Source organism: Bufo bufo, chromosome 10 (genome assembly GCF_905171765.1).
Source record: "Bufo bufo chromosome 10, aBufBuf1.1, whole genome shotgun sequence".
In the NCBI taxonomy this organism is placed as follows: domain Eukaryota; kingdom Metazoa; phylum Chordata; class Amphibia; order Anura; family Bufonidae; genus Bufo; species Bufo bufo.
In genome coordinates, this window is record NC_053398.1 from 5148692 (window position 1) to 5273445 (window position 124754).

The window sequence follows — 124754 nt, forward strand, 5'->3', positions numbered from 1 at the left end:
ACTATACTGCTCTTCGGAGTATGGTAATATTCAGTTAAAAACTAAGTAGTGGATATCGTAGCCTCTTAAAGAGAAAAAAATTTATACAAATTAAAACAAAGTAAAATATAAAAAATATAAAAAATTTTAATCACCCCCATTCCTTAGAATAAAAAAATAAATACACAATAGAAAACATAATCATGGGCATCACCGCGTCCAAAAGCCATTTTTTCATTGCATCTGTTACAATTTTTTTTTATAAAATGGAATCAAAAAGTTACCAAAATAGTATCAATGAAAACCACAGATCGTCCTGCAAAAAGTGAGCCCCCACACAGCTCAGTACACATAACTATAAAAAAGTTGTGGGGGTCAGAATATGGTAAGCTAAGTATTAAGGCTAAAGTATTGCCGTATTTGTGTGAGGGGAGGCTCCCTCTCACGGCATATAAGGCTCACCCCCATAGCCCACGTCGCGCGGCTCGTTTGCTTTTCAGGCGAGGTTACTTCCGGGTCGGCACTTCGGCACGCTCGCAGACGTCACGAGGCTTTTCGCGATCGGAGTCTCAGCGACAGCTCCGTTTCTTCGGACTTAAGGTGATAAGGTTGTGGGGGGGGGGGGGGGGGGGGGGGGGGGGGGCGTTAGACGCCGGTACTTGCCAGAGCATGCCGCAGTCTGGATACATGTGCGCGGCGGTCACGGGCCGCATCACTTACCCGGCAGCCGGTCAGTCAGCCGGCGCGGCTACAATAGCATCCTTGGGCATGGTAGGGGGCGTGTCTCACGTGTCTGGGGCATGTGCCGCCGCCACGGGTGCCTCACTGGGCGGCTTTTTGAGTGTGGTGCTCGCGTACGGGCAGCTCATGGTCCCTCAGTGGGGGCCGCAGTTGTGGTGGTCCTTGGCAGGGCAGTCTGGCGGTACACGTCAGTGCCCTCAGTCAAGGTCTTCAGGGCACGTCGCCTGGTCCGGCTCTTGGACTCTGGGCATTGAGGCTACTAGGCGGGTAGTCATTGCAGACAGCAGCCCATACTGCACTGCATTGTGGTTTCTCATTGGCACACACGTAGTGGTTTGGGTGGCCTCGGCCAGCGCCAGATAAAGCACATAGTGGTGGCACATCTAAATACATGACTCATAACAGTTTGACCTATCAGGGTTCGAGGTGGTAACCGCAGTATCTTTTTCAGGTCAGTAGGATCATCATCCCACAGCGCATACTGCCACTACGTATCTCCTGGTACTTTGTTTCCGGCAGGTAAAAAAAAAAAAAAAGGGGGGGAAGGGGTAGTAGTAGTAGTAGCGGTCATGCAATATGTTGAGTTTCCTTTCTCCCCTTTTTCACTTTAACTAGCAGCGGTAGGGCATTTCCGCATTGGTTCAGGTAGGTGACACGGAGTCCGTCTTGGGGTAGGGGGTTTGGTGTCACGGTCTAGTAACACGGGGGTGTGGCACATCTTATGCAGGGTATTCTACTCCTGAAAAAAAAAAAAAAAAAAAAAACAACAACAAGGGGGTAGACATATTTTTCTTTTCACCCCTTGCCTTGACCAGGGGCGCTAGGGGTCTTGTCGCGGCAGCCCTTGTGTCGTGTGTTGCGGGTACTGACGTTCGTGGCTTATTACCAATAGGCAGGTGCGGCCTGTCACTGGTGCGGGCACGAGGTCCGTTATGTCTAACAGACGATCAAGGCCTGTGGCGATTGCAGGCGCCTATAGTCACAGACGCTCAAACCCGTCACGACTGCAGTCGGCCAGAAGTCTGTCACGACTACAGATGCTCAATAGTCTGTCACGACTACAGACGCTCAATAGTCTGTCACGACTACAGACGCTCAATAGTCTGTCACGACTACAGACGCTCAATAGTCTGTCACGACTACAGACGCTCAATAGTCTGTCACGACTACAGACGCTCAATAGTCTGTCACGACTACAGACGCTCAATAGTCTGTCACGACTACAGACGCTCAATAGTCTGTCACGACTACAGACGCTCAATAGTCTGTCACGACTACAGACGCTCAATAGTCTGTCACGACTACAGACGCTCAATAGTCTGTCACGACTACAGACGCTCAATAGTCTGTCACGACTACAGACGCTCGATAGTCTGTCACGACTACAGACGCTCGATAGTCTGTCACGACTACAGACGCTCGATAGTCTGTCACGACTACAGACGCTCAATAGTCTGTCACGACTACAGACGCTCAATAGTCTGTCACGACTACAGACGCTCAATAGTCTGTCACGACTACAGACGCTCAATAGTCTGTCACGACTACAGACGCTCAATAGTCCGTCACGGCCACAGGTCACCAGGTAGTTATACACCTGGGGGTGGACCGTGGGCAGCTCAACAGATTCAGGAGTACGATGCCCGCTCCACTGGGCAGCACTGCATCACGTTAGCAGGTTCAGACATCGCGGGTCCGGTGACACTGGTGGCGGGAGCACGAGAGTCGGTATCCATAGGTAACCACAGTTTCTTTTAGTCAGGATGTCTCAGCAATCTCACGTGGAAGAGAGTGTCGCATCGCATAGTAATGAAGTAATGAAGATACCCAATCCGAAAGAGAGGCGGTTCCAGCTCTCAGATCCTGGACTGTGCCGAGGCTCACGGCAGAACTGTTAAGGAAAGGGATTCATTTTCCAGCGACCGCTAGGAAAGCGGAACTTTACAGGCTGCTGTTCTCAGAACCCCCTGCTTCAGGGGAGGACTCGGTGGCCATGGACACGATAAAAAATTCTTTGTCACAACTGCACGCTGTAGTCAGTACGATGGCGTCCTCTCTGTCCCACTTTCAGACCAGACTAGAGGCTATGGAAAATACGGCCTCTACTTCAAACGCGGTTGACCCGAATACGGCCGTGCAGTTACTCACCCAGTCTTCTATTGTTGGCTCCCAGGTCAACCCTCTTAACATAGCTCCATGTCATTTCATTCCCGCCAATGTGCGTCAAGACATATTAGATGGTAAGGACGTTAACTTAGCTTCCTTGCTCGTAGCCACGCACGAAACGCCAGATAGCAAGACCATAGCGTGTGGGGAGGTTTCAGTGATCCTGAAGTCCAGAGACGTCAGGCTTAACAGGAAGCTCACCGTAGCAGAGTTCGTACTTGCTTTTAGCTTATTTAGAGATGTAGTGTGTTCAGTGAGTCCTAATAGGAGAGAGGAGCTGGATCTGTATTTATACAAGGTTGTGGATTTAGCCAACAAATACGGCGGTACGGCATTTTATGAATACCACAGATCGTTTTCAGCTAAAGCTGCAGCTGCGCACAGGCAGTTTCAGCATACCATTGACTGGTCCATAGTCGATACCGAGCTGTTTTGCCGGCATTTTGCAGGGCTCAAAGCCCCGGCGTGTGGTAGCTGCGGCTCTTACGCACATGCCACAGATTGGTGTACTAGTGCCAGGCCAGAACGAGCACAAGCTAGCTACACTCCCCAACCTCCGTTTGCTAGGCTTACGACAGGCACAGACAAGTTAGGGCGGCCGATTAAATATCTTGGGAAAACACAGATATGTAACAACTTTAACACTACCGGTTGTTACTTTAATCATTGTAGGCTGCTGCACCTGTGTACCCTTTGTTTCAGGGCTCATTCTGTCACCGTGTGCCCCCAGAAAGGGCAACATTCAGCGTGACTAAGCGTGGTAGATACGGATTTGCTGGCCATATTTTTACTAGATCATCCAGATCAGAGTTGGGTCCAGTTTCTGATCGATGGTCTGCGGCATGGCTTCCACACCGGCTTGGTGGCGCTGCCGCAGGTTACATACGAATGCAAAAACCTGTTGTCGGCCGTCCGAGACCCGGTCTCCATTTCACATTTACTATCTGTTGAGTTAGAGAAGGGATATTTGATAGGGCCAATGGCACAGTCCCCATATGATTGTTGGAGGGTCAACCCCATAGGTGTTGTCACAGGGAAATTTTCCAATAAAAAAAGGGTAATTTATGATTTGTCAGCTCCTCATTCACTCTCCATTCCAAGTTTGAACTCACTGATACCCTCTGAGGAAGTTTCTATGAAATATTCTTCCATAGATGAGGCCATACAGGTCATTCTGTCACTAGGTAAGGGAACTTGGTTGTCAAAAGCCGACATCACGGATGCTTTTAAGTTGTTACCCCTTAAACCCCAGCTGTGGCAGTGGCATGGCATTAAGTGGCAAGGGCAGTATTATTTTGCGAACAAACTGACTTTTGGCGCTAAATCGAGTCCCTGGTTATTTGATCAGTTTGCCCAAGGCTTGCATTGGGTACTAGTGAATGTTTTTCGAGCACATCACGTAATCCACTACCTGGACGATTTCCTGTTAATCGAGCCACCCACACAGGTCCCACGAGATCTCACGGTGTTAAGAGGAGTTTTTGATGACCTTAAAGTCCCCGTAGCCCCCAATAAAGTGGAGGGTCCAGGTAATGTCATTACTTTTCTAGGCATTCGCTTGGACACAGTTAGCATGCAAGCTAGTCTGCCTCACGACAAGTTAGCCAGGATCAGAGAAGTAGTACACAAACTTGCACGTGTTAGAGTCACCACTAAAACAGATCTCCAGAGTCTACTTGGTATGTTGAACTTTGCAATGAGGATAATACCACAAGGTAGATCATTCATATCCAGGTTGCTGAAGCTTCAACCCTTAGCCCCGGGTCAGGATAGCGCACTTAGGTTAGGTCAGGATGCTTTAGCAGATCTTATGATGTGGGATGAATTTTTGGCACAGTGGAACGGAGTGTCGTTCTTTGTCCCCTCTGTGTCCAGTCATTTCCCGATCGTCCATACAGACGCAGCTTCTTCGACCGGCTTTGCGGCCATTTACGAGAAACATTGGATGGCCAGTCCTTGGCCGCCTGAGGTTTTAGCTATTACAGGCTTTCTACAGTCATCCACCCTGTTTGAGATATGTCCGGTAGTGGCAGCAGCTCATACGTGGGGCAGTCTGGGGGGTGACCAGACCGTGTTGTTTTTAACAGATAATGCAGCACTGGTGGACATTATGATGAAGGGCAGGTCTGGGTCCAGAGAAATCATGGCGTTTCTGAGGAAGTTTGTGTGGTTGTCGTTACAGCATAGGTTCAATTTTGTTTGCATGCATATTCAGGGACAGAGGAATCTTGCTGCAGACGCGCTATCCAGGCTTAATGTTCCATTCTTTTTACAGGTTTCCCCAGGGGCAGATCCACTACCAACTACGATCCCGCAGCACAACCTACTAGTCATGCAGTAGCACCACTACTACTCACTGCCAGATCCCTGGTGGAACAGTCCCTCTCCGTAAATACGTTGAAAGTGTACAAGACAGCATGGGCGTTGTTTAGCAAATTCAGAGTCTCACATCCACCACTAGATATGGGACACATAACCTACCTAATGGCTTTTGTTGGGTTTTGCCACTCAAATTTGAAGTTAGCTTACAACACAATCAAGCTATATCTAGCAGGTATCCAGCATTACTTTTATCTGGCTCACCCGGAGCAGCCTTCTTTGTTTTCTGCCTATCCCATTCAGGCTATGTTACGGGGTATACAGAAAACCACCTTTCAGAAAACCACGGGCCGTCAGCCATTCACAGGTCCCATGTTTAGGGCAGTCTCTGACATGCTACGTAACCGCCCCTTTGGTCTAGAGACTAGTAGTCTAGTGGAAACGGCGTTATACCTGTCTTTTTTTGGTTTCCTGAGGCCCGGGGAATTTACGTGCACAGCCACTTCCACAAAGTTTCTCCGGAAGAAAGATCTAATTCCAGATAGTTCAGGGTTCTTGCTTAATTTAGAGCAGTCTAAAGCCGCTCGCCCGGGGGAGATGGTACGTATCAGGTATTTTCCCACCGGTGACCAGTGGTGTCCAGTCGTAGTCCTAAACCAGTGGTTACTCCATATACGTACATCGTTACCAGATTCGCCGTTGCTGCCTCACAACGGCGCATCTCTCAGCATTCAGGTTTTCCTGAAGTACGTTAGGGCACTACTTGTCAATATCAATGTTAACCCAGCTAGCATCACGGGTCACTCTTTTCATATCGGCGCCGCCTCCGCCGCCTCCAAGAACGGTGTCCCGGTCCATGTCATCAGGAAACTAGGGAGGTGGAAGTCCTCGTCATACCTTGCGTACATCCCAGACCCATGTCATGAAATGTCTGTTGCTTTTCGTAATTTGTTGGCATAATACGTTATTTTCATTAAAGCACTAACTACACTAACGTTTGTACTTTTTGGCCACTTTAGGCTACTTTACGACAGCAGTTATGGCATAATTCTACTGCTTATTATGGTTAGGGGGTCGTGGTAGGGCATGCGTTCTGATAGCCTATCCGAACACAAATACATTTTTAATTTTTTTTAAGTTCTAATTTCTTTTTTAAGTATTTAGACATATTAACCCTATACATATGTGGTATCGTTGTAATTGGAATGAAGGGCACAGGTCAGTTTTTCTGCAAAGGGAACACCATAGGGACAAAACTCGTAAAACTGTGGCGGAATAGTTTTTTTTTTCCAATTCCACCCCATTTCGAATTTTTTCCCGCTTCCCATTACATGATGAAAGTACAACTTGTCCCACAGAAAACAAGCCCTCATACGGCTTTGTGAACAGAAAAATAAAAAAGTTATATCTCCAGGAAGAAAAATGAAAATGCAAAAACGAATAAACATCTAGTATCCCAAGGGTTAAACCTTATGGCAGCTGTGGAAAATTACCAGCTCCTCATTATCAGCTAGAAAGTCCCAAAAGTCTTTCAGTATTCATTAACCCTTTTCAAAGTGCTGTGCAAATGAACAGGATATATATCACAACAAACATATAAAATGCACTTACACAGAATTAAACAGGGCATGTTAACCCTTGAAAGTGAAAGAATGTTAGGGAGTTGCTGAATGCGCCTAGGGAAAACAGGGGCGAATAGTCACAAATGTCCAGACTTTAAAGTACCCCTGCTCCAGGGCACTGCAATATCGATCACAGGGGACACATCTGTAAGTACTGCCGATCACAGGGGACACATCTGTAAGTACTGCCGATCACAGGGGACACATCTGTAAGTACTGCCGATCACAGCGGACACATCCGTAAGTACTGCCGATCACAGGGGACACATCCGTAAGTACTGCCGATCACAGGGGACACATCCGTAAGTACTGCCGATCACAGGGGACACATCCGTAAGTACTTCCGATCACAGGGGACACATCCGTAAGTACTGCCGATCACAGGGGACACATCCGTAAGTACTGCCGATCACAGCGGACACATCCGTAAGTACTGCCGATCACAGGGGACACATCCGTAAGTACTGCCGATCACAGGGGACACATCCGTAAGTACTGCCGATCACAGGGGACACATCTGTAAGTACTGCCGATCACAGGGGACACATCTGTAAGTACTGCCGATCACAGGGGACACATCCGTAAGTACTGCCGATCACAGGGGACACATCCGTAAGTACTGCCGATCACAGGGGACACATCCGTAAGTACTGCCGATCACAGGGGACACATCCGTAAGTACTGCCGATCACACGGGACACATCTGTAAGTACTGCCGATCACAGGGGACACATCCGTAAGTACTGCCGATCACAGGGGACACATCCGTAAGTACTGCCGATCACAGGGGACACATCCATAAGTACTGCCGATCACAGGGGACACATCCGTAAGTACTGCCGATCACACGGGACACATCCGTAAGTACTGCCGATCACAGGGGACACATCTGTAAGTACTGCCGATCACACGGGACACATCCGTAAGTACTGCCGATCACACGGGACACATCTGTAAGTACTGCCGATCACAGGGGACACATCAGTAAGTACTGCCGATCACAGGGGACACATCCGTAAGTACTGCCGATCACAGGGGACACATCCGTAAGTACTGCCGATCACAGGGGACACATCCGTAAGTACTGCCGATCACAGGGGACACATCCGTAAGTACTGCCGATCACAGGGGACACATCCGTAAGTACTGCCGATCACAGGGGACACATCCGTAAGTACTGCCGATCACAGGGGACACATCTGTAAGTACTGCCGATCACAGGGGACACATCCGTAAGTACTGCCGATCACAGGGGACACATCCGTAAGTACTGCCGATCACAGGGGACACATCCGTAAGTACTGCCGATCACAGGGGACACATCCGTAAGTACTGCCGATCACAGGGGACACATCCGTAAGTACTGCCGATCACAGGGGACACATCCATAAGTACTGCCGATCACAGGGGACACATCCGTAAGTACTGCCGATCACACGGGACACATCTGTAAGTACTGCCGATCACAGGGGACACATCCGTAAGTACTGCTGATCACAGGGGACACATCCGTAAGTACTGCCGATCACAGGGGACACATCTGTAAGTACTGCCGATCACAGGGGACACATCTGTAAGTACTGCCGATCACAGGGGACACATCTGTAAGTACTGCCGATCACAGGGGACACATCTGTAAGTACTGCCGATCACAGGGGACACATCCGTAAGTACTGCCGATCACAGCGGACACATCCGTAAGTACTGCCGATCACAGGGGACACATCTGTAAGTACTGCCGATCACAGGGGACACATCTGTAAGTAGTGCCGATCACAGGGGACACATCTGTAAGTACTGCCGATCACAGGGGACACATCCGTAAGTACTGCCGATCACAGGGGACACATCTGTAAGTACTGCCGATCACAGGGGACACATCTGTAAGTACTGCCGATCACAGGGGACACATCTGTAAGTAGTGTCGGACTGGGGTACTTAGGGCCCACCTTGGGGCTCCCGCACACAAACTCATTTCCTTCCCATGTCTGTACCGTTCACTTCACTTCAATGGGGCCGCAAAAAAAATAAATAAATGACTCCGTGTCTGTCTGTCCGTGTGGCCGTTCTGCCAAGTGACAGAACGTGTCCTATTATTGTCGGCCTTACAGACCAGGATCGGACGCATAATGTGGAGCGCACACACCCGGTATCCATTTGCAGACTGTGAAACGTCCAGCGGCCGCGTTCACGAGCCCTTACCGTGATTACAGATGAAGTGTGATGGCCGACACTCACAGCAACACGCACAAACACACATATGGAAGAGTTTACACATTATATATGGATCAGTCAGAAACAAGACAAGTGCAGCGCTCACCAATCACTCACTGGACACATGTGGCACACAAGACACTTATACGTGGCTCACATGCCACTGATGCATAGAACATATATAGCACACACCAATACATGCATGCCTAACCCTATTAAGTCTAGCACACCTAAAGGGGTTAAAGGGGTTAAAGGGGTCCTCTCACTTCAGCAAGTGGCATTTATCATGTAGAGAAAGTTAATACAAGGCTCTTCCTAATGTATTGTGATTCTCCATGTTGCCTCCCTCCCATCACATTATACACAGCTCGTATCTGTGGTTACGACCACCGTGTAATCCAGCAGCGGTGGCCGTGCTTACACACTATAGGGAACGGTGCTGGCCTATGAGCACTTCCAGCCTTTCCCTATAGTGTGCGATCACGGCCACCGCTGCTGAATTACACGGTGGTCGTAACCACAGATACGTGCTGTGTATAATGTGATGGGAGGGAGGCAACATGGAGAATCACAATACATTAGGAAGAGCCTTGTATTAACTTTCTCTACATGATAAATGCCACTTGCTGAAGTGAGAGGACCCCTTTAACCCCTTTAAACAGAAAATGTCTGGTATGAAGTTTACCAAATCTTACCCTCCTCCGATTGCACCTGATCTACAGTATAACTATAGGGGCTCTCCGACCCTAATGACCCCTCGCCTGTCTACAGGATCGGTGATAACTATCAGATTGCTGGAACAAAGGGGTCCGGAGACATCCAATCCATGTACACAAGGGTCTTAAGACCACGTCCCCTTGGTCATGGGGGTCCCGGCAGTCAGACACTTATCACCCGTCGTGTCAGAGCTGTTGGACCTTTTCACATTCCCTAAACTTAAAGAACGTAGATCTGAGGCGCTGGCGAACACTTATAGACTGATTGTTACTTTGTATTGACGGTTTTGGGTGGTTTTATAGTATTGGTTTCCTTCATCTCGTTCAGCCCATAGGGGGTTAATGCATCCAGAACGCCTCTCTTTTCTGGAGATTATCAAATCTATTAAAGGGATTTTCCGGTATCTGTTACTTTGAACGGATGTTTTTCCTCTTGTCCGGACGGACCGCGTTCGGTATCAGGTGTTTGGATGCTGATTTATACGGCAATGCGAGGGTTGCGTCGTGCGACCGACACATTGTAGCCACATTCAATGAGGATTTGTGTTACAAAGTCCTCGCTGTTCGCGCAGTTTCGCCGGATTCTCTTATACTGGCGGCAGGGGACGTTCTGCAGCCGTATATTATACGTGAATAGAACTGTTGGTGTCGACTGATGTCCAGGAGGTTTTAGTGAGTAAAGAATTGTCGGCGTTTGTGACCGAAATGTCTAAAAATTCTATTTCCTTTCTATTAAAAACCGGGGTGAAAGTAGCGCCCAATCTGCATCCTTCAGAGACTCGCGGACGGGGCTGTGGGGCCGGTAGATAAATGCTCCGACCCCGGCTCACGGAAAGCTTCGGCCGACACTTTGTCTCCATCCCGAATAATAACGATATCCTCGATGTATCTTTTAAAGTAAATGATTTGGTCTTTATATGTCGGATGGTTTGCAACGTGTATTTTTTCAAATTCCCCCATAAATAGATTAGCAGCAGACGGCGCGGCCCGCGTCCCCGTAGCGGAGCCTTTACATTGGTGGTATATGGTGTTATTATAGATGGAAATAAACCGGAAGCTGTGAAGCAGAGATAGAGCGTGTGGCGGTTTCTGCGCGACATCTTGTTCCGATACTGGGGGAGGAGGGCAGAGGGGTCCAGCCGTTCAGTTGTGTACCATCCCGGACTGATTGGCGGGTAGTTGGCGGTATAAACATGGTGGGATCCATTACTAGGAGCACACCTGGTGCGGATACAGTTGGTCGGCCCGGGGGATTAATTATACTCCTATGTCTTTTGGGGAGGTGTAAGGGTTAAGGGGATATGTGGTAATAGAAAATGTTTTTCCTTTTTATTTATATATTGTTTTTCATAAGCAAACCTCCGAGAATGGATTATGTGCGACCTTAGTGTAATATGAAAGCATCACTAGCGGCGCGGACCTCCGGCAGGACGCTCCGTCGGGTGAACAGCCTGTCGGATGCGTCCTGCCGCCAGTGACCGTGTGCCCCCGGACTGCCGCTCCCTCCCCATTGACTATAACGGTGGAAACACGGCAGCGCACGGCGAGAGGCTACGACATGTCCGACATTTATTCCGGCAGCCTCTCGCCGTGCGACCAGTGGTCCCAGCAGGGCGTGTGTGTGGCCTGTCACACCATCAAAAAGGGAAACAGGGATCAGTGGGGGTGGCAGAGTCGGACCCCACTAATCATATAGTTATGCCCTACGGGCCGGAGAGGATAACTTGAAAACCTGCACAGCCCCTTTAAATCCTCCACCACCGGTATCTATCTACATGGCAGCAGTGATGCCTGTAAATGCGGAATACCATCGCTGCCGCCATGTAAATCGTACGTGTCAGTACTGGAGAATGGGACGCACTCGGCAGAATTTTTCGGGCATAAGTCCAACCCCCTTTGCAGGTCATAACCTTCAACAAAGCGCTAGAGGCGCAACGTGAGCAAAGGGCACAAACGAAGGGTCATAAGTGAAGCAGAGGCGTCAGGGTCACCTGAGGCAGGGCAATAGTGGGGATCCTGGGGCAGGGGCAACTGGAGAAGAGGCAATATTAGAGTGGGGCATTTATGGCGGTGCACCTCCAGCTGAGGCATTAGGGTCACCTGAGACAGGGTAATAGGGGGGATCCTGGATCAGAGGTATTAGGGGGGCAACTGGAGAAGAGGCATTATTAGGGGTGGCATAATGGGAATGTACCTAAAGCAGAGGCAGAGTCCCCCCGACCTAGGGCAGAGTCCCCCCGATGCTACTCTGAGCTCTGCAGAGAGCAGCACATACACAGATCTGACTCTGCTAGAAACAGATCCCCGATTTCCCCTTTACAGTCTCCTACAGATCACACCTGAGAAATCAGCCCAGCACCGCAGAGGAGACCGTCCCTCCAGCAACCACAGTTTTCTGACAGCAGGGAGGGCAGGAGGATGGCCAGACATGTTCTCTCCTCCTTCACTGCCAGCAGCCGGGAATTTTAGAAGATACCGCGGCGCCTCCTGTACAATGTACACCAGTAGGAGGCTGCATCACTGTGTGATACTGCCCCCTAGTGGCTACAATAATTATCTCTGCGAGAAACAAGAGAAATAATTACTCCTCGGTCTTATCTCCGAGCGCAGGAGACTGGGGGCCCACCGAGGAATCCCCCGCCTGGGTGGGCTAGTCCGAGCCTGTCTGTAAATACTGCCGATCACAGGGGACACATCTGTAGGTAATAACAATCACACAGGACACAACACGGTGGCTCAGTGGTTAGTGGTGGCTCAGTGGTTAGCAGTGGTGCCTTGCAGCGCAGGGGTCCAGGGTTCGAATCTGACCAAGACAACATCTGCATGGAGTTTGTATGTTCTTCCTCCGGTTTCCTCCTACACTCCAAAGACAGACTGATAGGGAACATACCGTAGATTGTGAGCTCCCGGGGACAGACGGATGATAATGTCTGTAAAGCGCTGCGGAATATGTCAGCGCTATAAAAGTGTGTATAACAATTAAATATATAAATGATAACAATGACACGTAATGTACAAGAGGTCGTCACCATTTCCATCTTCAGCATCCTGTACTGATCCTGAGTTACATCCTGTATTATACTCCAGAGCTGCACTCACTATTCTGCTGGTGCAGTCACTGTGTACATACATTACTTATCCTGTGATATATACTGGATTATACTCCAGAGCTGCACTCACTATTCTGCTGGTGCAGTCACTGTGTACATACATTACTTATCCTGTACTGATCCTGAGTTACATCCTGTATTATACTCCAGAGCTGCACTCACTATTCTGCTGGTGCAGTCACTGTGTACATACATTACTTATCCTGTACTGATCCTGAGTTACATCCTGTATTATACTCCAGAGCTGCACTCACTATTCTGCTGGTGCAGTCTCTGTGTACATACATTACTTATCCTGTACTGATCCTGAGTTACATCCTGTATTATACTCCAGAGCTGCACTCACTATCCTGCTGGTGCAGTCTCTGTGTACATACATTACTTATCCTGTACTGATCCTGAGTTACATCCTGTATTATACTCCAGAGCTGCACTCACCATTCTGCTGGTGCAGTCACTGTGTACATACATTACTTATCCTGCACTGATCCTGAGTTACATCCTGTATTATACTCCAGAGCTGCACTCACTATTCTGCTGGTGCAGTCACTGTGTACATACATTAATTATCCTGTACTGATCCTGAGTTACATCCTGTATTATATTCCAGAGCTGCACTCACCATTCTGCTGGTGCAGTCACTGTGTACATACATTACTTATCCTGTACTGATCCTGAGTTACATCCTGTATTATACTCCAGAGCTGCACTCACTATTCTGCTGGTGCAGTCATTGTGTACATACATTACTTATCCTGTACTGATCCTGAGTTACATCCAGTATTATACTTCAGAGCTGCACTCACTATTCTGCTGGTGTAGTCACTGTGTACATACATTACTTATCCTGTACTGATCCTGAGTTACATCCTGTATTATACTCCAGAGCTGCACTCACTATTCTGCTGGTGCAGTCATTGTGTACATACATTACTTATCCTGTACTGATCCTGAGTTACATCCAGTATTATACTCCAGAGCTGCACTCACTATTCTGCTGGTGCCGTCACTGTGTGCATACATTACTTATCCTGTACTGATCCTGAGTTACATCCTGTATTATACTCCAGAGTTGCACTCACTATTCTGCTGGTGCAGTCATTGTGTACATACATTACTTATCCTGTACTGATCCTGAGTTACATCCTGTATTATACTCCAGAGCTGCACTCACTATTCTGCTGGTGCAGTCACTGTGTACATACATTACTTATCCTGTACTGATCCTGAGTTACATCCTGTATTATACTCCAGAGCTGCACTCACTATTCTGCTGGTGGAGTCACTGTGTACATACATTACTTATCCTGCACTGATCCTGAGTTACATCCTGTATTTTACTCCAGAGCTGCACTCACTATTCTGCTGGTGCAGTCACTGTGTACATACATTACTGATCCTGTACTGATCCTGAGTTTTACATCAAGACACGGAGGCTTCGTATTGCTTTCTCCTTCTTTACTTCCACCAATAGCAGCAAAGGAGAAATTAACATAAACATAACAATAAAGGCCCCTCCCCTGACAGATCCTATAATAAGCAGTGTCCTCTTTATATCTTCCTCTTTCTTTGCTGCTCCACCAAAGCTAAGTGATCTATATGTTCGATTATGTGATTTTAGATTTGGAAGCAATTATGTCTTTGCATGGTGTTTTAATACTTGCCTAGTAGATATATATATAGACTGTTCTGACCTGTAACAGGGGCTCCCTTTTTCTCTTCATTTGTGGAGATTGTATCTCAGTACTACTGTATCCCCCATACACCTATTGCGGCCTTCATCTGGGGGTCGTTCCCCCCTCCCCCTCTTTCCCCTCTGCTTTGCTTCATCGGCGGTTTTATCCCCTGAATCCTTTCCTTTTTGGGGGTGTGTTGCCTTGACCCCCCTCCTTTCCCCCTACCTTCGTCGCCGCTCCGATTCCTTCCCGCTGGTCTCCGGCGGCATAGGTTCTCGGCGGCATATTTCTGTAGCTTCCCGCGGCTCCGAGATCTCGCGAGATCTCGGCGGCCATCTTGGGAGCTCCCGCCCGTCCTCTCGCGGGATTTCGGAGCGCTCACCAGTGCCTTGCTGCTCCACTCGGCTCCGGATCGGCTCCTTCTACACTGCGGCACTTGGGGTGATTAACCCCTGTTTAGGTTAGTTTTTCTGCCACAGATTAGGCACCATTAGACTAGGTACCCCCATCGGTTACCCTGCATTTAGATTTTAGCTCTAAAATAAACGAGATCATGTCCTCAGACCGCTCTCCCTTTGGGCCTAATCCCCCCCCACCCACAGGGGACCCCAGCCTGCCAGCCATGAGTGCACAGGCCCTGGAGCTTCAACGCTCAGTGTCTAGTGCCATTGTAGAGGCCATGGGCTCCATGTCCTCAATGATCTCTCAGACCATATCTCAGGCCTTATCTGCCCATGCTCCTGGCCCCTCTAATCTAATGCCTACACCCACTAACCCGCAGCCTACCATTGAACCTCCTGCCCAGGAGACATTGACTGGTGTGATCCAAGCCACCCATGATAGCGCGCTTAGATCGCGCAAAAGAGCCTTACCGCGCCAGGCAGAAAGGGCGCGAACGTGGAAATGTGCTAGAGCACAAACTGATGACATAGATTCTGATAATGAATCTGATATGGAGGCTTATGCGGAGGCAAGTGACCACTCTGATGGAGTGTTAGAGATGGAACCTGAGTTTCCAAGCACCTCAGGCCCTAGGCCCTCCACATCTGAGTCCGTGGGCGCATCCACCTCTGCCCCTAACACGGCTTCTACCCTGGTGGATCCTTCTGGCAACCCACTATTTGACCCTGATGCCCTCCACCACCCTAGGTCGGCGGAGTGGATGCCGGTAGCTCATGTGAGTGACTACCTGGAACATTGGGTGCGTCGTCCTCTCAGCAAAGAGGCGCGCAGCAAGCTCCGTGCAGAATGCCCTAGACCATTGATCCCCAACAAGGTCTGTGAGACGCCATCTGTGGATCAAAAGATGACGCAGTTTTTGGCAAAAACCGGCTGGAATCCCCGTAAAGGATTGGATTCCGCTATAAAGAGTTGTCAGGACAAGCTCCTCGACATTTTTGGCCCCCTCCCCAAAATCTTTGAAATGGCCGAATCGGCCAGAGTGGACGGCTCTCCGATTGATCCGGAGGAGCTTACTGGCTGGATACAAAGAGCCATTTGCATTGCGGGCAGCACCAACTCCTCCCTGTCCATTGAAAGGCGTAAAGCCATTCTTTTTAAAATTGACCCAAAATTGGCCAACCTGGCACTCACTGAGACAGGGAAGGATGCTCAGGGTCAACTGTTCGGGGATTCCTTCATTAAGGACCTCAGCAGGTACGTTGGAGCATTTACCGCATTGGACAAGGCCCAGTCCTCCATGAAAAGGGTATTTCAGGGACGGGTCTCCACTAGGGCCGGCAGTAGTAGGGGCCGTCTGTCCGGCCGTTCCAGTTATCATGCCCGCAGCTCGGGCAGAGGCTCCTTCAACCAGAGACCTCCTTTCCAGGACCAAAGGAACCCTCCCTCGTTCTTCCCGGCCAGAGGCGGCCAATGGCGTTCCAGGTCGGTTAGAGGGAATCCGAACTACAGAAAATCTTTCGGTAAGTCTTTCCCCAGTGGGGACTTCTTTCACTCCTTGTGTAGGGGGCAGACTCCGTCTATGTTCCCACGTTTGGTCCAGCATCACATCAGACCCATGGGTGCTGAACACTGTGCAGGGGTTCCACATAGAACTTACGGGTTCGCCAGATCTCGTCCTTTCTCCCCCTCCCCTGGCACTACCGGACAGGGAGCTAGTGGATGTAGAACTTTGTTCCCTCTTGCACAAGGATGCGATAGAAAGGGCCCCTTCTACCCAAAGGGGCGTTCTCAGCCACATTTTTCTAGTTCAGAAAAAAGGGGGACAATTTGGCCCAGTCATAAATCTTCGGGCAGTGAACGCTGTGGTGCGCTACCGCCACTTCAAGATGGAGGGGATTCACCTCCTTCGGGACTTGCTGATTCCTGGGGACTGGATGGTGAAGCTGGATCTCAAAGATGCCTATCTGACGGTCCCGATTGCCTCCTCCTCCAGGGATCTTCTGCGCTTCCTGTGGAAGGGCGAAGTGTGGCGCTTCACTTGCCTGCCGTTCGGTCATTCCTCAGCACCTTGGTGCTTCACCAAGTTACTGCGCCCAGTCATGGCCTGGCTGCGGAGTCGTGGGGTTCGTCTTGTCATATACCTGGACGACATCCTCATTATGCACCAATGTCAGTCGTCTCTGCTACAACACCTCCAGTGGACCTCGGATCTTCTGACGGGTCTGGGTTTTCTACTCAATCTCGAGAAATCTTGCCTCACACCGACTCGACGGATGGAGTTTCTGGGCTTCACGGTGGACTCTGTCGCGGAATCTCTCAGTCTTCCTGCAGAGAAATTGCGGACGATACGCAAGGAGTTGAGACATGCTCTCTCAACTCCCTCCCTATCCCTACGCCACCTGGCTCGCATCATTGGACTATTAGCCTCCTCTATCCAGGCAGTCTTCCCCGCTCCGCTCCATTATCGGGCGTTACAGCGCCTGAAGATCGCCCACCTCCGTGCCGGGGCCTCGTTTGCAGACGCGGTGATTCTGGATCAGGAAGCTCAGGAGGAACTTCGTTGGTGGTTGAGCAATTTGGAAGCCTGGAACGGCAGAGCAATCTTCGGATTCCAACCGGAATTCACGGTAGAGTCGGACGCGAGTCTCCAAGGCTGGGGTGCCCACTGCGAGGGTATCTCCACTGGGGTCGATGGTCGGAGTCCGAGACCCATCTTCACATCAATGCTCTGGAACTTCTAGCGGGTTCGTTTGCCATCAGGAGTTTCACCAAGGGCATAGCTCATGCATGCATCCGTCTACGCATGGACAATGTGTCGGCGGTCCGATACGTCAATCACCTAGGCGGCACTCAATCGGCCACCTTAGCCCGACTGGCGAAGGAGTTCTGGTCCTACTGTCTGTCCAGGGACATCATGATTCAAGCGGAGTACCTGCCGGGTCTTCACAACTACAAAGCGGATCGGAGTTCCCGATGCTTCACGGACGGTAGCGACTGGAGGCTGAATCCGGAAATATTCTCCACAATCTCGGACATCTGGGGTCCTTGCTCCATAGACCTTTTTGCCTCCCGGCTCAATACTCACCTGCCCAGGTTCTTCAGCTGGCGGCCGGACCCGGAAGCAGAAGCGGTGGATGCGTTTCTACAGGACTGGTCTTCAGCCCTACATTACGCGTTTCCACCATTTGCCATGATTCCGAGGATGTTGCTACAGACTCGGCGTCAGGTGGCGGAACTGGTGGTGGTGATTCCCTTCTGGGGATCTCAAGCCTGGTACCCGATCCTCCTAGAACTCCTAGTCGATGTTCCTCTCCTACTCCCGACGCGGACGGATCTCCTCCAGGACCCTCTGGGTGCCCCACATCCCCTGCTGGTCGAAGGCTCCCTTCAACTTCTCGTGTGCCGAATTTCAGGACTCCAGGAGAGGTCGAGGGAATTTCGGAGGCAACTAGACGCCTCCTGGACAATGCTTGGGCTCTCGGCACCCGGAAATCTTACCGGGCAGATTGGGGATCTTGGGTTAGCTGGTGCATGGAACGGGACCTGGATCCCGTTTCGGCATCTGTAACCCATTTATTGCAATTCCTGACATCTCTTTTTGAAGCAGGGAAAGCTTATCGGACCATCAATTTGTTCCGTTCTGCGATTTCCTCGACTCATCAGGGATTTGATGGCGTTCCTGCTGGTCAACACCCTTCGGTGTCTCGACTTTTACGTGGCTCACGCTTGGCTCGGCCTCCTCGGCCACGTTTCACCACTACGTGGGATGTTTCCCTGGTGCTGTCTTTCCTCTCTTCCTGGCCCGACAACGCGGCTCTTTCCCTCCGTCAACTGTCGGCCAAGTTGCTGACCCTTTTTTGCCTGATTTCCTGTAAGAGGGTATCTGATGTCAGGGCGTTGGATCATGATGCCAGATCCTTTACTCCCGAGGGTGTTACTTTTAACATCACGCGGCGTACCAAGACCAATATTCGGTCTGTGTCCTATCCCAGTTTTCCGTCTTCTCCGGCGCTCTGTCCTGTAGCTTGCCTACGGGAATATGAGTTGCGCACTCGGTCTCACCGGTCTGCGGACATTCCGCAGCTTTTCCTCTCTATTCGCCATCCCTTTGGCCCGGTTACCAGTCTCACTTTGGCGCGTTGGATGAAGTGGGTCATGTCCCTTTCCGGGATTGATACGACGATCTTTACCGCTCACTCGACCAGGGGCGCGGCGGCTACTGCCCTGGCAGTTTCGGGGGCTCGTTTGGAGGACATTCTGCGTCTGGCTGACTGGTCTAGGGCCAGGACGTTCACAGAGTTTTATTTCCGTCCTCCCCCTCATGTGTTTTCAGCTATTATTGAGCAGCTTTGAACTTGCAATACGAAGCCTCCGTGTCTTGATGTAAAACTTAATGATTTTCCTATTTCATGACGTAAAGTCATAGTTTTATTAAAGACACGGAGGCGAGTATTGCCCGCCCTAGGTTTCTCCTGCCCCCCCTATTATTATTACTGTTATGGTGTTATTATTGACTATTACACTGTCTCTGTTGTTATTTATGACGTTTTTACTGTTAAGGTTTATTATGGTTCTGTTTCAGCGACCTTTTTGATGTACGACCGTTATAGGGTCGAGATTGCGCATTTGTACCCATGTGTTTACACTGGCTATATTATTTATTCTGTTTCAGGTTGAAAACTCCTTGGCAGATGGAATTCCGTATTGTTCCAGGTTTCCTGAGATGTTAGCTATGTTGGCTTGAGTTCTTCAGTTGGAGGGACAAGAATGGTCGGTGTCGGAACCAGTTCCAGTTCGGTTCGTTTTCGGTTATGGTTTGGCGGTTGGTGTCGTGGATTCAAATAAAGAGGAAGATATAAAGAGGACACTGCTTATTATAGGATCTGTTAGGGGAGGGTCCTTTATTGTTTTGATTATGTTAATTTCTCCTTTGCTGCTATTGGTGGAAGTAAAGAAGGAGATAGCAATACTCGCCTCCGTGTCTTTAATAAAACTATGACTTTACGTCATGAAATAGGAAAATCATTAAGTTACATCCTGTATTATACTCCAGAGCTGCACTCACTATTCTGCTGGTGCAGTCACTGTGTACATACATTACTTATCCTGTACTGATCCTGAGTTACATCCTGTATTATACTCCAGAGCTGCACTCACTATTCTGCTGGTGCAGTCACTATGTACATACATTACTTATCCTGTGCTGATCCTGAGTTACATCCTGTATTATACTCCAGAGCTGCACTCACTATTCTGCTGGTGCAGTCACTGTGTACATACATTACTTATCCTGTACTGATCCTGAGATACATCCTGTATTATACTCCAGAGCTGCACTCACCATTCTGCTGGTGCAGTCACTGTGTACATACATTACTTATCCTGTACTGATCCTGAGATACATCCTGTATTATACTCCAGAGCTGCACTCACCATTCTGCTGGTGCAGTCACTGTGTACATACATTACTTATCCTGTACTGATCCTGAGATACATCCTGTATTATACTCCAGAGCTGCACTCACCATTCTGCTGGTGCAGTCACTGTGTACATACATTACTTATCCTGTACTGATCCTGAGTTACATCCTGTATTATACTCCAGAGCTGCACTCACTATTCTGCTGGAGCAGTCACTGTGTACATACATTACTTATCCTGTACTGATCCTGAGTTACATCCTGTATTATACTCCAGAGCTGCACTCACTATTCTGCTGGTGCAGTCACTGTGTACATACATTACTTATCCTGTACTGATCCTCAGTTACATCCTGTATTATACTGCAGAGCTGCACTCACTATTCTGCTGGTGGAGTCACTGTGTACATACATTACTTATCCTGTACTGATCCTGAGTTACATCCTGTATTATACTCCGGAGCTGCACTCACTATTCTGCTGGTGCAGTCACTGTGTACATACATTACTTATCCTGTACTGATCCTCAGTTACATCCTGTATTATACTCCAGAGCTGCACTCACTATTCTGCTGGTGCAGTCACTGTGTACATACATTACTTATCCTGTACTGATCCTGAGTTACATCCTGTATTATACTGCAGAGCTGCACTCACTATTCTGCTGGTGGAGTCACTGTGTACATACATTACTTATCCTGTACTGATCCTGAGTTACATCCTGTATTATACTCCAGAGCTGCACTCACTATTCTGCTGGTGCAGTCACTGTGTACATACATTACTTATCCTGTACTGATCCTGAGTTACATCCTGTATTATACTCCAGAGCTGCACTCACTATTCTGCTGGTGCAGTCACTGTGTACATACATTACTTATCCTGTACTGATCCTGAGTTACATCCTGTATTATACTCCAGAGCTGCACTCACTATTCTGCTGGTGCAGTCATTGTGTACATACATTACTTATCCTGTACAGATCCTGAGTTACATCCTGTATTATACTCCAGAGCTGCACTCACTATTCTGCTGGTGCAGTCACTGTGTACATACATTACTTATCCTGTACTGATCCTGAGTTACATCCTGTATTATACTCCAGAGCTGCACTCACTATTCTGCTGGTGCAGTCACTGTGTACATACATTACTTATCCTGTACTGATCCTGAGTTACATCCTGTATTATACTCCAGAGCTGCACTCACTATTCTGCTGGTGCAGTCATTGTGTACATACATTACTTATCCTGTACAGATCCTGAGTTACATCCTGTATTATACTCCAGAGCTGCACTCACTATTCTGCTGGTGCAGTCACTGTGTACATACATTACTTATCCTGTACTGATCCTGAGTTACATCCTGTATTATACTCCAGAGCTGCACTCACTATTCTGCTGGTGCAGTCACTGTGTACATACATTACTTATCCTGTGCTGATCCTGAGTTTTACAGCAAGACACGGAGGCTTCGTATTGCTATCTCCTTCTTTACTTCCACCAATAGCAGCAAAGGAGAAATTAACATAAACATAACAATAAAGGCCCCTCCCCTGACAGATCCTATAATAAGCAGTGTCCTCTTTATATCTTCCTCTTTCTTTGCTGCTCCACCAAAAGCTAAGTTATTTATATTTTTGATGAAGTGATTTTAGATTTTATGAAGCCATTATATCTTTACCAGGTGTTTAATACTTGTCTAGTATATATATAGCGTTCTGACCTTTAGCAGGGTCTCCCTTTTCCCTTCATTTGTGGACATTTATTACTGTACTACTGTATTTCCCCTACACCTATTGCGGTTTGCATCAGGGGGTCGTTCCCCCCCCCCCCCTCTTTCCCCTCTGCCTCGCTTCACCCGGCGATTTTATCCCTTTGTTGACTCTGTTCTTTCTTGGGGTGTGTTCTTTGTCCCCCCTCCTCCCTACCTTCGTCGCCGCTCCGATTCCTCCCCGCTGGTCTCCGGCGGCATAGGTGTCGGCGGCATATTGCTGTGGCTTCCCGCGGCTCCGAGATCTCGCGAGATCTCGGCGGCCATCTTGGGGAGCTCCCGCCCGTCCTCTCGCGGGATTTCGGAGCGCTCACAGTGCATGTCAGTTCCACTCGGCTCCGGATCGGCTCCTGCTACTCTGCGGCGCTTGGGGTGATTAACCCCTTCTTAGGTTCGTTTTTTCTGCCACATATTAGCTACCATTAGACTAGGCATCCCCATTGGTCCTCTGCCCTTAGGTTATATTCTTATAATATACGAGATCATGTCCTCAGACCGCTCTCCCTCTGGGCCTAATCCCCCTCCAACCACTGGGGACCCCAGCTTGCCAGCCATTAGCGCACAGGCCCTGGAGCTTCAACGCTCAGTGTCTAGTCCCATTATAGAGGCCATGGGCTCCATGTCCTCAATGATCTCTCAGACCATATCTCAGGCCTTATCTGCCCATGCTCCTGGTCCCTCTACTCACTAACCCGCAGCCTACCATTGAACCTCCTGCCCAGGAGACTTTGATTGGTGTGATCCAAGCCACCCATGATAGCGCGCTTAGATCGCGCAAAAGAGCCTTACCGCGCCAGGCAGAAAGGGCGCGAACGTGGAAATGTGCTAGAGCACAAACTAATGACATAGATTCTGATAATGAATCTGATATGGAGGCTTATGCGGAGGCAAGTGACCACTCTGATGGAGTGTTAGAGATGGAACCTGAGTTTCCAGGCACCTCAGACCCTAGGCCTTCCACATCTGGGTCCGTGGGCGCATCCGCCACTGCGCCTAACACGGCTTCTACCCTGGTGGATCCCTCAGGCAACCCGTTATTTGACCCTGATGCCCTCCACCACCCTAGGTCGGGTGACTACCTTGAGCATTGGGTGCGTCGTCCTCTCAGCAAAGAGGCGCGCAGCAAGCTCCGTGCGGAATGCCCCAGACCATTGATCCCCAACAAGGTCTGTGAAACGCCATCTGTGGATCAAAAAATGACGCAGTTTTTGGCTAAAACCGGCTGGAATCCCCGTAAAGGGCTAGATTCCGCTATAAAGAGTTGTCAGGACAAGCTCCTCGACATTTTTGGCCCCCTCGCCAAAATCTTTGAGATGGCTGAATCGGCTACAGTGGACGGCTCTCCGATAGATCCGGAGGAGCTTACTGGCTGGATACAGAGAGCCATTTGTATTGCGGGCAGCACCAACTCCTCCCTGGCCATTGAAAGGCGTAAAGCCATTCTGTTTAAAATTGACCCGAAATTGGCCAACCTGGCAACCCTGGAGACAGGGAAGGATGCTCAGGGTCAACTGTTTGGGGATTCCTTTATCAAGGACCTCAGCAGATATGTAGGAGCTTTTACTGCCTTGGACAAGGCCCAGTCCTCCATGAAAAGGGTCTTTCAGGGACGGGTCTCCACTAGGGCCGGCAGTAGTAGGGGCCGTCTGTCCGGCCGCTCCAGTTATCAAGCCCGCAGCTCGGGCAGAGGCTCCTTCAGCCAGAGACCTCCCTTCCAGGACCAAAGGAATCCTCCTGCGTTCTTCCCGGCCAGAGGCGGCCAATGGCGTTCCAGGTCCGAACTTCAGAAAATCTTTCGGTAAGTCTTTCCCCAGTGGGGACTTCTTTGGCTCCTTGTGTCGGGGGCAGACTCCGTCTATGTTCCCACGTTTGGTCCAGCATTACATCAGACCCATGGGTGCTGACCACGGTACAGGGGTTCCACATAGAACTTACGGGTTCACCAGATCTCGTCCTTTCTCCTCCACCCCTGGCAGTACCAGACAGGGAACTAGTGGACGTAGAACTTTTTTCCCTCTTTCACAAGGATGCGATAGAAAGGGCCCCTCCCACCCTGGGGGGTGTTCTCAGCCACATTTTTCTAGTTCAGAAAAAAGGTGGACAATTGCGTCCAGTCATAATTCTCCGTGCCCTGAACGCTGTGGTGCGCTACCGCCACTTCAAGATGGAGGGGATTCACCTCCTTCGGGACTTGCTAATTCCGGGGGACTGGATGGTGAAGCTGGACCTCAAAGATGCCTATCTGACGGTCCCGATTGCCTCCTCCTCCAGGGATCTTCTGCGCTTCCTGTGGAGGGGCGAAGTGTGGCGCTTCACTTGCCTACCGTTCGGCCTTTCCTCAGCGCCTTGGTGCTTCACCAAGTTACTACGCCCAGTCATGGCCTGGCTGCGGAGTCGTGGGGTTCGTCTTGTCATATACCTGGACGACATCCTCATTATGCACCAATGTCAGTCGTCTCTGCTACAACATCTCCAGTGGACCTCGGATCTTCTTACGGGTCTGGGTTTTCTACTCAATCTCAAGAAATCCTGCCTCACACCGACTCGACGTATGGAGTTTCTGGGCTTCACGGTGGACTCTGTTGCGGAATCTCTCAGTCTTCCTGCAGAGAAATTGCGGACGATACGCAAGGAGTTGAGACATGCTCTCTCAACTCCCTCCCTATCTCTACGCCACCTGGCTCGCATCATTGGGCTATTAGCCTCCTCTATCCAGGCAGTCTTCCCCGCTCCACTCCATTATCGGGCTTTACAGCGCCTGAAGATCGCCCACCTCCGTGCCGGGGCCTCGTTTGCAGACGCGGTGATTCTGGACCAGGAAGCTCAGGAGGAACTTCGTTGGTGGTTAAGCAACTTGGAAGCCTGGAACGGCAGAGCAATCTTTGGATTCCAACCGGAATTCACGGTAGAGTCGGACGCGAGTCTCCAAGGCTGGGGTGCCCACTGCGAGGGTATCTTCACTGGGGGTCGATGGTCGGAGACCGAGACCCATCTTCACATCAACGCTCTGGAACTTCTAGCGGGTTCGTTTGCCATCAGGAGTTTCACCAAGGGCATAGCTCATGCATGCATCCGTCTACGCATGGACAATGTGTCGGCGGTCCGATACGTCAATCACCTAGGCGGCACTCAATCGGCCACCTTAGCCCGACTGGCGAAGGAGTTCTGGTCCTACTGTCTGTCCAGGGACATCATGATTCAAGCGGAGTACCTGCCGGGTCTTCACAACTACAGAGCGGATCGGAGTTCCCGATGCTTCATGGACGGCAGCGACTGGAGGCTGAATCCGGAGATGTTCTCCACAATCTCGGACATCTGGGGTCCTTGCTCCATAGACCTTTTTGCCTCCCGGCTCAATACTCACCTGCCCAGGTTCTTCAGCTGGCGCCCGGATCCGGAAGCAGAGGCGGTGGATGCGTTTCTCCAGGACTGGTCTTCGGCCCTACATTACGCGTTTCCACCGTTTGCCATGATTCCGAGGATGTTGCTGCAGACTCGTCGTCAGGTGGCGGAATTGGTGGTGGTGATTCCCTTCTGGGGATCTCAAGCCTGGTACCCGATCCTCCTGGAACTCCTAGTGGATGTACCTCTCCTACTTCCGACGCGGACGGATCTCCTCCAGGACCCTCTTGGTGCCCCACATCCCCTGCTGGTCGAAGGCTCCCTTCAACTTCTTGCGTGCCGAATCTCAGGACTCCAGGAGAGGTTGAGGGAATTTCGGAGGCAACTAGACGCCTCCTGGACAACGCTTGGGCTCCCGGCACCCGAAAATCTTACCGGGCAGCTTGGGGATCTTGGGTTAGCTGGTGCATGGAACGGGACCTGGATCCCATTTTGGCATCTGTAACCCATTTGTTGCAATTCCTGACATCTCTTTTTGAAGCAGGAAAAGCTTATCGGACCATCAATTTGTTCCATTCTGCGATTTCCTCGACTCATCAGGGGTTTGACGGTGTTCCTGCTGGTCAACACCCTTTGGTGTCTCGACTTTTACGTGGCTCACGCTTGGCTCGGCCTCCTCGGCCACGTTTCACCACTACGTGGGAGGTTTCCCTGGTCCTTTCTTTCCTCTCTTCCTGGCCCGACAACGCGGCTCTTTCCCTCCGTCAACTGTCGGCCAAACTGCTGACCCTCTTTTGCCTGATTTCCTGTAAGAGGGTCTCTGATGTCAGGGCTCTGGATCATGATGCCAGATCCTTTACTCCCGAGGGTGTTACTTTTAACATCACGCGGCGCACCAAGACCAATATTCGGTCTGTGTCCTATCCCAGTTTTCCGTCTTCTCGGCGCTCTGTCCTGTAGCTTGCCTACGGGAATATGAGTTGCGCACTCGGTCTCACCGGTCTGCGGACAATCCGCAACTTTTCCTCTCTATTCGCCATCCCTTTGGCCCGGTGACCAGTCCCACTTTGGCGCGTTGGATGAAGTGGGTCATGTCCCTTTCTGGGATTGATACGGAGGTCTTTACCGCTCACTCGGCCAGGGGCGCGTCTGCCACTGCCCTGGCTGTTTCGGGGGCTCGTTTGGAGGACATTCTGCGTCTGGCTGACTGGTCTAGGGCAACGACGTTCACTGAGTTACATCCTGTATTATACTCCAGAGCTGCACTCACTATTCTGCTGGAGCAGTCACTGTGTACATACATTACTTATCCTGTACTGATCCTGAGTTACATCCTGTATTATACTCCAGAGCTGCACTCACTATTCTGCTGGTGCAGTCACTATGTACATACATTACTTATCCTGTGCTGATCCTGAGTTACATCCTGTATTATACTCCAGAGCTGCACTCACTATTCTGCTGCTGCAGTCACTGTGTACATACATTACTTATCCTGTACTGATCCTGAGTTCCATCCTGTATTATACTCCAGAGCTGCACTCACTATTCTGCTGCTGCAGTCACTGTGTACATACATGACAAAATTCACATTTACCGTCCTGATTATAAACTGCTCAGGATGATGCCGTGCTGTTGCAGAGCGGAGGGTTCGGTGCAGTAACCGCCGCTCGGCGCTGCTGTCCTGGGCGAGGAGGAGACGGGCACAGCGCCGCCCGGTGACGCTCTCCTCTCCCGGCAGGGGGCGGCAGAGAGCCCGCAGAGCGGCACATTCCGGAGGAGCTGTCCGTTCAGCACCCCGAGCGTCGCCGATGAGCGGGAGCCGCCGCGCACGACATGCTCGATAGGCGACGGCGACATGGGCCAAGGGGACGACACCGACCGCATCGTGATCAACGTGGGCGGCACGCGGCACCAGACCTACCGCAGCACCCTGCGCACCCTGCCCGGCACCCGGCTGGCCTGGCTGGCGGATCCCGACGCCCACGGACACTTCGACTACGACCCGCAGGTGGCCGAGTTCTTCTTCGACCGTCACCCGGGGGTGTTCGCGCACATCCTGAACTACTACCGCACCGGCAAGTTGCACTGCCCGGCGGACGTGTGCGGCCCGCTGTACGAGGAGGAGCTGGCCTTCTGGGGCATCGACGAGACGGACGTGGAGCCCTGCTGCTGGATGACCTACCGCCAGCACCGCGACGCCGAGGAGGCCCTGGACAGCTTCGGCGGAGGCCCCGTGGACCTGGGCGGCGACGACTCGGCGGACGGCGAGGACGAGCTGGAGCTGGGCGGGAGGCTGAGCGACTGCCCGGAGGGGAAGAGCGGCGGCGGCGGGGGCCCCTGGAGGAGGTGGCGGCCCCGCGTCTGGGCGCTGTTCGAGGACCCCTACTCGTCCCGATCCGCGAGGGTGAGTGCCACACTGGACCGGAGCCGCAGCTGTGCGCAGTGTACACACTGGACCGGAGCCGCAGCTCTAAACAGTGTACACACTGGACCGGAGCCGCAGCTGTGAGCAGTGTACACACTGGACCGGAGCCGCAGCTCTATACAGTGTACACACTGGACCGGATCTCTATACAGTGTACACACTGGACCGGATCTCTATACAGTGTACACACTGGACCGGATCTCTATACAGTGTACACACTGGACCGGAGCCGCAGCTCTATACAGTGTACACACTGGACCGGAGCCGCAGCTCTATACAGTGTACACACTGGACCGGAGCCGCAGCTCTATACAGTGTACACACTGGACCGGAGCCGCAGCTCTATACAGTGTACACACTGGACCGGATCCGCAGCTGTGCGCAGTGTACACACTGGACCGGAGCCGCAGCTGTGCGCAGTGTACACACTGGACCGGAGCCGCAGCTCTAAACAGTGTACACACTGGACCGGAGCCGCAGCTGTGCGCAGTGTACACACTGGACCGGAGCCGCAGCTGTGCGCAGTGTACACACTGGACCGGAGCCGCAGCTCTAAACAGTGTACACACTGGACCGGAGCCGCAGCTCTATACAGTGTACACACTGGACCGGATCTCTATACAGTGTACACACTGGACCGGAGCCGCAGCTCTATACAGTGTACACACTGGACCGGAGCCGCAGCTCTATACAGTGTACACACTGGACCGGAGCCGCAGCTCTATACAGTGTACACACTGGACCGGAGCCGCAGCTCTATACAGTGTACACACTGGACCGGATCCGCAGCTGTGCGCAGTGTACACACTGGACCGGAGCCGCAGCTGTGCGCAGTGTACACACTGGACCGGAGCCGCAGCTCTAAACAGTGTACACACTGGACCGGAGCCGCAGCTGTGCGCAGTGTACACACTGGACCGGAGCCGCAGCTGTGCGCAGTGTACACACTGGACCGGAGCCGCAGCTCTATACAGTGTACACACTGGACCGGAACCGCAGCTCTATACAGTTACACACTGGACCGGAGCCGCAGCTCTATACAGTGTGCACACTGGACCGGAGCCGCAGCTCTATACAGTGTACACACTGGACCGGAGCCGCAGCTGTGCACAGTGTATACACTGTACCAGACCCTCAGCTCTAGAGGAGCCCCGCACATTATACATTATATACTGTATACACTGTACCAGACCTTCAGCACTAGAGGAGCCCGCACATTATACATTATATACTGTATACACTGTACCAGACCCTCAGCTCTAGGGGAGCCCCGCACATTATACATTATATACTGTATACACTGTACCAGACCCTCAGCACTAGAGGAGTCCCGCACATTATATACTGTATACACTGTACCAGACCCTCAGCTCTAGAGGAGCCCCGCACATTATACATTATATACTGTATACACTGTACCAGACCCTCAGCACTAGAGGAGCCCCGCACATTATACATTATATACTGTAAGCACTGTACCAGACCCTCAGCTCTAGAGGAGCCCTGCACATTATACATTATATACTGTATACACTGTACCAGACCCTCAGCACTAGAGGAGCCCCGCACATTATACATTATATACTGTATACACTGTACCAGACCCTCAGCTCTAGAGGAGCCCCGCACATTATATACTGTATACACTGTACCAGACCCTCAGCTCTAGAGGAGCCCCGCACATTATACATTATATACTGTATACACTGTACCAGACCCTCAGCACTAGAGGAGCCCCGCACATTATACATTATATACTGTATACACTGTACCAGACCCTCAGCACTAGAGGAGCCCCGCACATTATACATTATATACTGTATACACTGTACCAGACCCTCAGCACTAGAGGAGCCCCGCACATTATACATTATATACTGTATACACTGTACCAGACCCTCAGCACTAGAGGAGCCCCGCACATTATACATTATATACTGTATACACTGTATCGGACCCTCAGCTCTAGAGGAGCCCCCCACATTATACATTATATACTGTATACACTGTACCAGACCCTCAGCTCAGGAGGAGCCCCGCACATTATACATTATAAACTGTATACACTGTACCAGACCCTCAGCACTAGAGGAGCCCCGAACATTATACATTATATACTGTATACACTGTACCAGACCCTCAGTTCTAGAGGAGCCCCGCACATTATACATTATATACTGTATGCACTGTATCGGACCCTCAGCACTAGAGGAGCCCCGCACATTATACATTATATACTGTATACACTGTACCGGACCCTCAGCTCTAGAGGAGCCCCGCACATTATACATTATATACTGTATACACTGTACCAGACCCTCAGCACTAGAGGAGCCTGCACATTATACATTATATACTGTATACACTGTACCAGACCCTCAGCACTAGAGGAGCCCACACATTATACATTATATACTGTATACAATGTACCAGACCCTCAGCACTAGAGGAGCCCCGCACATTATACATTATATACTGTATACACTGTACCAGACCCTCAGCACTAGAGGAGCCTGCACATTATACATTATATACTGTATACACTGTACCAGACCCTCAGCACTAGAGGAGCCTGCACATTATACATTATATACTGTATACACTGTACCAGACCCTCAGCACTAGAGGAGCCCACACATTATACATTATATACTGTATACAATGTACCAGACCCTCAGCTCTAGAGGAGCCCCGCACATTATACATTATATACTGTATACACTGTACCAGACCCTCAGCACTAGAGGAGCCCACACATTATACATTATATACTGTATACAATGTACCAGACCCTCAGCACTAGAGGAGCCCCGCACATTATACATTATATACTGTATACACTGTACCAGACCCTCAGCTCTAGAGGAGCCCGCACATTATACATTTTATACTGTATACACTGTACCAGACCTTCAGCACTAGGGGAGCCCCGCACATTATACATTATATACTGTATACACTGTACCAGACCCTCAGCTCTAGAGGAGCCCCGCACATTATACATTATATACTGTATACACTGTACCAGACCCTCAGCACTAGGGGAGCCCCGCACATTATACATTATATACTGTATACACTGTACCAGACCCTCAGCACTAGGGGAGCCCCGCACATTATACATTATATACTGTATACACTGTACCAGACCCTCAGCACTAGAGGAGCCCCGCACATTATACATTATATACTGTATACACTGTACCAGACCCTCAGCACTAGAGGAGCCCGCACATTATACATTATATACTGTATACACTGTTCCAGACCCTCAGCACTAGAGGAGCCCGCATATTATACATTATATACTGTATACACTGTACCAGACCCTCAGCTCTAGAGGAGCCCCGCACATTATACATTATATACTGTATACACTGTACCAGACCCTCAGCACTAGAGGAGCCCCGCACATTATACATTTTATACTGTATACACTGTACCAGACCCTCAGCACTAGAGGAGCCCCGCACATTATACATTATATACTGTATACACTGTACCAGACCCTCAGCACTAGAGGAGCCCCGCACATTATACATTATATACTGTATACACTGTACCAGACCCTCAGCTCTAGAGGAGCCCCGCACATTATACATTATATACTGTATACACTGTACCGGACCCTCAGCACTAGAGGAGCCCCGCACATTATACATTATATACTGTATACACTGTAGCAGACCCTCAGCTCTAGAGGAGCCCGCACATTATACATTTTATACTGTATACACTGTACCAGACCCTCAGCTCTAGAGGAGCCCCGCACATTATACATTTTATACTGTATACACTGTACCAGACCCTCAGCACTAGAGGAGCCCCGCACATTATACATTATATACTGTATACACTGTACCAGACCCTCAGCTCTAGAGGAGCCCGCACATTATACATTTTATACTGTATACACTGTACCAGACCCTCAGCTCTAGAGGAGCCCCGCACATTATACATTATATACTGTATACACTGTACCAGACCCTCAGCACTAGAGGAGCCCCGCACATTATACATTTTATACTGTATACACTGTACCAGACCCTCAGCACTAGAGGAGCCCCGCACATTATACATTATATACTGTATACACTGTACCAGACCCTCAGCACTAGAGGAGCCCCGCACATTATACATTTTATACTGTATACACTGTACCAGACCCTCAGCACTAGAGGAGCCCCGCACATTATACATGATATACTGTATACACTGTACCAGACCCTCAGCACTAGAGGAGCCCCGCACATTATACATTATATACTGTATACACTGTACCAGACCCTCAGCTCTAGAGGAGCCCCGCACATTATACATTATATACTGTATACATTGTACCAGACCCTCAGCACTAGAGGAGCCCCGCACATTATACATTATATACTATATACACTGTACCAGACCCTCAGCACTAGGGGAGCCCCGCACATTATACATTATATACTGTATACACTGTACCAGACCCTCAGCACTAGAGGAGCCCTGCACATTATACATTATATACTGTATACACTGTTCCAGACCCTCAGCACTAGAGGAGCCCCGCATATTATACATTATATACTGTATACACTGTACCAGACCCTCAGCACTAGAGGAGCCCCGCACATTATACATTATATACTGTATACACTGTACCAGACCTTCAGCACTAGAGGAGCCCGGCACATTATACATTTTATACTGTATACACTGTACCAGACCCTCAGCTCTAGAGGAGTCCGCACATTATACATTATATACTGTATACACTGTACCAGACCCTCAGCACTAGAGGAGCCCCGCACATTATACATTATATACTGTATGCACTGTACCAGACCCTCAGCACTAGAGGAGCCCTGCTCATTATACATTATATACTGTATACACTGTACCAGACCCTCAGCTCTAGAGGAGCCCCGCACATTATACACTGTATACACTGTACCAGACCCTCAGCACTAGAGGAGCCCCGCACATTATACATTATATACTGTATGCACTGTACCAGACCCTCAGCACTAGAGGAGCCCCGCACATTATACATTATATACTGTATACACTGTACCAGACCCTCAGCACTAGAGGAGCCCCGCACATTATACATTATATACTGTATACACTGTACCAGACCCTCAGCACTAGAGGAGCCCCGCACATTATACATGATATACTGTATACACTGTACCAGACCCTCAGCACTAGAGGAGCCCCGCACATTATACATTATATACTGTATACACTGTACCAGACCCTCAGCTCTAGAGGAGCCCCGCACATCATACATTATATACTGTATACACTGTACCAGACCCTCAGCACTAGAGGAGCCCCCCACATTATGCATTATATACTGTATGCACTGTACCAGACCCTCAGCACTAGAGGAGCCCCGCACATTATACATTATATACTGTATACATTGTACCAGACCCTCAGCTCTAGAGGAGCCCCGCACATTATACATTATATACTGTATACACTGTACCAGACCCTCAGCACTAGAGGAGCCCCCCACATTATACATTATATACTGTATACACTGTACCAGACCCTCAGCACTAGAGGAGCCCAGCACATTATACATTATATACTGTATGCACTGTACCAGACCCTCAGCACTAGAGGAGCCCCGCACATTATACATTATATACTGTATACACTGTACCAGACCCTCAGCACTAGAGGAGCCCCGCACATTATACATTATATACTGTATGCACTGTACCAGACCCTCAGCACTAGAGGAGCCCCCCACATTATACATTATATACTGTATACACTGTACCAGACCCTCAGCACTAGAGGAGCCCAGCACATTATACATTATATACTGTATGCACTGTACCAGACCCTCAGCACTAGAGGAGCCCCGCACATTATACATTATATACTGTATACACTGTACCAGGCCCTCAGCACTAGAGGAGCCCCGCACATTATACATTATATACTGTATACACTGTACCAGACCCTCAGCACTAGAGGAGCCCCGCACATTATATACTGTAAACACTGTTCCAGACCCTCAGCTCTAGAGGAGTCCGCACATTATACATTATATACTGTATACACTGTACCAGACCCTCAGCACTAGAGGAGCCCCGCACATTATACATTATATACTGTATACACTGTAGCAGACCCTCAGCTCTAGAGGAGCCCCGCACATTATACATTATATACTGTATACACTGTACCAGACCCTCAGCACTAGAGGAGCCCCGCACATTATACATTATATACTGTATACACTGTGCCAGACCCTCAGCACTAGAGGAGCCCCGCACATTATACATTATATACTGTATACACTGTACCAGACCCTCAGCACTAGGGGAGCCCCGCACATTATACATTATATACTGTATACACTGTACCAGACCCTCAGCACTAGAGGAGCCCCGCACATTATACATTATATACTGTATACACTGTACCAGACCCTCAGCACTAGGGGAGCCCCGCACATTATACATTATATACTGTATACACTGTACCAGACCCTCAGCACTAGAGGAGCCCCGCACATTATATACTGTAAACACTGTTCCAGACCCTCAGTTCTAGAGGAGCCCCGCACATTATACATTATATACTGTATACACTGTACTGGACCCTCAGCTCTAGAGGAGCCCGCACATTATACATTATATACTGTATACACTGTACCGGACCCTCAGTTCTAGAGGAGCCCCGCACATTATACATTATATACTGTATACACTGTACCGGACCCTCAGCACTAGAGGAGCCCCGCACATTATACATTATATACTGTATACACTGTACCAGACCCTCAGCACTAGAGGAGCCCCGCACATTATACATTATATACTGTATACACTGTACCAGACCCTCAGCTCTAGAGGAGCCTGCACATTATACATTATATACTGTATACACTGTACCAGACCCTCAGCTCTAGAGGAGCCCGCACATTATACATTATATACTGTACCAGACCCTCAGCACTAGAGGAGCCCCGCACATTATACATTATATACTGTATACACTGTACCGGACCCTCAGCACTAGAGGAGCCCCGCACATTATATACTGTATACACTGTACCAGACCCTCAGCACTAGAGGAGCCCCGCACATTATACATTATATACTGTATACACTGTACCGGACCCTCAGCACTAGAGGAGCCCCGCACATTATACATTATATACTGTATGCACTGTACCAGACCCTCAGCTCTAGAGGAGCCTGCACATTATACATTATATACTGTATACACTGTACCAGACCCTCAGCACTAGAGGAGCCCCGCACATTATACATTATATACTGTATACACTGTACCGGACCCTCAGCTCTAGAGGAGCCCCGCACATTATACATTATATACTGTATACACTGTACCGGACCCTCAGCACTAGAGGAGCCCCGCACATTATACATGATATACTGTATACACTGTACCAGACCCTCAGCACTAGAGGAGCCCCGCACATTATACATTATATACTGTATACACTGTACCAGACCTTCAGCTCTAGAGGAGCCCCGCACATTATACATTTTATACTGTATACACTGTACCAGACCCTCAGCTCTAGAGGAGTCCGCACATTATACATTATATACTGTATACAATGTACCAGACCCTCAGCACTAGAGGAGCCCCGCACATTATACATTATATACTGTATACACTGTACCAGACCCTCAGCACTAGAGGAGCCCCGCACATTATACATTATATACTGTATACACTGTACCAGACCCTCAGCACTAGAGGAGCCCCGCACATTATACATTATATACTGTATACACTGTACCAGACCCTCAGCACTAGAGGAGCCCCGCACATTATACATTATATACTGTATACACTGTACCAGACCCTCAGCACTAGAGGAGCCCCGCACATTATACATGATATACTGTATACACTGTACCAGACCCTCAGCTCTAGAGGAGCCCCGCACATTATACATTATATACTGTATACACTGTACCGGACCCTCAGCACTAGAGGAGCCCCGCACATTATACATTATATACTGTATACACTGTACCAGACCCTCAGCACTAGAGGAGCCCCGCACATTATACATTATATACTGTATACACTGTTCCAGACCCTCAGTTCTAGAGGAGCCCCGCACATTATACATTATATACTGTATACACTGTACTGGACCCTCAGCTCTAGAGGAGCCCGCACATTATACATTATATACTATATACACTGTACCAGACCCTCAGCTCTAGAGGAGCCCCGCACATTATACATTATATACTATATACACTGTACCAGACCCTCAGTTCTAGAGGAGCCCCGCACATTATACATTATATACTGTATACACTGTACCGGACCCTCAGCACTAGAGGAGCCCCGCACATTATACATTATATACTGTATACACTGTACCAGACCCTCAGCACTAGAGGAGCCCCGCACATTATACATTATATACTGTATACACTGTACCAGACCCTCAGTTCTAGAGGAGCCCCGCACATTATACATTATATACTGTATACACTGTACCGGACCCTCAGCACTAGAGGAGCCCCGCACATTATACATTATATACTGTATACACTGTACCAGACCCTCAGCTCTAGAGGAGCCCCGCACATTATACATTATATACTGTATACACTGTACCAGACCTTCAGCTCTAGAGGAGCCCGCACATTATACATTATATACTGTATACACTGTACCGGACCCTCAGCTCTAGAGGAGCCCCGCACATTATACATTATATACTGTATACACTGTACCAGACCCTCAGTTCTAGAGGAGCCCCGCACATTATACATTATAAACCGTATACACTGTACCAGACCCTCAGCTCTAGAGGAGCCCCGCACATTATACATTATATACTGTATACACTGTACCAGACCCTCAGCTCTAGAGGAGCCCACACATTATACATTATATACTGTATACAATGTACCAGACCCTCAGCTCTAGAGGAGCCCACACATTATACACTGTATACACTGTACCAGACCCTCAGCTCAGGAGGAGCCCACACATTATACACTGTATACACTGTACCAGACCCTCAGCTCTAGAGGAGCCCCGCACATTATACATTATATACTGTATACACTGTACCAGACCTTCAGCACTAGAGGAGCCCGGCACATTATACATTATATACTGTATACACTGTACCAGACCCTCAGCTCTAGAGGAGCCCCGCACATTATACATTATATACTGTATACACTGTACCAGACCCTCAGCTCTAGAGGAGCCCCGCACATTATACATTATATACTATATACACTGTACCAGACCCTCAGCACTAGAGGAGCCCCGCACATTATATACTGTATACACTGTACCAGACCCTCAGCACTAGAGGAGCCCGCATATTATACATTATATACTGTATACACTGTACCAGACCCTCAGCACTAGAGGAGCCCCGCACATTATACATTATAAACCGTATACACTGTACCAGACCCTCAGCTCTAGAGGAGCCCCGCACATTATACATTATATACTGTATACACTGTACCAGACCCTCAGCTCTAGAGGAGCCCGCATATTATACATTATATACTATATACACTGTACCAGACCCTCAGCACTAGAGGAGCCCCGCACATTATATACTGTATACACTGTACCAGACCCTCAGCACTAGAGGAGCCCCGCACATTATACATTATATACTATATACACTGTACCAGACCCTCAGCTCTAGAGGAGCCCCGCACATTATACATGATATACTGTATACACTGTACCAGACCCTCAGCTCTAGAGGAGCCCCGCACATTATATACTGTATACACTGTACCGGACCCTCAGCACTAGAGGAGTCCGCACATTATACATTATATACTGTATACAATGTACCAGACCCTCAACACTAGAGGAGCCCCGCACATTATACATTATATACTGTATGCACTGTACCAGACCCTCAGCACTAGAGGAGCCCCCCACATTATACATTATATACTGTATACACTGTACCAGACCCTCAGCACTAGAGGAGCCCCCCACATTATACATTATATACTGTATACACTGTACCAGACCTTCAGCACTAGAGGAGTCCCACACATTATACACTGTATAGACTGTACCAGACCCTCAGCTCTAGAGGAGCCCCGCACATTATACATTATATACTGTATACACTGTACCGGACCCTCAGCACTAGAGGAGTCCCGCACATTATATACTGTATACACTGTACCAGACCCTCAGCACTAGAGGAGCCCCGCACATTATACATTATATACTATATACACTGTACCAGACCCTCAGCACTAGAGGAGCCCCGCACATTATACATTATATACTGTATGCACTGTATCGGACCCTCAGCACTAGAGGAGCCCCGCACATTATACATTATATACTGTATACACTGTACCGGACCCTCAGCTCTAGGGGAGCCCCGCACATTATACATTATATACTGTATACACTGTACCAGACCTTCAGCACTAGAGGAGTCCCGCACATTATATACTGTATACACTGTACCAGACCCTCAGCACTAGAGGAGCCCGCACATTATACATTATATACTGTATACACTGTACCAGACCCTCAGCACTAGAGGAGCCCCGCACATTATACATTATATACTGTATACACTGTACCAGACCCTCAGCCATAGAGGAGCCCCGCACATTATACATTATATACTGTATACACTGTACCAGACCCTCAGCACTAGAGGAGCCCCGCACATTATACATTATATACTGTATACACTGTACCAGACCCTCAGCACTAGAGGAGTCCCGCACATTATATACTGTATACACTGTACCAGACCCTCAGCGCTAGAGGAGCCCCGCACATTATACATTATATACTATATACACTGTACCAGACCCTCAGCACTAGAGGAGCCCCGCACATTATACATTATATACTGTATGCACTGTATCGGACCCTCAGCACTAGAGGAGCCCCGCACATTATACATTATATACTGTATACACTGTACCAGACCCTCAGCACTAGAGGAGCCCCGCACATTATATACTGTATACACTGTACCAGACCCTCAGCTCTAGTGGAGCCCGCATATTATACATTATATACTGTATACACTGTACCAGACCCTCAGCACTAGAGGAGCCCGCATATTATACATTATATACTGTATACACTGTACCAGACCCTCAGCACTAGAGGAGCCCCGCGCATTATACATTATATACTGTATACACTGTACCAGACCCTCAGCACTAGAGGAGCCCGCATATTATACATTATATGCTGTATACACTGTACCAGACCCTCAGCACTAGAGGAGCCCCGCACATTATATACTGTAAACACTGTACCAGACCCTCAGCACTAGAGGAGCCCCGCACATTATACATTATATACTGTATACACTGTACCAGACCCTCAGCACTAGAGGAGCCCCGCACATTATATAGTACCGGGGCTGGATATATACCTGCTGTGTGAGCGGCTGCGCTGGATGATAGGAGTGTGAGGTGTCGCCATTCATCTGCCCGCTGCCGTCTCCTTGCTGATTGACACATGCGCAGTCAGCTCCGGAGCCATTAATGCTGCCGCGGCTCCTGCTCAGCTCTTGGGGATCTCTGCTTCTGGCTGCTGATGACGTGTTCTGTGCGCCCGCTCCTGAGTCCGCAGGGTTAATCGGATGTGACGCCCCCCGGGTGCTAGCGGCCTTTGCCATTGAAGGGTTTTTCCTATGTTTTCTGTGTAGATCCAATATGAGTACAACTACCCTCATCCTCCAGGCACCATACAGTGCAGACGGATGAGCTGTGACATTGCCAGGGAGATGGACTTTGAAGAGTCCCTGTTGAAGGTTATCCCTCGTCAGTCATAGCCCGCTCCTCCGGTGCCAGAGAGCTCTGCAGGTGAAGGTCTGTCACTGTGTGTCACCTCTGGCCATGGTCTGACTGCAAAGGCTTGATGCACATTAACACTATAGATATTGCACCAAGCACAGCGCACAGGAGAGGCAGCGCGCAGGAGAGGCAGCGCACAGGAGAGGCAGCGCGCAGGAGAGGCAGAGCACAGGAGAGGCAGCGCCGCACAGGAGAGGCAGCGCCGCACAGGAGAGGCAGCGCCGCACAGGAGAGGCAGCGCCGCACAGGAGAGGCAGCGCCGCACAGGAGAGGCAGCGCCGCACAGGAGAGGCAGCGCACAGGAGAGGCAGCAGAGCACAGGAGAGGCAGCAGAGCACAGGAGAGGCAGCGCACAGGAGAGGCAGCGCACAGGGAGGTAGCGCACAGGAGAGGTAGCGCACAGGAGAGGCAGCAGAGCACAGGAGAGGCAGCAGAGCACAGGAGATGCAGCAGAGCACAGGAGAGGCAGCGCACAGGGAGGTAGCGCACAGGAGAGGTAGCGCACAGGAGAGGCAGCAGAGCACAGGAGAGGCAGCAGAGCACAGGAGAGGCAGCAGCGCACAGGAGAGGCAGCGCACAGGAGAGGCAGAGCACAGGAGAGGCAGCAGAGCACAGGAGAGGCAGAGCACAGGAGAGGCAGCGCACAGGAGAGGCAGAGCACAGGAGAGGCAGCGCACAGGAGAGGCAGCGCACAGGAGAGGCAGAGCACAGGAGAGGCAGCGCCGCACAGGAGAGGCAGCGCCGCACAGGAGAGGCAGCGCCGCATAGGAGAGGCAGCGCACAGGAGAGGCAGCAGAGCACAGGAGAGGCAGCAGAGCACAGGAGAGGCAGCAGAGCACAGGAGAGGCAGCAGAGCACAGGAGAGGCAGCGCACTGGAGAGGCAGAGCACTGGAGAAGCAGAGCACAGGAGAGGCAGCGCACAGGAGAGGCAGCGCACAGGAGATGCAGCACATAGGAGAGGCAGCGCACAGGAGAGGCAGCGCACAGGAGAGGCAGAGCGCACAGGAGAGGCAGAGCACAGGAGAGGCAGCGCACTGGAGAAGCAGAGCACAGGAGAGGCAGCGCACAGGAGAGGCAGCGCACAGGAGATGCAGCCCATAGGAGAGGCAGCGCACAGGAGATGCAGCCCATAGGAGAGGCAGAGCACAGGAGAGGCAGAGCACAGGAGAGGCAACGCGCACAGGAGAGGCAACGCGCACAGGAGAGGCAGAGCACAGGAGAGGCAGAGCACAGGAGAGGCAGAGCACAGGAGAGGCAGAGCACAGGAGAGGCAGTTCAAGGGAAATTATTATGTTCTTCAGATTATTGCACCTCTGACCTCTCTAGAGATCTGCAGAACATCGCTCTGTCCTCTCTACCTCCTGACAGATACATAGTGATATTTCCTGCAGAGTATTACACAATTGCTATGCCTGGCTGCAGATTATTACATCTTTTCTCAGTTTTTATATTTTGCCGATTATAACACCATGTTGTATGGTTATATTCTGCAGAGTATTGCATCGTAGCTCCATTATTATATCCTGCAGACAATTACACCATTGCTTTGTTGTTATATTCTGCAGATTATTACACCGTTGCTCTGTTTATATTTTACAGATTATTCCGCCATCGCTCTTTTATTATATTCTACCGTTACTCTGTTATATTCTGCAGACTATTCCGCCGTTGCTCTTTTATATTTTGCAGATGATTATGCTGTTGCTCTGTTGTTATATTCAGCAGACTATTCCGCCTTTGCTCTGTTGACATATTTTGCAGATTATTACGTTGTTGCTCTGTGATATTGTTCGGATTATTACGCTGTTTCTCCGTTGTTATATTCTGCAGATTATTATGCCTTTGCTGTGTTGTTCTAGGCTGCAGATCATTGCACCATGGCTCTGCCGGCTGGGGTGTTTCAGACATTTGATTGTTAATGAAGCTGAGAATTGACTGTTACTACAGTTTCCATGGTAACGGGTCGCTCGCTCTGGTGGATCTACAGGCCGCTGCTCATCCCTGCGCTCGGCTCACTATTCTGGGTGATTTAACTCCTTGTGCCCCAGACGCGTCTCTCTCCGATTGCTCCCTGTGGATCAGATGCTATCGACGCCATCCGTCTCCATCACGGCCTCCATGGTGCCAGGCACAGCAGTGTATTTGAGAGATGTTGGGGGAGTAGTCACCCAGGAAGTGTGAGGAATTTATCTGTACTAATGCATATGCAGCAGTCTGCTAAAATCAGATACAGCAGCACAGAGTATTTCAGGAGGGGTGCATTCATCATACTGGGTGCTCAAGACAGCACATAGTATTTCAGGATAGTAGTGCACTGATAATGCAGGGTGCTCTGGACATACAGAGAACCCGTCACCATGTAATCTGCAGGCAGCGTGTTATAGAGCAGGAGGAGCTGAGCAGATTATATATAAAGAGAACCTGTCACCATGTAATCTGCAGGCAGCGTGTTATAGAGCAGGAGGAGCTGAGCAGATTATATATAAAGAGAACCTGTCACCGTGTAATCTGCAGGCAGCGTGTTATAGAGCAGGAGGAGCTGAGCAGATAATATATAAAGAGAACCTGTCACCATGTAATCTGCAGGCAGCGTGTTATAGAGCAGGAGGAGCTGAGCAGATTATATATAAAGAGAACCCGTCACCATGTAATCTGCAGGCAGCGTGTTATAGAGCAGGAGGAGCTGAGCAGATTATATATAAGAGAACCCGTCACCATGTAATCTGCAGGCAGCATGTTATAGAGCAGGAGGAGCTGAGCAGATTATATATAAAGAGAATTTGTCACCATGTAATCTGCAGGCAGTGTATTATAGAGCAGAAGGAGCTGAGCAGATTATATATAAGAGAACCCGTCACCATGTAATCTGCAGGCAGCATGTTATAGAGCAGGAGGAGCTGAGCAGATTATATATAAAGAGAACTCGTCACCATGTAATCTGCAGGCAGCTTGTTATAGAGCAGGAGGAGCTGAGCAGATTATATATAAAGAGAACCTGTCACCATGTAATCTGTAGGCAGCGTGTTATAGAGCAGGAGGAGCTGAGCAGATTATATATAGAGAACCTGTCACCATGTAATCTGCAGGCAGTGTGTTATAGAGCAGGAGGAGCTGAGCAGATTATATATAAAGAGAACCTGTCACCATGTAATCTGCAGGCAGCGTGTTATAGAGCAGGAGGAGCTGAGCAGATTATATATAAAGAGAACCTGTCACCATGTAATCTGTAGGCAGCGTGTTATAGAGCAGGAGGAGCTGAGCAGATTATATATAGAGAACCTGTCACCATGTAATCTGCAGGCAGTGTGTTATAGAGCAGGAGGAGCTGAGCAGATTATATATAAAGAGAACCTGTCACCATGTAATCTGTAGGCAGCGTGTTATAGAGCAGGAGGAGCTGAGCAGATTATATATAGAGAACCTGTCACCATGTAATCTGCAGGCAGTGTGTTATAGAGCAGGAGGAGCTGAGCAGATTATATATAAAGAGAACCTGTCACCATGTAATCTGCAGGCAGCGTGTTATAGAGCAGGAGGAGCTGAGCAGATTATATATACAGAGAACCTGTCACCATGTAATCTGCAGGCAGCGTGTTATAGAGCAGGAGGAGCTGAGCAGATAATATATAAAGAGAACCTGTCACCATGTAATCTGCAGGCAGCGTGTTATAGAGCAGGAGGAGCTGAGTAGATTATATATAAAGAGAACCTGTCACCATGTAATCTGCAGGCAGCGTGTTATAGATCAGGAGGAGCTGAGCAGATTACATATAAAGAGAACCTGTCACCATGTAATCTGCAGGCAGCGTGTTATAGAGCAGGAGGAGCTGAGCAGATTATATATAAAGAGAATTTGTCACCATGTAATCTGCAGGCAGTGTATTATAGAGCAGAAGGAGCTGAGCAGATTATATATAAGAGAACCCGTCACCATGTAATCTGCAGGCAGCGTGTTATAGAGCAGGAGGAGCTGAGCAGATTATATATAAAGAGGACCTGTCACCATGTAATCTGTAGGCAGCGTGTTATAGAGCAGGAGGAGCTGAGCAGATTATATATAAAGAGATCCTGTCACCGTGTAAACTGCAGGCAGTGTGTTATAGAGCAGGAGGAGCTGAGCAGATTATATATAAAGAGGACCTGTCACCATGTAATCTGCAGGCAGCGTGTTATAGAGCAGGAGGAGCTGAGCAGATTATATATAAAGAGAACCTGTCACCATGTAATCTGCAGGCAGTGTGTTATAGAGCAGGAGGAGCTGAGCAGATTATATATAAAGAGAACCTGTCACCATGTAATCTGCAGGCAGCGTGTTATAGAGCAGGAGGAGCTGAGCAGATTATATATAAAGAGAACCTGTCACCATGTAATCTGCAGGCAGCGTGTTATAGAGCAGGAGGAGCTGAGCAGATTATATATAAAGAGAACCTGTCACCATGTAATCTGCAGACTGCTTGTTATAGAGCAGGAGGAGCTGAGCAGATTATATATAAAGAGAACCTGTCACCATGTAATCTGCAGGCCTGGTGATTGCTTCCTAGTGACACCTGTTTCCTGCTTCAGTCGTCTGTCTTTTGTCTGCACTCCGGTGGTGCCTTTATTACAGTGAAGTTTGGGTCATTCCTTTTGTTTGGTGTCCGGCTCCGCTATCGTCCGGCTGGTCAGCCTATCAAGGATCAGGTCTGCTTGGCCAATCAGGTTTGGTGTCAGCGTCACATGCTTGCGGTCAGTTGCTGATGTACCAGGCGGCGGCCGGGCCTGTGATCGCTCAGTATTTGTCTTGTGTTCTCGGATTTCCTCCTCTGCTTTGCCTTTGGCTGCTGATATATTTCTCACCTCATCTCCTGGGTCTGACTCTACCTGTTATTTTTCCTCTGTCCTTGTCTCCTGTGTGGTCCTGTTTTATCTGTCTCCTTTGGTCCGTCTGTCTACCCTATTTGGTTTAGGACCTGTGCACTTAGTCCAGAAGGGACCTTCATCCAGTTGGGGGCCGTTGTTTATGGACATTCTTCTAAGCTTCTAGAGACAGGAGTTTGGCTGGAGACTAGGGGCACGTTGTTCCCTATCTATGTGATAGTCATGGGTCTTACCAAACTTCTCTGAGGCGGCTTCCTTTTTGGGCACAGATCCAGTGTGGGCCTTGGTGGGCAAGATGCATGGTCTTCTTCAGCTTGTCCAAGACCTATAGGGTCTAACAGCAGGAGACTACTTAGTCTGTACTGTAGCGGCTGCGTCCATAAATCTCCTAGAACCCTATATCCATTTACCCGATTGCAGTGCGGGGTATAGGACGCAGTTTGTGCCGTTCGAGGTCTATGTGGCGTCATTGGTTGCGGCCAGGATAGCAGGAGTAGCGGAAATCCCACAGATGTGATCACCATAACTTGGGCACATCCAGCACCCATCCAGGATCCTCTGAGTGCGCCTTCACCTGCTTCTCTGGACGAGACTATGAATTCTCCTGTGCGTTTGGACAAACAACTTAGGGAACGCAGAAGAGAATGTTCCTCCGCACCCGTTCTTTACTCCAGTCCAGCTTGGCCATCCACCTTCTCCAAGATGTCTGCTTCTACTGACGATCCTGTGCAGCTGGGTCTTACTGGGTCTCCAAGACAGAGGAGCCTCAGAAGGAAGAAGGGGTCCTGGTTCAGTTCCAGCGATGCTGACCATCTACTCCAGGCCTTTGGTAAATGGCTGCCGCCGGAGACACGTCAGGGTCTTGGTGGTTCCCCGGAAAACGAAAAGATTCTTCCACCCACATGTGTCACCTATAAGTCCGGCAAACAGTCTGCTGCTGCTTTTGTAGATTCTGGATCTGCTGCCAGTTTTATGGAAGGCTTTGGGTCGTCCTTTGCTTTGTGATCCTGGGTCTGCCATGCGTCCGGCCGATGTGATCCCGGGTCTGCCATGCGTCCGGCTTATGTGATCCCGAGTCTGCCATGGCTCCGTCCGATGTGATCCCGGGTCTGCCTTGCGACCGGCTTATGTGATCCCGGGTCTGCCATGCGTCTGGCTGATGTGATCCTGGGTCTGCCATGCGTCCGGCCGATGTGATCCCGGGTCTGCCATGCGTCCGGCCGATGTGATCCCGGGTCTGCCATGCGTCCGGCCGATGTGATCCGGGGTCTGCCATGCGTCCGGCCGATGTGATCCCGGGTCTGCCATGCGTCCGGCTTATGTGATCCCGAGTCTGCCATGGCTCCGTCCGATGTGATCCCGGGTCTGCCTTGCGACCGGCTTATGTGATCCCGGGTCTGCCATGCGTCCGGCTGATGTGAACCCGGGTCTGCCATGCGTCCGGCCGATGTGATCCCGGGTCTGCCATGCGTCCGGCCGATGTGATCCCGGGTCTGCCATGCGTCCGGCCGATGTGATCCCGGGTCTGCCATGCGTCCGGCCGATGTGATCCCGGGTCTGCCATGTGTCCGGCTTATGTGATCCCGAGTCTGCCATGGCTCCGTCCGATGTGATCCCGGGTCTGCCTTGCGACCGGCTTATGTGATCCCGGGTCTGCCATGCGTCCGGCCGATGTGATCCCGGATCTGCCATGCGTCCGGCCGATGTGATCCCGGGTCTGCCATGCGTCCGGCCGATGTGATCCCGGGTCTGCCATGCGTCCGGCTTATGTGATCCCGAGTCTGCCATGGCTCCGTCCGATGTGATCCTGGGTCTGCCTTGCGACCGGCTTATGTGATCCCGGGTCTGCCATGCGTCCGGCTGATGTGATCCCGGGTCTGCCATGCGTCCGGCCGATGTGATCCCGGGTCTGCCATGCGTCCGGCCGATGTGATCCCGGGTCTGCCATGCGTCCGGCCGATGTGATCCCGGGTCTGCCATGCGTCCGGCCGATGTGATCCCGGGTCTGCCATGCGTCCGGCCGATGTGATCCCGGGTCTGCCATGCGTCCGGCCGATGTGATCCCGGGTCTGCCATGCGTCCGGCTTATGTGATCCCGAGTCTGCCATGGCTCCGTCCGATGTGATCCCGGGTCTGCCTTGCGACCGGCTTATGTGATCCCGGGTCTGCCATGCGTCCGGCCGATGTGATCCCGGGTCTGCCATGCGTCCGGCCGATGTGATCCCGGGTCTGCCATGCGTCCGGCCGATGTGATCCCGGGTCTGCCATGCGTCCGGCCGATGTGATCACGGGTCTGCCATGCGTCCGGCCGATGTGATCCCGGGTCTGCCATGCGTCCGGCTTATGTGATCCCGGGTCTGCCATGCGTCCGGCTTATGTGATCCCGAGTCTGCCATGGCTCCGGCCGATGTGATCCCGGGTCTGCCATGCGTCCGGCTTATGTGATCCCGGGTCTGCCATGCGTCCGGCTTATGTGATCCCGGGTCTGCCATGCGTCCGGCCGATGTGATCCCGGGTCTGCCATGCGTCCGGCCGATGTGATCTCGGGTCTGCCATGCGTCCGGCCGATGTGATCACGGGTCTGCCATGCGTCCGGCCGATGTGATCCCGGGTCTGCCATGCGTCCGGCTTATGTGATCCCGGGTCTGCCATGCGTCCGGCTTATGTGATCCCGAGTCTGCCATGGCTCCGGCCGATGTGATCCCGGGTCTGCCATGCGTCCGGCCGATGTGATCCCGGGTCTGCCATGGCTCCGGCTGATGTGATCCTGGGTCTGCCATGCGTCCGGCTTATGTGATGCCGGGTCTGCCATGCGTCCGGCCGATGTGATCCCGAGTCTGCCATGCGTCCGTCCGATGTGATAGAGCATGCTGCGATTTTCACGCAATGCACAAGTGATGCGTGAAAATCACCCCTCATGTGCACAGCCCCATAGAAATGAATGGGTCCAGATTCAGTGCAGGTGCAATGCGTTCACCTCCCGCATTGCACCCGCGTGGAATACTCGCCTGTGTGAACTCAGCCAAAGTGTTGTCTTCACTGCTCATTGACCTCGTTGTCCCTGAAGACATTAGGGGAGATGTATCCAAACTGGTTTGAAGGAAAACTGGCTTAGTCACCCCATGGCAGCCAATCAGATTCTGCCTTTCATTTTTCTGAGCTCCTTTGGGATATGAAAGACGGAATATGATTGGTGGTTAGGGCAGCTAAGCCAGTTTCCCTTCACACCACTTTTGATAAATCGCCCCCATTGTGTTGGATCGTGGGGTTCGATTTATTTCTAAGTTTTGAAAGACCTTTTGTTGGAAGTTGGGGATGACTTTTTCGCCAGCTTTTCACCCCGAGACCAGCAGAAGTTAACCCATTCAGAATGACGTTTGAGGCTTTATGACCCTCGGTCTCATTTAGCTTTAGCTAAATCTGCTATAAACGACCACATTAATCTTCTGATACCTCACCGTTCTTCTGGAATTATGGTTTCCACAGTTCCACCCGTGACGTTGCTCCAGGGGTTGAATCTCCGCACAGTCTGGACTCGGGTCCAATGGAACCCGAGAAAATCCCAGTGTCTACAGAAGAAGGGGCTGATAAAAGACCCTCTTGGGGGCAACGTGCGGCTGTCTACTAGGAATCTGCGACTGAAGGCCTGATGACATTAACCCTTTGTCTTTTCGTCTTGGGTCTCCTGACTCATTTACAATCCATTATATCTTTCATCGGTCTTTACGCTTCTCTTATTTATCCTGGGAAACATCCTGCTGCTCTTGAGGTTCAGGGGGAACTAGAGAACGAGGTCTCCAAGATCTCAGATTCCAGGAAGGAGTGAGGCGCTGCGCGGTACCGGGTTCTGACCCAGAGGAGAGGTTGTAGGTGTCATCCAAGGCCAAGCTGATCATAAAGGTTTGTAAAACTCATCCTGATAACCCTGCTCCTCTGGTAGAAGGGGAGGTCCTGTCACGTACTTACCTGACCCTGCACCGGCGGTGCGCCTGACCTCTCTGTTACGGCACAACAGCCGCTCTGACAGCCGGGGAGCAGGGATGGTTGGGGACCCGGCTCGGTGCTGGCGCCAAATGCTTCCCGTCAGTGGGAGATTTGCAGTGGCTGAAGGTAGACACTTGTTCACATCACATATAAAATCTATTTGCCCGACCCGGCCGCGTTTCGCTGTCCGCTTTTTCTGGGGCGTTCCTCTCCTCGCCAATTGACACAACTGAAAGAACCTCCAATCTCTGGTTACACGTGGTAAGTCTCGGTGTTACTTCCGTTAGATCAACTTCCAAATTTTTAAAATGTTTTCTTTTTAAAATAACGTATCCCGATAAAAATAAACATCGGCATGTCCTATAGCGTGCATCAAAATATAAAATATAAAAATATAGGTTATTCCCACACAATTAAAAAGGATAGCACTTGATATACAGGGCAATTCTGTATGACTGCACTCATTCCCATAAAGAGATCACATTTCGATTCCCGTAGAAACGTACTATGTATAAGGCCCTGTGATGCGCGTCTGAACACCGTCCTAGGAAACTGAAGACTGGCTGCAGCTAAATACAACTACCGTATTCCACCTAGTAAAGCCTCATCCACCCAATTCTCCCTAATACCCTGGAGCTTGCTGCAAGAGGGGGGGAAAAACAGTCGGGCAAATAGATTTTATATGTGATGTGAACAAGTGTCGATCTTGTAAATAAAATAAAATGCGTAGTGTTTCCGTAACCCACGGGTATTGCACTGTGTCGTGGATAAGAGCTGTGATTGCTGGTGGATATGGAGACCGAGGAGCTGGAAGTGTTTGGAATCGAGATAAAATCGTCTTGTGGAAGAGCCGCTGTGTGTGAACGGCTCCTGACTGAGGACGTCCGAGCGCCGACCCTGAATCGCAATTTATAATGTCCAGTACATGTATGACCGCTCCCTAGTACATGTATGACTGCTCCCTAGTACATGTATGACCGCTCCCTAGTACATGTATGACCGCTCCCTAGTACATGTATGACCGCTCCCTAGTACATGTATGACCGCTCCCTAGTGAGACCCATTACATGTTACAGTCACAGTAATTAGTGCCAGAGTTTTTGGTATTTTTATATCACACCCCCAGATTTGTAGTGAAATCCCTTCTAGAGCATGAATGTGTGAAATCATTTTGCATCGTAACACAAAAACAGCGTTGCCCATCTGTGCTTGATGTGTCTGCTCATACCTGTGCTCTACAGACTGAGCGTCCTACTGTGTGCCTGAGCTCAGGTCTCCGGCAGTGCTTGATGCTCATACCTGTGCTCTACAGACTGAGCGTCCTACTGTGTGCCTGAGCTCGGGTCTCCGGCAGTGCTTGATGCTCATACCTGTGCTCTACAGACTGAGCGTCCTACTGTGTGCCTGAGCTCAGGTCTCCGGCAGTGCTTGATGCTCATACCTGTGCTCTACAGACTGAGCGTCCTACTGTGTGCCTGATCTCAGGTCTCCGGCAGTGCTTGATGCTCATACCTGTGCTCTACAGACTGAGCGTCCTACTGTGTGCCTGAGCTCAGGTCTCCGGCAGTGCTTGATGCTCATACCTGTGCTCTACAGACTGAGCGTCCTACTGTGTGCCTGAGCTCAGGTCTCCGGCAGTGCTTGATGCTCATACCTGTGCTCTACAGACTGAGCGTCCTACTGTGTGCCTGAGCTCAGGTCTCCGGCAGTGCTTGATGCTCATACCTGTGCTCTACAGACTGAGCGTCCTACTGTGTGCCTGAGCTCAGGTCTCCGGCAGTGCTTGATGCTCATACCTGTGCTCTACAGACTGAGCGTCCTACTGTGTGCCTGATCTCAGGTCTCCGGCAGTGCTTGATGCTCATACCTGTGCTCTACAGACTGAGCGTCCTACTGTGTGCCTGAGCTCAGGTCTCCGGCAGTGCTTGATGCTCATACCTGTGCTCTACAGACTGAGCGTCCTACTGTGTGCCTGAGCTCAGGTCTCCGGCAGTGCTTGATGCTCATACCTGTGCTCTACAGACTGAGCGTCCTACTGTGTGCCTGAGCTCAGGTCTCCGGCTGCCCGCTCTTACACTGCTGTGGGTAGCCTGCTTTCCTCTTCTCCCAGATTCTTCTTTGGGAGGTTTTCCTTGACGGTGCCTGTTGTCAGGTTTCGTGTTGTCAGGGAGACACGGGTTTGGTGATTCTCCTTAGTTTTTCGGTGTTCGTGGTCTCGGCAGTAGATCTGGCAGCTCTGACGGGACACTTGTACGTTTTCTGAAATGTCTGCCTTGTCTGAATCTACTTTCTTCTGAACTTTTTTCTTTGGCAAAAAAACGCCATTCCATTTCGGGCGTCCTGTACAGAAGCGGTACAGTGGGGGTCGTTGTACATACTGGGAGCGGTACAGTGGGGGTCGTTGTACGTATTGGGGGCGGTATAGCGGGGGTCGTAGTACATACTGGGGGCGGTACACTGGGGGTTGTTGTACGTACTTGGGGCGGTACAGCGGGGGTCATTTTACGTACTGGGAGCGATACAGTGAGGGTCGTAGTACATACTGGGGGCGGTACACTGGGGGTTGTTGTACGTACTTGGGGCGGTACAGCGGGGGTCATTGTATGTACTTGGGGGGGTACTCTGGGGGTCGTTGTACGTACTGGGGGCGGTACACCAGGGGTCGTAGTACATACTGGGGGCGATACAGCGGGGGTCGTATAGTACTGGTGGCGGTACAGCGGGAGTCGTTACATGTACTGGGGCCATCATTGTGCATACTGGTGACGGTACAGCAGGGGTCGTTGTACATACTTGGGGTGGTACAGCAGGGGTCGTTGTACGTACTGGGGGTCGTAGTACGTACTGGGGGCGGTACAGCGGAGGTCGTTGTACCTAATGGGGGCGGTACACCAGGAGTCGTTGTACGTATTGGGGTGGTACAGCGGGGGTCGTAGTACGTACTGGGGGTGGTACACCGGGGGTCGTTGTACCTAATGGGGGCGGTACACCAGGAGTCGTTGTACGTATTGGGGTGGTACAGCGGGGGGCTCTACATCGGGGGTCATTGTACATACTGGGGTGGTACAGCGGGGGGCTTTACACCGGGGGTCATTGTACATACTGGGGTGGTACAGCGGGGGGCTTTACACCGGGGGTCATTGTACATACTGGGGTGGTACAGCGGGGGGCGCTACACCGGGGGTCATTGTACATACTGGGGTGGTACAGCGGGGGGCTTTACACCGGGGGTCATTGTACATACTAGGGTGGTACAGTGGGGGGCGCTACACCGTGGGTCGTTGTACATACTGGGGTGGTACAGCGGGGGGCTCTACATCGGGGGTCATTGTACATACTGGGGTGTTACACCGGGGGTCGTTGTACATACTGGGGTGGTACAGCGGGGGGCGCTACACCATGGGTCGTTGTACATACTGGGCATCTGTATTGCACTATTATTTCTTCAGGATACTATTTGGGGGCCACAGCGGACACAGTTTTGGGGGTAGCAGCAGGATAATACTTCTGGGACAGCAGGAGGGGAAGGATGATGGAAAAGTGAGGAGCCTAAGATGTAAAGCAGAATCATCTGTCATGGTGGTCTGCTTGAAATTGAGAAGATGAGGAAAGAGAACATCTACATCCGAGGAGCTGCCACCGGATGTAAGCGGTATGTGGGGCTAGGCTGGGGGGGGGGCTAGGTTGGATTGAGAATCTGGCGGGGGGGGGTTCTTCATATTTCACCTCGGGGAGGCACCACAGGCCCCTGATTATGGTGGGTTAAGCACTTACATGTATGTGTATAATGGCCTCTGTTTCCTGAGGCGATCTGAGGTAATTCAACAAACTTTATTCAGACACAAACAATATAACAGAGGTTAACAACTGTCATATCTATATAGCCTACAGGGGGCAGTAAACATGTTAACATGTATAACTCCTAACAGCCTCCTGAATCTCCCCCTATGGCTGATGTCGGAGGAGATAAGGATCAGGCATGCTGGATTTCAGCTGCTCAATCCTTTTATTCTCAGGGTGCTTTCCAAAGGGGTCTGGAAGCAGTTTTTTCAGCCCTCACTACAATGCATGCTCGACGCATGGATCGGGAGATACAGCTGACCGTGTGGTCGCAGGGTTAAAGACGCAGCCGGCATGTAGGAGGTGGCGGACACCCTCACACTGCGGGCCATCCTCTCGTCCTATCGGACTAAGCCGATGGACAGGCCGGCCTTGTGGCTCATAGGGAGGTGACTTCATGAAGCCATAGAGAAGGGACGGAGCAGGACTAACATCAGTAACATGGTGCCGGATCTGGAGGGAGAACGGCTATGCTGCCGGGCAGGACTCATGGCTGTCATTCTAGGTTTATGATGGAAATTAGCAAAAATTATAATCCTCCTTCTCCTCTCACTTTCTATAACTTAATATGGAGAATTCATCATCTTTCCCCCATCTCTCTCAACCCCCCCAACAGCCCTATCACGATCAATGGCTGCGCACTCTCCCCGGTCACCCAAGTCCGTTACCTCGGAGTGACCTTGGATTCTGGCCTCTCCTTCCGACATCCAAGCCCTATCCACCTCCTGCTGCCTCCAATTCAAAAATATCTCCCGCATTCCTCAACTAGGAGTCTGCAAAAATGCTTGTGCATGCCCTCATCATCTCCCACCTGGACTACTGCAACATCCTCCTCTGTGGCCTCCCATCTCTCGCACCCCTCCAGTCTATCCTCAACTCTGCTGCCCAACTAATCCACCTCCCACCCTGTTACTCCTCTGCCTCTCCCCTCTGCCAATCCCTTTACTGGTTCCCCATCCCCCAGCAAATTCAGTTCAAAATACTAACAAATACATACAAGGCCGTCCACAACCTGTTCCCTCGGGACATCTCTGAGCTCCCAATACACCCCACACGCACTCTCCGATCCTCACCGGACCGCCCTCTCTCCTCTCATCACCTCTTTCCATAATCGCCTCCAGGATTTCTCCCGCGCATCCCCCACACTCTGGAATTCTCCACCGCAGCATATCATATCAGCATATCCCCCATATCTTCTTATATGTTCCTGTATGTTCTGGAGTGTAGATAAACCGCCTGATGAGGACACGTTGTATGTTCTAGAGCCCAGGTAAAGTCTCTGATGAGGACACGTTGTATGTTCTAGAGCCCAGGTAAAGTCTCTGATGAGGACACGTTGTATGTTCTAGAGCCCAGGTAAATTCTCTGATGAGGACATGAATGATCTGGAGTCCAGGTAAACTGCATGCTATCTATAATGGGTGGCAGTGGGCCCGCTCGGTACTACTACTCTAGCATTCTGGAGATGATGTGACACTTCTCTTGGAGAGCGGACAATGCAGTCATTACTGGAGTTTCCATCTAGGCATGATGGCTGTGGAAATGTGTTGCAGCAGGGGGCGCTATTGAGGGTATTGTAAGGATGTGTGCTAACCATTGATGTGGATTAGGAGGACGTGGGGTGAGTGCGGAGGGGCGGCTTCTTGGCAATCTCTCTTGGCTGCTTCGGGCCGACCCTGCCTTGCTTGTCCGGCGGCAGCAGAGAATCCAGAAGTGTCAGCCGTGGGTTTCTAGGGACTTGGGTTGCAGTTCCGTTTGTGCCGCCTGCAGGGAGGAGAAGTGAAGCTTTCCCACCGTCTGGGCCCATAAAGGGGCTTTTCCCCAGTACGTTTCCATCAGCTTGTAGTCCAGCGCAGGTCGGCCTTAGTTATGGCCACCCCAGTAGACGGGCACAAGGTGGCTCCTGAGCATGGGAGCCTATGTAGAGAGAAGCTTCGCTGCCGCCTCTGTTCTCCTGATTCAGCAGGCAGCATGGGATGGAAGGGACCTGCAAAATATTATTTTTCCATCAAAAAGGCTTATTTGGAAAGGTTTTTAGCAGATCCCTAAGAATTAAAGCACAAAGTTCATCCAAAGTGTGAAGAAGGCGTCTAGAACTGGCACGGTCTATCTTCACCGGATGTACAGCCTGGTCAGAAGGGTTCTCCACTGTCCTTCCCTATCTGCTCGATGTCGCCCCCCCTCCCCGCTGGCCACACATTTCTGCTTGGTGCTTGGTGTTCATGCTGCTTATGGGGATCTGATCACTAGCAGCCTGAGGACCACCTGTCAGACATGTGGAGATGTAAGGCCGCTTTCACACATGGTGTTTTCAGGAGAAATGCTGCATATTTTTTAGTGTTGTTCGCAGTGGTTTTTGGTACATACAGCGAGATGTGAAATGTGGGGGGTTGAGCCCGCACAACCTGCCTGTAGGTGCAGATCACTATGGCGAAATACATATACAAACGGAAAATGCAAATGTGATCGCACACTACATCCAGCACTCTGCCCTCCATGCTGGATGAGACATTGGTGTACATTTTGGCCAAAGCGTAATTAAGCCACTCACCGCGTCAAGGTCGTCTCATTTGAGTGGTCCCTAACTCTTGTTCCTACCTGTTTATGGGCCATGACAGCCACATAAAGTCCAGGGAATGCAGGTCAGCATGCAAGCCAAGTACACTCTGCTTTTAACCCCGTCCGGTGCCATTACAGTTTTCATCGGATCCAGGGATGCAAGTACCAACATGCACGCTGAACCCACCATATACTTCTCCTGGAGCCAAATGGCTAATGGTAGGTTCTATATAAGCAGACTCAGTTTTATACTGAGACGACCTTGACGCGGTGAGTGGCTTAATTACGCTTTGGCCAAAATGTACACCAATGTCTCATCCAGCATGGAGTGCTGGATGTAGTGTGCGATCACATTTGCATTTTCCGAGATGTGAAATGTGCTGACGACGGTGGCCGCGGGAAATGCGCATCCTTCTGTGTGTACGTACCGCCACAAGCCCCAAAAACGAGTGCTCGGGAGCCCCAGGCTGCAGAGCGCCGGTGTTCTCCTCCGCAGGGACTGCTCCAGCTCTGCCCTTTAAGACCATTGTACAGCCGCGGTAATCACAGGGAAGGGGATGAATATTTGATGAGAATCAGGTCAGTGCGGCGCCAGCTCCCCGGGGGACTTGTCTGCTGAAGCAGTATGGGATCTGTATGGCGGAGGGGGGTCGCTTCACATCCTTCCTATATGACACTTTGGTTGATCTTTAGGATTAGTCGCGGCTGTATGATCCGATGACATATGGAGCAACGTCAGACACGCGTTCAGCTCCCAACCTGCACCGCGCTCTACGTGTACTAATCGTCAGTGAGCGCCTCTGGCCACCAGGTACATGAAAGGATATCGGGGCCTTGGCATGTAGGATTGATGGGGAATTTTTCATTCACCTCTTCGTACAAAATGACCAAACTCCTTTGGCCAGGGGCAGCTGGTGACCTCGGGGTAACAGCTGCATGCAAATCCAAAGCACGCTGCATGGCTGCCGGTACAATTATCATACTGCATGGCTGCCAGTACCGTAACCATGCTGCATGGCTGCGAGTACCGTAACCATGCTGCATGGCTGCGAGTACCGTAACCATGCTGCATGGCTGCCGGTACAATTATCATACTGCATCGCTGCCGGTACCGTAACCATGCTGCATGGCTGCCGGTACCGTAACCATGCTGCATGGCTGCCAGTACCGTTACCATGCTGCATGGCTGCCAGTACACTTTCCCATTAGCAAGAATCTATAAATCCGAAATAACCTGCCTGTCTGGGGCTCTCCCTTTTCTTGCTCTTCTCCCCTCCGCCACAGCTGTCCAGAGGACACGACAGAAGACCCCGGCGCTGGGGTGGGAGCTCCTTGCTCGGTGGAGGTGAGTACACACATATATTTTATCTGTTGGCCGGAATCGCGTGTGGCGTTACGGTCATGAGCTGTGGCCGCGTGTCTCTTACTACAGCCCCGCAGAGCAGGCAATGACTTGTATGGCTCCATCGCAGGATGACACATTAGATGAGCTCCACCTGTAGACCTGTGTGGCGCTCTAGAAGAGAGCAGCCATGTTTTTCTAATCCTGTACAGCCCCTATCTACTAAAATATTAGAAGCCATAATGGTCCGTGCTCAGTATGTTCTCATGAGGAGGTCAGTAAAAGCCTGGACAAAGGAGCGGCCGTGGGGTTACAGTGATGGTGGAGGAGCCTTAGGGTAGGAAATGGTTTCAGAAGGTTGGGAATCAGTAGGCACCACTTGGCCTTCTACAGTGTCTACCCAGGTTACTGCCAGAAGGAAATTCAGCATGGAGTCTTTATAACATGGAGTACAGGTCCCACTGTGCGATGCTCTTTGATGGTCTTCAGCCTGATCTTTTTGATGGCTTTAACAAACCTCTACCTCCAGTGATATTAAGACAGACATGGCTGCCACTTGGCACGTAATAGAATTTGGTCATACCCTATGACATCCAGCCTCTAGCCATGCAGTCTACCATTACCACAGGTGTATAACATCCATCCTCTAGCCATGCAGTCTACCATTACCACAGGTGTATAACATCCAGCCTCTAGCCATGCAGTCTACCATTACCACAGGTGTATAACATCCATCCTCTAGCCATGCAGTCTACCATTACCACAGGTGTATAACATCCAGCCTCTAGCCATGCAGTCTACCATTACCACAGTGTATAACATCCAGCCTCTAGCCATGCAGTCTACCATTACCACAGGTGTATAACATCCAGCCTCTAGCCATGCAGTCTACCATTACCACAGTGTATAACATCCAGCCTCTAGCCATGCAGTCTACCATTACCACAGTGTATAACATCCAGCCTCTAGCCATGCAGTCTACCATTACCACAGTGTATAACATCCAGCCTCTAGCCATGCAGTCTACCATTACCACAGGTGTATAACATCCAGCCTCTAGCCATGCAGTCTACCATTACCACAGGTGTATGACATCCAGCCTCTAGCCATGCAGTCTACCATTACCACAGTGTATAACATCCATCCTCTAGCCATGCAGTCTGCCATTACCATAGGTGTATAACATCCAGCCTCTAGCCGTGCAGTCTACCATTACCACAGTGTATAACATCCAGCCACTAGCCATGCAGTCTACCATTACCACAGTGTATAACATCCAGCCACTAGCCATGCAGTCTACCATTACCACAGTGTATAACATCCAGCCTCTAGCCATGCAGTCTACCATTACCACAGGTGTATAACATCCAGCCTCTAGCCATGCAGTCTACCATTACCACAGGTGTATAACATCCAGCCTCTAGCCATACAGTCTACCGTTACTACAGTGTATAACATCCAGCCTCTAGCCATGCAGTCTACCGTTACCACAGGTGTATGACATCCATCCTCTAGCCATGCAGTCTACCATTACCACAGGTGTATAACATCCAGCCTCTAGCCATGCAGTCTACCATTACCACAGTGTATAACATCCAGCCTCTAGCCATGCAGTCTACCATTACCACAGGTGTATAACATCCAGCCTCTAGCCATGCAGTCTACCATTACCACAGTGTATAACATCCAGCCTCTAGCCATGCAGTCTACCATTACCACAGTGTATAACATCCAGCCTCTAGCCATGCAGTCTACCATTACCACAGTGTATAACATCCAGCCTCTAGCCATGCAGTCTACCATTACCACAGGTGTATAACATCCAGCCTCTAGCCATGCAGTCTACCATTACCACAGGTGTATGACATCCAGCCTCTAGCCATGCAGTCTACCATTACCACAGTGTATAACATCCATCCTCTAGCCATGCAGTCTGCCATTACCATAGGTGTATAACATCCAGCCTCTAGCCGTGCAGTCTACCATTACCACAGTGTATAACATCCAGCCACTAGCCATGCAGTCTACCATTACCACAGTGTATAACATCCAGCCACTAGCCATGCAGTCTACCATTACCACAGTGTATAACATCCAGCCTCTAGCCATGCAGTCTACCATTACCACAGGTGTATAACATCCAGCCTCTAGCCATGCAGTCTACCATTACCACAGGTGTATAACATCCAGCCTCTAGCCATACAGTCTACCGTTACTACAGTGTATAACATCCAGCCTCTAGCCATGCAGTCTACCATTACCACAGGTGTATGACATCCAGTCTCTAGCCATGCAGTCTACCATTACCACAGGTGTATAACATCCAGTCCCCAGCTATGCAGTCTGCCATTACCACAGTATATAACATCCAGCCTCTAACCATGCAGTCTGCCATTACCACAGTGTATAACATCCATCCTCTAGCCATTCTGTCTGCCATTACCACAGGTGTATAACATCCAGCCTCTAACCATGCTATGTACTAAAACAGGAGAGAGGAGCATGCCGGCCCTGAGCCAGAATTTAAGGTCTAAGGTGGGGGTTATCACAACCCTAAATGTAAGACCCCCAAACTCTCTAAATAAAGCAAAGGTTTACGTATTTCTTCCTCTTCAGTAATGCAGTGCCTCCACCTGGTCTTGATAGGAGCTTGTGAGGTATGCTGGAGGATGTACCTCTTCTGCCAGGGATTGACCCAGGAACCCCTTCCCCCAGCTCCATACAATACATAAGATGATGTACAATTGGATGTTTGGATGGTAAAACAATATGGGCTTTTGGTAAAGTTACAAGTTGGCAATGAGTAAAGAAAAGACATAGAACACAAATCTTCCAGTGTATATTTTTCTCCCCCTAAGGGCTCAAGCACATGACCGTTGTCGGACGGTGCCCGTATTGTGGTCTGCAAACAGCGGGTCCACAATATACGGGCACTGGCCGTTTGTGCACCCTATCACTGATGCGGACCCATTCACTTGAATGGGTCTGCAATCCGGAAGGTGTGGTGCAGAACAGAGGCACGGAACCCCATGGAAACACTACGGAGAGCTTCCGTGGGTTTTTTGTCCGTGCCTTGCACCGCAAAAAAAATTGTGCATGCACTACTTTTTTTGCTGTGCGGACCCCATTCAAGGGAATGGGTCCTGCGGCCACATACGGCAGCCCTACGGTCGCGATGGCTCACTTCCTGAAAACGTAACCAGAGTGAAAGCATCTTGATGAACTTTACACACTATACACACTAAATCAAGTGGTCCGTCACTGGTAATGTTACTGAGGGGAGAAGATTGAGTAGGAAAAGTCTTCGTCAGTATACAAAAACGGTCAGCAATACGATTAGTGGTCTTTTCGATGTCCATGTTCTTCATGTAAAGCCTTTAAGATCATTTGTCTGAAGCTAGCAGACAACACCGATGGTTGACTTCTCTCTGTTTGCTTGTGGACTCCCGGTAGAGTAGTCCTCTTCTCACAGTTAGGGACTCTATTTGTCGAGCAAGGTTGTCTTTAGGGCACATCTTTCAGGTTGTAAACCTCGTTTAACTGGCCAACGTATTACTCCTATTGAGGGGTCTTCTTGCTGTGCCTCAGCTGAGTCAGAGATTCAGTATTGCTCTTTGGTCAAGTGGCAAACCATGTGGGGAAGGACTTCCTCTGGAGCACCCAGAAATCTAACACAGCCCTGTGCTGGAACCATTGTCACATGTTGTAAGTGACATAGAGCTCTCATATCTAGAGCTGAAAGTTCAATCCAGGTATCTTCTTCAGATCCTGGAGGCTGGTGGGACATGTGGGACAGGCATCTGCATCTATATTTGTGTTGACAGGTCGATACTTCCGAATGAAGCCGTATACTGCCAATGCAGCAAACCGTCAATGTCCTGTTGCATCAAGCTTAGCTGTAGTTCTCACACAGGTCAGTGGGTTGTTGTCCGTGTGAACGCCAAAATGCACTCCATAAAGGTAATCATGCAATTTATCCACCACGGCCCATTTTAGTGCCAAAAATTCCAAATTATGCACTGGGTAATTGCGTTCACTGGGAGTAAGTCCTCAACTGATGTAATAAACTAGTCGTAGATTGCGTTGATGATCTTGATTATAATACCGCTCCCCATCCATCAAATGCAGCATCCACGTGTAACGCATACGGCAGAGCAGGATCCACGTGAGCTGACACTGGAGCCTGTGTCAAACAGATTTTAATTTCTCAAATGTCTCTTTGCATTCTGAGGTCCACCTTTCTCCAAAGAGCTCATTAACCCAGAAATATGTTTTCTTTGGCAGTTTCTTAGACTGAGCTGTCCCTCGTGGAGGTGGATATCCCTGATTGAAGGTCATTAATAGGTTGGCTACCTTTGAATATTGAGGTACAAATCTCCAATAGTACCCGCAGAATGGGAATCTGGTAATACTCACTACAAAGGTCTAACACAGAAATCCATGGACTTCCTTGAAGACAATCTAAGGCTTCATCAATTCTAGGAACAGTGTATTGATCTGGGACGGTACGTGGGTTCAGGGTGCGGTAACCCACACAGATTTTGATATCTCCATTTTTCTTTCTGGCATCACAATAGGAGACGCATATGGGCTATTAGACTCTTTGATGACTCCTTGTCCAATAATCCACACAGATGACGTCTAACATCCCGGAGTCATCAGGATCTCTCTCAGAAAGGCTTCTCATCAGTCAGTCTAATATGATGCTCTACATTTTGAACCAGCCTGAGGTCCCAATCACCTAATGAAAAGACAAGTGCCCTATTCATCATTCGTTTTTTCTCTTCTTCATTCTAAACCGGACTCAAAATTCAAGTCATAATTTCTTTTTTCTTCTTCTTCCTCCTTCTTAACATATGCAGCCAGGCAGATTGGGTGAATAGTGAGAGTTTGTTGATGGTTCTCTCCCTGTCACGGATGAGGTATAGGAGGAAACACCAAACTAACAACCAGGATGGAAAGGGAAAGCCACTAGGCCTCAACGCTAGGGAAAGGAAAAGGTCACCTCCTCGTAACCCTACTCCTGGCCCTGACTCCTAACCGTATGGGCACCCCTTAAAGGTAGAAATTCTATACCCTAGAGAGCCCTAAGAATATTGTCAGGGCTGAGGCAACCTGTTCCTTCCCCGATGAAGGAACAGGCGTCTTCCTGAGGCCTAGTAACAAAAAGCAAGGAAGGGAAAACAAAACACAAACAAGCGCAACACTTAACTTCTGTAGTGATGGAAGAGCAGGAACACCAGATACGACCTCACACCAGCTCTGCCAAACCCAAATGAAGCTATCTACCGCACAGTCAGAAGGGTGGGGCAACACTAAATAGGGTAGAGTAATGAGTACTAAGCTACACCTGAAATGGGGGATGAGGTCACAAACAAACACTGAATAAGGAGTAATCAAAGAGGCTGTTAGATTCCTCCACGCTCCACCAGTCTCCTTGATCTCCTGATATCTGTCAAAGAAGGGACCGTGACACTCCCCGATCTTCTCGACACCACTGTGCTCGGGTATGAAAGATGTTGACATTGGTCCCTAGTATGATTGGTGCTACTTTGGAATCAGCTTCTGGGCACACCAAGTCTACAATGGGTATTTCCTTTTCCACTCCTACAATGGCTTCTGGAAACCAAAGAGAGACTGTGACATATCCTACGTAGGGGTAGCTTTGTTCGCTTAGTCCCCAAACCACTAATCCAGATAACGATTGTAATGGTACATCAGGCAGATATCTTCAGTACAATTTTTCAAATATAATGGAGATTTTTAGATCCACTATCTAGTAAGACAGTATAGAGGTGTCCATTTACATAGACAGGAACATTGGGGAGGGCTTGGTCCCACCAGTCCTCCTGGGAATTTTCCGTGATCACTAGCCATTGATGTACTGGTTGAGTATGCTTTGGTGGCTGAAACAGGCTGGTATGGAATTCTACTGGCCCCCTTTTACCGTTTCCCGACTGCCTAAACTGTCGACGAGAAGGGGATCGTGTCTTTTTGGATGTCCACTTCTTTGGGCACTGATGAACCATGTGATTGGGGCTTCCACATACAAACCATCCTTCTTTATTCACATCCTCCCTTCTACTAAGACCGTGTTAAACTTATGTGAAGGATGAGTTTCTCTCTCGAGCAGTCTCTCTATGAGTGCGAAAGTGTTGGGCAATCTGTTCTCCCCGTCTCAATGAGCTTCAACAGATCTTCTTCATCACGTCTGGTCTCAGGCTTGGGAGAGACAGTTGTAGAAGACCCCATCGCGCAGCCATGTCCTGAGGCCCCAGGAGAACCAGCACTGTAGATGCTGAATTGTCATCAGTAAATCATTATTTTAATTGAAAAATCAGAAGTGAACCTCGAAAAAATATTCTCCTAAGTAGAAAAAGGTTCTGCTCAGCATGTAGCAGTGAGGTTCAGACCTCCGGCCGGTCCCCAGAACCCCCCACAGTGTGCGGCTGTGACATCTCGAGGCGCTGACTAGACGAGCGCGGTACCATCAGCTATACATAGGCATCGCCGGGTTCTGAAAATGCCCATAACAGAGAGTGGCAAAATAAATAAAAAATGATCAATTTACCATTTTCTTTTTTAGTCTTTTCACTTTCCAAGCAAAAATGATAAAAATGTCATACAATATGGTATCAATGAAAAGTATAGATCGCCCCTCAAAAAATGAGCCCTCCCACAGTCCTGTAGATGTGGGGGTCAGAAAATTGCAATGCAAAAAATATTTTTTCTTAAGTTTTTTAAACACAAAAAACTTTATAGATAAAAAAAACCCAGTGGTATCACTGTAATCGTACTGACCTGGAGAATGAAGAGAACACGTCAGTTTTATCTAATGGGGAACGCCATATAAACAAAACTCCTAAAACCGTGGCAGAATTGCATCTTTTTTTTTTTCAATTTTATCCAATTTGGAATTTTTAACAAATTCCCACTACATACTATATTAAATAGTTCCATTAAAACGTATCTGCGAAAAACATGTAAATGCCAAAATAAAAAAGCTATGGTTCAAAAAAAGCAGAGAGTAAAAAAAGCTAAACACAAAAATGAACAAATGCCCAGTAATGAAGTGGTTAACAGCAGGGGTCACTGTATCAAGTCTAGAACAGCAGGGGTCACTGTATCAAGTCTAGAACAGCAGGGGGCCCCATAACAAGTCTAGAACAGCAGGGGCACCATAACAAGTCTAGAACAGCAGGGGCACCATAACAAGTCTAGAACAGCAGGGGCACCATAACAAGTCTAGAACAGCAGGGAGCACCATAAAAAGTCTAGAACAGCAGGGGGCACCATAAAAGGTCTAGAACAGCAGGGGGCACCATAACAAGTCTAGAACAGCAGGGGCACCATAACAAGTCTAGAAAAGCAGGGGAACCATAACAAATCTAGAACAGCAGGGGGCACCATAACAAGTCTAGAACAGCAGGGGCCCCATAACAAGTCTAGAACAGCAGGGAGCACCATAACAAGTCTAGAAAAGCAGGGGAACCATAACAAGTCTAGAACAGCAGGGGGCACCATAACAAGTCTAGAACAGCAGGGGCACCATAACAAGTCTAGAACAGCAGGGAGCACCATAACAAGTCTAGAACAGCATGGGCACCATAACAAGTCTAGAACAGCAGGGCAACCATAACAAGTCTAGAATAGTAGGGGCACCATAACAAGTCTAGAAAAGCAGGGAAACCATAACAAGTCTAGAACAGAAGGGGGAACCATAACAAGTCTAGAACAGCATGGGCACCATAACAAGTCTAGAATAGTATGGGCACCATAACAAATCTAGAACAGCAGGGGGCACCATAAGTCTAGAATAGTAGAGGCACCATAACTAGTCTAGAACAGCAAGGGGCACCATAACAAGTCTAGAACAGAAGGGGCACCATAACAAGTCTAGAACAGCAGGGGGCACCATAACAAGTCTAGAACAGAAGGGGCACCATAACAAGTCTAGAACAGCAGGGGGCACCTATAGGATAATACAGGAGCATATTTTTTTTAATTGGGTGAAATCTTTTTTGGGGAGATTTGAGTAAATGAGTGTGATCAATACTATGTGACCCCCGATGAAAGAGGCTTCGGAACCTCTGAGGTACTTATTTGGGTTCTTATGGGGTTGGGTTATTTGGATCTTGCAGCTCCTATTTCTCCACTCGCTCCTCAGATGAGTGAAAAGTTCTGTTTCTATGTTACTGGACTTATCTCGGTGCCCGGCTTCACATCTACAAGGAGGACCGGATTTCTTATCTTCTCTTCAGGAAAGTTGTCTCCGAAGACAGAAATTTAATTATCTTCCTCCCGGTCATAAGTCGATGGAATGAGGCCGAGTCCGTCTTGTCATCTGTAGGATGGAGATTTAATTACTTCATAATCAGTGGAACACAATGAAGTCTCCGCTCTCCACATTACCAGGGACATGAGGAGAGCGGAGTCTGTAGAACACACCGCCGAGGTCTCGACTGTAAGAGCGCTCACACTGCGGAGGTCTCTACTGTAAGAGCGCTCACACTGCGGAGGTCTGTACTGTAAGAGCGGTCACACTGCCGAGGTCTGTACTGTAAGAGCGGTCACACTGCGGAGGTCTCTACTGTAAGAGCGGTCACACTGCCGAGGTCTCGACTGTAAGAGCGCTCACACTGCGGAGGTCTGTACTGTAAGAGCGCTCACACTGCAGAGGTCTGTACTGTAAGAGCGGTCACACTGCGGAGGTCTGTACTGTAAGAGCGGTCACACTGCGGAGGTCTGTACTGTAAGAGCGGTCACACTGCGGAGGTCTGTACTGTAAGAGCGGTCACACTGCGGAGGTCTGTACTGTAAGAGCGGTCACACTGCAGAGGTCTGTACTGTATGAGCGGTCACACTGCGGAGGTCTGTACTGTAAGAGCGGTCACACTGCCGAGGTCTGTACTGTAAGAGCGCTCACACTGCGGAGGTCTGTACTGTAAGAGCGGTCACACTGCGGAGGTCTGTACTGTAAGAGCGGTCACACTGCGGAGGTCTCTACTGTAAGAGCGGTCACACTGCCGAGGTCTCGACTGTAAGAGCGCTCACACTGCGGAGGTCTGTACTGTAAGAGCGCTCACACTGCAGAGGTCTGTACTGTAAGAGCGGTCACACTGCGGAGGTCTGTACTGTAAGAGCGGTCACACTGCGGAGGTCTGTACTGTAAGAGCGGTCACACTGCGGAGGTCTGTACTGTAAGAGCGGTCACACTGCGGAGGTCTCGACTGTAAGAGCGGTCACACTGCGGAGGTCTGTACTGTAAGAGCGGTCACACTGCCGAGGTCTGTACTGTAAGAGCGCTCACACTGCGGAGGTCTGTACTGTAAGAGCGGTCACACTGCGGAGGTCTGTACTGTAAGAGCGGTCACACTGCGGAGGTCTGTACTGTAAGAGCGGTCACACTGCGGAGGTCTGTACTGTAAGAGCGGTCACACTGCGGAGGTCTGTACTGTAAGAGCGGTCACACTGCGGAGGTCTGTGCTGTAAGAGCGCTCACACTGCGGAGGTCTGTACTGTAAGAGCGGTCACACTGCGGAGGTCTGTACTGTAAGAGCGGTCACACTGCGGAGGTCTGTACTGTAAGGGCGGTCACACTGCGGAGGTCTGTGCTGTAAGAGCGATCACACTGCGGAGGTCTGTACTGTGAGAGCGGTCACACTGCGGAGGTCTGTACTGTAAGAGCGGTCACACTGCAGAGGTCTGTACAGTAAGAGCGGTCACACTGCGGAGGTCTGTACTGTAAGAGCGGTCACACTGCGGAGGTCTGTACTGTAAGAGCGGTCACACTGCGGAGGTCTGTACTGTAAGAGCGGTCACACTGCAGAGGTCTGTACTGTAAGAGCGGTCACACTGCCGAGGTCTGTACTGTAAGAGCGGTCACACTGCGGAGGTCTGTACTGTAAGAGCGGTCACACTGCAGAGGTCTGTACTGTATGAGCGGTCACACTGCCGAGGTCTGTACTGTAAGAGCGGTCACACTGCCGAGGTCTGTACTGTAAGAGCGGTCACACTGCGGAGGTCTGTACTGTAAGAGCGGTCACACTGCGGAGGTCTGTACTGTAAGAGCGGTCACACTGCGGAGGTCTGTACTGTAAGAGCGGTCACACTGCGGAGGTCTGTACTGTAAGAGCGGTCACACTGCGGAGGTCTGTACTGTAAGAGCGGTCACACTGCGGAGGTCTCGACTGTAAGAGCGGTCACACTGCGGAGGTCTCGACTGTAAGAGCGGTCACACTGCGGAGGTCTGTACTGTAAGAGCGGTCACACTGCCGAGGTCTGTACTGTAAGAGCGCTCACACTGCGGAGGTCTGTACTGTAAGAGCAGTCACACTGCGGAGGTCTGTACTGTAAGAGCGCTCACACTGCGGAGGTCTGTACTGTAAGAGCGGTCACACTGCGGAGGTCTGTACTGTAAGAGCGGTCACACTGCGGAGGTCTCGACTGTAAGAGCGGTCACACTGCGGAGGTCTGTACTGTAAGAGCGGTCACACTGCAGAGGTCTGTACTGTAAGAGCGGTCACACTGCGGAGGTCTGTACTGTAAGAGCGCTCACACTGCAGAGGTCTGTACTGTAAGAGCGCTCACACTGCGGAGGTCTCTACTGTAAGAGCGCTCACACTGCGGAGGTCTGTGCTGTAAGAGCGGTCACACTGCAGAGGTCTGTACTGTAAGAGCGGTCACACTGCAGAGGTCTGTACTGTAAGAGCGGTCACACTGCAGAGGTCTGTACTGTAAGAGCGCTCACACTGCAGAGGTCTGTACTGTAAGAGCGCTCACACTGCGGAGGTCTCTACTGTAAGAGCGCTCACACTGCGGAGGTCTGTGCTGTAAGAGCGGTCACACTGCAGAGGTCTGTACTGTAAGAGCGGTCACACTGCAGAGGTCTGTACTGTAAGAGCGGTCACACTGCGGAGGTCTGTACTGTAAGAGCGGTCACACTGCGGAGGTCTGTACTGTAAGAGCGGTCACACTGCAGAGGTCTGTACTGTAAGAGCGGTCACACTGCGGAGGTCTGTACTGTAAGAGCGGTCACACTGCGGAGGTCTGTACTGTAAGAGCGCTCACACTGCAGAGGTCTGTACTTATAGCTTCCAAGCAACTACCAGCCAAGGGACTACCAGATCCCAGCCAAGCAACCACTGGATTCCAGCCAAGCAACTAACGGATTCCGACTCAATCGCAGCTGGCTAATCACTCTCTTCCAAACAATAAAGTGTTAAGGATCAGTTGCAAAGTTGTGTAATTGTATTCTACACTACTCACAAAAAGTTCCTGAGATTTGGCTTTCTGGTGAAATTCATGGAAAACGTAAAAAGTTCTGGCTCCAGTGATCTTATATGATGAAAGTCGGGCATTAAGTAGAAGCAGTAATGGAAATTTCCTCATCTAAAAACAATTTGACACAAAAGCTGACCCCAGTGCTGGGTACACCGCCACAAAAATGGCAGTGTCTCTGGAACTTTTCATGTGGGCCTGAGCATCAATTCCAGCTTGACAACGACGTCTCCTGCTGTTCACAAGTTGCCTTATTTGTCTGCTGAGGCATGGCATCCCAGTCTTCATTGAGGTTCTGGGGTACAAAGTTACGAAACTCTACACGGTGACTCAGCTGATCCCATAGGTTTTCAATGGAATTCAGGTCTGGAGAAAGTGCAGACCGCTCCATGTGAGGTCCCCCAGTCCTTAGGAGCCGTTCCCTAATGATGGGACCTCGATGAGCTGGCGCATTGTCCTCCATGAAGATGACATTAGGCCTGTGTTGTTCCTGCAGAGGCACAATGACTGGAGATGATGTTCTTCATGTAGTCTGGGCTGTCACTGGACCATTCACAGTGTAGGGCAGTTTTGTGACACCACCACCACCATAGGCTCGTCTGGTGACCACAGTGGCTGATGCAGAGCGCGCTCTCCTTGACGTCTCCAACATCGTTGGCGGCCATCATTTCTGCTCAGCGTGAATCGACTTTCATCAGTGAACAGCACTGGTCCCTCGCCCAGCGTAGATGATCCCTGGCCTATGCAAGACCATGACACCTGCGCCTGGTGGTGCGGTCAGGTACCCTTGCAGGTCGTCTAGCATGCAGACCACGCTGATGTAAACTGTTTCCAATGGTCTGACGTGACACTTGGGTGCCTCTCGCCTCCATGACATGTGCCTGGAGTATGTGGCATTCATCATGTGGTTCCGCAGGGCATTGTTCACAATAAAGCGGTCATCAGTGTGGTATGTGGCCAAGGGACGTCCACTTCTCTGCCTTTCTGTGACTCTTCCAGTCTCTGTATCTCTGATACAACCTGCTGATGACTCTCTGTGACACTCTAAGCTCAGGGGCCACTTCCGTCTGAGAACATCTTGAAGCCTTACAATGGCGAGGGGCTGTTCATCAATTGTTAGGTGTCATCTTGGCCTCATGATGTTACAATGTGAACAGTGTGATGAGGAGGACTGTGTAATACCAATTCTTATTGAACCAGGAAATTTATTGGGCGATTCATGGATCAAACACCTGATGTGGATTCTGCCGTTAAGCTCCTTGTTAGAGAACAGCAAGTTGTGCAAAAAGTCCTGAAACATTGAACAGTTGGACGGACGTGTGCATTCAGAATGTTAGAGAAGGTCACATTAAGTTCACCTGTAAAGGTTAGAGGGCATTTTAGGTTCATCCTGAAATTTCACCCACAAGCCAAATATCCCTAACTTTTTGTGAGTAATGTATAGGGTTGTTTCGGGTATGGAATTTTCGATACCCAATCGATACTTTTGCATGGTATCGACCTCAATACCAGGATTTGCCTTTTTTCGATACTAGGCTTCGCTATTGCGCCGTCTAGTATCAGAGAACAATGAGCGCGCTGCTGTCAGCGCGCTCATTGTTCTCCTCAGCAGCACAGGCGAGAAGGAAGCACTTTCTCCCTCCCCCTGTGCCGCTGCTGCCACCAGTGCGCACTGCACCACCAATGAAAGTAAATGGACCTTTCATCTGGCAAAAAATTCTGAACTAAGTATCATGATCTGTAGAGCGGCGCCCGGGGATCTCACTGCACTTACTATTATCCGTGGGCGCCGCTCCGTTCTCCTGCTATGTCCTTTGGTATCGCAGAGACTTCGGGGACTGGGCGGAGATTGCCCTTGTTCTCCTGGGCGTCTCCTTCTCCCAGGCTGTGAGCTCTGCGCTGCGATTGGCCTGCACTACAGCCTGGGAGAAGGAGACGCCCAGAATTACAAGGGCAGTCTCCGCCCAGTATAACCAAGTCCCCGAAGTCTCCGCCCAGTATAACCAAGTCCCCGAAGATACCGGAGGATATAGCGGGAGAATGGAGCGGCGCCCAGGGATAATAGTAAGTGCAGTGAGATCCCTGGGCGCCGCTGTACAGATCATGACACTTAGTTCAGAATTTTTTGCCAGATGAAAGGTCCTTTTGTGTATAGAGCTGAGGACATGGGTTGCTAGATGGCCGCTAGCACATCCGCAATACCCAGTCCCCATAGCTCTGTGTGCTTTTATTGTGTAAAAAAACCTGATTTAATACATATGCAAATTAACCTGAGATGTATCCTGTACGTGAGATGAGTCAGGGACAGGACTCATCTCAGGTTAATTTGCATATGTATCAAATCATTTTTTTTTACACAATAAAAGCACACAGAGCTATGGGGACTGGATATTGCGGATGTGCTAGCGGCCATCTAGCAACCCATGACCTCAGCTCTATACACAAAATCCCGGTGACAGGTTCCCTTTAATACAAATCCCGGAAGCGGGTGCTGGCGGGGAGTTGCGATTAGCGGCAGTTCTGTATTAAATGTTAATTATATTATCATTGGTGGCGTAGTGCGCCCTCCCCCCCTCCTCCCCAGTATTAAAATCATTGGTGGCGCAGTGCGCCCCCCACAGTATTAAAATCATTGGTGGCAGTGGTCACAAGGTCCCATCCCCCTCATTGGTGGCAGTGGCAGTTCCGATTGGAGCCCCAGCAGTGTAATCCTGGGGCTCCGATCGGTTACCATGGCAGCCAGGACGCTACTGAAGCCCTGATGGTAATCTCCCTGCTGCTGTGTGTACTATGCACCGGGCAGCAGGGACACTGTGAGGTCCTATTCACCACAATAGAGCTCTATTAGGGTAAATAGGACAAGGGATCAAAATATCCCAGGTTCTAGCCCCTAAGGGGGGAAATAGTTATTAAATAAAAAGTACAAAAAAAAAGGTAAAAAAAACATCAGAATATTAAGTATAAATCACCCCCTTTCCCAATTTTACATATAAACAATAAATAAATAAACATATTACATATTGCCACGTCTGAAAAGTCCAAACTAGTAAAATATTTTTAAAAATGTCCTATGCGGTGAGCACCGTAACAGAAACGAAAAATTCATAAAAACTGCGCGATTCGCCATTTTTTTGGTCACCTTGTTCCCCCCAAAAATAGGATCGGACTGTTCTATTATGGGCTGGATGTTCCATGGTATCGAAATCGAATCAAAAATTTTGGTATCGAAACAACCCTAATAGTGTACATATGGTGACACCAATCAGCCGTTTCAGGCAGTGTTCAGAAGTGGAAGCGGACAGCTCCACACACTGTGTAGTGGTCGTAGCGGGAACTTCAGCTGCCACAGACCACACAGTGGATGGAGCCTTCACAACCCGAAATAGCTGACTGGTGGGGTACTGGGTGTGAGACCCCAACTGGTCACACAGGACCAGGCAGGGCTGAAGAACATTGTGATCCTGAGGGTCACCTGTAGAAACCACTAGGGAGATAAAACGTAACTTTTAATAAACAACATCAAGAAAAATGGTACTAGGGCGCTACACCAAAAATGCCATAAATAATAAATAAATGAAATAGCATATTTAGCCAACCGCTGAATTAGGACGCAACCGATCCAAAAATGCAGTGAATAATCAATCACAAAGCACAGGTTGTTGGAAAGTTCTTACCAATCATACGTACTTCAGATGCATGTACTTCTGCTGCGGATGCGATTCGGTTGCATGTAGTCCAGTTTGAACTTCAGGTGGCCAAAAGCATCATGTATAGATAGGCAGCGGGAACATCTGACCCTAATATGCCCTGTAACCTGGGAACGGACTAAGGCCCCTTGAAGACGAGCGTGAGCGAATTAGGATGCGTTCAGTGAAAAATGCGCGATTTCGCAAGCAAGTTCAGTCAGTCTTGTCTGCGATTGTGTTCGGTTGTTCAGTTTTTATGGCGCGGGTGCAATGCGATTTAATGCGTTTTTCACGCTCGTGATAAAAAACGGAATGTTTACAAACAACATCTAGCAACCATCAGTGAAAAACGCATCGCATCCGCACTTGCTTTCCGATGCGATGCGATTTTCATGCAGCCCCATTCACTTCTATGGGGCCAGCGTTGCGTGAAAATCGCAGAATATAGAACATGCTGTGATTTTCACGCAACGCACAAGTGATGCATGAAAACCAACGCACATGTACACAGACCCATTAAAATGAATGGGTCCGGATTGAGTGCGGTTGCAATGCGTTCACATCACGCATTGCACCACGCAGAAAACTCGCCCGTGTGAAAGGGGCCTAATAATACCCTGCCTATCTATACAGAGCACTCGTCCAGCCGTCCAGATACCTGACCCTAAACCGGGTGATATCCCTATTGAACCCTATAAGTAATTCCCGACGTGCCACGTTTCGTTTTGATAACTATTCAGGGGAAATAACACCTAGGGTAACTTGAAAGTATAATAGATGTAGCGGCATGAGAAAATACGAGGATCACGCCGAATGGGCCTAGACCCCTAAGTAGGTGTATATGATAAATGGGGACCTCCCGTACGGGTCAGTGGACCAAAAACATAGGGAGAAAAACAGAAGGGAGATGCGTCCCTCATCGAGTCTTCTTCTACCAGTGGTCACATGGGACACCGGATAGAGCAGTGCTCCTTGGTTACAGTGCTGGCACAGTCTTTGTCCTCCTTGGTTACAGTGCTGGCACAGGCTTTGTCCTCCTTGGTTACAGTGCTGGCACAGACTTTGTCCTCCTTGGTTACAGGGCTGGCACAGTCTTTGTCCTCCTTGGTTACAGTGCTGGCACAGTCTTTGTCCTCCTTGGTTACAGTGCTGGCACAGTCTTTGTCCTCCTTGGTTACAGTGCTGGCACAGTCTTTGTCCTCCTTGGTTACAGTGCTGACACAGTCTTTGTCCTCCTTGGTTACAGTGCTGACACAGGCTTTGTCCACCTTGGTTACAGTGCTGGCACAGGCTTTGTCCTCCTTGGTTACAGTGCTGACACAGTCTTTGTCCTCCTTGGTTACAGTGCTGACACAGTCTTTGTCCTCCTTGGTTACAGTGCTGACACAGTCTTTGTCCTCCTTGGTTACAGTGCTGACACAGTCTTTGTCCTCCTTGGTTACAGTGCTGGCACAGGCTTTGTCCTCCTTGGTTACAGTGCTGGCACAGGCTTTGTCCTCTTTGGTTACAGTGCTGGCACAGGCTTTGTCCTCCTTGGTTACAGTGCTGGCACAGGCTTTGTCCTCCTTGGTTACAGTGCTGGCAGAGACTTTGTCCTCCTTAGTTACAGTGCTGGCACAGACTTTGTCCTCCTTGGTTACAGTGCTGGCACAGGCTTTGTCCTCATTGGTTACAGAGCTGGCACAGGCTTTGTCCTCCTTGGTTACAGAGCTGGCACAGACTTTGTCCTCCTTGGTTACAGTGCTGGCACAGGCTTTGTCCTCCTTGGTTACAGTGCTGGCACAGACTTTGTCCTCCTTGGTTACAGTTCTGGCACAGACTTTGTCCTCCTTGGTTACAGTGCTGGCACAGGCTTTGTCCTCATTGGTTACAGAGCTGGCACAGGCTTTGTCCTCATTGGTTACAGTGCTGGCAAGTCTTTGTCCTCCTTGGTTACAGTGCTGGCACAGGCTTTGTCCTCCTTGGTTACAGTGCTGGCACAGGCTTTGTCCTCCTCGGTTACAGTGCTGTGACGGTCTACCCTTTTTGCCATGACTAGGAATGTTTTATTCTGGTTTTCATGTCATTGCCACCATCAGGGCCAGATGTCTTTTTCTACTGGGTTATTGTGGCTTTGATTTTGTAGCTTTGTTGTATGCATCGTTCCAGGGTTGTCACACTGCGGTCTTACTCTGTATTGCTCGCCTGCTGTTGTATCTTGTTTCTGAATCCACCGCCCTCCTCTGTTTTTGCTCCACAAGCAAGTTTGTAGTCCAGATGATGTGTGTTATCTTCGAGAGATTGATGTAGTATAGATTATGATGTAGTATGGTCACATATTCCTTGTGCTATAATCTATAGTGTATATTATAATCCTGGTTCTAGAACAGTGGGGCAGGAGCAGTATGAAATTCTGCACAGTACAATAAATCTGCTTCTGCTCGCTCCGTCTTCTGTTTCATTGCCATTAATTGGCCCATTGAGTGTTTATGATTAATTTCTTATTTAGTGAAAATTAATTAACATCCAATTAGTTTGTGTATTTAATAGCTTTTCCATCCTTGGACAGTATTGTTTAGTTATAAAAAGAGGACAGAATGTGCAGCGAACAGCTCGAAACACTGTGAGAAAGCATCTGCCTATCTCATTTCTATCTATCTATCTGATATCTGTGTGTGTATCTCTTATCTGTCTATCTACAGATGTAGCAGAGTTAACACACACTTGGTGAGTTATGACAACTAGTTAACATGTTATGACTGTGACTGTTAACTCTGCTACATCTGTATCTCCTATTTATGTACACATTAGCATTGCTAAAGCAAGTGGGAAATAATGAGATCAGGGAGAGAGGTTATACAATGGAGAAAATAAGGATTTGATACACTGACGATTTTGTTTTCCCATCTACAAAGAATGGAGAGGTCTGTAATTTTTATCATAAGTACACTTCACCTGTGAGAGACAGAATCTAAAAAAAAAAAATCCAGAAAATCACATTGTATGATTTTTAAATAATTAGTTTGCATTTTATTGCTCTCTTCTTCCTCCCCCAGCAGTATGGATAGTCTCTCCTCCTCCTCCCCCAGCAGTATGGATAATCTTGGATAATCTCTCTTCCTCCTCCCCCAGCAGTATGGATAGTCTCTCTTCCTCCTCCCCCAGCAGTATGGATAGTCTCTCCTCCTCCTCCCCCAGCAGTATGGACAGTCTCTCCTCTTCCTCCCCAGCAGTATGGATTGTCTCTCTTCCTCTTCCCCCAGCAGTATGGATAGTCTCTCCTCCTCCTCCCCCAGCAGTATGGACAGTCTCTCCTCCTCCTCCCCAGCAGTATGGATAGTCTCTCTTCCTCTTCCCCCAGCAGTATGGATAGTCTCTCTTCCTCCTCCACCAGCAGTATGGATAGTCTCTCTTCCTCTTCCCCCAACAGTATGGATAGTCTCTCTTCCTCCTCCCCCAGCAGTATGGGCAGTCTCTCCTCCCCAGCAGTATGGATAGCCTCTCTTCCTCTTCCCCCAGCAGTATGGATAGTCTCTCCTCCTCCTCCCCCAGCAGTATTGATAGTCTCTCTTCCTCTTCCCCCAGCAGTATGGGTAGTCTCTCTTCCTCTCCCCCCAGCAGTATGGATAGTCTCTCTTGCTCCTCCCCCAGCAGTATGGATAATCTCTCTTCCTCCTCCCCCAGCAGTATGGATAGTCTTTCTTCCTCCTCCCCCAGCAGTATGGATAGTCTCTCCTCCTCCTCCCCCAGCAGTATGGACAGTCTCTCCTCCCCAGCAGTATGGATAGTCTCTCTTCCTCTTCCCCCAGCAGTATGGATAGTCTCTCTTCCTCCTCCCCCATCAATATGGACAGTCTCTCCTCCCCAGCAGTATGGATAGTCTCTCTTCCTCTTCCCCCAGCAGTATGGATAGTCTCTCCTCTTCCTCCCCCAGCAGTATTGACAGTCTCTCCTCCTCCTCCCCAGCAGTATGGACAGTCTCTCTTCCTCCTCCCCCAGCAGTATGGATAGTCTCTCTTCCTCCTCCCCCAGCAGTATGGATAGTCTCTCTTCCTCCGCCCCATCAGTATGGATAGTCTCTCTTCCTCTCTTCCTATTCCCCCAGCAGTATGGATAGTCTCTCTTGCTCCTCCCCCAGCAGTATGGATAATCTCTCTTCCTCCTCCCCCAGCAGTATGGATAGTCTCTTTCTCCTCCCCCAGCAGTATGGATAGTCTCTCTTCCTCTTCCCCCAGCAGTATGGATAGTCTCTCCTCCTCCTCCCCCAGCAGTATGGACAGTCTCTCCTCCTCCTCCCCAGCAGTATGGATAGTCTCTCTTCCTCTTCCCCCAGCAGTATGGATAGTCTCTCTTCCTCCTCCACCAGCAGTATGGATAGTCTCTCCTCCTCCTCCACTAGCAGCATGGACAGTCTCTCCTCCTCCTCCCCAGCAGTATGGATAGTCTCTCTTCCTCCTCCCCCAGCAGTATGGATAGTCTCTCCTCCTCCTCCCCCAGCAGTATGGACAGTCTCTCCTCCTCCTCCCCAGTAGTATGGGCAGTCTCTCTTCCTCCTCCCCCAGCAGTATGGATAGTCTCTCTTCCTCCTCCCCCAGCAGTATGGATAGTCTCTCTTCCTCCGCCCCATCAGTATGGATAGTCTCTCTTCATCCAGCAGTATGGATAGTCTTTCTTCCTCTTCCCCCAGCAGTATGGGTAGTCTATCTTCCTCTCTTCCTCTTCCCCCAGCAGTATGGATATTCTCTCTTGCTCCTCCCCTAGCAGTATGGATAATCTCTCTTCCTCCTCCCCCAGCAGTATGGATAGTCTTTCTTCCTCCTCCCCCAGCAGTATGGATAGTCTCTCCTCCTCCTCCCCCAGCAGTATGGACAGTCTCTCCTCCCCAGCAGTATGGATAGTCTCTCTTCCTCTTCCCCCAGCAGTATGGATAGTCTCTCTTCCTCCTCCCCCAGCAGTATGGACAGTCTCTCCTCCCCAGCAGTATGGATAGTCTCTCTTCCTCCAGCAGTATGGATAGTCTCTCCTCCTCCTCCCCCAGCAGTATGGACAGTCTCTCCTCCTCCTCCCCAGCAGTATGGACAGTCTCTCTTCCTCCTCCCCCAGCAGTATGGATAGTCTCTCTTCCTCCTCCCCCAGCAGTATGGATAGTCTCTCTTCCTCCGCCCCATCAGTATGGATAGTCTCTCTTCCTCTCTTCCTATTCCCCCAGCAGTATGGATAGTCTCTCTTGCTCCTCCCCCAGCAGTATGGATAATCTCTCTTCCTCCTCCCCCAGCAGTATGGATAGTCTCTCTTTCTCCTCCCCCAGCAGTATGGATAGTCTCTTTTCCTCCTCCCAGCAGTGAGGATAGTCTCTCTTCCTCCTCCCCCAGCAGTATGGATAATCTCTCTTCCTCCTCCCGAAGCAGTATGGATAGTCTCTCTTCCTCCTCCCTCTGCAATATGGATAGTATTTCTTCCTCTTCCCCCAGCAGTATGGATAGTCTCTCTTCCTCCCCCCCCAGCAGTATGGATAGTATCTCTTCCTCCTCCCCCAGAAGTATGGACAATCTTTCTTCCTCCTCCCCCAGCAGTATGGATAGTCTCTCTTCCTCCAGCAGTAGGGATAGTTTCTCTTCCTCTTCCCCAGCAGTATGGATAGTCTCTCTTCCTCCTCCCCCAGCAGTATGGATAGTATCTCTTCCTCCTCCCTCAGCAGTATGGACAGTCTCTCTTCCTCCTCTCCCAGCAGTATGGATAGTCTCTCTTCCTCCAGCAGTATGGATAGTTTCTCTTCCTCTTCCCCAGCAGTATGGATAGTCTCTCTTCCTCCTCCCCCAGCAGTATGGATAGTATATCTTCCTCCTCCCCCAGCAGTATGGATAGTCTCTCTTCCTTCTCCCCCAGCAGTATGGATAGTCTCTCTTTCTCCTCCCCCAGCAGTATGGATAGTCTCTTTCCCCCCAGCAGTATGGATAGTCTCTCTTCCTCCAGCAGTATGGAGAGTCTCTCTTCCTCTTCCCCCAGCAGTATGGATAGTCTCTCTTCCTCCTCCCCCAGCAGTATGGATAGTCTCTCTTCCTCCTCCCCAGCAGTATGGATAGTCTCTCTTCGTCCTCCCCCAGCAGTATGGATAGTCTCTCTTCCTCCTCCCCCAGCAGTATGGATAGTCTCTCTTCCTCCTCCCCCAGCAGTATGGATAATCTCTCTTCCTCCTCCCCCAGCAGTATGGATAGTCTCTCTTCCTCCTCCCGCAGCAGTATGGATAATCTATCTTCCTCCTCCCCCAGCAGTACGGATAGTCTCTCTTCCTCCTCCCCCAGCAGTATGGATAGTCTCTCTTCCTCCTCCCCCAGCAGTATGGATAATCTTTCTTCCTCCTCCCGAAGCAGTATGGATAGTCTCTCTTCCTCCTCCCCCAGCAATATGGATAGTCTCTCTTCCTCTCCCCCCAGCAGTATGGATAGTTTTCTTCCTCCCCCAGTTGTAGGTGTTTCTGGGGCCTTTGGTTTAGCATCTCTATCCCATTTAATGCTTTTGATTGGCTGATTTCTAGGCCCAGGCAGATGCACCTCTCTGTTTCTGTAAGTGGGCTGTTGAGCAGGAGGGAATTGTGCCTGGCTGATATTTTATTCTTCCCTTCTGAAACACCATGATGTTAGTTTTCTTTGGGTTCATGGGTAGTAAGGGCATGGTGCTGAATTTCTCGAGGATCTGCAGGTTGTCTTCAAGACCTTTCATAGTTGGTTATAGTAGCAGAAGATGATATGAATATAGCAGAAATGTCACCTTGGTGTAAGGTGAGACCTGGCCCATATCTATATTGGCATAGTCTACCACACTTTTGCCTACATTGTAGTTTAGAGTACTCGTTAGTATGGTGCCACTGTTCTCAGCGTTCCAGCGTCGGCGGCTTGTGGGATGGCAATTCAAGACCATTTCTCTGTATGGCAATTCGTTGCTACCACTGCTCTGTGTATCCTTGCCCTAGTTTCTTGTGGGTGTGAAGGGTTATATGGTGCTTGCTTCTCTTTCCTGCAGTATTGACTCTTGCTTTCTGTGTGTATCGGTGAGCTCCTTGCTGTTTGTGTGCACCTGCATGTGTTTTGGGCTGATGAGCTCCACTATATGTTCTGTCTATCCCCCCCTTGGCTGAACATCACCCATATTAGTATCTGCTTCTGCTCAGTCCCTGTCAGTCTGTATGTCCTTTGTGGTGTGTCTCAGCCTGCGTTGCTGCTGTATTCAGTCTGTGTTTCGCCGCTCGTTTGGTCTCAGGTTAGTTAGTTCAGGTTAGTTCTTTATCTTTTAGTCTGGTATTTCAGCTTAGTTTCAAGGTTGCCTGTGTTTAGTTTGCTATTTGGACTCTGGGCCTGCGTATTATGTGCCTGTTCAGACTATGCCTGTGATTTTGGTGCTTTTTTTAGTTCCTGGGGCTCCAGGTGCTTGCACCAGAGTTTCAGGTCCAGAGGGTCAGCTGCCAAGCATACTGGGACCATCCTGGGAGGTAGTAGTCTGGTCTGTAACCCGTAGCGAAGTCCACATCCCTGGCCAGAGGTTAAAGGGTGAATACCGGGGAGGCGTGAGAATAACGCCCTTCGGGTTTGAGCCAATTTCAAACTGGTTACTTGACACAGCGATCCGTAGCAGTAGGTCTTCCTAAAGATTCACCATTAAGGCAGCTGTTGAGTATGTAAAGTCTTGTTCAGTAGGGTTGTAGTGGAATCCATTGGCAGCATTTAGCTTAGTGCCAAGTAAAGAGCGCAGCTTGGTCTGAGATGGTGACAAACATTTACACAACTTTGCTGGGAATACATGAGATTAAAGTCGCCAGCATGGTCGATTTCAGGTCAGCCAGTTTAACCTGGCATGTTGCTGGTAGGAAGGTTAGTGTGATCCCACAGACAGTGCGGCCGATCACTGTCTCGTTTGTTTGGCCAACTTTACATTCATTTTGAATTCTGTGATAAATCCATCTAAAGAGATGAGACGTAAGTATATGGAGATAGGAGAGCGGGAGGAGTGAGCTGCAGAGAGGCACAGAGTGAGAGACTGGTGAGCTAATATTAGGCGTTATATCTCACATGCTTTATTCACATCAGTACTGTTCAGTGCTCCTCTATAAAGACCTATAGGGTGCATCTGTGTGAGCATTGGGGAGCACAGTCTCCTGCTTTCTCCATGTGCATAGCAGCTAGATTCCACCCAGGGCAGGGACACATCAGAATTTGAGATGCAGAGAGGAAACACCTGCTGAAAATGCCGGATACAAGTCATGTATACAGTTATTCTTCATGTACACACACATGGCCGCTTATTCTGCAAAGTTATCTGAAATGTTCCATGAAGCCTAAGCTTAGTAGAACCTTCCCCCTGAACAGATGAGATGTCTTCTCCATGTGGTCACAGTGTGTATAATGTAATGAATCCTGTGCCATCTGCTGCTGTTTAATAACTTTTAGGAAGAGGACACGATGTAGGAATGAATCAAGATGAATCGGCTGGCTGTCAGATGATGCTTTATGGCTCAGGCGTTCTTTCATTCTTGTACTTGCCGTTTTCCTGTCCCAGCTCTATTAATAGGCTCCCTCCGATGTGGAACGTGTCGTCGTAAATGAGCGATCATCTTGTTTGCTTCATATGTAGGTCAAGTATATAAATGCCGCCATAAACAAGAGTGAGATGAAAGTGCGTCCCATTCTGCACCGGCGTTTTGATCTTACAAATCAGATTGTAGATTTCACAAAAATTATTTTAGAAAGTCGGGTGATTTGGTTCATGTTTGTAGATTGTCACGGCTTCTAGGAGGCAGGACATGTGCTGCTGGATGTAATTCCATCACTTGCTATGAGGACGGGGAGCATATCAATGAGTGAGGCTTAGACTCTAATATCTGGAAGTATCCTGTGTCCTTGTGTGATGAGGAAAAATGCTGCAACTGTGGGGGTGGCATAAGATGGGCTCCGCAATGGTCCCATGGCAGCTGTGCTCCTGACTGGCTTCATCCTTCCATCCATGCAATGAGCACAAGTTAATCCAGCCCAGGAGAACAACTGGGTGCTTTCACCTCCGCATTGGAAATGTTTGCAGATCAGTCAAACCCCATCTGTCATGGGCAGGTAGATGTTGAAAACCAGGCCTGCTCTATAACAGATGGTTGACCACGGTTGCTGCTCATGATCCTAGCAGGATATAAGGTTGATGACAGTAATGTCCAGATTTTTTCCTCTAACTGAACATCACGTAGCAAGGAATGAATACTCAAGATGAAAGGAGACTTCAGTTTTTGATAATTATGGGTGTTTTTTTTTAATCAATACGTTTGGCTGTTACTGAATGAATGAAATGTGGAGGAGCCGGCAACGTTCTGATGATTGTGCTCGATGGCCGCAAATAATGTAGGGATGCGCACGTGACAGAATGCACAGACTATGGCAGATGTAGGGCATAGACCAACTTCAGGGAAATGGGCCAAGACTGTCCAAATATGTATCGAGACTAGAGTCAGTGCAAGATATATGGCCAGACACAAAACCTAAAGAACTGAGATAGCGTTCCTCACAATCAGCTTTCACTTGGTACCAAAGAACTGCTGAGGGGCTAGTCTCTTACCATTGGGTCACTGTGAGAAGACCCACATAGAACAATGTCACAGGCAAACGGCCAAACAAAAACCAAGCTTGTCATTCCATATGAATCAGTAAACGAGGTGACACCAAGTCCAGATGTATTCCATACTACTTAGTCTGAACTGGTTCATGGAAAACACAAGTTAGGCTGCTTTCACATCTGCGTCGGGAGCTCCGTCACAGGTTTCTCTCCACTATTTAACGAATTCTAACGGATGCCCTCAGAATCAATGGGGTCTGTCCGGCTTCGTATGTGCCGACACGTCCTATAATGGAGCAGAAGAACCTAAATAACCAGCGTGGATGTGAAAGTAGCCTCAGAGGCCTTGAACCTGGAAGGTAGGTGAATTGGACGGATGTCTGGGGTCACTGGGCAGAGGTTACCTTCTGGATTACAGGACGTTGTGTGTGTGTGTGAGAAGTGTGATTATGCCGAAATATGTGATATTTTATGCTCACATCCTTCTGCTTTTTGTTTTGACAGTACGTGGCATTTGCCTCCCTCTTCTTTATTCTGGTTTCCATCACCACCTTCTGCCTGGAGACTCATGAACTATTTAACCCCATTGTGAACAAAACTGAAACGGAAATCATTGGGAACGAAACGCATCAGCGCTTTTACTTGGCATCAGAGACAGAAGCCTTCCTGACTTACATTGAAGGAGTCTGCGTGGTCTGGTTTACATTTGAGTTCCTGATGAGGATTACCTTCTGCCCGAACAAGGTGGAATTTGTCAAAAACACTTTAAACATCATTGACTTTGTGGCCATTCTTCCTTTCTATCTGGAGGTTGGACTTAGTGGCCTGTCTTCCAAAGCTGCTAAGGATGTCTTGGGCTTCTTACGAGTTGTCCGATTTGTGCGAATTCTTCGGATTTTCAAGCTGACAAGGCACTTTGTTGGTCTAAGGGTTCTTGGGCATACTCTTCGTGCCAGCACAAATGAATTCCTGCTGCTCATCATATTTTTGGCATTGGGAGTTTTAATTTTTGCCACAATGATCTATTATGCTGAGAGAATAGGTGCTAATCCCAACGATCCCAGTGCCAGTGAACATACACATTTCAAAAATATCCCTATCGGCTTCTGGTGGGCTGTTGTCACCATGACCACGCTCGGCTACGGCGACATGTATCCTCAGACGTGGTCTGGCATGCTGGTGGGAGCCCTGTGCGCTCTTGCTGGGGTGCTGACTATTGCTATGCCAGTACCTGTCATTGTGAACAATTTCGGAATGTATTATTCCTTAGCTATGGCTAAGCAGAAGCTACCAAAGAAGAAAAAGAAGCATATCCCACGCCCTCCCCAACTGGGCTCCCCCAATTATTGTAAATCTGTTGTAAATTCTCCACATCACAGCACTCAGAGCGACACTTGCCCGCTCGCACAAGAAGAAATGTTAGACGTGAACCGAGCAGGTAGGAAACCACTTCGAGGAATGTCTATTTGATCGTCGTCCTCCGTTCCTTTTAGAGAATGAAGTTAAACGTCTTAACGCAAATGCATAGGGCATTAACCCATTGATGGTCCCGGACCACACAGCCTGAGTATGTGTGAGGTGGGACGTGTGAGATGTGCCAGTAGAGGGTCTTCCCAAGTATTGGGGTGGTTAACCCTTGTTTCACTGAGTAGCAAGGATTCACATTCTTTGCTGTTTGGAAGATAATAATGAAATGCTGGACGGGAGATTCCTGGACCATCGATCTGATCACACGTTAACTGGTGGAGCTCTGAGTTCAGCTCCAATCTTCTAGGTTTGATGAAACTGCCGCTCCATAGATACAAAAGACGAAACTCGGAGGGGAAGTTCATCAAAGTGCTAAACACAAGTCGTTATTAGAGCTGAAATGTAGTTCTGTAGGAAGCGTCCCTTCTAGCATGTCAGAGCGTCCCTCATCGACAGCATCTTAGGTCTTTATTAGTGAAGAATCTTTATGGATTGGGTGAATATGTAGAGCGGGAACAGACCAGAATGCATCACTGTGTGACAATCTGAGCCGGAGTATAAAGGGTGGTATCCCATGGCTAGTGGTCGCTCTTTGGGTTTATCTCAGTTTTATGAGATGTCTTCTGCATCTAACACTGGGGCTTTGATGATTTCACCCCGCTCTCTACCTCCACCCATGGAATATTAGTGGTATTAATATGCCAGGGTACCATTTGACTAGATAATTAGTGACCAATACAGGCTGGAGATATTACAGGACACCAGTTTATCTTTGCAGGGTCCACGGTGATTATTTGGGGATGGACGGGAGGCGTTGACATTACTATTAAACAATCCATGAAGCCGTTCAGCAGCGCGGGGGCCGACATTCGTCAGTCATTCGTTCGTCTTCTATGTGCATGCTGCCCCATAAGAGAATGTCTGGCCCTGACATGAACGGCTTCCAGGATCTCCTGGATGGAGGTCATCAGCACAAGTCCATGTGGGGACTCCTTGTTTTCTCACATCATTCATGTCACCCCCTGTCTGCATGTCATCTCTTTGTTTTCTGGCCACACTTCAGAGGTATTACTGACGTCAGCCTGCAGCTCGTGTCATGGAAACAGAACCAGCCCTTCTGAGGGAGCGTCGGCCGTGTCAGCAGACATGGCAGCATCTCATCTTACATAACTGTTTACTATGTCATGAGCATGAATATCACCACCTATGGTAGAGCTCATCACAACATCACGTGGACTGTTCATGTCTACGTGTGATCTGAGGACCTCCCTGTCGTGGGCAGAACATTAGCCTCCGTTTAAGTAACAGCCGCCGGCCTTTTCCATCGGGGCGCTCTGCCTCCCCTCAGAGGCCACGGATAGTGGGTAGAGGAATATGGGTGTTCATCAGAAGTCTGGAGGTGCACCTGCATGAATTGTCCACGGCCACAGAGTGCACCGAGGAGCAGCAAGTGGAAGGGACACAGCGTTAGGTCAAAAGGCTTGAATCAATTAGCAAGGGTCACGCCAAGATGGAAAAGCTTAGAGAGAGACGTGTTGGTGGTGTAGGCAGGAGTCCAACCCTAGAGATGCACACTGGATGTCCAGTAAGAGACTGGAATGAGGTCTCTTGCTGGTAAATCGGGGGGAGAGGGGAGCAGAAAGAGGCGCCGAGCCTCTGGCCATGAGACATTCAGAGTAAGAGCTGTAGACGTGAGGCCACCGGTCTCAGCAGGAGATGTGTCCAAAGGTGACTCTCCGTAACTGTCAGTGCACACCCGACCAAAAACGCTGGGGAACTGATGAGAGCAGTGACCCTCGACTCTTCAGGGAGATGATTCCCCTTCTAATAATCTCAGTGAGAAGCCATAACCATGTCCGATGGGAAGAGTAATCCTTATCTATACAGCCCACACCAGGGGTGACCGGAGCAGGGAGGAAAGCAGAGGAGAAGTCATCAGGACTGACCCTGAATGGAGGGAGGACTGGAGAAGGAATAGAATTCTAGTTGCTGGAAGTGGTGGTTGTGCTACAGAGACATCCAAAAGATAATGGAACAGAGCTCAGGAAGAGCACAGTAAGGACCGCGAGCAGCAGTCTGGACGTGTAGGCCTGATAATTATAATGAATAGATTTACTGAGAGACCACTGCTCCCATCATCCAGCAGACGGCACGAAGCTGGACTATTGGAATAAGAAGCATTCTTTACATTTCTAGCTTCGTCCTATTCTGTGAGGACAGCGGTGGAACAAGCACGTCTGTAAGGGCCAGTTCACACAGGAATGCAACCAGCCTGTAATTAGCGCAGATCAATCAGACAGCAAGCCAGACCGTGCTCCCTTACCTGCTGCAGTCATTGCTGGAGTGTTCCGATAACGTATGTACACAGTGACTGCACCAGCAGAATAGTGAGTCCAGCTCTGGAGTATAATACAGGCTGTAACTCAGGATCAGTACAGGATAAGTAATGTATGTGCACAGTGACTGCACCAGCAGAATAGTGAGTGCAGCTCTGGAGTATAATACAGGATGTAACTCCGGATCAGTACAGGATAAGTAATGTATGTACAAAGTGACTGCACCAGCAGAATAGTGAGTCCAGCTCTGGAGTATAATACAGGCTGTAACTCAGGATCAGTACAGGATAAGTAATGTATGTGCACAGTGACTGCACCAGCAGAATAGTGAGTGCAGCTCTGGAGTATAATACAGGATGTAACTCAGGATCTGTACAGGATAAGTAATGTATGTACACAGTGACTGCACCAGCAGACTAGTGAGTCCAGCTCTGGAGTATAATACAGGATGTAACTCAGGATCAGTACAGGATAAGTAATGTGTGTACACAGTGACTGCACCAGCAGAATAGTGAGTCCAGCTCTGGAGTATAATACAGGATGTAACTCAGGATCAGTACAGGATAAGTAATGTATGTACACAGTGACTCCACCAGCAGAATAGTGAGTGCAGCTCTGGAGTATAATACAGGATGTAACTCAGGATCAGTACAGGATAAGTCATGTATGTACACATAGCTGCACCAGCAGAATAGTGAGTGCAGCTCTGGAGTATAATACAGGATGTAACTCAGGATCAGTACAGGATAAGTAATGTATGTACACAGAGACTGCACCAGCAGAATAGTGAGTGCAGCTCTGGAGTATAATACAGGATGTAACTCAGGATCAGTACAGGATAAGTAATGTATGTACACAGTGACTGCACCAGCAGAATAGTGAGTGCAGCTCTGGAGTATAATACAGGATGTAACTCAGGATCAGTACAGGATAAGTAATGTATGTACACAGTGACTGTACCAGCAGAATAGTGAGTGCAGCTCTGGAGTATAATACAGGATGTAACTCAGGATCAGTACAGGATAAGTAATGTATGTACACAGTGACTGCACCAGCAGAATTGAGAGTGCAGCTCTGGAGGATAATACAGGATGTAACTCAGGATCAGTACAGGATAAGTAATGTATGTACACAGTGACTGCACCAGCAGAATAGTGAGTGCAGCTCTGGAGTATAATACAGGATGTAACTCAGAATCAGTACAGGATAAGTAATGTATGTACACAGTGACTGCACCAGCAGAATAGTGAGTGCAGCTCTGGAGTATAATACAGGATGTAACTCAGGATCAGTACAGGATAAGTAATGTATGTACACACTGACTCCACCAGCAGAATAGTGAGTGCAGCTCTGGAGTATAATACAGGATGTACCTCAGGATCAGTACAGGATAAGTAATGTATTTACACAGTGACTGCACCAGCAGAATAGAGAGTGCAGCTCTGGAGTATAATACAGGATGTAACTCAGGATCAGTACAGGATAAGTAATGTATGTACACAGTGACTGCACCAGCAGAATAGTGAGTGCAGCTCTGGAGTATAATACAGGATGTAACTCAGGATCAGTAATGTATGTACACAGTGACTGCACCAGCAGATTATCAAATATATAGAAGTAATGTGAAATTGATTAAAGGCTATGTACACATGAAGCAATTTTCTTGTGATTTCTTTTAACTTATTTTTGGCTAAAATTCATATTTTTAATTGGCCTTTATTATAAATATTAAGCCATTCTATCACAAAGGGTTAACTGTGTGACTGGTACTCTCACTTTGTGCCAGTCATCTAATAAACCTTATTTGTAAACTAAATAATGTCATAAAGACTTATTTAAGCCACATTCTTATCAGTAAGATAAGGACAGAGCGTTTATAATGTGAGAGAGCAGAGATAAGGAGCCCGTCTGCTCCTCCGATGACGGAAAAGACAAAGAATTCACAGGCAGCTAGTAGAGCATCTGAGCTCTGTACAAAGAAAAGGACTCGATATTGTTAATAAAAAACAATTGAAAAAGTGATTTTACGGTAACTCAAAATAAGTATAATGCAATAATAAAAAAATTGCCCCCAAAGGTGTGTGTACATAGCCTTTAACTTTTAGCTGCTTAAAATGTAGGCATTTCCTATTTATCTACAGTATCTCATCTCTCTCTCTCTCATCTACAGTGCATTTGGAAAGTCTAAGGCCTCTTTGACATGGGCGAGTTTTCCGCGCGGTTGCATTGAGTGAGGTGAACGCATTGCACCCGCACTGAATCCGGACCCATTCATTTTAATGGGGCTGTGCACATTAGCAGTGATTTTCACTCATCACTTGTGCATTGCGTGAAAATCGCAGCATGTTCTATATTGTGCGTTTTTCCCTCAATACAGGCCCCATAGAAGTGAATGGGGCTGCGTGAAAATCGCAAGTATCCGCAAGCAAGTGTGAATGCGGTGCGATTTTCACGCATGGTTGCTAGGTGGCGATCGGGATGGGGACCCGATCTTTATTATTTTCCCTTATAACATGGTTATAAGGGAAAATAATAGCATTCTGAATACAGAATGCATAGTACAGGGGGGGTTAAAAAAAAAAACGTTAAAATTAAACTCACCTTATCCACTTGTTTGCGCAGCCCGGCTCATCTTCTTTCTTCTTCTTTGAGGACCTGGGAGGAAAAGGACCTTTGGTGGCGTCACTGCGCTCATCACATGGTCCATCACATGATCCATCACCATCGTGATGGACCATGTGATGAGCGCAGTGACGTCACCAAAGGTCCTTTTCCTCCCAGGTCCTCAAAGAAGAAGAAAGACGACGAGCCGGGATGCGCAAACAAGTGGATGAGGTGAGTTTAATTTAATTTTATTATTTTTTTAACCCCTGCATCCCTAATTTACTATGCATTCTGTATTAAGAATGCTATTATTTTCTCTTATAACCATGTTATAAGGGAAAATAATAAAATCTACACAACACCTAACCCAAACCTGAACTTCTGTGAAGAAGTCCGGGTTCGGGTCTGGGTACCAAACATGCCGATTTTTCTCACGCGTGTGCAAAATGCATTAAAACGCTTTGCACTCGCGCGGAAATATTGCGCACCCGCAACGCCCGTGTGAAAGAGGCCTAACTGTAATGAAAGTGAGAACAGTAGGTTCAAATGGAAAAACACATGGACATATGTCCAGAGTAAAGGGTCTGAAGACTTAAGTCTTTGGCCCCTTTACTAAGGACTTAGCAGAGGCCCCTTTGGCAGTGATTCCAGCCTCCAGTCTTCTTGGGGATGAGGCCACAAGGTTTGCACGTGGATTTAGGGATTTTCAGCCGTTCTTCTTTGCAGATCCTCTCCAGCTCTGTCGGGTTGGATGGGAGCCGTCGGTGGACAGCATTTTCAGGTCTCTCCAGAGATGTTCCATTGGGTTAAGGGCTCTGGACGGGCCCCTTAAGGACTTTCCCAGAGTTGTCCCTAACCCTCTCTTGTGTTGACCTGACCGTGTGCTTAGGGTCATTGCCTTGAAGGAAGGTTCGGCCCAGTCTGAGGTTCAGAGCTCTGGATCAGGTTTTCACTAAGAATATCTCTGGACTTTGCTCAAGTTCAGCTTTCCCTCCACCCTGACCGGTCTCCATGTTCCCCAAGACATGATGCTGTGAACCCCATGCTTCACTGTATTGATGTTATTGGGCAGATGATGAGCGGCGTCTGGTTTTCTCCAGACATTACCGAGGAGAGGTTTCTTTCTGGCTTCTATGCCTTAAAGCCCAGATTGGTGGAGGCTGCAGTGATGGCTGACCTTCTGGAAGTTTCTCCCACACAATCCTGTCTCTGAGCTCTACAGGCAGTTCTCTCCTCCTCATGGCTTGGTTTCTGCTTTGATCTGCATGGTCAGCTGTGAGATCTTGGCCGTGTCTTTCTAAATCATGTCCAGTCTACTGAATTTACCACAGGTGACTCCAATCAAGTGGAGAAACATCTCAGAGAAGATCCAGAGAAATGAGAGGCTCCAGAGCCAAATGTCAATCGTTATTGAAAGGGGGCTAAATACTTATATCCTGAGTGCAGGGGCCGAAGACTTATGTCTAGGCCAAATTTAAGTTTTCTTTTTTTTACTAAATTTGCTAAATGCACAGGAGCAGTGGGGGCATGATCTCAAGCAGGTCACCAGTATGAGGAGCCCTCATTAGAAGGTACACTTGACTGGGGACTTCTCAGCAGAATGATATGTTTTGCTTTAATATCTCAGACCATGTTCACATCCACCAAAGCTTTTTAGAAGACCCACAGCTGAAGACCAGAATGTGAATGGTGCAGATCCACAGCTGCTGTGTGCTGCGGATTCTGAAAAGTCAGCACTCAATCCTGAGCATGTGAACATGGCCCTAGTGCTGATGTGCTGAGCGGAGCTGTACTTTACTCTGCATTCAGTGGAGGTGAAATCCAGCAGGGAATGAAAAACCCAGACGTCTGGCGGCGTGAATTGGCTGCCACACACTCCCAGTTACTAGAAACACATCGCTCCTGCTGCCTTCTTTTCTCTCAAGAAAAGCACAAATGTTATTTGCTTTCTTGTAAGTTGTGTGTAAATCTGTGCAGTAATGGGGATATCATGTAGCAGACTGTGGTGCACTTCTTGGTGAGGACAGAACATGGCTCCGTGCACTTACCTACTGCTTGCTTCAGCGGGAAATATCTGAAAAGCATCCTCTGAGCGGCTCTCGGCCGTCACCAAGGTTTCTTTATCCATTTTTCATTCTTCTTTTCGTAACTTCATTCAATTTATAGTGAAACCAAATTATAGCTGGAGTTTCATTTGACAAAGGGCAGCCTATAAAGGTGGTAAAGCCATTGGTTACATGTTAGGGGGCAGATACTTGTTCACATGGCCGTTAGAAAATGTTCTTTCCAATGTTTCCCCATTAATCCGGTTCCTTACAATTTGGTAAAGGAATGAACATCTATGTACAGTACAGACCAAAAGTTTGGACACACCTTCTCATTCAAAGAGTTTTCTTTATTTTCATGACTATGAAGGCATCAAAACTATGAATTAACACATGTGGAATTATATACATAACAAACAAGTGTGAAACAACTGAAAATATGTCATATTCTAGGTTCTTCAAAGTAGCCACCTTTTGCTTTGATTACTGCTTTGCACACTCTTGGCATTCTCTTGATGAGCTTCAAGAGGTAGTCCCCTGAAATGGTTTTCACTTCACAGGTGTGCCCTGTCAGGTTTAATAAGTGGGATTTCTTGCCTTATAAATGGGGTTGGGACCATCAGTGGCGTTGAGGAGAAGTCAGGTGGATACACAGCTGATAGTCCTACGGAATAGACTGTTAGAATTTGTATTATGGCAAGAAAAAAGCAGCTAAGTAAAGAAAAACGAGTGGCCATCATTACTTTAAGAAATGAAGGTCAGTCAGTCAGCCGAAAAATTGGGAAAACTTTAAAAGTAAGGGCTATTTGACCATGAAGGAGAGTGATGGGGTGCTGCGCCAGATGACCTGGCCTCCACAGTCACCGGACCTGAACCCAATCGAGATGGTTTGGGGTGAGCTGGACCGCAGAGTGAAGGCAAAAGGGCCAACAAGTGCTAAGCATCTCTGGGAACTCCTTCAAGACTGTTGGAAGACCATTTCAGGGGACTACCTCTTGAAGTTCATCAAGAGAATGCCAAGAGTGTGCAAAGCAGTAATCAAAGCAAAAGGTGGCTACTTTGAAGAACCTAGAATATGACATATTTTCAGTTGTTTCACACTTGTTCGTTATGTATATAATTCCACATGTGTTAATTCATAGTTTTGATGCCTTCAAAGTCATGAAAATAAAGAAAACTCTTTGAATGAGAAGGTGTGTCCAAACTTTTGGTCTGTACTGTATATATATATATTTATATATATATATATATATATATATATATAAAGAATTATTTCTGAAGGGGCATATCCTTTTTGTCAGCACCATGCCTCTCATTTTATAGTATTGGAGGAATGGGAATGTGAGCATTTCTGTAGCAGGGCACGGTATCCGGTCACAGAGGATCAGCTGTGCCGCGGTATACGGCTTATCTTAGGGTATATAAGAGCGCCCTAGAGCTCTGTGCCAATTGGACCTCCTAAAAGTGAAAGTAGTTGCATCCATGTGTGGAAGTATAGGACTGGTGCTCAACCCTAGGGCACATATATTGGAAACAATGCAGATTTCCCACTTTTTGAGTGCAACATGTGCAGCATTTTACAAGCAAAGTGGATGAAATCTAAATCACAGGCTGCAAATAAAACCTTGCAATGCAAAGGTGAAAGCAGCATCCCGACAAAGATGCCACCGCCAAAACTAGCCCACTGTAGGCATTTCCTCAAGGGGCACATATCAGCCAGATCTGCTGCATGTGACCGACCCCTTCAAGAGCAATAAGCATTCTATTACAAGAAGTGGGCAAAAAGAAGAATATTTATATACATATATATTCCAGACATCTCTCCTCCTCCTCATCTCTTAGTGTGCTGAGGCTGCTGTAATCACCGGTCTTCATCAGCCTTCAAGCTTCCTCTTCAGACATAGCTTGCCATTCCCTATTTATCATCTCACTCTCCCACATTTTTCTCCTATTTCTCTCTCAATCCTATCCCCCCCCCCTCTATAGATAAGAAACATGAATTTAAAGGTGCATAGATGGATAGTTTAATAGATGCTTAAAAGATGCATAAATTTGAGAAAAAAATAAGAGGTTAAACTTAAAAAAATCTCCAAACTACCTATTATGCCCACCCCGACCAAGAGGTTGCTCCACAGTCTGTTGCTGCTGCATGTGAAGCTTTGTGAGTGATACACAGTAAGTATTCTGGCATGCTACAATGAGCTCCACATCCTAATATTTCGTACTGCAATGAACAGTGTCTCCAATCGCCTCTTTATTATATTTGAAGATTCCAAACTGAATGGAGAGGTGGCCAAAGCGGCGTTGGCAAATGAAGACTGTCCCCACATAGACCAGACAATAACGCCCGATGAGGGCCTGTCCTTTACGCAGTCTAGCACTCGGGAGAAAGGTCGACCCTACTTTCTCCTTTCACCCGAGGAATTTCCAAGCCCGCCTGATGGAGGAGTAAGAAAGGGTATGTAGATAAGTTTTATCAGAGATCCTGCCATTCACCAGTAGCCCAAGATTGTGCCGTGTCGGTGCAGAGATGGGGCAGAGTACGCCGCATGAACAAGAAGCATCAGTCTTCCCCAGTCTTCCACTGTACAGTTAGTCAGCAGTGTAGGGCTGACCTGTAAAATGCTGCATTAATGGCCCCAGACCTAGCCTGTGCCAATGTTAAAGGGTATCTGTCACCCCGCTTCTGGACTATTGCCGGCAGCTAAGAAGTCCAGACTGCCATTTCTTTTTATTTTCCTACTGCCCCCCATTCCCCACTGTCAGCGTTTAACGTTGCACTGAAATACATCGTCCGGACTGCTAACATGATGGAGAGGACGCCTGTATTTCAGCAGAGGAAGGGGGAAAGTAGGGAAATAAAAACTCGTGATCTGGACTCCTGCACCAGTGGACTAGATAATAGTCCAAGATGGCGGTGACCGATTCTCTACCGATACCAGTATTGTGCCAGTGTAGACCCCTGACTGTTACTGAATAAGACAACATTTAGGGCCGTAGATGGCACGGCTCCAAGTATTAAGTATGGATTCCTAGAAGGTGTCAGGTGCTCATACACGGAGAGGCTTTGCTGGCAATGCCACCCCAGGGGCGAGCATCTCACACACATCACGTATTCGGAGACAACCTCATCTTCGGTGGCTGCTAACTAAGAAGCAATCCTAGGTGGAAAAAAAATAGTCCATTTGGTAAAAATGTTTCTGTCCCCACTTGTCTGCCGTCGTTACCGTTGTCATAATCTGATCCCATTGTCTGCATGCATAGAAAGAAGAAAACGGCTGCATGCTATGTCTGTAAGTGGGTGGTATCACTATGGCAACAGGAGGAATGGATGTGGTGTATGACCCGCTGCAAATACTGCATCCCCATCCCTAAATTCAGAAGCAGATAGCAGCTGTGGTGAAGCCGTGCAGCGTGAAGATGGCCGGGGAGCAGCGTCTCTACAGTCCTGTGAATAAATGGTTTTCCCTCCAAAATGCTGGAAATATTGCCAATGCATGCGGAAGGAAAAGTCAGCCCTGGGGCACAAACGAGGCACTTACATAAGCGATACTAGGAGCGGGCGCTGTAGTGTGTGTGACATCTCCTGTCATCTCTCATCTTCTCATCTCTCCATAGTTTGGCTCCGCTGGATTTTGTTGCCAAGTGATACAACTCTCAGCATGTAACGGTGCATGGGAATCCGCCGGAATGGCTACACTGTTGACTTCATTCTTAGTCCATTCAACTTTATGATCCACTGCTGTACTTTGCATTTCATCTTCCAAACAAAGTTGTTGTTTTTTTTTACAAAGTCCTAGCTAGCATTACTGGGTAGAGCGCCCTCCGGTGTCTGCACATCGCCTCTCGCCCATTCATCCCGTAGCATGGATCAGTAGCAGAGAATGGTCTAACCAGCTTTGTAATCATTAACGTGCTCCCGTTTCCAGCAGTAGCACAGCGGCGCCACTGATAAGCTGCGGCAAAATGTCAGAGAGCTGCTGGCGGGCCATATGCTGCATGACCGGGGACACAGGACACGGGGGATGCATCACGTATCATAGTGTCTTGCTAGTTTGATGCTTTTCTCTCGGCTAACGTCGGATCTCACTGGCTGCGGAGACAATGGAAGAATCGTTATTTCTCAGGATATTCTTTGAGCCATAGGAGCCCTGCAGGAGTCCGCGCCAGTAGGATGGTTTCATGCATGGGCACCTATTACAGTAGAAAGCAATATTCAGCTGCATGGAAATGATGATTAAGGTCCATTGGAGAAGAAAATGGCTGCCTCTGCATGTAGCTCTTCGACATTTCTTTCCATTTCTCGTTACCGACCAGCTCGAATGAAAAGACCATGGAGGAGTCTTAAGTCTTCATTGTATTCTTTACAGGCATGTTTTTGCAAAGAGCATCGTGTCACTGCTAAATATGCAAACAGAGGCAGCCATACTGATGATGTGCAGGAAAGAAGCGCCGCCGCGTTCTACTCCCCCGGACAGAACCTCTGCCTATGGACAAGCAGATCCGCCTCGGGTGATGTAAACCTAGAGCGCCGCCAAAATGTAAAACTCTCTAGGAATCTATTGATTTATTTAGCATGAATTGCATGATGTAAAAAAGACGCAGAGGATTCTGCTCAGAGGTCAAATGCATATACTTTCTTTTCCATCCATTATGTAGCAGACTGGAACCAGTTTAAACTGTACATTGCTCTGACTTTTTATACACGGCTCTTAACAAGAAGTGTGCTCTGGCCGCCATCGGTCACATTGACCAGGTCCACACATGCTATACCATCGCTACACGGACAGCAACAACTTTGACTTGTGTATAGTCGGATTTTATTTTCCTGTTTTTATTGGCATGCTTGTGAACATGGAGCCTATATCCAACCTGATAACATGTGGCCTGCGGGGACTGTCGTGTACGTTATCAGTGTGTAAAGGAAACATGGCGGTAATCCCGAAAAGATTGTCCTTATTAAATAATCCGCACGGATTTCAAACATGAAATGTGTTCATTTTAATGCTGGGACTTGCAGTATAAAATCCGGAAACATTTGTCAAAGTAATGACAGACCTGCATTGTATGCAAACTCATATGTTTGGGCAAAGATGCATGCAAAATGTTATGCAAAAGCAAACGTGCATGAAATAAATTTTGTATAGTAGTTTCTACTGCCTGCTCTATAGACAGCCATGTGTCAGCACGCCACTAACCATTGCGGTTACTTACATGATTTTGCAATGTGTCATTTACTTGGAACTACATGCTGCAGGTTTCATTCTGCAAAATGATATAAAGAGTGAAGATTTATTGCAGAACCGCTAAGAAAAGCAAAGCTGGAATGTTGCTGAAATTCTCCACATTGGTAAGAAGCAGGAAAAGTTCTCCTTTTTTTGGTAACTGATGGGTTAATAGATGGAACAATGTTTTATGATTGCTCTCCAGTATCAGTGCACTATGTGCACTGCGTATAGTATAGTGCCTATGTCAACTATGTGCACTGCATATAACACCTATGTCAACTCTCGGCACTGCGTATAGCGCCTATGTGCACTGCGTATAGTGCCTATATCAACTATGTGCACTGTATATAGCGCTTATATCAACTCTCTGCACTGTATATAGCGCCTATGTCAACTCTGCACTGCGTATAGCGTCTATGTGCACTGCGTATAGTGCCTATGTCAACTACAGGGAGTGCAGAATTATTAGGCAAGTTGTATTTTTGAGGATTAATTTTATTATTGAACAACAACCATGTTCTCAATGAACCCAAAAAACTCATTAATATCAAAGCTGAATATTTTTGGAAGTAGTTTTTAGTTTGTTTTTAGTTTTAGCTATTTTAGGGGGATATCTGTGTGTGCAGGTGACTATTACTGTGCATAATTATTAGGCAACTTAACAAAAAACAAATATATACCCATTTCAATTATTTATTTTTACCAGTGAAACCAATATAACATCTCAACATTCACAAATATACATTTCTGACATTCAAAAACAAAAACAAATCAGTGACCAATATAGCCACCTTTCTTTGCAAGGACACTCAAAAGCCTGCCATCCATGGATTCTGTCAGTGTTTTGATCTGTTCACCATCAACATTGCGTGCAGCAGCAACCACAGCCTCCCAGACACTGTTCAGAGAGGTGTACTGTTTTCCCTCCTTGTAAATCTCACATTTGATGATGGACCACAGGTTCTCAATGGGGTTCAGATCAGGTGAACAAGGAGGCCATGTCAATAGATTTTCTTCTTTTATACCCTTTCTTGCCAGCCACGCTGTGGAGTACTTGGACGCGTGTGATGGAGCATTGTCCTGCATGAAAATCATGTTTTTCTTGAAGGATGCAGACTTCTTCCTGTACCACTGCTTGAAGAAGGTGTCTTCCAGAAACTGGCAGTAGGACTGGGAGTTGAGCTTGACTCCATCCTCAACCCGAAAAGGCCCCACAAGCTCATCTTTGATGATACCAGCCCAAACCAGTACTCCACCTCCACCTTGCTGGCGTCTGAGTCGGACTGGAGCTCTCTGCCCTTTACCAATCCAGCCACGGGCCCATCCATCTGGCCCATCAAGACTCACTCTCATTTCATCAGTCCATAAAACCTTAGAAAAATCAGTCTTGAGATATTTCTTGGCCCAGTCTTGACGTTTCAGCTTGTGTGTCTTGTTCAGTGGTGGTCGTCTTTCAGCCTTTCTTACCTTGGCCATGTCTCTGAGTATTGCACACCTTGTGCTTTTGGGCACTCCAGTGATGTTGCAGCTCTGAAATATGGCCAAACTGGTGGCAAGTGGCATCTTGGCAGCTGCACGCTTGACTTTTCTCAGTTCATGGGCAGTTATTTTGCGCCTTGGTTTTTCCTCACGCTTCTTGCGACCCTGTTGACTATTTTGAATGAAACACTTGATTCTTCGATGATCACGCTTCAGAAGCTTTGCAATTTTAAGAGTGCTGCATCCCTCTGCAAGATATCTCACTATTTTTGACTTTTCTGAGCCTGTCAAGTCCTTCTTTTGACCCATTTTGCCAAAGGAAAGGAAGTTGCCTAATAATTATGCACACCTGATATAGGGTGTTGATGTCATTAGACCACACCCCTTCTCATTACAGAGATGCACATCACCTAATATGCTTAATTGGTAGTAGGCTTTCGAGCCTATACAGCTTGGAGTAAGACAACATGCATAAAGAGGATGATGTGGTCAAAATACTCATTTGCCTAATAATTCTGCACTCCCTGTATGTGCACTGCATATAGTGCTTATGTTAACTCTCTGCACTGCATATAACGCCTATGTCAACTCTGTGCACTGCATATAACACCTATGTCAACTCTCTGCACTGCATATAGCGCCTATGTGCACTGCGTATAGTGCCTATGTCAACTATGTGCACTGTATATAGCGCCTATGTCAACTATGTGCACTGTATATAGCGCCTATGTCAACTATGTGCACTGTATATAGCGCCTATGTGCTCTGCGTATAGTGCCTATGTCAACTATGTGCACTGCATATAGCGCCTATGTCAACTATGTGCACTGTATATAGCACCTATGTCAACTCTCTGCACTGCATATAGCGCCTATGTTAACTCTCTGTACTGCGTATAACGCCTATGTCAACTCTCTGCACTGCATATAACACCTATGTCAACTCTCTGCACTGCATATAGCGCCTATGTGCACTGCGTATAGTGCCTATGTCAACTATGTGCACTGTATATAGCGCCTATGTCAACTCTCTGCACTGCATATAACACCTACAGTACAGACCAAAAGTTTGGACACACCTTTTCATTCAAAGAGTTTTCTTTATTTTCATGACTATGAAGGCATCAAAACTATGAATTAACACATGTGGAATTATATACATAACAAACAAGTGTGAAACAACTGAAAATATGTCATATTCTAGGTTCTTCAAAGTAGCCACCTTTTGCTTTGATTACTGCTTTGCACACTCTTGGCATTCTCTTGATGAGCTTCAAGAGGTAGTCCCCTGAAATGGTCTTCACTTCACAGGTGTGCCCTGTCAGGTTTAATAAGTGGGATTCCTTGCCTTATAAATGGGGTTGGGACCATCAGTTGCGTTGAGGAGAAGTCAGGTGGATACACAGCTGATAGTCCTACTGAATAGACTGTTAGAATTTGTATTATGGCAAGAAAAAAGCAGCTAAGTAAAGAAAAACGAGTGGTCATCATTACTTTAAGAAATGAAGGTCAGTCAGTCAGCCGAAAAATTGGGAAAACTTTGAAAGTAAGGGCTATTTGACCATGAAGGAGAGTGATGGGGTGCTGCGCCAGATGACCTGGCCTCCACAGTCACCAGACCTGAACCCAATCGAGATGGTTTGGGGTGAGCTGGACCGCAGAGTGAAGGCAAAAGGGCCAACAAGTGCTAAGCATCTCTGGGAACTCCTTCAAGACTGTTGGAAGACCATTTCAGGGGACTACCTCTGGAAGCTCATCAAGAGATTGCCAAGAGTGTGCAAAGCAGTAATCAAAGCAAAAGGTGGCTACTTTGAAGAACCTAGAATATTACATATTTTCAGTTGTTTCACACTTGTTTGTTATGTATATAATTCCACATGTGTTAATTCATAGTTTTGATGCCTTCATAGTCATGAAAATAAAGAAAACTCTTTGAATGAGAAGGTGTGTCCAAACTTTTGGTCTGTACTGCATGTCAACTCTCTGCACTGCATATAGCGCCTATGTCAACTCTCTGCATTGCATATAGCGCCTATGTGCACTGCGTATAACGCCTATGTCAACTATGTGCACTGTATATAGCGCCTATGTCAATTCTGCACTGCGTATAGCGCCTATGTCAACTCTGTGCACTGCGTATAGCGCCTATGTCAACTCTGTGCACTGTATAGCGTCTATGTCAACTATGTGCAGTGTATAGCGCCTGTGTAAACTATGTGCTCTGCTTATAGAGCCTATTTAAACACTGTGCACTGCATACAGGGCCTATATCAACTATGTGCACACTGTATAGCACTTAAATCAACTATGTGCACTGCATATAGCGCTTATATCAACTATGTGCACTGCGTATAGCGCTTATGTCAACTCTGTACATTGCATACAGCGCCTATATCAACTATGTGCACTGCGTATAGCGCCTATGTCAACTATGTGCACTGCATATAGCGCTTATATCAACTATGTGCACACTGTATAGCACTTAAATCAACTATGTGCACTGCATATAGCGCTTTTATCAACTATGTGCATTGCATATAGCGCCTATGTCAACTATGTGCACTGCATATAGCGCTTATATCAACTATGTGCACTGCATATAGCGCTTTTATCAACTATGTGCATTGCATATAGCGCCTATGTCAACTATGTGCACTGCGTATAGCTCTTATGTCAACTTTCTGCACTGTGTATAGCGCCTATGTCAACTCTGTGCACTGTGCATTGCGCCTGTGTAAACTATGTGCACTGCTTATAGAGCCTATTTAAACTCTGTACATTGTATACAGCGCCTATATCAACTATGTGCACTGCGCATCACCTTGTTAGAGTAGCTTTCTCTACTGAAAATAAGTTGTCGAGGATCAAGTCATTCTCCAGCTGGGGGACATCAAGCACACACAGGGTTGGTGTACAATAGAGTCCGGGGTTCCCCTTTATTTATACATAAAGACACAAACACAAAGCCAATCCCATGTTTATGGTATAGAGCACTGAGCCAATCAGATGGTTATGGTATAGAGCACTGAGCCAATCAGAGGTTTATGGTATAGAGCACTGAGCCAATCAGATGTTTATTGTATAGAGCACTGAGCCAATCAGATGTTTATGGTATAGAGCACTGAGCCAATCAGAGGTTTATGGTATAGAGCACTGAGCCAATCAGAGGTTTATGGTATAGAGCACTGAGCCAATCAGAGGTTTATGGTATAGAGCACTGAGCCAATCAGAGGTTTATGGTATAGAGCACTGACCAATCAGAGGTTTATGGTATAGAGCACTGAGCCAATCAGAGGTTTATTGTATAGAGCACTGAGCCAATCAGAGGTTTATGGTATAGAGCACTGAGCCAATCAGAGGTTTATGGTATAGAGCACTGAGCCAATCAGATGTTTATGGTATAGAGCACTGAGCCAATCAGAGGTTTATGGTATAGAGCACTGAGCCAATCAGATGTTTATGGTATAGAGCACTGAGCCAATCAGAGGTTTATGGTATAGAGCACTGAGCCAATCAGAGGTTTATTGTATAGAGCACTGAGCCAATCAGAGGTTTATGGTATAGAGCACTGAGCCAATCAGATGTTTATTGTATAGAGCACTGAGCCAATCAGAGGTTTATTGTATAGAGCACTGAGCCAATCAGATGTTTATTGTATAGAGCACTGAGCCAATCAGATGTTTATGGTATAGAGCACTGACCAATCAGAGGTTTATGGTATAGAGCACTGAGCCAATCAGAGGTTTATGGTATAGGACACTGAGCCAATCAGAGGTTTATGGTATAGAGCACTGAGCCAATCAGAGGTTTATGGTATAGAGCACTGAGCCAATCAGAGGTTTATTGTATAGAGCACTGAGCCAATCAGAGGTTTATGGTATAGAGCACTGAGCCAATCAGATGTTTATTGTATAGAGCACTGAGCCAATCAGAGGTTTATTGTATAGAGCACTGAGCCAATCAGATGTTTATTGTATAGAGCACTGAGCCAATCAGATGTTTATGGTATAGAGCACTGACCAATCAGAGGTTTATGGTATAGAGCACTGAGCCAATCAGAGGTTTATGGTATAGGACACTGAGCCAATCAGAGGTTTATGGTATAGAGCACTGAGCCAATCAGAGGTTTATGGTATAGAGCACTGAGCCAATCAGAGGTTTATTGTATAGAGCACTGAGCCAATCAGAGGTTTATGGTATAGAGCACTGAGCCAATCAGATGTTTATTGTATAGAGCACTGAGCCAATCAGAGGTTTATTGTATAGAGCACTGAGCCAATCAGATGTTTATGGTATAGAGCACTGAGCCAATCAGAGGTTTATGGTATAGAGCACTGAGCCAATCAGATGTTTATGGTATAGAGCACTGAGCCAATCAGAGGTTTATGGTATAGAGCACTGAGCCAATCAGAGGTTTATGGTATAGAGCACTGAGCCAATCAGATGTTTATGGTATAGAGCACTGAGCCAATCAGATGTTTATGGTATATATAGAGCACTGAGCCAATCAGATGTTTATGGTATAGAGCACTGAGCCAAGCAGATGTTTATGGTATAGAGCACTGAGCCAATCAGAGGTTTATGGTATAGAGCACTGAGCCAATCAGATGTTTATGGTATAGAGCACTGAGCCAATCAGATGTTTATGGTATAGAGCACTGAGCCAATCAGAGGTTTATGGTATAGAGCACTGAGCCAATCAGAGGTTTATGGTATAGAGCACTGAGCCAATCAGAGGTTTATGGTATAGAGCACTGAGCCAATCAGATGTTTATGGTGTAGAGCACTGAGCCAATCAGAGGTTTATGGTATAGAGCACTGAGCCAATCAGAGGTTTATGGTATAGAGCACTGAGCCAATCAGAGGTTTATGGTATAGAGCACTGAGCCAATCAGAGGTTTATGGTATAGAGCACTGAGCCAATCAGAGGTTTATGGTATAGAGCACTGAGCCAATCACAGGTTTATGGTATAGAGCACTGAGCCAATCAGATGTTTATTGTATAGAGCACTGAGCCAATCAGAGGTTTATGGTATAGAGCACTGAGCCAATCAGATTAGAAGAAACAGTACATGATAGCCTCATGTCAGCACGGAGCAGGTTACGGTGGATTGTGTGGACAGGGGCTGCTGGGTCTTAGACACTGGCAACCAAAACAAATCTTGTGGCCGACCGACCCCTTTCCACACCTTGTATTGGAATGTCCTTACAAAGTTTGGAAAAGTTTGTTTAAAGACAAGATGGAGTCGGTTACATTAACAATTGCCCTCTTTTTGACAAACTCCTAAGACGTTCTATCTGTTCCTTATCCTGTCCCTTCATCTGTGTTACTCTACCCGTATGATCCCAGCATACAAACCTAGAATGTGTCGGCAGATAAGAACCATTTGGCCCATCTAGTCTGCCCAATATACTGAATACTATGGATAGCCCCTGGCCCTATCTTATATGAAGGATGGCCTTGTGCCTATCCCATGCATGCTTAACCTCCTTCACTGTATTTGCAGTGAAGGTGGGACTCTGGGACCTCTGAAACTGAAACCTTACCCTGCACTAGTTATCCCTAATTCTCTCTACCACTAACTGGGCGATGATAATGAGGGGTAATAGACACAAATATCTATAATGTTTGGGTACCATCCGTCACACACCGGGGATGATAGGTTGAGTGTGTTGTAGCCCGTCCAGACCTGTTTTTGTGTAGTTATTTATGGGCCTTGAGGAAAAGGCATGGACATGATTAGGTGAGGTCAATTCTCAAAACACATCTATAACACAAGTAAATGAATAAAATAAAAATACACAACATAAATGTCCCCATCAACAAGTTACGGAGAAGATTAACTTGGAAGGGAGTGAGGTTTGAGAACCCTGTGTTATAAACAATGGTTGTGAAACCACTGAGCCATCTAACCGGCTATTCCTGAGGGCACAGTCCTGGTTTTCACCCTTTAACCCTTGGTGTTCGCTGCAGGGGAGCTAACAGGTCGCGACCTCTTGGAATAGTCCCAGTTTAGTTGGCAGCTGACTCACAGAGGTCAGAGACACCTATGTCAGAGCAACAGGCAAAGCACACAAACATAACCAGGCTGAGGTCCGGCAGGCAGAGTACATACTATCCAAGGAACAGACCCAGGGAATATGGGACTAGGTCAGAATCCAGGCAAAAGGTAGACAAACAGATCAGGGTCACAAGCAAAAGTCCAGACAGACAGACTGGGTACAGAGACAGACAAACGGATATAGCTCTTTTACATGGTCAGGTAGATCAGAGTGACCTGGAAGATCTATATAGAACTAATGCACAGGACAGGGGTGAGACACACAACAAAGAATACATAGCAGGTCTAATCAGCACCTCGTAGCCTCGCACCAACAAGCAGAACGCGAGAGAGTTAACCCATAGAATGGCACACATATAGAATGTAACATTGGGCATCTGCAGTGGACCCCAAAAAGAACATCATGGGGCTAAGTCTTGTTTTCCTATTGGGGGTGGTTCTTCCTGAGTGGAGGGCAATAGGGAGATGTTCAGTCCAGGGTTTTCTACTCTCTGTCATTGCCTTCTGGATCTTGAGCTTCAGTGTGCTGTTCAATATCTCCACCTTACCACTACTTTGTGGATGATAGGGGGTGTGCAGAGCCTGTTCTGTCCCCAATTCACCTAGTATTTCCTGTCCTTCTGATGGGAAGTATGTACCTCTATCGCTTCATATACCAGAAGAGGAGCTTCTTGGACACGGTCTTTGAATTTATTAATCGCAATCCAGTATATATGTAGGTGATCGGCCCCAGAAAAGTCACACCGTGGACACTTAGAACTATCTCTTAACCCACATTTATTAAGCCATAAGGGCGTAACATATAATCTATGCAAAATATTAAATTGTATCAGTAGGTGATTAAAATTGTGAGATATTAAACTCAAATTCGCAAATATATTTCCCCATCCCTCTAATTGGATCATTGGGCAATCAACTCCCAAGGCCCTTTGTCCTGGTGATTGTATTTTAATAAATAGTGCCTTGAGTAATAATTTTTACAGATGTGCAATCTTAACCCTCTGATATCTATCTCCAAAAGTGATTTATTCTTTACACTAGAAAGTGCCGAACGTAATTGAAAATATCTAAACCAAGACAGACCGTCCATAGTCTCCCTTTGTGCTAACACCGAGAACGGAAGTATCTCTCCATTTTTCACCACTTGTGTAACATAGAAAATATTATTTTTTCGCCAATACTGGTCCCCGGCTATTTTATCTAAAGCCTGTAGTTAAAAATTATGTCAGAGGGGAGTACACTGAAGAGATCCTTTTATTCCCTGCCATCTTCTAATAGTGTCCCATGCCTTGGATAGTAGCTTTGTAGTCTCTCTGTACTCCTGCTCCATATTAATCAATTGCCCCGATTACAATAATGTGAATATGTTGTTATACGGAGATCTCCTCACCAAAGTGGTACACAATACACTTCTCCCATTCATGATATAGCCATAATTGCCCGGCTATAAAATAGCCCTTGAAATAGGGAAGATTCAATCCTCCCTGTTCCAACGGCTTGTATAAGTATTCCAATTTAAGCCTTACCCGCTTTCTTCCGCACAACAAATCATTGATAATTCTCTCGATAATTTTAAAAAAACGTATCCTCTATCCATATAGGTGAATTCCTGAGGCTATAGAGGAGCTGGGGCAAAATCACCATCTTGACCAAGGAGACTCTGTCAGCTTTGGATAAAGGAAGTCGGAGCCATATCCCAATTTTTGACCTCAGTTTAGTTAATAATGTAGTCTTAGATCTTGGGGGATATCATCATGCCCAAATATTGAAAAGAATCAGAAACATTCAACATGCTCAAGGTTCCCTCAGTAGAGAGTAGGAAAGTATGCACTGGTGTTTGACCAGTTTATATCTAGGCCTGAGACCTTGCCCAAAGAGAAAACTATTTGGATGAGTCTTGGAAGTGTTGTATTGGTAAGATCTATAAAAAAAATAAGACATCATCTGCGTGTAAAGAAATGCGGTCCTCCACCCCCTTCAATCTTAGAGTTCTGCCTAACAGCCAGGGCTAGGAGCTCAATATAGATATCAAATAGCAATGGGGAGAAAGGACAGCCTTGACGAGTGCCCCTATTCAAGGCAAAGCTCGTTGTCAAACTCACATTAATATTCAATCTCGCCAGAGGAGATCTATACAACAGTTTGATCATAGCTATAAATCTGTCTCCAAAACCCATCCTACCCCCATCCACTCCATCCTGTCAAAAGTCATGGAGGATGGAGAGAGACCCCCCCCCCCCGGAGACTGAAAGTTCAAAAACAGCTGATGAAGATTATAATGGGTGCCCTTATCTGGAATAAACCCGTTCTGGTCTGGGTGTATGATTGAAGGAATAACCTTAGAGAGCCTTGTAGTCAGGATCCTTGGAAGAAGCTTCACATCAGTATTCAGTAAGGATATTGGTCTATATGACCCGAAATCCAAAGGGTCCTTACCTTTTTTCCATATTAATATTATTACAGCTTCTGTCATTGATTCCGGTAGAGTAGACTGGAGAGAATACCCTCGCTATATCTACGATAGAATTCATATGGAAGTCCAGGAGTTACCGGCGCCTTAAGTGCAGCCTCTACTTCTTGTAGGGAAAAGTCTCCCTCCAGCTACTCCCTTTGAATGGTAAAAGAAATGGCGTCCAGATAGGAGTCCATCATTTCATCCGTAATATTGGTGTCTGCTTTAAATAGCTCAGAGAAATGCTTTAGAAAATCCCCTTTATACCCTCTTGATCTGTAACAATTCTACCATCTGTTAGACGGATGTTACCCATCAGTTTTTTTTTAATCTTGATTGGAAATCACCCTCAGCAAGAGTTTTCCCGGACGACCTGATTCAGTGAAATATTTTTGACCCTTAAAAAAAATAGCCTCTGCTGGGCCTTGTCGAGCAGAAAATCAGAAGATGCTTGACTTGCGTTCTGCATGGCTTTTCTATTTTCTTCTATCTTGTTCCTAGAAAAGTGATTCATAGCTGATGTCGCTGCTTCTTTTAAAGCTTCTCCTTAATACTGTACCCTTTCCTTAAATTGGAGATGTTACTAACAAAACCCCCTCATAAAGGCCTTGAATGCATCCCATACTACTTGGGTTTTAACTGAATTGTAGTTAATTTTTTCCCCAAAACGCACAATTTCCTGTTGTATTAATTCATGATTATCCATTACCGACATCCAGTAAGGATTTAATCTGAATGGGGATCTTACCATATCTTTATCATAAGCAAAGCATAGCTCAAGGGAGAGAGGTACATGGTCCGAGAGAGACCTGGCCTCATATTTCATCTGTTTTACGTAACTCATATATTTTTCATTTATTAAGGACAGATCTATCCTAGATTTTCCAGATTTGCTTACGCAAGAATAGACTCTTCTCCCTCGCCCTAAGCATCCCCAAACGTCCCCAAAGCCGGATTCCTGACAAAACTGTGCTAAGGGCGACCCCTGGGCAAAGGTATGGCAGCCCCCCATGGAGATCCTATCTGTAGTGGGATTAATGACACAAAGTCCCCAATAACAAACGAGAGACATTCAGGTACATATAAGGAAAAAGAAGGTGGGATATAGACAAAGGCAAAGACATATCTCCCCTGCTTGTCAACAGAGGACGCCTCGCAGACATAATCAATCGCCCTATGAATAAGGACGGTCACTCCTCTGGAATAACTAGTGAAGGTAGAGTGATAATTCTGCAGAGCCCATCCTCTGCCGACACTCCGGGAGGTCTCCTCAGCGAGATGAGTCTCCACCAAGCAGACAATGGCTGGGAGATGTCTCTGTGCCAGATCAAAGACCGCCTGTCTCGTTAATGTATCACCCAGACCCTGAACATTCCAGGTTAAGATTCTACCTGACATTAAATCAGTCAAAAGAGTCCCAAACCATGGGGGCTTCAGTAGCCCCAACCCAATTCCCTTACCTATGAGACGCATTGCAAGCCCCCTCAATACCCTCTTTACCCCCCCACTCGTGATCCGCCACATTCTGCAACAGATCTCTCATCTAGGACCATCCCTCCCCCTCTCACTCCCACACAGCCCCGCCACTACTCCCGAACACGAGAAAAGGAGAATAGAGAAATCAAGAAAGGAAAAAAACAGAAAACACAGAGCTACTTAGATATTATTCCGATCAAGCCAATCCATGGCAAGATCAGAGTATCAAAAAAAGAATCCGGAGTTTAGCTGGATAAAGAGATGAGTACTTAATATCCTTTTCCTGTAGCCGTTTTTTTAACCACAGTAAAGCTGCGTCTCTTTTCTTGGATCTCCTTAGAAAAGTCTGGAAAAAAGGACAATTTATTCCCGTTGTATAAGATGGGCGGGTAATCCCTCGCCCTTCTCAGTATGATATCTCCATCTCGTGAGGCCAATATCTTCACCAAAAGTGCCCGTGGCTGCCTTCCAGGAATTGGTTTGCCCCCAGGAACTCGATGTGCCCTTTCCACCAAAAACAGTGGAGAGAAATGCTCCTTTCCAAACTTCTCCAAAATCATCATTTGTATCATCTGAGCAGGTTTTTTTCCCTCTATGCCCTCAGGTAGCCCCAAAATTCTCACATTACATCTCCTCGACCTTTCTTCGAGATCTACCCCTTTTTTTAAGCATGTTAAAGTCCATCTTTAAGGTGGAAAACTCAATTTCAAGTGTTTTAAGTTCATTCTGTAGAACAACTGAAAGATATTCCATCAGATCTTTCCTTAATTTCCTGTCTATAGGGGTGATTTACCTGCTAACCTGTCCATGTGGAATGCAATACGTGGGCAAGACCACACGTGAACTCAGACGACGCATTGGCGAGCATTTATCAGACATAACCGCGAAACATCTGTGGCACGTCACATCTGGGAATAACATGAAGGGAACACAGAGGCGCTGAGGGTTCAAGGGATTGAGCACACCAGGAAACCTATCCGTGGGGGTGACATTGACACCATGTTGCTTCGTAAAGAGACCCAACGGATCTTCAAATTACGGACAGTGTACCCGAGAGGATTGAATGAAGCAATTTCATATGCCTGCTTCATATAATGCACTTCCATGATACTAACAGGATCACCCGGCTGATGTTCTAGTAATATACATGTATTGAATGGGTATATGAGTATATCTACCATACGCGTGTTTGTGCCCAGTATTCCCTCATTGCCCTACCCTTCGAGGAAGCCCATAGGGTAGGGATTTTGATATTGCGTTCCCTCTATCTGCTATGACGGGTGCCTTATAGTGCTGTGCCGTTTTTATCCTCTTTGTTAATCCCATGTACCAGCACTGATACTTAACATACTAGATTGAATTGGCCGCCTGATCGGTTTTCCCCCTTACCGCTGAGCGCGTCTGCGCTCGCCTCTCGGGCTGTAAGGTCCTTCCCTGACGGTCGGCTTAGTTGGGGGTCGTGTCAGTCTGACACACCTACTTCCCCAATTGGCCGTCCGTACCGACACACACACCCTGGGAGGAGGGGCTTGTACTTTACCTGGCGGCCGCGTACGGCCATCATAGCGCCAGTGTCCGCACGTAACAGTGCGGCTTCACTGCAGCAACCTGCGCCACATGTCTTCTTGCTAAATATCGCTCATGAGGAAGCATGGGGTAATATCCCCACGCAGAAACGCGTTGAGCGAACACGAGTTAGCAATTACAGCTATATAGTAGGCAGGGCAGGTAGTATGCTGGCTTTTCAGCTAGTACTCCGGGGGTGATTTATGCCGTGAGGGCTCCCCTTTCCCAGGTGCACCACACTGGTGTTTAATGGTAAAATTGGGGAGGAGATGGCTGCACCTTAGATGTCTGCCCTGGTGGCCTTCATCAAATGCCTGTATGTCATGTATCGGCTCTAACATCGAGGAGCCTATTGTTATACAGGTGTTGTATTTCAGGTAGATATACGTGTAGATGGCGTATATATAAAGTCCCTCTTTACACGCTCTATCCCTGTACGCCTGTTGTACACCGATAAGGGTGGATTAGCCCATTTGATACAGCGTTTCTTAATAAAATTATTTTTGATTTTGGTTTTAACGTTCTATCAGGCTGTGAATTAATCAACTGACATAAGAACGTCTATGGTCGGATATTCTTTCGTTTGTTCCGAGTCATTCTGTAGAACACCCATGGACTTTTCTATAGTAGTAACTCTGTCCCGAATCTTCGAGACATCCTCCCTTATAAAGACCACATCAGACTGCATTGTCCCAAGCTGCACTGAAATATCATATATTAACTCCCCATATCTTTTTCACTGCAATCAATATTTCTTTTAAAGGGGCAGAATCAGCGTTGGATAAATCTCGCTCCTTCCCTCTCTCCATCCCCTCACCTTGGGAATGTTCATCCTATATTTCTTCCAGCATAATGGCTGTTATTTTTTTAGGATTAATATCCTGCATCCCCTTTTGTCCTGCTCTCGTACTGATCTTTGGAGATTTCAGAAACAGATTCCAAGGGTTTCTGGCCTGGTTTTAACCCAGACAAATCTGCTAATTGCCTATTTTGCTTAGGGCCCATTCTTTTCTTCCTTCATCTTTTTCCTTGCTCTTTTTTACTTTTGAGGTTTTTATAACCTTTCCTTCTCCCCCCCTTTTTTTTTTCTTCTTCGTTTGCCTTTTTTTTCTTTCCTCTTTTTCCCTTTTGAGGTTTTTGTAAACTTTTCTTCTTTCCTTCCTCCTACTAAACTAAGTTAGTCCTCTATGGGAAATGGCTTAGGCACAAAATAAAAATAAAAAACAACAAAAGTAGGTCCAAGAATCACCAATCTTCTTATGAAACATCAACAGTCTACAGCAGGTCAGGAAGAGACGGCACACGCAGCCCGGGAAGGGAACTCCACGAGGTAAACAGGCGGGATGGCAAGAGCAGGGGGCGCACCAGAAACAGGAGCAGGACCAGCGAGGTCTGGGAGACGGGCAGAAAAAGAGACTATCCCCTGGAGGTAAGATGGAGAAAAGCCTTCCGGGAGCTTCAAGCACCATTCAAGTCACAAGGGACCTTCATACAGGGAGAGCCGGGGGGAGCTGGAAAAGCCTAGCGGGTCAGATAGTATCCAGCCGGGCTCACCAGCCTCTGAGACGGCCACCGTAACGAATCGCTTGCGTTTAGAAACACAGCCACCACCAGAGTCAGTCCGACGGCTTGGGAGCAGATCCATCCATCGGAGAGAAGGCGACGCGAAGGAGAATAGCAGGAGGAGAGGAGGAGGACGTGACGCACCTTGCTTACATCATCACGTCCCACCAACGTGAACGCCCCTTTAACAGTGACCTCCACAGTGCCCGCCCCTTTAACAGTGACCTCCACAGCGCCCGCCCCTTTAACAGTGACCTCCACAGCACCCTGCCTCTTTGATGCTAGGGCTACACGACAACATGTGTCGCGCGACATTTTGTCTCAATAATTTTTATATTGATAGGCTATGGTGTCGCACTGCGACATGTGACATGCTGCAACGCAACCGTCGCAAAAAATCCATCAAAGATAAATTGTCGCAATTGCAGCATGTCACATGTCACAGTGCGACACCATAGCCTATCATTATAAAATTGTCGTGCGCCCCACAGTTCTGCAACTGCATGTCAACAAAGGAACAGAGCAGAACTAGGGAATTTAGGATATAATAGAATATAAAGGTATTTTTTTTTTGCCTAAAACTTGCTTAGCTTATGTATATATTGCTATCAGGTTTACAGTGCTTTATGATATATATATCCCAGACAACCCCTTTAAACATTTTTGTAATCTACTTTATAAGGGAAAGATGATTGTACTAGAAGACATGATGTAGAGAGTATTTTTAGCAAAGCTCAATGTAAGGGAAGTCTGTCTTCAGCATCTACTAAGCGCTGAAGACATCTGTGTAACAAGTCGGGTAGGCAGGGTGATGTGCAGTGATAGGGCACATGTCACGACCCTAGTCCCTGACTATGTACAAGTGGCGGCTGGAGGCCTCTGGATGTTACACACAGGTGTCCTCAGCACTCAGTAAAGCTGAAGAAAAGACCCTCCTCAATGACGCTCGGTAGACACTGTACATGGGCTCTCAGTGACACTCAGTAGACGCTGTACATGGACCCTCCTCAGTGACGCTCAGTAGACACTGTACATGGACCCTCCTCAGTGACGCTCAGTAGACACTGTACATGGACCCTCCTCAGTGACACTCAGTAGACACTGTACATAGACCCTCCTCAGTGATCTCAGTAGACACTGTACATGGACCCTCCTCAGTGACACTCAGTAGACACTGTACATGGACCCTCCTCAGTGACACTCAGTAGACACTGTACATAGACCCTCCTCAGTGATCTTAGTAGACACTGTACATGGACCCTCCTCAGTGACGCTCAGTAGACACTGTACACGGACCCTCCTCAGTGACGCTCAGTAGACACTGTACATGGACCCTCCTCAGTGACACTCAGTAGACACTGTACAAGGACCCTCCTCAGTGACGCTCAGTAGACACTGTACATGGACCCTCCTCAGTGACGCTCAGTAGACACTGTACATAGACCCTCCTCAGTGACACTCAGTAGACACTGTACATGGACCCTCCTCAGTGACACTCAGTAGACACTGTACACGGACCCTCCTCAGTGATCTCAGTAGACACTGTACATGGACCCTCCTCAGTGACACTCAGTAGACACTGTACACGGACCCTCCTCAGTGACACTCAGTAGACACTGTACACGGACCCTCCTCAGTGACACTCAGTAGACACTGTACATGGACCCTCCTCAGTGACGCTCAGTAGACACTGTACATGGACCCTCCTCAGTGATCTCAGTAGACACTGTACATGGACCCTCCTCAGTGACACTCAGTAGACACTGTACACGGACCCTCCTCAGTGACACTCAGTAGACACTGTACACGGACCCTCCTCAGTGACGCTCAGTAGACACTATACACGGACCCTCCTCAGTGACGCTCAGTGACACTGTACATGGACCCTCCTCAGTGACGCTCAGTAGACACTGTACACGGACCCTCCTCAGTGACGCTCAGTAGACACTGTACACGGACCCTACTCAGTGGCGCTCAGTAGACACTATACACGGACCCTCCTCAGTGACGCTCAGTAGACACTATACACGGACCCTCCTCAGTGACGCTCAGTGACACTGTACATGGACCCTCCTCAGTGACGCTCAGTAGACACTGTACACGGACCCTCCTCAGTGACACTCAGTAGACACTGTACACGGATCCTCCTCAGTGGCGCTCAGTAGACACTGTACACGGACCCTCAGTGACACTCAGTGAAAACTGTACACGGACCCTCCTCAGTGACACTCAGTAGACACTGTACACGGACCCTCCTCAGTGACACTCAGTAGACACTGTACACGGACCCTCCTCAGTGACGCTCAGTAGACACTGTACACGGACCCTCCTCAGTGACACTCAGTAGACACTGTACACGGACCCTCCTCAGTGACGCTCAGTAGACACTGTACATGGACCCTCCTCAGTGACGCTCAGTAGACACTGTACACGGACCCTCCTCAGTGACACTCAGTAGACACTGTACACGGACCCTCCTCAGTGACGCTCAGTAGACACTGTACATGGATTCTCCTCAGTAGACACTGTACACGGACCCTCCTCAGTGACGCTCAGTAGACACTGTACATGGACCCTCCTCAGTGACGCTCAGTAGACACTGTACACGGACCCTCCTCAGTGGCGATGAGAACTTTGCTAATAAGGCTGTTTACACCTTGTTTTCTAGAACATAGAAACCTTTCCCTAATAAAGTATATTACAAAAATGTTTAAATGTCTTTGTCTCTACATGATATTAAAAATAAACTGAAACCACAAATACAATTTAAGGCTGGTCTGGGTGGTGGCATCATCCTTCTTGGTTTGCCCTATGCCCCCTACAGAATGTTAGCGCCCATGAACCCTCTTCCTCTTTAGACCCTTCTAGCTGCTGCCCCTTGCCTGTAGTCTCGAAAGTTACTGCTAGGTCTTACTGTGGCTTACAAGGCTCTCACTGCACTTCTAAAGAACCCCATAAAGGCTGTATTTGCTGTCTGCTACCTCTGTTCCTGAACCCTTATCTGCACCAGGCCACAGAGTCAATTTCTCTCCTCCCTCGGGCTCAATCCTCTCACTGCCCCTCAAAGGAGAGGTAAAGGCACTTTTCAGATACCTCTCTTTTCAGATACCCCATCACAACCCCAGCAACTGGGTTGTAGCTCAGCTGCTTCTGGGAACCGTTCATGTGGCACATGTCACGACCCTAGTCCCTGACTATGTACAAGTGGCGGCTGGAGGCCTCTGGATGTTCCTCAGCACTCAGTAAAGCTGAAGAAAAGACCCTCCTCAATGACGCTCGGTAGACACTGTACATGGGCTCTCAGTGACACTCAGTAGACGCTGTACATGGACCCTCCTCAGTGACGCTCAGTAGACACTGTACACGGACCCTCCTCAGTGACGCTCAGTAGACACTGTACATGGACCCTCCTCAATGACGCTCGGTAGACACTGTACATGGGCTCTCAGTGACACTCAGTAGACACTGTACACGGACCCTCCTCAGTGACGCTCAGTAGACACTGTACACGGACCCTCCTCAGTGACGCTCAGTAGACACTGTACACGGACCCTCCTCAGTGACACTCAGTAGACACTGTACATGGACCCTCCTCAGTGACACTCAGTAGACACTGTACACGGACCCTCCTCAGTGACACTCAGTAGACACTGTACACGGACCCTCCTCAGTGACACTCAGTAGACACTGTACACGGACCCTCCTCAGTGATCTCAGTAGACACTGTACACGGACCCTCCTCAGTGACACTCAGTAGACACTGTACACGGACCCTCCTCAGTGATCTCAGTAGACACTGTACAAGGACTCTCCTCAGTGGCGCTCAGTAGACACTGTACACGGACCCTCCTCAGTGACGCTCAGTAGACACTGTACACGGACCCTCCTCAGTGACACTCAGTAGACACTGTACACGGACCTTCCTCAGTGACACTCAGTAGACACTGTACACGGACCCTCCTCAGTGATCTCAGTAGACACTGTACATGGACCCTCCTCAGTGACACTCAGTAGACACTGTACACAGACTCTCCTCAGTGACACTCAGTAGACACTGTACACGGACCCTCCTCAGTGACACTCAGTAGACACTGTACATGGACCCTCCTCAGTGACGCTCAGTAGACACTGTACACGGACCTTCCTCAGTGACACTCAGTAGACACTGTACACGGACCCTCCTCAGTGACACTCAGTAGACACTGTACACGGACCCTCCTCAGTGACGCTCAGTAGACACTGTACACGGACCCTCCTCAGTGATCTCAGTAGACACTGTACACGGACCCTCCTCAGTGACGCTCAGTAGACACTGTACACGGACCCTCCTCAGTGACGCTCAGTAGACACTGTACACGGACCCTCCTCAGTGGCGCTCAGTAGACACTGTACACGGACCCTCCTCAGTGACACTCAGTAGACACTGTACACGGACCCTCCTCAGTGACGCTCAGTAGACACTGTACACGGACCCTCCTCAGTGACACTCAGTAGACACTGTACACGGACCCTCCTCAGTGACACTCAGTAGACACTGTACATGGACCTTCCTCAGTGACACTCAGTAGACACTGTACACGGACCCTCCTCAGTGACACTCAGTAGACACTGTACACGGACCCTCCTCAGTGACACTCAGTAGACACTGTACACGGACCCTCCTCAGTGACGCTCAGTAGACACTGTACACGGACCCTCCTCAGTGACGCTCAGTAGACACTGTACACGGACTCTCCTCAGTGACACTCAGTAGACACTGTACACGGACCCTCCTCAGTGACACTCAGTAGACACTGTACACGGACCCTCCTCAGTGACGCTCAGTAGACACTGTACACGGACCCTCCTCAGTGACGCTCAGTAGACACTGTACACGGACCCTCCTCAGTGACGCTCAGTAGACACTGTACACGGACCCTCCTCAGTGACGCTCAGTAGACACTGTACACGGACCCTCCTCAGTGACACTCAGTAGACACTGTACACGGACCCTCCTCAGTGACACTCAGTAGACACTGTACACGGACCTTCCTCAGTGACACTCAGTAGACACTATACACGGACCCTCCTCAGTGATCTCAGTAGACACTGTACACGGACCCTCCTCAGTGACGCTCAGTAGACACTGTACACGGACTCTCCTCAGTGACACTCAGTAGACACTGTACACGGACCCTCCTCAGTGACACTCAGTAGACACTGTACACAGACTCTCCTCAGTGACGCTCAGTAGACACTGTACACAGACTCTCCTCAGTGACGCTCAGTAGACACTGTACATGGACCCTCCTCAGTGACACTCAGTAGACACTGTACACGGACCCTCCTCAGTGACACTCAGTAGACACTGTACACGGACCCTCCTCAGTGACGCTCAGTAGACACTGTACACGGACCCTCCTCAGTGACACTCAGTAGACACTGTACATGGACCCTCCTCAGTGACACTCAGTAGACACTGTACATGGACCCTCCTCAGTGACACTCAGTAGACACTGTACACGGACCTTCCTCAGTGACACTCAGTAGACACTGTACACGGACCCTCCTCAGTGACGCTCAGTAGACACTGTACACGGACCCTCCTCAGTGACACTCAGTAGACACTGTACATGGACCCTCCTCAGTGACACTCAGTAGACACTGTACACGGACCCTCCTCAGTGACGCTCAGTAGACACTACATACGGACCCTCCTCAGTGGCGATGAGAACTTTGCTAATAAGGCTGTTTACACCTTGTTTTCTAGAACATAGAAACCTTTCCCTAATAAAGTATATTACAAAAATGTTTAAATGTCTTTGTCTCTACATGATATTAAAAATAAACTGAAACCACAAATACAATTTCAGGCTGGTCTGGGTGGTGGCATCATCCTTCTTGGTTTGCCCTATGCCCCCTACAGAATGTTAGCGCCCATGAACCCTCTTCCTCTTTAGACCCTTCTAGCTGCTGCCCCTTGCCTGTAGTCTCGAAAGTTACTGCTAGGTCTTACTGTGGCTTACAAGGCTCTTACAGCACTTCTAAAGAACCCCATAAAGGCTGTATTTGCTGTCTGCTACCTCTGTTCCTGAACCCTTATCTGCACCAGGCCACAGAGTCAATTTCTCTCCTCCCTCGGGCTCAATCCTCTCACTGCCCCTCAAAGGAGAGGTAAAGGCACTTTTCAGATACCTCTCTTTTCAGATACCCCATCACAACCCCAGCAACTGGGTTGTAGCTCAGCTGCTTCTGGGAACCGTTCATGTGGCTCAGGGCAGTGGCTCCACTCCTCCAGACCAGAGTGCCTTCTGATTTCCAACTAGTATAGCCATTGCCACCACTGAATTCGGCAGAAACCAGCCTGCAAAGACTGGTGAGCTCAGTATCCCCCCCAGTCTCAGCTGGGGCACATGGTGAGACTACTCCTCGGCCTACTTTTTCATCCAGATTATGTACACACTGAGGCAGAGGTCCTGCTAGTTACAAGAGGTCATGCTCATATTCTTGCAAACTGAGATGAAGAAAACAATAGGCAGCACTCACCAATGGTCATGCTCATACTCTGTTCTGAGTATCCTTTGAACTACCAGCCTTAGTGCCTCAGTCAAGTGTCCCAGCATTCTCATACTAGAAGTTGCTGGGTTTGTTTAGACATTCATAAAGCAGGAGACACTTAGAAAGCTCTAGGGAGCATTCAGTGGCCTGTTCCTCCTCCTCTTCAGATCTAAGAGGTCAGCCCCATCATAGCAGATGGAAGCATGGTGACAGGCCACAAATCATCACACCAAAAACTACATGGTCAAAGTCAAGATCCTCCAGCAATGGCTACTTCTACTCCGCAGCCTTCTGTCCAGTCTATCGGGGCTCCACCTTCAATGCATTCTAGAGGTGAGTTATCTTGCCTTTCGGCATAGTCTACAGGCCCCGAGGGATGCTGAATGTTTTAAACAATGTTACGTCACAATAAAAAATGTGGGTATTTCCCCAGGGACGGATGAATCGCTGACTGTGGCGGATCATTAACTAGTCTGTATGATGGTCAGGCAAGGGTTGTGCCTTTAAGGACACGTATCTAATGAGTTAAAAGAATTCTAACTGTAAATTTGTAGATTTCTGGTCCTTGGCATCAGTGGAGCAACCCATGACTGACAAAGAAAAATGGTTTGATAAACCTGATGATAAAAAGCCAAAGTTGCAAAAACCTTTGGAAGTTGTCTTCATGCCTTGCACTTTTCGCCAACACAGACTGGAAAGGACTTTTGAGGTTTTTCTACACCATGACACTATACAGCAAATATTGCTTACATATAGCACAGGTTATAGTCCTGGTGGCGCTAAGATAAGACCCTCACTAAGGGGGGAACACTTCAAAGGCATTCTGTTCTGAAGTTGAATAGACCAAAACACGGAAACCAGCATTCCGCCACAGTTCCATTATTTTCGACAGAAACAAAAGTCCTAATTTAATTTTAAAAAAAGGAAATGTAACCTGATTAAAAATCGACAATTTTGCTGGTGTGAATATGGAGCCTCTGGTCATTTGGAATCCGTTGAGTCTGATACAATTATCCTGACCGACGTATAAATGGAATATTTGGCTTGTTTATTGGAGACCTTGTCCATTTCTGTCTGATGGAATGAACAAAGAAAACCGGTCTGGAAAGTTTGTGGAAGACTTTGTCCATTTTATTGGATAGACTAAACAAGGAGAAATGTCTGAAATATGTGGACCAGGCATTGTCCCATTTTTTGATGGCTTCTAAATGAACCAGAACTTGCATGGAAATGTGTGCAGGAGAGTTAGCACTGTCTGCATCGTTTGTCTTGGGATTGTGATTTATTGCGGATCTGAGAACTGGCCCCTCTAGGGTTCACAATAACAAGATATGCACAGTGACCATTATGGATTGCATAAACCGGCTACGTTCCATTAGGTGGGGAAGCTCTTTGGTTAAAACACTATAAAAGCTGGACCTTTTCAGCAAGCAGTTGGAGTTCACCTCTGAGGGAGACGTCCCATGTGTAGGAAAATTCCCAATCGAGTCTCTGACTTCTTTTGCTGAAACGGACTCTGCGGCGGTTGTGTCGCTGTCAGATGATGTGAACTCCATCGGTGATGTAAGTACCTTCAGTCTGGATGGAGTGTGGATGTAATTATGTGTTGTGTTTTATCTGACCCTTGTTCTTTATATTTAACTAATTTGCTAAAAGGGACGTCCATTTGCCCGGTTAACACTATTCCCATAATAAATGTACTTATATATTTTACTATTCTTAAAGGGGTGCGTGGAGTCTCTCTTTAAAGAGGATCTGAACCCGAAATGGTGTATTTGTTAGGAATACATTACTCTGAGTCTCCCCTCCTCTGCTCTCTGTATGTTTGTGTCAGGCCAAAAAACGAAATAATCCTTCACTAATCATAACGGAGGTAAAATGTTCGATTAAGGGCCCTGGCACACGACCGTATGCCCTCCGAGACATCCGGTCCGTGAGCGGAGCGGCATTGATCGCGTGCACAGGAGTACACAGCATTGTAGAACATCGGGCCGCGCACGGGGCTATTGTCCCACACTCCTATGATCTTATATCAATAGCCCCGCGTGTGTCCCGACGCGCACAGCATCATTGTAATCTATGATGCTGTGTACTCCTGTGCGCACAATAAATGCCGCTCCGCTCACGGACCGCATGTCTCAGGGGGCATGCGGTCGCGTGCAAGGGCCCTAATTCAATCAATTTTGATCATAATCACCCAGGCCTAGCCAGGTCCACAGGAGTCCAACTCCTATCTGCGATAGTGGCAGACTAGGCAGTGACTTCCAGCTCATTATAAACCATGTTTTAAACATAAAATCCTGGAAAAATGTAATGTTGCTGATGCTCACTCACATTTTTATTGGAATTGTTTCAGGGACCAGCACCCACCAGTGAATCAGGCGGGACATTCCTGCCCCCCATTCCCTAAGATCCATTCTGAAGTCATCTGTCGCAGCCCGGACAAGTCAGTTTCTACACTGAACAAAAATATAAACTGAACACTTTCGGTTTTGCTCCCATTTTCCATGAGCTGAACTCAAAGATCTGAAACATCTTGTACAGACACAAAAGACCCGTTACTCTCAAATATTGTTCACAAATCTGTCTAGATCTGTGTTACTGAGCACTTCTCCTCTGCCGAGATAATCCATCCCACCTCACAGGTGTGGCATATCAAGGTGCTGATTAGACAGCATGAATATTGCACAGGTGTGCCTTAGACTGCCCACAATAAAAGGCCACTCTGAAATGTGCACCGTTTTGCTTTACTGGGGGTGGGGGGGGGGGCAGTCAGTATCTGGTGTGGCCACCATTTGCCTCACGCAGTGCAACACATCTCCGTCGCATTGAGCGTAATGGGTCTTTTGTGTCTGTAGAAAATGTTTCAGATCTTTGAGTTCAGCTCATGCAAAATGGGAGCAAAACCGAAAGTGTTGCATTTATATTTTTGTTCAGTGTATGTTAGGTGTATGTGTGAGAACCGTCTACATGCTAATGGATATTGGTCTACTATGTGATAAGGGTTCATCATTTTCTGCTAGTTGAGGGACCTAGATGTAGGAAAATATTTTGGTCACCATCTGGAATCACAGCCAGCAAACTAACTGCTACCAGTCTTCTTTGACTGAACTACTTTGGTTGGTAGGAAGCGAAGGCTACCCCTAGATTTGCCAGATGGGCTTGGCTGCAATTTAAAGGTAGTAAAGCAAAAAACTGGGTTGTGCTCACTAGTAGGGATGAGCGGACCCATGCTTGTTCAGGTTCGACTAAACTTTGGGTCAAGTTCGGGTGCCCGAACCAAACTATGAACTAAACTCAAACCCCAACCCCATAGAAGTCAATGGGGACCCAAACTTTGGTGCTGTAAAATAGTCATAGTAAGGGCTAGAGGGCTGCAAAAGGAAGCAAATTGGGGGTAAGAGCAGGACAATTTCCCTGCCAACAAATGTGGATAGGGAAATGACTTTAACATAGAATACATAAAAATTAAAAATAATCTTGAACCAGGAGGCGGAGGTCCAAGGTACGGACAAGTCCTGTGGGATCCATGCTTGGTTGAATGAATGTGATCTTGTCCACGTTGGCTGTGGATAGGCGGATGCACCTTTTCGTGATCACCCCCCCTGCCGTGCTAAACACACATTCAGACAATACACTGGCCGCAGGCTGGCACATCCAAGGCGTAAAAGGAAAGCTCAGGCCATGTGCCCAATTTGGAGACCCAGAAGTTAAATGGGGCAGACCCGTCATTCAGTACGAGCAGATGTGTGCACACGTACTCTTCCACCATGTTGCTGAAATGCTGCCTCCTGCTAAGATGGTCCGTATCAGATGGTGGTGCTGGTTGTTGTTGCATGCTGACGAAGGTTTTTTTACATTTCGGCCATGCTAACCCTCCCATTTGAGGTGGTGCCGGTGCCCCCGCTGCATTGGCGACTTCCTCCTCCTTGTTCTTCCACTGAGCCCCCGCTGTCAGTAGTGTGTCTACAAGCGTGAGTTGTATTCACACTTCTGCCGATCACACTACAGTGACGGAAGTAAGGATGGCACGTTGTCCTTGTAGTGGGGATCCAGCAGGGTGGCCACCCAGTAATCAGCACTTGTAACAATCAGTGCAACTCAGTGGTCATTGCGCAGACACTGCAGCATGTAGTCGCTCATGTGTGCCAGGCTGCCCAGAGCCAACGACAAGCTGTCCCCGGTGGGAAGTGTATCACCTGTGTCCTCTTTATCCCCCAGCCACGCTCCAGTGATGCCCGTGAACTGCTTTGGGTGCCACCCTGCTGTGAACACGGTTCCTTCTCATCATCCAAATCTCTGCCCTGGTTGGACAGTTGTGTACCTGGCCGCTGTTGGTGCAAAAACCCGCCCTCCGATCCACATGTGGACGACTGGCCCGATAACCGTGAGAATGATCCCTCTCCCTCCTGTGCCACCACCTCATCCATCATTGCCTGAAGCGTAGAAGTGGGATAGTAACACTGATGACTGTCATCAGCACTGACCATGTTGGTAGAGTACTCGAAGCAGCGCAACACGGCACACACGTCCCCGCATGGAGGCCCAATGGTGCTGTTCCTCAGAGCGACTCACCCGTGCGTGCTGCAGCTGAAACTCCACTATCGCCTGCTGCTGCTCGCACAGTCTCTCCAGCATGTGCAAGGTGGAGTTCCACCTTATGGTATACGTCACATATAAGGCGGTGAGCGGGAAGGCTGAAGTTACGCTGCAACGCAGACAGGCGAGTAGTGGCAAGATGAGAACGCCAAAAGCACGGACAGATGGCCCGCACTTTCTACAGCAGCTCTGACGTATCGTGGTAATTTTTCAGGAACCTCTCCACCAAATTCAGAGCATATGCCAAGCAAAGGATAGCCGTCAAACCAGCTAGGCCCAGAGCTGCTACGAGATTTCGCCCGTTGTCGCACACCACCAGGCCAGGCTTGAGGCTCAGCGGCACCAACCACTCATCGGTCTGTTCTTCCATGCCCGCCTATAGCTCCTGCGTAGTGTGGGGTCTTTCCCCCAAACAAACACCTGTTGTCGTTTCCCCCTGGCTGTGCTGAAGTTGGTGGTGCAGGTGTTACGCTGACATGATGAGAAGGCGGTAGAGGAGGAGGCACCGAGAAACGTCCAGCAATCTTCGGTGGCAGTAGTAAATGCGCCAAACCGCTTTTCGCCTCAGGCCCAGCCACCACTACATTTACCCAGTGGGCAGTTAGGGAGATATAACATCCCTGCCCATACTTACTGGTCCACGTATCACTGGTTATGTGGACCTTGCCACTGATGTCGTTGCGCAGCGCACATCTGATTTTGTCCGCTACTTGTTTGTGCAGGGCAGGGATGGCCCGTCTGGAAAAGTAGTGGCGGCTGGAAACCACGTACTGTGGGATAGCCACCACCATAAGGTTTTTTTAAAGTGTCTGTCTTTACCAGACTGAATGGCAGCATTTCAAAGGCCAGGAATTTGGAAATGCCGGCATTCAGGGCTAGGGATCGCGGGTGGGTAGGGGGGTAGTTCCTCTCTAGTGTTTGGGAGATAGACAGCTGAACGCTTTCTTGATGCTCGGTGACACTGCTGGTGTTGCTGTCACCTCTCTTTGTGGGGTGCCAGGTGGCCCTGTCACTCCAGGGGGTGAGGAAGAGGCCGAGACTGCAGCAAAAGAGGGAGCAGAAGGAGCCTCAGATCTTTTGTGGTTCTTCAGGTGTCTACTCTACTGAAGCTCGTGCTTTGCGGTTAGATGCCGGATCATGCAGGTGGTGCTCAGGTTTAGAACATTTATGCCTCGTTTCAGGCTCTGACTGCACAGCGTGCAAACCATCTGTGTCTTGTCATCAGCACATTGCCTTGGTGTGCTCTGGCTTTGGTGTGCTCTGTCCCTTGGTGCAGTGGACAGTAGCAGGCGTACTGCCAAGGGGCCGGCCGCTGTGATTTTGCACCCTGCTCCCTCTTTTGCCATGTGGCTGGCGCTGTGTAACCACCACCTATTCCTCTAAATGTCACTTGGACGCCCTCCATGTCGGGTTTAACCTCATCATCTTCCACCCACTCCTAACCTCTGCCCTCCTTGCCGGTCTACACACTGCAAAAATCCGCAGCAGCTGGCACCTGTGCTTCGTCATCAGAGAAGTGCTGCGGTGGTTCTCATCCTCCAACATAAGTGGTTGGGCATCAGTGTTCTCAATCTCTTCCACTTCTGGGGCAAGGCGGCTAGGTGGATGACCCACAGAACCCCTGCCAGCAGAGTCATCAAATGATTTGGGGCTCAGACTGCTTGGCTGATTTGCAAAAGGTGGAAGACAGATGCCCATGGTCCGCAGGTGCCAACCCTGCACTTTCAGCAGGGGACCGGGAGGAAGACAATGTGAAGGAACTGGAGGCACTCTCAGCCACCCAATCGACTACCGCCTCTACTTGTTCTGGCTTCACCTTTCGTACAGCGGTAAAAAATGATGCAGAACGTCCTGTCGCCTGTGTGCACCAAAGGAATTTTTTATTTTTTTTTGGGGGGGGTTGTAGCTGGCACAGATCGACCACGTCCCTTATTTGATGCTTTCCTCATCCTTTGAGGTCACCCACAAAATTGACAGACAGACGAACAACGTATCTCGCCCCAAATAAGAATTAACGGATGCAAAGGAGGTGTATTTCACAGTTTACAGTTCGGGTCCCTCATCCCTACTCACTAGACGTAGACCTACTAGAATGACTGACATGCAAATACTAGGCAAGCAGCGTCAGAACCAGGAGAGATGGATATAGCCAAAACAACAGACAAGTGGTTCATCCAGAAACTGTCCACAGTCCACATCTGGAGAGTGCTTTGAGTGCCACGCTTATCCAAGTTAATTGCCTCAATCTGTTTACACTTTTGAGCTTTCTTCCAAGAACCAGAAAAGGTAAAGTCTGGTCCCAAGGGTCATTGGAAAGTGATGTAGATCTATGCATTTCTGGAGAAGTTGGAGAGCCGTGTGACTGTTACAATACAGGTCTCTGGCCACGATTAGTGGACCATTTATTAAACAGATTGTTGGACGGTAACAAGAGGCCGATACTACACAAGATGCCATGGAGCAGGCCTTGTTAGGTGGCGGTCGTACCTTGGGCTGCTGTGGTGGTCCATGGGAGGATCTCATCCTGCTCTTGATATCATTGAAAGACCTTGTGAAGAAGCATTTGGGGTGAATCATAACTAAAGTGCAAAGTCCTGAAATCATTGTTAAGATGACGTGTGGCCAACGCCCCAGCTTACCCATAGATCTATTAATGTGATTTTATTTAGTTGTATATGAGGTTAATAGTAATTTATGGGAAGGGCGAAGTCTTGCTGGGCCCACCTGTCTTACAGCTTAGTGGGGCCTCTAGGCGGCAGCATCGCCCTCTCGAACCCCGATGACTAAAGAAAGTTCTAATGTGAGAGATGGCCTTATACCCCCTATATCAGTGATGGCCAGGCTCCGACACGCCAGCTGTGGCGAAACTACGACTCCCAGCATGCTCCATTCATTTCTATGGAGTTGTAGTTTTACCGCACCTGGATTGCCGGAGGTTAGCCATCACAGCCCTATATAGAGTTCGCTCCCATGGTCCCCCTTCTGGATGCCAGCAGCTTGGAGTGATCCCCACATAATGTAGCTTTCAACTTGTTATATCCAATAGTTTTTTTTTTTTATAGTTTTAATAATTTTTGTCTGTTTTAGAGGTCACAGCTGGCTGCTGTAAGAGGGTGCTGTCCGGCTCTAGTCATCGTGATGTCACCAGGAAGCTGCCTGCGGTAACCTGGCTTTTGGGGTGAATCGTAAATATTTATTTGCTGTGAATTCTTGTTTAACATGCAAGGTCCTCAACCTGCTGTAAATTCATAAAAGCTGTGACTGACCAGCACTTGACCCTGATGTCTTACTCAGTTACATGTACATTCTCAGAGATCTCTGTCCATATCCAAGACTTACAAATGAAAGAACTCCAAGGCCAAAGTCAGTACTTAACATGGTCCATAACAGACAGTTACAGCGATAGCATTTCCCTCACTTTACTACACAGTTCCCACCACCAAGGATGTCATGTCCAATTTTGCATCATATTGGCAAAAATATATTCCTTCCTGGCCCAACAGTGGCTGGCTTATAAACCCCTTAGCTAAACACTAGATTGCCCATGAAAACTGGAATTTAAAGGACCCGACCTGTCCTCATGTAATCAGTGGGGGTCTCACAAGTGATGAGCTGTTTAAGGAGCGTTCCGGTGACTGCTGCACCCTGCCAAGCACAGCGCCATCCTCTGGAGAGCAGCTGTGCTTGGTATCACGGTTCAGACGCATTCTAATATACTGAACTGCACCTAGGCCGTGAGACAGATAGGGTTTGCTGCAAGGAGACTACGGCCTCCTTAAACCGCTGATTGCCAGGGGTCCTAGGTGTCAGACCCCACAGATCTGAGAATAGGTCATCAGTATAAGACCCCTAATCCCATTAACTACCTAAAGCGTACCTGACATTGAAGGTGATTTGCAGAAGAAGCTGCTATGCATTATAACATCACAACTGTCCATTATCTGACTCGTGTTCTGTATTTGCCCCCAGGTTTTCAACTGGCAGGCTTCATCTCAAGTTGCCAGTTTTCCATGAGATGGTGGGTGAAGACAAGCTCCTATGATGTCTCCCATATACAACACACAGAAGAGGGGATCCTGCTCCCCCATCTCTCTGCAGCAGCAGCGTGTAGGACATCATACAGCAGTACTGAGAAGAGACAGAGAACTGACCAAAACTGCAGCAGCATCTCTGCCTGTCTCTCTCCCTCTGCAACTGCTTCCTTCTTCCAATCCACTTTCTACAGACTTCCATGGGAAGCAGCTGTAAAATGATCCTTCAGTGAGCTGATGGACCGTCTTGTCTCTCAAGGTGGATTGCAAGGGACTGATCCATGCAGGAGAAGAAGATGTAGCTCATAAGTATTTCTTACATTTGCCTGGAATTTGGCGGCGACTGCACCGCCTCATCTCATAGGTCATCAGTCTGCACAGCCGAGACTTAGGGCTATTAAAATGCATCACAGTTGCAATAAAAAGTGAACCTTTTGGTTCTGTTTTCCTAAGGC

The 124754-nt window shown here is 48.3% G+C and overlaps 1 protein-coding gene across 1 annotated transcript; it reads left to right on the forward strand.

Moving 5' to 3' along the window:
- Nucleotides 1-27284: 27284 nt before the first annotated feature.
- Nucleotides 27285-93712, forward strand: KCNC1 (potassium voltage-gated channel subfamily C member 1). Its single transcript, XM_040409615.1, has 4 exons — nt 27285-27887; nt 81360-82293; nt 91577-91765; nt 93678-93712. Exons 1-4 carry the CDS (start codon nt 27339-27341, stop codon nt 93710-93712), a joined length of 1707 nt encoding a protein of 568 aa, XP_040265549.1. The 5' UTR covers nt 27285-27338.
- The last annotated feature ends 31042 nt before the right edge of the window (nt 93713-124754 follow it).

Bases quoted from the DNA above. Each gene is read 5' to 3' on its own strand.
- KCNC1 (XM_040409615.1), top strand. From the start codon at position 27,339: ATGGGCCAAGGGGACGACACCGACCGCATCGTGATCAACGTGGGCGGC. The intron at 82,294-91,576 runs GTAGGAAACCAC...TTATATTTGAAG, and splicing joins GTTAGACGTGAACCGAGCAG to ATTCCAAACTGAATGGAGAG. The intron at 91,766-93,677 runs GTATGTAGATAA...TATTCTTTACAG, and splicing joins TGATGGAGGAGTAAGAAAGG to GCATGTTTTTGCAAAGAGCA.